The 115,726-nt window shown below is 39.8% G+C and overlaps 1 long non-coding RNA gene across 1 annotated transcript; it reads left to right on the top strand.

Annotated features, from left to right (window-relative positions):
• The first annotated feature begins 2,354 nt into the window (after positions 1–2,354).
• On the top strand, positions 2,355–61,312 carry LOC110340968. The gene is made up of 4 exons (XR_002382825.2): positions 2,355–2,543; positions 31,643–31,736; positions 59,537–59,667; positions 60,855–61,312. It is a non-coding gene; the product is annotated as an uncharacterized LOC110340968 (long non-coding RNA).
• Positions 61,313–115,726: the final 54,414 nt, after the last annotated feature.

Raw genomic sequence — 115,726 nt, forward strand, 5'->3', positions numbered from 1 at the left:
TGAAACAAAGAAGGGGACAAGTGTGTCCATGGTTGTGTAGAGGAGCCAATTACCATTGCTCTACTCTCCCACAGGGTCGAAGAGCTGGAGCAGAGGGAAGTAAGGCAGAGAAACCGATTCCAGTGCATCGCAGCAGTTTCTCTAAATGAAACTCAACACATTTTGAAACAGTGACCTTCACATTTTGCCATGTTGTACTCTGAAATAGGGAATGACTTAGGGAAATTGGGTAAGTGGGGCATCTGACTTGAGTTCAAATCAGCCAGTCTTCTAGCTAAAGTAGAACATTCATATATATAACTTCTTGACTCACCTGCTAGGATTAGAATATGCACCCACTCAACACACTTAAACCTCATGGACATGTCTACTCTATTCACACTAGATGTAGCAGTTTTCTATTGGTAGAACACATTAGCAAAGCCCTAATTTAAAACAACCAAGGTGCGTTAACTTAGAGTCAGCTTGGCAGAGGTGAGGATGGCATAGGTGGATAGTTCTGTCTTAAAATGTTTCCAAAACTGAGAGCAAAGTGGAATACTTGGAGTCTTTCAAAGCAATCCTATTTAATTTAGGATTTTGGAGGTGGTCAATGGGACTTTACTGGAGGTCTGCTACTAGGCTGGTTACAAGCTAAAATATTTTTTGGAAGTCATAGTCAAAACCAGTACTGCTGTCTCTACTAGAAGACTCCAGTTTGCAAACCACTTTTATCATGCACAAATAGTTCAATCTTTCGGTCTAATTTGCACATAAAAAATGAAAATGAAAGCATTTACTTTTCTTTCCCGAGTTGATAATGATATTATTAACCGCGACTGAGAGAGAATTAATGCTTTGACATGGACTAATTAGTTTGTTTCCTTAGCCCTTTAGACTATTAACACTATTAATACTAAGCGAAAAGTGTCAAAGAGTACTTTCTAGTTTCATTGATGTAGTGATAATTTTAAACCAAACAGAAACTTTCTAATGTTAAAAATTAATAACATATCAAATATGCTGACCTCCAAGATTCAGAGTGTCACAAAGAGATGGGCCTCCCCTCACATGGGACAGGTAAAAGTTAAACTTCAGTCCCTACTGTTTTGTTTGGCCTCTGCTTACTTATTCTAACCTGAACGTATACATTAGGCAGTATTGCATACAACCTTAAGGGACTTTTTTTTAGAGTCCTCATTTTGTCATTCTACTTATTATAAGCTCAGAGAAACACATCTCCCCAGAACTGTAACTGTTAGCATACAAACCATTTGGCAGCTTGGTTACATAACTTGAGGAACATCGATAGGCTCCATTTTTAGTGTTTATTTTGGAAGTTCAGCTCCACCAAACTGAAAATGGCTGCTGTGGTGGTTTGAATAAGGATAGTCCCCCATAGGCTCATGTCTTTGAATGCTTAGTCACCAGGGAGTAGAATTGTTTGAAAGGATTAGAAGGATTAGGGAGTAGGTCTTGTTGGAGTAGGTGTGGTCTACTCAGGAGTTTGACAGTAGAGTGGGTTTTGAGGTTTCAAAAGCCCATGACACACCCATTCTCTCTCTCTCTCTCTCACTCTCTCTCTCTCTCTCTCTCTGACCCCTTCTCTCTCTCTTTCTTTCTATTTGTGGATTGCTACTCCTCCAGCACCACACCTGCCAGGTTGCCACGCCCCTGCCATAATGATAATGGACTAAACCTCTGAAACTGTAAGCAAGCCTCAGTCAAATGCTTTCGTTCATAAGAGTTTCCTTGTCATGGTGTCTTTTCACAGCAATAGAAGAGTGGCCAAGACAGCTGTAGTATAAGAACATGTGTTGTATGGGCACTCAAAGTCTATTTGTACTCCAGGGTTAAATACTACCAAGGCCCACAATGTTCTCTCAGCCTGGACTCTAGTGGGAGGGCCTAGGCCCTGCCCTGGATGAAATGACAGACTCTGGAGATCCACCATGGAGGGCCTCACCCTCCCTGGGAATTGGAGTGGAGATTGGGTGGGGGACTGGAAGGCCTGGTGGGGAAGGTAGAGGAGGAGGGGAGGGAGAGGGAACTGGGATTGACATGTGAAACAAGCTTGTTTCTAACTTAAATTTTTAAAAAAAAGGAAAAAAAAAAGAACATGTCTTGTGAGTCTGGTAGTTTAGCAGAGCATTTGGCTTTAAGACTACTGTTCTAAATTTGGCAGAACTGAATTACAATAGAAAACCTATGGGGAGCATGTGTGGCAAAGACCTATAGTTTGGGCCTGTAGTCTAGAAAACACTGCTTTTCAGAGTTAACGAGGAGATGCAGCTGCCTCAGATTCCAAATCAAAGGAGGACTTGAGAGGGTACCGGTGATTTTAGATGTAGACTTACGTGTTTTAATGAGAATCAGAAAAAAAAATCAGAGGGTGGCATGCCATTAATCACGGAGAATAAAGGCAACTCCTTGACGTGTAGCTCTTTCCTCTGCAAAGATCCAGCATCAGAACTGGCCTGCGAAGGCTGATGTCTGGGCTTCCTCGTCTGAACGTGGGCTCCAGTTTGGAAGCTGTTTCTCGAGATTTCTTTCCTAAACAAAAGGTAAATGAGGTGGCTATGGGCTCTTATTTCAAACATAAGGAGTTGTGTGAAGTTTTAACTGCCTTTTCCACTATTCTTGCCCTTTGCTCTAGTATTCCCCCGCCTCCCCAAGTTTGTTTCTATATAACTACTGTGGCCTTCTGAAGGTGATGTGCCAAGTCTCCTACTTAGGTAACAAAATCAAAGTGATTACAGACCTGATCTCTCCTGCCCTTGGGTGACCCTCCTGTAGCTTAGTCTCTCTCACAGTTTAATAGTATCCAGAAGTCTGTGATATTTGTATGGTTTGTAGCAATTTGCTCCATATTGACTTGGAGATCTTCCACTAGAATGCACTGGACTGATTATAGCATAACATGACTAATATAAGAAAAAATCTATGTGTAGCAGAGACTGCCCTTGTAGCTTGTCGTTACCGTCCTAAAGGACAGCTCTAGTTTCTGTCGATGATCGCTTTAGCTTACATGCTTGTTCACAGTGAATATTTTAATTTTATTTTTTCTAAACTTTGTCATTGCTTTTTGTTTTTCCTACTTAAAGCATAGGAAATCATTACATTTTTGGTACCTTTTAGAACTTGTTCCTCAATGCGCTGTTCCATCATGTGATAGATTTTTGCTGTTCAGAAGGCTTAAGGAAAGGAGTAATAAATGTGGACTCTCAGAAAACTCCATAAAATCAAGTTTTTGGGAACTTATGCTAAGATTTTATACCAACTGCATATTTTGTTTTATTTTTCACCAGAGACATTTTATGTAGACCTGCTAAGAGGACTTGAATTCACATGGTCAGCTTCTCCCCATTCATTTGTGTCCTCTCCAGATGATTTCATTCTGAGGTTTTTACACAATTGTCTTGTTACCTTTCTTTTTTATTTTCTTTCTTCTGAGTTATGTCCTTCATCTCACATATTAAATATAAGACAAATTGTGAAAATATAGAAAAGCCAAGGAGAATCTGTGGCACAGGTTCCTGGTGTGAATTTATCAAGATGTTGAAATATTGTAGAAGATATGATGAAGTAAATATTCTTCCGCAAAGACGTCAGCAGCGGAGATGCAGACAAATGGAGATCTCCTCTGTTGATCATGCACAATTTTTATGTGGTGTTGTGGGTACTTGGGGTTTGAACACTAAGCTGAGTGCTCTCAAGGGAACGCTAGCCACTGAGAGCCAAAACTAAAACACGGCAGTAAAACCAGGTGTGGTGGTGCACGCCGTTAATCCCAGCACCCAGGAGGCAGAGGCAGGCGGATCTCAGTGAGTGTGAGGCCAGTCTAGTCTACAGGGCAAGTTCCAGGACAGCCAGTGCTGTTACACAGAGAAATTCTGTTTCAAAAAAAACCAAAACCAAAACAAATGCAACAAAAATTTGCTACAGTAGCAGTCATTGATTGGCCACGCCCACAATCTCTACACTACCCTGACCCCAACACATCTCCTAGGCAGTAGGTTGAAGGCTATGTGGCTGGGTTGGTGTCCCAATCCCTCCACTGGATTGGTCACAAGAGATGGCTAGTTCGGGCTATGTATCCTCTATTGCTAGGAGTCTTGGGGGGGGGGGGGGTTAGTCTTGTAGACTGCTGGGAGTTTCTCTTGCAGCAGGTTGCTACCTTACCCCAAAAGCCACCGATTTACAGTTGTCTCTTTCAGTATGCTTCTCCTTCCTACTCCTGCCAAACCCAATCTCTTACATTTCCATCCCCACCAGCCCCCAGTCCACCCACGGAATCTCTTCTATTTCCCCTTCTCAGGGGCATCTGGGTATTTTTCCTTGAGACCTCCTTGTTACCTAGCCTCTCTGGGTCAGGGGACTACAGCATGGTTAATCTTTACAACTAATAGCCACTTATAAGTGAGTACATACCATGTTTATCTTTCTGGATCTGGTTACCTCACTCAGGGTTTCTTTCTAGTTCTATTCATTTGCCTGCGAATTTCATGGATGTCATTGTTTTTAACAGCTAAGTAATACTCCATTGTGTAAATGTACTGCATTTTCTTTATCCATTCTTTGGTTGAGGGGCATCTAAGTTGCTTCCAGGTTCTGGCTATTACAGATAAAGCTGCTGTGAACATAGTTGAGCAGGTGTCCCTGTGGTATGACTGAGAATCCTTTGGGTGTATGCCTAAGAGTGGTAATGTTGGGTCTTGAGGTATTTTGATTCCCTATTTTCTGGAAAAACCTCCATACTGATTTCCAAAGTGGCTGTACAAGTTTGCACTCCCACCAGCAGCGGAGGAATGTTCCCCTGACCCCACATCCTCTCCAGCATATGCTGTCATCAGTGCTTTTGATCTTAGCCATTCTGCCAGGTGTAAAATGGTATTTCAGAGTCATTTTGATTTGCCTTTTTCTCTGATGACTAAGGATGTTGGGCATTCCTTAAATGTCTTTTGGCCATTTGAGATTCTTCTTTTGGGAAAATATTTACCAATTTTGCAACTGACTCATTTAGAATATACAAGGAACTAAAAAAATTGAATATCAAGAAAACAAATAATCCAATTAAAAACAAGCTACAGAACTAAAGAGAGAATCCTCAGGAGGAAACTCAAATGTCTGAGAAACACTTAAAGAAATGTTCAGCATCCTCAGTCATAAAGTGAAATGCAAATTAAAACTACTTGGAGATTTCATCTTATTTCAAGAAGAATGACTAAGATCAATAAATTAAATGACAGCACACGCTAGTGAGGATGTGTGGAAAGAGAAGTGATGGGGGAAGTCCTGTGTATATGTCAATAAAGCACTGTTGGCTAATAGGGAAGCAAGATAGGTGGGACTAGGAGTCCAGGAGGACTCTGGGTAGGAGAAACACAGGAAGTCGAGATGTAACTGTCATGGGGTAGGAAGCCCAGAAACCTCTCCGGTAAGAGTACTTAGATTAACAATTATGGGGTAAATACTTAAGTCAGAGCTAGCCAGTAAGAAAAAGCAAGGCCAACAGCTTCATAATTAATATAGCTTCCTCTGTGTTTATTTGGGACTGATGCGGCTCTGGAACTAGGCTGGCGGGAAGGCTTCTCTTTACAGAGAAGCACTCATTCATTGCTGGTGGGAGTACAAACTTGTACAGTCACAGTGGAAATAGGTGTGGTGGTTCCTTGGGAAGTCAAAAATAGAATTACTGCAGGATCCAGCTACACCACTCTTGGAGATACACACAAAGGACTCTAGATCTTGCTACAGAGATACTCTTTTCATCCATGTTTATTGTTGCTCTATCCAATAGTAGCCAGAAATTGAATACAGCATAATTACCCATCAACTGATGAATGGATAGTGAAAATGTGTATATTTATACAATGGAATATTATTCAGCTGTTAAGGAAAATGAAATGATGGAAAATTTCAGGTAAATGGGTGGAGTTAGAAACACTCATCCTGAGTGAGGTAAACAAGACCCAGAAAGACAAACATTGAATGTCTTCTCTTACATGGGATGTTAGCTTATATATTTAGATATGTGTGTTTTGTTCACAATATCCACAGAGGTTAGGTAGCTAGTTAAGGGACCACAGAGGAGGAGGGGAGTCATTCAAGAAAGAAGAAATAGAATATAATGTTTTAAAAGGATATAGGTAAAACTTGAATAGGGAGACTAAATGGGGAAAGGCATGGAGGACAGGATAGAGGGGACATTATGGGCAAGGGTAACTAACAATCAACTCCTTTTGAGAAGTCATATGATATGAAAATATATAAATCTAAATGGAGTTGCCCTGTAATAGGGTCGACAGTGTCCTAACTAGATATCAGGTTCTACCAAATAAAACCCCAGTGCCAGGAATGGGTTCATATTTTTGAGTCCTAGCCAGATGGTTCCCATGACCCACCTCCAAACATTATAAGCTATTGCTGATGCTGTAGGGTCACCTTCCACAACTTGATGGTAAGGACCTATTGTGATGACACAACATACTTATGTCACTGAACCTGGAGAAATTGAGCGGTTGCTCACCCAGAAGCCTCACTGACACTGAGTAGTGTTCATAGTACGGAAGATACTCAGCATGCTACAGGAGGAGAAAAGTAATTAACAGTCTTACCCAGCTGCAAATAATGCATGCTACCATTTGGATATGTCTGCAAGTTACACACACTGGAGCAATAGAGGCACAATGTTAGAGTAGCTAGCTACCTTTTGCTTACATTTAAGGGTCACTCTCTGAGGTGGGATCCATACCGGACATTGTTAATAAGGCCAAGAACCTAAGGCTAACTAGAACAAGGGCCTGCACTGCTGAACGAGCCCAGCAATCAAAGGACTCCCATCACACTCCTGCGATACCCACAGATCGGTGCGCCACTGAACTGCTATCAGAGAGGCTGCTTCTTGCGGATAAATGGGAATTAACATAGAGATCCACAGCTGGACAATGTGCAGACAGTGAGAGACTTTGGAGCACTCGGGTCTAAATGGGATGTCTGTATCACTTACCCCCTCACACCCCAAGGCTCAAGGATCTGTGTGAAAGAGGAGTTGAAGAGAATGTAAGAGATGAGTCAGAGGAAGCAGTTTCCCAGACAACAGGGCTCATGGATGTATGAACCGTCATGGACTGAGACAGTACACTCAAGACCTGTACAAATTCAAGCCAGACCAGGGGCCGACACGGAGAAGGGGAATTGGGCACAGAGTTCCACCGCCAATTAAGAAGCTATTTGCTTTTAATAGATGCTGGGAGAGGGAAGAAAATCACTTTTCTTCAATGGTGTGACACTGGGTATATCAACCACGCTCTGATGGCCAACACAGAACAGACTTTGTGTTTTGTCTTGTGGGGATGCTTTTTTATTTTAAGAGAGAAAGGATATGAAATAGGGAAGGCAGAGAGCAGGTTATCTGGGGGATCTGGGGGAGGACAAAGAATATGACCAATTAGATGGCTTGTAAAACTTTAAAAATTATTCATTATTACATAAGAAAAGCATTTGTTGAGCAGACTTGATGCTAGACCATAAGAAAGTAACGGTGATCACTTAGACAAACTCCTTTCCCTTGCATAGCCCATGTCTGGGGAGAAATGATGCAGAAATCAGGAGCTCAAGGGAAACGCCTTATTGGAGTATACCAAGGCCTTGCTGAGTCAGCCCATTGTCTGGACAAGAGTCAGGAAGATAGTGTGCAATAAAGTTAATGGTCAGGAAACCTGAAAGTCAGAGACAGAGGGGTAAGATGTATCCTAAGGGCAGGCATCATCAGTATTTCTGTAATATCTTTAATTTGGCAAGTTATCCATAGAGGTGTATGTAGCATGAAAAATAAAAGGCCCAGAGACTGATATTGGGGTTCAAGCTTCACGCTGAAGATCAGAGAAGCAAAGCAGCCAAGCCAGTAGATCTTACCACTACCCAGCTGAAATGGCAACCCTGTCCCTATGAATCCTCAGAGTCATAAGCTCTCAGACCCTGTCTCCTCCTCCTTATATTCCTTTCTAAGCCCAGCCATATCCTGTCTCCACCTCCCTAGTGCTGGGATTAAGTATGTGTGATCCCAGGTGCTGAGATCACCTTTGTGTGAGCTGTTTCTTTTAGGACTGGGTCAATTCGTGTAGTCCCTGTGGTCTTGAACTAACAGAGATCGGTCTATCTCTTAATCCTGGGTCCTAGGATTAAAGGTGTATACCACCAGTGCCTAGTTTCTATAGCTAACTAGTGTGGCTGCTTTGCTATTTGCTCTCCAGTGGCTTTAATAAATCATAAACAATATGCCATCACAGATGTATATAAGAGAGGAGAGTAGATGTGCAAGCTGAGTCTAAGATATTTACTGGTTTGTCACCAATGGATTATTTGTTAACACTGAGTATCCAAGATTCAACAGAAAACAGCCAAGCCAAAGAAATTAAGTCTCTTAGGCATCACTTTCTTCAAGAAATGATTAACTGATTTACTTTGAAAAGTAAATGATTAAGAAGAGAGAAAAAAGATTTATTTTGTATAAAATCATTTCAGAAAATTAGTGAGATTTTAACAAACCTTTAAAAATTTTTCTTATTATTTTTAGACAAATATCAAATAATTAGCTTTAATTATTTTGTGAATGCAACATCCAACTATTACAATATAAAGGAATCTGAAGAGTGTTTTGATGTAGAGTTGAAAAGGGAATATAATATTCTATTTAAGTTTTTCAAATATCTGATTAATATGTTATCATTTCTTTTCTTTTTTCCTGATTAGGGAATAACAAGCTGAATATTAAAATTTTCTGTTCCTTTTTAGAAATTTTAAATCAAATGGCATTCTGACTTTCTTCACCTTGAAATTTTTTCTGAAGAAAACCATGAGTTTTTTTGCCTATATGTTTAATTTATGATCTCACTAAGAGAATTCATTAGTACCAAAGGGACTGAGAATATTTTTATTATAGTAAAGGCCATCTAACATTTTAAAATATCTTTATTGTCTCTTTAACCCTTTTCAAGCCAATATTCGGAACAAAACGGTTATCAGAGGAATTTGTATTCAAATAGTCCCCCCCCCTCACAGAAACCCTGATCATCAAGCTATATATTCCCAGACATAACAGCTAGGCCACCCGGGTTTCTGCATCCTTACAAGGATGTCCTACTTTAGCCTTTGAGATATGCCCGCTAGAATGAACAATGATCTATGTCATTTTCACTCTGGAGTGATGGAGTATGGTCAACAGTATGAGTATGAAGAGGAGGGGCTACCTGACAGCAGGGAGTCAGATCCCAAAGTCTGAAGTACTCTTGGGATGTTACTTGGGCTAGCTTCCAACCCCGCCCATACCAAGGTTCCATGCCACAAAGCAGGTGGCTGCTTATGGCAGATGTAATGTCTACTCACCACCCGGAACAAACTGTGCATCTGTTATCTTTCATCTTGATCTAGAGCCCATCACTTGAAGCCCAGTCCCTTTTCAGCTCACTTTCCCCGCGGTCTGAAAGATACCGCAGCAGAACCCACGCGCAGTAAGTCTTTGCAACCGTGTTGCTTATTTCACAGCAAGTAGATAATAGCTTTTAATTTGTGGTAACAAGATGTCTCTCTCAACTTAAATAATAGCGGATTAAATTAGGTAGCGTTCTAGGTGAGACATTCTGTGAATAATAAAAACATATCTCTTCGTGACGTTAATTGAGTCATGTTTTGCTTTCAGTTTAGAGACTATGTTTAAGCGATAAGAAACTAAGCTAAGATAATAAAAGGTGCTGAGAACAGGGTCTGCACTGTCTGGCTGTGTCTGCTTAACATTTATGAACGGTGTCCTTCGGCCATCTTTTGTATCATTGGCTGCTGAGCTATATGAACTGCAAAGGGAACAAAAATAACGATGAGTTAGTGAAATAACAGGACATGGGAAAGGTCAAAGTTACACCATTCAGTGTTATCTTCCAGGAAACATATGAGGACATAAAATCCTGAAACCTAAACCCTGGGACGAAGCTTGTAAAAAAAAAAAAAAAAAACAAGAGAAAACAGAATATCATAAATCCTACCCCTGCCACCAGTTCCAGTACAAGGAATTCTTGACAATTTAATCTGTGTTAGCTGCAAGGTTAAGACTGCAATCTTGTGGGGAACAGTCCCATAGCTAGGACTGAACATCGCTAGGTCGTAGAATATTATTTTATGGTGTGTTACTTTTGTTCATGCTCTGGAATGTTTGTTTAATGATTGGAAAAAAAGGGGGTTTGATTAAATATAATTCACCTGCGGTTAGGAGCCTGGGTCAGCAAAGGGTTAACAGGAAGTTGTAGGGAGGAGCCAGGTGGAGAAGCACGAGGACTTCCTGGGAGACACGAGGAAGCGAGCTAGGCGAGCTGCTTGCTGTTTAGCCTCTCTGGGAAGCAGGATTCTACCTCAACCTTTGAATCCTGAGTTCTCTAGTGGGACAGAGATTTAAATAGGTTTCCTTAGCAGCTTTGAGAGTCAGTGCCTGAGGGAATTTTCCGTTCTTGCAGCCTAGCTGCAGCTGGTAGTGGCGGATTTTCAGTTGCTGAATAGGATAGCCATAGTTTAAAAGGTAGCCACAATTAAAAAAGAAAAACATCACTATCCTTCATACATGGAGCTTTTCGACAGAAAACGGTAGAGACGATTTCTCCATCAACTTAGTGTTCCCTATACTTGCTTCCCTCAACGGTGTGGTTACGTGTTTTGAAAGTGTTTTTGAGATGGGATACCTCTGAATTTGTAGAACTTAAATTTTATTCTGTAAGAAAGGCTATTGTCCACACCAAAATTAAGCAGTTTTAAAAGTACTTCTTGTGTAATTAGAACTAATCTTTTTGCATCTATTCGTGTCTTGAGAAATGAGGCACGGATTTAATGCCAGCCAGTTCTGGGCAGTGTGTTTTCAGCCTCTGGCTACTGTAGACACCTCCCTCCTCCTCCTCACTGTCTTATCATTCTTCCTCTCTCCTTCCCCCCCCCAGTAGGCTGTTCTCTGTTTACTACCAGATAATATATTATTTTGGTGACTATTGCATTCAGATTAAATATCAAACAGTATCAAAATCTGTTTTTTTTTATATTGACCTTTTATCTCCAAAAAGTTTATCTTCTAACTCACTTAAAGCTGGATATTTTCGGAGCCACGTGATGGGCCTTGCCACTTAAGCTTCACAATTTGAAATACTCTACGCAAACATTCCACCCCCGGCTGGCGGCTGGCTGGCCTCAGCTCACATGCAGTGCTTTTCTGCCCGTCCTTTTGAATTCAAAATAGCACTTTGATTTATGCTCGCGGTCCTTTCCGTCAGTCCCGTTCTATTGTTTCATGATGAAGATGACATCCTATGATCCATCAATCACACTTGTAAGTCCCCTCCATTCTCTCAAACCCATTAACTTCCCATCGTGATGATCTTGAGATTTTCGGTACCGTTCGGCTTCACTGTCTGTGTTCTTGCAGCTTCCAAGAGTGATACTTTGACAGCCCCATCTCATGTCATGATATACTCAAGTGCCTGAACGACACCAGACAATCTCAGTTTCCCTCTAATTAGCAATCTTCCAGTTTCCATAGGAGCTTTAAAAATGGTTCTCCTGGGATATCTGCTTTGCTAATCTCTTGTTCTCCGTGGTCACATAAATTCTCATTTTAAGGGGAAAAAAATGAAGCAGACTGGGGTTTGAGTCCTTGTCACAAACCCTAGAGTTCACCTGAATCCACATCCGTCTATGCAGCTACACACACTGCTGCCGTGGAAGGAGGCATCGCCCTGGCCCTCAGTCTTCTCTATTCCTGTTTGTGGTCATCTCTTTCCCCTTTAGACTTTAATGTACAAAGTAGTACTGAGTCTTGCTATGACATTTTAATAGATGCATACCATACTGCCTGGCTTATATTCACCCTCTCTTTGTCCTCAAGTATCCCTTCATGACTCTCTTGTCCCCTTTCCTCCCTGGAAATAGTCCTCTCTCTCTCTCTCTCTCTCTCTCTCTCTCTCTCTCTCTCTATATATATATATATATATATATATATATATATATATGTATATATATATATAGATGCATATATATATATGCATGCAAAACCTGCATTTTTTTTTCAAGACAGGGTTTCTCTGTATTGTTTTGGAGGCTGTCCTGGAACACGTTCTGTAGTCCAGGCTGGTCTTAAACTCACAGAGATCTGCCTGCCTCTGCCTCCCGAGTGCTGGGATTAAAGGCGTGCGCCACCAACACCCGGCTTAAAACCTGCATTTCGTGTGTGAGAGAAAAATGTGGTATTTTATACTTCTTTTCCCTCTCCTTCCCTTTAGACCCCTTCTACCTCTCTGCTAGAATTCCTTCAGCCACAATGGAAATCAACGTGGAGGCTCCTTAGAAAGCTAAAACTAGAACTACCCTGTGGTAGTTCTCTGCACATACGTGCAAAGGACTCTCAGTCCTTCTGCAGAGATACTTGCTCATCCGTGTACAATATTCATAATACCTAGGAAGTGGGCACAGCCTATAAATAAATGTTCATCAACAAATGCATGAATAGGGCTGGAGAGATGGCTCAGAGGTTAAGAGCACTGACTGCTCTTCCAGAGGTCCTGAGTTCAATTTCCAGCAACCACATGGTGGCTCACAACAAATGCATGAATAATAAAAATGTAATACTGTGATTCATACACACAGTGGAATGCCGTTATCCAGTTGTACAGAAAAACGAAATGCACAGATAAAACGGCGGCACTAAAGACAAATGCAGCGTGTTCTCTCTCTTATGGGGAGCCTAGCTTTGAATGTCTACATGTGTGTGTTTACCTGGGAGCACCTGCAGAGGCCAGAGAACTAGGAAAGGGCCCTCGTGGGGAGGAAGACAAGCTTAAGAAAGGTGAAATGCTAGAACCTAAGCGTTACAAAGATAGACAGTGGGAGAGAAGTTGAAGTGGGGAGGGTGGCAGGCTGGTAGATGGAGGAATGAGTGGGAGAGAAATAACTAATACTAAGCATGGTGTTTGAATATGAATCGCCCCCAAGGCTCATACATTTGAATACGTGTACACATTTTGTGTTCTGTAATATGTGCTTTCTATCATTTAATTTGCTTAATATAAAATGGACTCTAAAACATGATTAGAGGAATGTCACTTGCTAAGTTACACATAATTATATTTGGTTAACTAATTTGGCCTGACCTTGCTTCAGCAGTTTAAATTGCTTGTTGACCTTTTCATGGTATTTGTGATATTAATTATAGTTAATAAATTTTTGTGTCTTTCCCTTATAAATATATATATTTAGTCATTTTTCTAATTTCAGATGTTTTGATGAAATTAAAGATGCAAGTCTACCTACATTGTACAAAGATCTTTCCCTACTAGTTTTCTGTGAAGCTTAAACTAAAAGTATTAGGTTAAATCTGGGATTTCTGCCTTAACAAAGCATCTTGTTTTCAAATGGATTTTGGAAAGATGTCTATATTATACCGTCATGGTGGTACATGCCTTTATTACCAGTACATAGGTTGCTAGGCACGAGGATTGTAGATTTTAAGATAGCCTGGTCTACATAATGATAGGCTAACTCTATTCCTCAAACAAAACAAACAGTATAAAAATCACCAAGAAGTCTTTTAAACCACAGCAGATTTTTTTTCTTCCAATAAATGTGTGTTTTGGGACTGGAATGATGGCTCAGGAGTTAAGAGAACATGATGTTTTTCTAGACAATACTAGTTCATTTCTCATACCAAATCAGGTGGCTGACAACCTTCTGTCACCTCCCCTCCAGGAGATGACACACTCTGCTGGTCTCTTCTAACACCCACACGTATGTGGTATCTACATATAGGTGCACACACATACAAGTCTTCTAAAAATTGCTTTCTTGCATGTATAAGCTTTCAAAGATTAAAGAGAAAAAGACCATGAATTTGAAAGAGAGCAGGGGAGGGGCACACTTAGGAGAGTTTAGAGGAAGGAGAGGAAGAGAGGACATGTAATTAATTATGTTATAATCTCAAAAATATGTAAACTGTCTTGTGAAGATGATGCTGTCAGTAGAAAGGAATCCCAGTAAAGCTATCACTAAATTTTTACAAATATATTGACATGTGAGGAAACTTAATTCTTTTCATATTTGGAAGTAAATAAAACTTTTGTTTTCAACTCCAGCCTAAAAATATATAATGATGGGCAAACTTTTTTTATTCTGATTTCAGAATACTTTCCCCATTGATCTTAATTCATAATTAATATTTCTGAATGCAGGAAGCACTTCTAAAGTGGCCAGATTTTGTGGATAAATTTTACTATGGATTTTGTATATTAAAGTACGTACTTCAATTATTTGCAAAATTGAATAGCTTTTGAGAGGAAGATTTTTGTGTTATGTACCCTGGCTAGGCTCTCATTTAAGTGTAATTTTGATTACTATGAGAAATATAAATATATATATGTATATATATATGTTGAAATGACTAGCTGATTTTGTTGTCTTGGTTTTGACTCCTTGGTCTTGTTTCCATCCTTTTCATCGATGTCAAAAGAGGCAGAGGCTTAAAGAGCATCTAAGACAGGAGGATATCGTCGGGTTATTTAACTTTCCAAAGCCAGGCCTTGTTAGAATCATGAGAACTTATAACACTGACAGAAGGCTTGCAGGGAAGGGGACCATGGCAGAAAGTGAGCAGTGAGTCTCAGGCCTGAACTAGAAAAAGAGATAAAAGGGAAAAGAATTTTCTGAGGGGCCAGAACAGATCATGCAGATGGAAACTAATGAGTGATGAGTCTCTTTCTATCAGGCTGCTCCAGAGAAATTACAAAATCAATCAAAGATAAAGCCCAGACAAACTAAGGAACTTAAAAGAAAATTGGGAGTTATAGCTATTAGCTCTGCTGCCGGCATCGAGAACAAGCCAAAGATGTCAGGCGGAGTTTCACAGAACATCCTTAGGCGACTTGTTTTCCAGAGTACGCTCAACCCAGGATGCATTCTGTACTCCTGGCACTGACATGAAAGTACCAAAGAACCAGCTGATTCTAAGAGCACTGTCATGTGGAGCCTGAGACTAGACCCGTTGATACTGAAGATTATTGGTGGTGGTATAAGTGTCTGAGGGCCTTCCATTCCTGCTTTCCCTACTGCACAGACTACTCTAACTTCCTGTTGGCAAAACTGAATGAGTGACTGAGTTACTGATTAATTTCTGATGAATTACACTAAGTGTACAAAATATTTATCGTATAAAGCATGGGATGAAATGATACTATGTAAAATACTTTGTAGTTGAACACCAGTCACTAGGCAGAACTCGTGCATGACTAGACATGATGCTACTGCTGAGAGCTCAGCATCATACCATGTTCCTGGTCTGCCCTGCCCTTTCTCTGCTTGCCTTCACGTGTATGATGAGTTTCCCAGTCTATAATTTTGTGCTTCCTGTCTACTGTGCTACGTATCAACCAGTCATCCATCCACATTCCTGTCTCTGCATTTGAACTGTGACTCGATGATGCCAATTACAGGAAACCTCAGTGCAAACATGTATCCGTGTACACTCAGGATTTGTGGTTTCACTCATGTCAATTCGGCAATCATATCCAGAGACACAGGCATACAAACACACATGTCAAAATTCACACATGGATACAAATGCGTATGTTTAAATTTGTATGTATGTACCATTACTGCTTATAGGGAGATGAGTTTGTTGTGATATGATATAAATCTAAAGCACTTTCTTTAATATGTATACTTCTCACCTGGGTTTGTAAATCCCAGTGTGATCTGGCCTGTGATTCTCTTATCTACACTTAATTGTTTGACCTTGTAATTTCTGGTTTCAGGTACACTGGCCTTTGCTTTTCTGTCACTTTTGACATGTATGAATCCTCTCTGTGATCTTCAGATAGATGTCTCCATCTTGTGATCATGACAAGTCATTGGAGATAGTCCTATCTCTGATAAACTTCATGAATACTCTGTTCGTGGCCCTTGTGGTTTTCTCCACATCCATTGACTTACGGCTTTATGCAAACTAGAGAGGATTCCCAGGACTTAAGGGCCTTTTAAAGCTTTACTCACAAATTTATCTCTAGAGTGCAAGGTTCCGGGAAGGTAAACTTGTCTGTTTTGTTTAATGTTCTTTGTCAAAGGAGAACCTTAGCAAATATCTCTTGCTGCTCACAAATGGTGGTTATAGGATTATAATTTAAAGTCTGAGGAGATAAATGCCATCTACCATAAATTTTAGGCCTCTGGGAATTCAGGCCTCTTTAATTGTTTTTCTGAGATAGGGTGTAACTATGTAGCCCTGCCTGGCCTGGAATTCACTATGTAGAACTGAGTTTCCTGGGATTGAGAGATCTGCCTGTCTCTGTTTCTGGTGTTCTGAGATAAAATTCTTTCACACCTGGCCTCTTATTTACTTTTTAAAAATGTACAATCCTGAGTTTTCTTTAGACAAGAAAACATACTAAGAACTCAATAAACATTTGCATTTTGAAGTATTATGTCATACCTTGACTGTAGGTTTTCCAAGCCATTTTTATAAGTTGTACTTTTCTTGTCTCCCTCCAAAACTTGACAGGGCTGGAGGTAGCCATGATTTATCTGAGAGATTAAAGCTGATTTTTGTTAAGTGCTTTGCAAGTTCATTTATAAACAATCATTAAAGATGAGAAATGACAGTGGCAATGGCTGGCAGAGATTCATGAGGGTCCGCAGTGCTTGCTTTATTAAGAAACATAACATCTCAGCTTTTATGGTGGGAATTTTAAATCTCAGGATTGGACTCATGACATTCTCCATGGTGTGGTAACTACTTCAGACCCAGCACTAGCTTTTGTATTTCAATAATGAATACTGTTTTCAATACTTAATAATTGACCGTTCAAAGGGCTTAGCCCAAGATCCGATGTAGAGTTTTTTTCTGTCTTAAAACCCCAAGAGAGAGAAGAGGGAAAAGATGACAATGACAACAAGAGAATATATTGAGGCATGCTTATAGGGTAGTAGTGTCACATACTTCAAAAGAACATGTTTCTTAATAAGTCACAGGTTTGTACAGTCACCAATAACATAATTGTACCATTATCAAAAATGATTTAAACTAGGATCTATGAATTTCATAACAACTAAATTAAATGCTTGCAATAAAGGTTGATATTTAAATTGTAAAACTTGTTCCTGAGATAATTCAATTATGTGGAAAAACAAACACTCTACAGTCGCATTTAGTTATTAGCAAGCAAATATTCAGAACATCTGTGTTCTGATATTGAAGCAGGAAATAAAATATTTTTACTATTTTTCTTCTATTGTAACAATGGATTTAAATCAGTGGTTGTGCTTTTATTAAAATAATAGCCAGTCGATGGTGGCACACGCCTTTAATTCCAGAACTCAGGAGGCAGAGACAAGGAGATCTCTGAGTTCCAGGTCAGCCTGGTCTATAGAGTGAGTTTTAGGACAGCCAGGGACAGACAAATAAACACTGTCTTGAGTAACCCTCCCAAGAAAAAGAAATTCTATAACAGAGTTGATTAAGTTTATTTCTACTTTGGGGCTGAATGGAATGCTTCATTTATACAGTCTGTTATCAAAACTCAAGTCTACACCAGTTTAAGTGAGATGTCAGCAGAAAATGTTGGAAGAAATTGATTTCCTGAGGAGGGAGGATGCAGGCTTCCTGGGAAGAGTAGGGTAAGTCGTGTATGAAGTTAGCAGTCCCACACACCAAACATGCGGAACCAGGAGAGAAGCTTGCTCTTGCTCCGAGGCAATTATGAGTCTATTTTTTGCATGACTACCCCTCCACATCCTCCATGGCTGATAAATCATCCAACTGAGGTAATTGCCATGTCTATGCTTTGTGTGTTCATGAGCTATGAACCAAGATAGATATGTACTTACTGTCAGGAACAGGAGGACAAACTTAATTTTTTTTAATGCAAGAAATCAACCCTCTCTGTGCTTTACCTTTGAAAGCATATGATGTGTTTGATTTTTATAAACCTGTGAGCAAGTTTTACAGATGAGGGCTTTAATTCTGAGTTTACCAGTCAGCTCATTGTATGTATCATTGTGTCTTGAGATAGAGAGAGGATAGACAGAGACTCATGACGGTTAATAGACTGATGATGGATAGATAGATGATTTATGACAAGATGTTAATTAGATGATAGATATGGTTGAACAGTAAGATAGTCATTTTCTCACTGCATCTAGATAAAGCTGTTTTAATATAGATGTGTAGAACTTCAGTGATAGTACATGCCTTGTTGGCTACCCCTCTTCTCTAAACTCTCTGAACATCTTACTTTCTGGGTTAGGCAGGAGCAGAAGTGAGACAAGGACCACTGGTCTCACACATAGGCTGGCATCCTTCTGCAGCCTTCCAAGTCCTATTCCTACTCCCTTTGGCGGCTGATACTGATGGGAGACCGTGTCTTCACTTACCGGTGCTGGAAGTCAGTGTACGTAAGAAAGCCTTTCTGTAAAGGGGTTCTAGGTTTGACCTCATAGCCTCTCCCATGATGAATAAACCAAGGACTGAGGTAGAATGAGTCATGTAACAACCTAAATTAGGACTCAGAACCATGGAGACCTTTAGGTACTAGGCATTATTTTTAATTGATTCCATCAGGATCTGTGGAACAAATATATCTACTTTAAACTCTGACTGAATGTTATAGATTCATGTTTCAAAGAAACACATACTGGTGTCCATAACACAAAGAGGGGTGCTCTCTCAGCCTGGACTCATGGGGGGAGTGCCTGGACATTGCCTTGAGTGAGATGACAGACTCTGGATGTCCCCTGTGTGGAGGGAAATGTGATGTGGTGGGAGGCTGGGGGAAATGGTGGGGGGGGGTGCAGGAGGAGGGGAGGGAGAGGGAGCTGGGATTGACATGTAAAACAAGCTATTTGAGATTAAAAAAAATAATAATAATAAAAAGAAACACATACTGAAAGGACAGCATTGCATTTGGTTTTTAAATATCCACTGCATCATAATACTTATATATACCAAGATGATTTTGTCTGCGCAAAGCTCTGTTGATTGGTTTCTGTGTGTTTATACTCTGTGGGTAAATCTTATGACTTAAAAAAATCAGATGGCCTTATAATCTAGTATTATAGCTATTTTACTAGAAGAATCTGTTTTCGTTTTAACTCTGCGTTTTAAACCTCCTGGTGATTTCTGTTTTGATTGACTGTAGAAGTACACCTGTGTCAGACTGACGGCACCTACGCAGCACTCGTTCTCTGTGCTAAGTGAGACCTGTTGTGTCTCTGTGGAACCTTCTCCAGTTCCACTTCCAGAGTTACTTGCTCAACGGTACCTGTGACAAGTCTCCATAATCCTGACACGTTACCATCTACTGAGAGCTAACTGTGGACCAAATAAATTTAGGGGCCATGCTGCAACAGCATGGATAGAGAGCTATATCACCACTCTATCCAGAGGCAACTCAAGCGTGTCCATTGTCATAGCTTGCCAAAAGCTCTTAACATGATATCCATGATAAATATTCAACCCAGGACACCTATATGTATATATTTCACTTGAAATACACATACTGTGTGGCTAGTGATATAATAACTAAGATGTAACACCTGTGGTGGTTTGAAAGAAAATGGCTCCCAAAGGGAGTGGCACTATTGGGAGGTGTGGCTTTGTTTCAGGAGTATAGCCTTTTTGGAGGAAGTGTGTCACTGTGGAGGCGGGCTTTAGTGCTTAAAATATCTCCCAATGTCCCAGACCACTTCCTGTGTCTGCCAGATGTAGGATTCTCAGCTCCAGCACTCTATCTGCCTGCCAGTATGATGATAATAGACTGAGCCTCTGCACTATAAGCCACCCAAATAAATGCTTTTCCTTTATAAGTGTTGTCATGGTCATGGTGTTTCTACACAGCAATAAAACTACGTTCTTGGGCTGTAGGAAGCTTTGAGAACAAATGGAAACTTGAAATCTGTCTAAATCAGAATCTCCCAAGTTCTAGCATGAAGATATCGGAGCTGGAGGATTCTTAATGAGTCACCTATGCACTGTAGAATCTTTTCAGAGTTCGTGGCTTCTATACACTAGAGGTCTCTCCAAATCATTTTAGACACTGCCAGTTGCCTCCTTGGAAGTAAAATAACCCAATAGCTGTATGAGTCTGTAACCACTGAACATCTCTCCAGCCCAGAATCTGGGTTTAATTATGTTAGTCTTCTCTATGTGAACTTCAGGGTATAAAAAACCCCAAACCCTCACGTTTAAAGCATATGTTCTCATTATGTTCTAGTGAAAAGCTGTATTTGAAGATAATACTGCAATTTTCACTTATAAAAAGAAAGAATGAAACACAAATTGAATCCCAAGCCATACTGGCATCTGGACAGATAGCATCTAATTGTATGAAGTTAAGAGATGAGTGAAAATCAAGCCATTCCCGGATCTAAGGAGAAGTGATCTCTATCCACTGATAAGTTCCCCTGGCAGAGTTTTCCCAAGAGAGCATTACAGGCTGCTCTGCATGTGCTCTTGGTGTCACCCTGGTGTTACAGTGACACATAGGAAGGCTCCTCAGTGCAATGTCATCACTCAAATGTGTATTTTTCTTCTTCTTTTTTAAAAAATTAAATTAGAAACAAGTTTGTTTCACATGTCAATCCCAGCTCCCTCTCCTTCTCCTCCTCCCCTGCCACCCAACCTCCTTAGCCCCCATTCTATCCCCCCTTCACTCCCCAGGGAGGGTAAGGCCTTCCATGGGAGATCTTCAAAGTCTGTCATATCATCCTGGGCAGGGCTTAGGTCCTCCCCAATATGTCCAGGCTGAGAGAGCATTCCTCCATGTGGAATTGGCTCCTAAAGTCCATTTGTACACCAGGGAAAAATATTGATCAACTATCTGAGGTCCCATAGATTGCCGAGGCCTCCTCATTGACACCCACATTCAGGGGGTCTGGATTAGTCCCATGCTGGCCTCTCAGTCACCAGTCTGGGGTCCAAGAGTTCCCCTTTGTTCAGGTCAGCTGCCTCTGTGGGTTTTACCAGCTGGGTCTTGGTGCCTTTGCTCATCATTCCTCTTTGTAAATGGGTTCCAGGAGTTCAGTTCACTGTTTAGCTGTGGGTGTCTGCCTCAACTTCCATCAGGCACTGCATGAAGGCTCTAGGATGGCATATAAGGAAGTCAATCACGTTATCAGTTTGATGTTGGTTGTCAGTTTGCTGTATATTGCCTTTATTATGTTTAGGTATGTTCCTGTTATCCCGGATCTCTCCAAGACCTTTATCTGAAGGGGTGTTTGATTTTTGTCAAAGGGTTTTTCAGCATCTAGTAAGATGATCATGTGGTTTTTCTTTTTCAGATTGTTAATATGGTGGATTACATTGATGGATTTTTGTATGTTGAACCATCCCCGCATTCCTGGAATGAAGTGTACTAGATCATGGTGTATGATTTTTCTAATGTGTTCTTGGATTCTATTTGCCAGTAGTTTATTGAGTATTTTTTCATCGATGTTCATGAGGGAGATTGGTAGTTCCCTATCTTAGTTGTGTCTTTGTGTGGCTTCTATTGTGTGGAACAATTTGAATAGTATTGATATTAGCTCTTCTTTGAATTTTGGGTAGAATTTTGCTTTGAAACCATCTGGTTCTGGACTTTTTTTGTTTGGTAGACTTTTTATGGCTGTTTCTATTTCTTTAGGGGTTATAGGTCTATTTAAATTGTTTATCTGTTCTTGATTTAATTTTGGTAAGTGATATTTATCCAGAAAATTGCCCATTTCCTTTAACTTTTTGAGTTTTGTGGAGTACAGGTTTTCAAAGTATGACCTGATGATTCTCTGGATTTCCCCAGTGTCTGTTGCTATGTCCCCTTTTTCATTTCTGATTTTGTTAATTAGCATGTTCTCTCTCTGCCTTTTGGTTAAGTTGAATAAAGGTTTGTCTATCTTGTTGATTTTCTCAAAGAACCAACTGTTTGTTTCATTGATTCTTGGTATTGTTCTCTTTGTTTCTACTTTGTTGATTTCAGCTCTCAATTTGATTATTTTCTGGTGTCTGCTCCTCCTGGGTGAGTTTGCTTCTTTTTGTTCTAGAGTTTTTAGGTCAAATATGTATTCTTGTTTTTTAAATTTAAATTAGAAACAAGGTTGCTTCACATGTCAATCCCAGTTCCCTCTCCCTCTCCTCCTCCCACACCCTCCCACCAACTCCCCACCCCTTCCCCCAAACCCTACTCCTATCCCCAGGGAGGGTGAGGCCCTCCATGGGGATATCCATAATCTGTCATTTCATCCAGGGCAGGGCCTAGGCTTTCCCCCAAGAGTCCAGGCTGAAAGACCATCTCTCATTGTGGGATGGGCACCCAAAGTCCATTTGATGCCAGGGATAAATGCTGATCTACTACCCAAGGCCCCATAGATTGCCTAGGCCTCCTCATTGACAGCCACATTCAGGGGGTCTTGATCAGTCCCATGCTGGGTTCCCAGCCATCAGTCTGAGGTTCAAGAGCTCCCCCCTGTTTAAGTCAGCTGTTTCTGTGGGTTAAACAAGTCCAGTCTTGACCCCTATGCTCATCAGTCCTCCCTTTCTGTCTCTGGGTTCCGTGAGTTCAGCTCAGTGTTTAGCTGTGGCTGTCTGCCTCTGCTTCCATCAGCCATTGGATGAAGGTTCTGTTTCCCAGACTCTCTGGTAGTGGGATTGTAGGCTGGCACTCCCCTGATTCATGTCTAAAATTCATACATGAGTGAGTACATACCATGTTTGTCTTTTTGTGACTGGGTTACCTCACTCAGGATGGTTTCTTCTAGTGCCATCCATTTGCCTGCAAATTTCAAGATTCCATTGTTTTTTTTTCCACTGAGTAGTACTCCATTGTTTAAATGTACCACATTTTCTCTCTACTCTTCAGTTGAGAGGCATCTAGGTTGCTTCCAGGTTCTGGCTATTACAAATAATGCTGCTATGAACATAGTGTAACAGATGTCTTTGTAGGAATGTGCATCTTTTGGGTATATGCGTAAGAGTGGAATTGCTGGGTCTTGTGGTAAGCTGATTCCCATTTTCCTGAGGAACCCTCATACTGATTTCCAAAGTGGCTGCATGAGTTGGCACTACCACCAGCAGTGGAGGAGTGTTCCCCTTTCTCCACATCCTCTCCAGCATAAGCTGTCATGGTGTTTTTGATTTTAGCCATTCTGACAGGAGTAAGATGGTATCCCAGAGTTGTTTTGATTTGCATTTCTGGGATGGCTAGGGATATTGAACACTTTCTTAAGTGCCTCTCAGCCATTTTAGACGCCTCTATTGGGAATTCTCTATTTAGTTCTGTAGCCCACTTTTTAATTGGATTCTTTGATGTTTTGGAGACTTGCTTCTTGAGTTCTTTGTAAATTTTGGAGATCAGCCCTCTCTCAGATGTGGAGTTAGTGAATATCTTTTCCCATTCTGTGGGCTGCCTCTTTGTCTTGTTGACTGTGTCCTTTGCCTTACAGAAGCTTCTCAGTTTCAGGAGGTCCCATGTATTAATTGTTGATATCAGTGTCTGCTACTGGTGTTATGTTCAGGAAGTGGTCTCCTGTACCAATTTGCTCAAGGGTACTTCCCACTTTCTCTTCTGAGAGGTTCAGTGTGGCTGGATTTATGTTGAGGTTTTTGATCCATTTGGACTTAAGTTTTGTGGATGGCCATAGACATGGATCTACCCACATTCTTCTACATGCCAGCCTCCAGTTATGCCAGCACCATTTGTTGAAGATGCTTTCTTTTTTCCATTGTATAGTTTTAGTTTCTTTGCCGAATGTAAAGGGAAGCTTTTTCCTTAGGAGAACCCTTCCCGCCAGCCTGGTTCCAGAGCCACATCAGTCCCAAATAAACACACAGGAGGCTATATTAATTATGAAGCTGTTGGCCTTGCTTGTTTCTTACTGGCTAGCTCTGGCTTAAGTAATTACCCGATAATTGTTAATCTAAGTATGTCTCTTACCGGATGACTCCGGGCTTCCTACCCCATGGCGTTACATCTCGACTCTCTCGTGTTTCTCCTTCCCAGAGTCCTCCTGGACTCCTAGTCCCACCTATCTAGATTCCTATTGGCTCAACAGTGCTTTATTGACATAAGACTTCCCTAACATCTCCTCTTTTCTGTTTAAACAAAAAGAAAGGTCTTAACTTTAACACAGTCAAATTGTATATAACAGAACAGTTATCAAATAAGAACATAGACCTCATGTTCATACATGTATGGGTTAATATCAGGGTATTCAATTTGATTCCATTGGTCTACCTGTCTATTTTTGAGACAATACCAAGTTGTTTTCAGGACTATAGCTCTATAATAGAGCTTGAAATCAGGGATGGTGATGCCTCCAGATGTTGCTTTGTTGAATAGGGTAGTTTTGGCTATCCTGGGTCTTTTGTTTTTCCATATAAAGTTGATTATTGTTCTTTCAAGGTCTGTGAAGAATTGTGCTTGTATTTTAATGGGGATTGCATTAAATCTGTAGATTGTTTTTGTCAGGATTGTCATTTTTACTACATTGATCCTTCCTATCCAAGAGCATGGGAGATCTTTCCATTTTCTGGTGTCTTCTTTAATTTCTTTCTTTAAAGACTCAAAGTTCTTGCGATACAGGTCTTTTACTCATTTAGTTAGCATTACCACAAGGCATTTTATGTTGTTTGTGGCAATTGTAAAGGGTGATGTTTCTCTGATTTCTTTTTCAGCCTTTTTATCGTCTGTATATAGTAGGGCTACTGATTTTCTTGAGTTGATCTTGTATCCTGCCACTTTGCTGAAAGTATTTATCAGCTCTAGAAGTTCCCTGGTAGAGTTTTTTGGATCACTTATGTAAACTATTGTATCGTCTACCTGCACTTAATCTTAACACAAAGATGAACAGAGTTTTACAAATAACAGCTAATTTGTAGACACTCGGCAAGCTAATGCTATGTTTGGCTGAGTGTCTACAAATTAGCTGTTATTTGTAAAACTCTGTTCATCTTTGGGTTACACCAGGCTAGGAGTTGTTTACCAAGAGCAAACTTGACTGAGGTAAAGGTGACAACGGCTCCAGAATTTTGTGTGGATGCCTCTAGAGGACAGAGGAAGGCTGGAAGCTGCCTATGACTCTGAAGGTGCAGAGCACAGTGATGCTGGCGGGAACCGTCATGGATTACGAAACATGCAGATATGGATTCTCCTGTGAATGAGGAAACCCTGCTGCAGTACATAAAACAGGGCAATCCCATTCTGGCCAGTTGCACCCACAATGACCAGATTCTGTCCTTGATTGATGGTTGCTTCCTACACGGCTCCTGGGGATTGTGTTCACAGAATGGTACCAAGGAGTTCAGGAGCCCTGTGCTATTTGTTATTTCACAGTTGAATTTACGCGTGGCTCTCCCATGCTTGTGTCTTCTTATCTGCAACACTGACTCACTATAAGGGTTGAGAGAAATTAGGTGTTCTTCTCTCCCCACTTGACCTGTTGAGAATGAACTAATTTTTCCTTACCAGTTTCTTTATTCTAATTCCTTTTAACTCAAAGGAAAACTGTATGTTGGGCTTTTGAGTCTAAGTTCTCCACTAACACTGGGACTTTTAAGAATTTTAGGATCCCTTAATAATAGAACTCCAGGCTATGGGGGCATATTCTTACTTTCGTATTTTAGAACTTAATGAAAACGACATAAGGAAACCCACTTTCTTTGTGAAAAGTAATTCATTTGTATTATGTAATAATTTGGGATGTTGCATTCCTATAAAGGTTATATATTCCATCCTTAACCCCCAGGACTATAGAACATAACTTTTAGGAATTGGTGTCTTTTAAGGAAGTGATTAAATTAAAGTGAAGTCATTAGGGAATGCCCCGAGCCTAATGGACTGTACCCTTCACAAGGAAGAGGGAGAGGAAGGATCATGTTAAAAAAGGACAAAACCAACCTCCAATGAACACAGGCCAGAGGCTGCTGAAGAAATCACCATTGAGAAATGCTCCTGGAGTTAATTTTAGTAACTTCTACATTATAAAACTCGAACTAGAAGAAGAGTTACACTAGGCTTGTTAGTTATTTTCTCACTATTACTACAGAACCAATGTAAGGGAAGAGATTATTATTCATGGTAGCTCACAGTCTCAATCCATACACCACCACAGTGGCAGGCAGCAGGAGCCTATGGAAGAGGTACCCACATCCCAGTAGAATGGAAAGTGGGGAACAGGAAAGCATGGCCTGGTTAAACCTCTCAAAAGCTCTCTCAGAGTTCCATTACTGACAGGCAAGGCACACCTACTGATGCACCGTAACCTTTACAGCCTTACCATCTGTGAACCAAGTGTTCAAAACACACAAGCCACAGCACAATGCATAACGAATTGCCGGATTAGTATTTCATTATTTGATTGTGAGATAAGCCAAAGCGATATATCTAAATATGATAATTTTGCATGTAACCCGGTCCTCATATTAAACAACCACAGTCTCCACAAACCACAAATGGATCCCCAACCTCCATCGTCATATTACCCATAGACATGTTTTTCTTGTTAGTGATAATATTTGTTGGGCTCTGATTTTGATTAGATTTCCTCTTTGTTTTAATTTCATTGTATTATTATAAATTCATACTATAAATGCCTCTTGCTAGGATTCATTTATTGATCTGTTGATTTTCATATGTCCTATAAGGATTCTGTATATTTTAATGAATTTAGGTTTTATAGTAAATGAAAACATTTCCTTTCATTGCTGTATTTTTGAGATGTTTAGTTATTGACATTCAGGTAAAAAGGGAAAAACTGACATTTAATCATTACTCTGCATTAATTTGATTAACAAGGTGTCAGAGAGTCCCACTCTCCTTCCTGTCTCTGTGTGCACAGAATATACTATACCCAACTGGCCACCTGCCAGACTGTTCATGTATGGAGGGGGCACTCCATGTTGGTGTTGCTTCAGAAACTGACAATTATTAGTATATTTTGCAACTCAAATAATATTGAATTTCCTTTTGTATAAGATAGCTGAGAGCAGTCAACTTAAAGTATGTGAAAAAGTGAAAAAATATTTGTTAACATTATTCTATGAATACTATGCCATTTGATATATAAGCAGAAATATTTATCTGCTCTCCAAAAAGCAAAAAATCAGTTCAATAATTGGTAATAACTGTAATCAAAATATTGTACAGATATACAAAAATTTAGTGAGCTCAGATTCATCATCCCTGTTTAGCATCAATAAAATGTCTTCATATCTAAATTTAAAAAGGTATTTGGAATCCAGATAGTGTCATAAGTTAAACATCATGACATTGTTGAATAAGTAGTAATTTCATTAGAATGTTGAGATCAGCTTTTGACGTATATTGTTTTTTTTTCTCTTTGACATCCAAAGGGGGAATTACATCTGTCTTAGATTTATGTAAAAGAATCAGTAAATAATTAAACAACAAGGCACAGAAAGAACACCTTTTTTAAAAACTTAATTCTTTTTTATGCTACCAGAATATTTTGAAAACTATATATATGGCTGGTGAATAAAACTTCAACTTTCAAGGAAATTTGAAATGACAGTGTAAGAACCAGCCTATATCCTTTGGGATTATTACTGTGCTGTTAGCTAAGAAAAAGTCACTTGGGATTGGTAAAAGTTCTCTAATCTTCACTATACTTAAAGTACATTTTGACCATCACTAAACATGTTTATCTTATCCTGGAGAATATGAGTAATGTGAAAATAGATGACTGTGTTTGTATCAGCCAAAGCCCACCATGGCATTATAGAACATCGTGGTCAGCAGTTACCAAGCCCACAGTGCAGGACAAGCATTGACTCTGAACAGTCTGCCAGGTCAGAGCCATGGCTGTTTAAACACATTGAAGCCAGTGCTGAACGGCTTCTGATGCCTGACATTATAAACACTGCGTGCCCTGTTGCTAGGAAGTAACTGCAGAAGAGAATAGAGACGTAGACATGGCCAACCAATGCCTGACTTAACTTGAGGCCCATTCCACAAGTGAGGACAGTGTCCACAAGTGACACTGCTTGGGTGGCAAGGAACTGGAGACTGGAGAGCCTAGAGACCTAGGATAGAACCAAACACAACTGATCTTAAAAAAAATCAATGAAATGATTCTGAATGATAGCTTGCTACACTCATAGATTGGTGTCTTGTCCAGTTATCATCAGAGAGACTTTCCCCAGCAGCAGATGGGAGCAGATGTTGTAGGAAGTGATAAAGTAAAAATATCTGTTTCACAAAGAAACCAGAGTAAATTACAATATGCCATAGTGGTAGTTCATTAAAAATTAGCCATAAAGGCTTTCATGTGATATTCTGGAGATTTAATCATATAAAGATATTATTTTAAAAATACCATTTTGAATTAACCTATGTACTGAATAATCATTTAAAAATTCTGTATTTTAAAGTTCAGGTGTACTGTGAATGTTATGTAATGAAAATGCCACTGACTATAAATCTGTTTTATGTCTGGTTCACATACTCGGGTACAATCTAACATGCAGGGTATATCCATACCCACATTCAGTGATAATGAGACATTGATGTTCAGAGAAATTTGATATAGTTGCCTGTCTGTAAGTAGTAGAGTCATGATTTGTCAAGCTGGAAAATTATGCTTTCCTATATAATATGAATGCATTTAATAACTTGCTCCAAACTGCAGCAAATGATTGATGAACAGGGTTAGATTTTCAGGCTTAGACTATGAATTCAGCGCATTGAATGAAAAAAAAGCCTTGTGTCACCACCATGCATTTCTGCAGGGGGCCAGCATAATTACACACACCTTGACACAAGCTGTAGTTACCTGGGGGGAAAGCATCTCAACTGCAGAAAATGCCTGTGTGAGATTGGCCTGTGGGCATGTATATAGGGAATTTTCTTCATTAGTGTTTGAGCTGTGAAGCCCCAGCCCATTGTGGATGGTGCCGTGCCTGGCCATGTGGTCCTGAGGTATATAAGAAAGTGAGCTGATCAAGTCTTGAAAGCAAGCTAGCAAGCAGTGTTTCCATTGTCTATGTACATCAGTTTCTGGCCCCAGATTCTTGCCTTGAGTTCCTGACTTGGCATCCCACTATGATGGACTCTAATCTGTAAGCCCAAATAAACCCTTTCCTCCCCAAGTTTTCACAGCAACAGAGAAACAAACAGAAACAACAAAGATGTCATTTTGAAAGTGTCTCTAGGGAGACACACTCTCACCCTGGACTCCTGGGGGAGGGTCTAGGCCCTGCCCTGGATGAAATGACAGACTACAGATACCCCCCATGGAGGGCCTCACCCTCCCTGGGGAAAGGAGGGGGTGTTGGGGTGGCTGGTGGGAGGGTGTGGGAGGAGGGGAGGGAAAGAGAAAGGGACCTGGGATTGACATGTGAAGCAACTTTGTTTCTAATTTAAATTTAAAAATAAAACAAAAAGCAAAAAACAAAAAACAAACAAAAAAACCAAAACTGTCTCTAGGTGTAACTTATAATGTATGTCACGTTATCTTTCAGTGAATGTAAAGGTGTATGCACACACGTGAATGTGTTGTTTTAATGGAACCACTATTTCTAGTATCACATAGTTTTTCTGTAGAAAATTTCCCAGAATAAAATAAATCTCAGACCATACGTGGAAAAACTAACTAGATTGAGTAGTGGAGGAGAATCAATAGATTCTGCTTCTGAGAACTGTCACTATTTTATTTTACCCGTCACTTATTGGAGAAATAAAGGCTAGCGTTAAACTTCACCATCCATCTGTCATGACATGTGGAATGAACCAATTAAAGCTTGGGCACTGTGAAATTGCTACCTTTCTATCTTTATATGGATTTATGTTTGACGAATTGAGGAAACCAAGAAAGCTTATCGTAGAATATGACCTGGTTAATAGGATTTCTTGCCACAGAGAATATGTTAGATGTAGAAATAGTTATAAAATTAGATACCTTTTTGTATGGTATTGGAAATTCCAGGAAAGTTCTATTGTTATTAACTAAAGATTATGATAATGCCAATTCCCTATAATAATAAAATGAAGAAAAATGTTAACAAAAACTGATGGAGAGTTCAACAAACAAGGGAAAATGATGGGCATAGTATCTCATTAGAGCAGCAGAACAGTAACTAAGACAATGCCGTTTAAGAACTGGTATTTTATAGTAATGTACATATTTGATACAAGACATACTTAAAGGAAATTATCAGATCCAATCATATGTGAATAAAAACATTGTTTTAAGAAAAAATGACCTAACTAAAGTTATAAAAAGAACACAGTAGTTAGGCAATACACATGTGCAATTGAGAAAATGCTTTGTCTTATTGTTCTTATTTCAAATTTTTAATAAAAAGTGGTTAGCAATTAAACAGACATACGCTGTAACACACCTTCTACATGAGGAAATTACTAGTATGTAAGAGAGAACAATATATCTAGCAGCCAGAGATAAAACTATGAAAACACAAATAACATATACAATACTCTTTGAATAAAATAACATAAAGAATACTTGTTATCTGGTTACAGAAGTGTGCTGAAATAATACATTCTGTATTATTGTCATAAATATAGACAGCCTACAATTCTCTTGACTTTTCTGTTGGATTGTTATAAAATAATTTGGAAAATTGACACTTGTTTTCACTACTCAAGCAGTCAACTATTGTGAAAATTTACCATGGGGAGAAACTCTAAAGAAGAGAAAATACTATGCACAAAATATTTATTGTCCTGTTTTGTACACTGAGGAAAACATGATTCCTGGTGAGAGTCATATATTAACCTCACGAAATTCCCTGCTGAGATGAAAGTATTTGCAGGAAATGTAGAACTCTCTTCCACTTTAAAAACGTAGAACTCTCTTCCACTTTAAAAGCGTAGAACTCTCTTCCACTTTAAAACATAGAACTCTCTTCCACTTTAAAAATGGCAGCATTTTTTTCTGCCTGTTGAACTGTTTGAAGAGACTACCAACGATGAACTTCAACAATAAAAAGATCAGAAATTCTCCCAGATAACTTGCTATTTCTCTCACACGTGCTCTCCCATCTATAACTGACTTAAAAGCATGAGCCCTCCCCTCCCCTTCCCTTCTTTCCATTAAGTTTTCCTTCTCTCCTAGCCCTTCCTCACACCCTCCTTTGCTTTGCCCTATTCTGCTCTGCTCTCCCCTTTCCTTCCCTCCTTCTTTTCCTCCCTCCCTTCCTCCCTCCCTTTCCCAGCCCTTCCTTCCTCCTCTCCTCTGATTAAAAATAGAAAAATACAAAAGAACAATATTATGAGGCTGTAGGTATACTATTACCATGAAGTTATAGCTATCAAGATAGTGATAAAACAATAGGCAAATTGGGTAAATAATGAAATACAATGCCCCAAAATATTAGCCTTGTAAATGTAGTCAATGTGTCTTTGACAATGAAGCAACAGAAATCCTGGAGCAACTTTTTCAGACAATTGAATCTAGACCCAGAACACACAGCCATGTATGTGGACTCAAAGTGGATTAGAGACCTTGGTATAAACCAAGAACTGTAAAACCTCTCAAACGAGACCAACAAATTTTCAGAGGCTTCTCATGTAGCTTTAATTTCAAGGTTTAATCATCTTCTTCTTGTATGAACTCAATGCATGCTATTTTTACTAACCTTTATCCACAGCAAGCTGCCAGCTGCAGATTCTGGTGGGGATCTCTACATCCTACAAACCTGCCAGGGATGTAACTTCAACTTCATCAGGATATTGAAGTGATGCGTGAGTTCATGTATTTCTTCATCTTACTCGATTTTAATTCTTTACTGTGTTTCCATGCATGTTTGTTCCCCAATGACTTCCTGCTTCTGGACTCTTGCTTATTATGCCTAACAGGTGCCCACATGTCAATCGGCCGTTTTGACCCAAAGCAGTAACAGACATTTAAAGAAAACATCACAGGTCAGGACAGTCATAGAAAGGCTGAGTTAGCTCTGCTTGAATCTGATCATCCTGTTTTGTATGGGGGGGATGGGGGTGGGGGGTGGGAGGGGTGGGAATCTAATACCATTAATTGGTTTTCTAATGTTCTAGACAATGTCCTATGGTAAGCTAACTGCGGCCTGGGTAGTTGCAGGGTTAATCAGCCCGCCAGCTCTCCCCTGTCCTAATCACCAGGGTTGAGCTCCCTTGTACTGCTTTGGTGAATTCACCCTTTGCAGTGAAGAGCAGGGAGGGGCAGTGCTCCTGCTTTCATATCCTCAGGGTTGGATCTGCCAACCTACACCTTCAGGACCAGCTCTACTGTGTTGCCAGGCGTGGTGTAGGGCCACTCTCATGAGTGCTGTAACAGATGGGGATCAGGGCGAGCTTTCTCACTCTTACACCTCAGGGCGCCGTCTCCCACTCACCTCAGCTGTTCACGGGCTATTTTTAACTCAATAATGTTTAGTGGATAAGGCCATATCAATAGAAAAATAGAAATGTAATTTTTCCAAAATTCGCAAGACTCATCAATCAGAATAGTCCTATATAAATACAGTCAAGGGAATTAGAAGAAAATTGAAAGTACAGCATATGGCATACAACATATAGCATTTGTGTGAAAACAATAATAAGCATGGGGACATTTAAGATGACAGCATGAAGTCTTTAATTAGCTCATATGTTGTTTAATAGCTATTAAATTAGTAAGTATCCACTTAATAAGTAAATGGTTGGAAAATGTTTTGTTGTTCAAATAATAGCAGTGTAATATAATTTGAATTTTGAAATTAAAGTAAAAACTGTAAAGAAATTGAGCTAAAATTACTAGCAGCATAGCAGAGTGACTATATTTGATGACTCAGATCTGAGGTTTAAAAACAAAAAGAGCCGACTACAGCAACCCCGAGGGAAGAGAGCACTGCCTTGGGATGAACATATCAGAGGGTGGCCCGTGTGACATCTCTCTTTTCTCCTTTGAAAATATAATCGTCTTGATGGACCTGTGTTGTTAACTCTAGAGTGTCCAAGGAGTCATGCAAGAAAACTCAGAAACCTAAAGGAGTTGTCTTCTATGTAGCCCTATTGTAGTCTGCATTGGTTCAACAAGTGCTTTTTTTCATTCATCTTTTGATTAACACCCCACAATAGACACCCCTATTTCTTATTAAACTTTCTTTTACTCTTTGAAAATATTAATAATCTACCTCTTGCAAATCTCAGGGATTCTGTGGTAGTTTGTAATATATTAAAAATAGAAAGTTAAACTTAGTTATTACACAAAAAACAAAAATTGAGTATATCAGTGACCAAACATATTTTGAGATATATGCATGTATATATATATATTAGGTTGTATTTAAGCCAAGTTAGACATGCCTGTCTGTTCAAATGTTTATCATTTCTGTTAGTATTCAGAAGTAAACCTTTTCCTTGTAGAGACTGCTTGTTGATGAGAAGTGGTCTCTTTGATTTCATAGACCATGAGCTATTGCTTACAGCATAAGAACATGCCTAAATTTGCCTTATTAAAATTTTGTCATGAATTTTTGAGTAAAGAAAAACTGTTAATGGTTTTAGAGAATGATCATATGTAGTTAGGATCTTGTTAAACTTAGCTTAGTCATTTCTATTCCATTTTTCATTGGTGACCATTGATATTTCTTGCATAGACTTGGACAGTCATATGCAAGAATTATATATTCTTCAATATTACTTCCTCTTGACTTCGAATTTGAGGCATCTGTCTTGAAGTATTTGATATGTGCATTGTGGATGTCTGTGTGAAGATGTGTGCAATTCCCAGGGTATCTGTAATCATCAACTAGCATCTTAACATTGTGTGTAAGAAAATTTTTGTGCAAACAGGAATTGCTCCAGATTCAATTGTTGAATAAAACATCACTTTTATTCAAATCCAATATAATTTATTTCCATATCGAAGCTCAATCACATCACAAAATTTACTTTTGCTTTGTTATAAGATTTGTTTTGCACATTCCTGTGGTATCATTCCTCTTCTCTTTTTTATACTTTTATCTCACTATTGCTTCCTTTAAATTCTATTCTCCAATTGCCTTTGTTTACTCATTCAAATATTAGTACTTTTCAAAAAGTTTTATATTTATGCATTTATATAAGCACTACTTGGCTGTATTAGATGATAACACTTTGCTTTCCCTACATTGTTTTCTGTTTTATCTTTTTACCCTTTATCCCTTATGAAGTCTGTCAGTCATCTCTGTGCCCTTGCCGGTGTATCTACTTGGCTCTTCTGCTAGTTCTTGAGGTCCAGTCTGTCTCTAGGGCTATGATTGGTCTGATACTGATCGCCTCCTTAGTGTTAGGAACTGTTGTGAAGACACAGCTATTTCCAGAACTCATGGGTGCCAATGATGCTCAGGGCTCTCTGTGAGATCTGGAACCCTTGTGTCCTGATCTACTCCATGCCTCATATCACCTCTCCTTTGTCCTCTTCTCAAGATTCTTATCTTCCTAGGTTTTCTTATTTGATAAATATGGAGTATTGTTGGAGCTGGAAAGTGTTACCATGTAAATCTCTGTGTGTGTGTGAGAGACAGAGACAGAGACAGAGACAGAGAGATAGAGACAGAAGGACAGAGAGCCACAAGAACAAAACTCCCAACTGTCCCCAAGGTTTCACCTTGGCTTTGTATTCTCCCAGTCTTTGTTGATGTGGCCTTCTGCCCTTTCACTGGCTAACTCTTCTGGACTGGAACATATACTTCCTGGCCCTTCCTGGCTCTTCATTTCATCTCTGAGATGAAATCACAGCTCCTTACATTGTATTCATTCTATTAATTTCATCTATAACTATGTAGATATAATTCTATGTGCTGTGTAATGTGAGAATTAACATTAGTAATTAATACTGAAATGAAATAAACTGTATTTACGTTGGCAAGATTACCAAGAAAGGTGGGATTATCTGACAAATTGCTGCTGTTTAAACCTTATAAATTTATTTATTTATTTATTCATTCATTCATTTTTATGTCCCAACCAAAGCCCCTCCATCATCCACTCCTCCTCCACTATTTTTTTTTCAGATACAGGCAGGTCTCCCATGGATAGCAGCCAGCCATGGTATATCACTTTGCTGTGAGACTAGGCACCTCCTCTTCTATTATGGCTGGATAAGGAAATTTGGTAGGAGGAATGGGCCCCAAAAGCAGGTAACTGAGTCAGAGACAGTCCATGTTCCCACAGTTAGGATTCTCACATGAAGACCAAGATACACAACTGTAACAGAGTTGCACAACTGTAACATATGTGCAGAAGGCCTAAGTCAACCTCATTCAGGCTCCCTGGTTGTCAGTTCAGTCGCTGTGAGCTCCTAATATCCCAGGTTAGTTCTGTGGGTTTTCTTGTGGTGTCCTTAACGTCACTGGGACCTACAAACCTCCTTCCCCTATTCCACAGGATTCTCCAAACTCAGCCTAATGTTTGACTGTGGGTCTCTGCATCTGTTTCCACCAGATGCTGGACGAAGCCTCTCTTATGACAGTTGGGCTAGTCACCAATCTATGAGAATAGCAGAATATCACTAGGAATCATTTCATTGTTTTTTTTCTTTCTATTCATGTTTGGTTCTATTGGTTCTATCCTAAGTCTCTGGGGTATCCAGCCTCTGGTTCTGGTCCTAAGAGGGGAGCTCCCTCTCTGGGTCTGTAGTTCTGCCAGGCACTAGTTGGTCAGTCCCACAGTTTCTTTGCCATCTATACCCCGGCACATCTTGTAATAAATTCTACCATTGTAGAAAGACCTACAAGTTTGTTTATATTTCTGGCATAGCATGTTCTCTGCATCCCTAAAATCAAGTTGATTGCCCATATGCTGAGATAGTTTAGTTGCGGAATCTGCAACTATTTAGATCTCACATGACTGTTTGTAGTTATTACTTTAAAACATGAACGGAACATTTTTGTTATACCAGATATGTAGAGTAATCAAACTTGTAGAGTTGAAACAACTGAATTGTTCCATGGAATGCCACTGTCTCTAAAAAATTTCTAGAAATTTCTTCATATGCCTTTATAAGAAAACTATAATTGACAACAACAACAGCAACACCCCAAACAGACCCAATGATATGTTAATTGTGGAATTGCTGTCTAGAATCTTTCTTTCACCATCTTTTCATAGTTATCTTCTTTATAGTTTTCCTCAAGAGAGATTTTTTTTTATTTTCCTTTATGTTTTCAGGGAAATGTTTGCAATGAAACTAAATACACTGACCAGGGAATGCCAAACTAATTAACTGTCCTGCTTAAGAAAATCCAGCTTAACTTTTGCGCCTGAAAGAACAAAAGAAATGATATCTTGATAAAACAAAATCTAAATGAATAGATTATAGGCCCATGCACAGCTATCTTAATTCCTTTTTGCGATATCTTGTGGGAATAGGGCACAGTTGGGAGATATTTAATTAGGTTGAAAAGCAATGCTACTCAGTGGGTTACATGTGCATTAGCTAAAGCCAGCATTACTGGAAGTATTATGTAAACTTGTTTTAGTGCTAGATTTGGCTCATGTAAAAATAAATTTAATATTCACTACATGTGAAGACCCCCTGTCCTGTTGATACTTCCCTACTGATGGAGGTCAAATGTAGTTTCTGAACCTGTTAGAACATGTTAGAAGAAAAGGCTCGGATGAAGTTGAATTTTCAATTTTAATTATCAAAGTTTGGTACCCACAGTCATTGTTAATCTTGTGGTGATAGAATCAAATATTAGTTCTTCCTTATAGGACATTTCAAAGTCATGAACTTTATAGTTATACTTGCATCTATAGGCTACCTGCAACAGTTAAGTGTAGGACTGATATCAACATTTTAGTATGTTTACATGAAATACTTTGCTATGTGTAAGTTATGACTGCTATTTCTGTTTTCATATAAACAATGTGAAAGTTTTTCTTTAATCACCTCTAAGTCAGATACAAGGGAGACCATCTAACTTGTGACCCCCACTTTCTGTTCTGTTCATTCTTAGAGATATAGTAAAGTTAAGTGTGGCTTGGCTTTATAACTTTGACCTTGCTATTATTCTTGGTGAGGGGCATTGTGTCATGGGAACTGGTAAAAACTTGTATGAATCAAGTTCTTCTATTTTTTTTACATAGTTCAAAGTACTGGGGACAATCACAAGCATGTTCTTTTTCCATTTCTGTTATGTTTTTAAACTAGTGAAGTGAAATGCTCAATTTACCAAGTCACAGTTAAACTAGGATCCCAGACAGCCATGTCTTTAAAACTGTGTCATCTCTTTATCATACCAATGATGCTCACATTTTCAATGTCTTTTCATTTTATCTAAAGCATCTTACTTTATTATTAATGTTATAGTGCTTGTATTTACAAATGCAGCCACTTGATAAATTGGGAATATTGTTGGAGGTGGTAAGTTCTATCATATAAATCTGTGTGTGTGTATGTGTGTGTGTGTGTGTGTGTGTGTGTATGAGAGAGAGAGAGAGAGAGAGAGAGAGAGAGAAAGAGAGAGAGAAAGAGAGGACTTATTTATATGAATCTAAGATTTTCATCAATTTTATAATATTTTGGACTTCATAATGCATTAAGTACTTTTAATTGATGGTACCATATCAGTGGTGGGAAAGGCTTCTTTATCCGTATGAAGCAAGAGTTTTCTGTGTACTATTAGCTGCCAATTCTTTTCTCTAATGTAGTAAGAGCAGTTTCTAATTTATTGGGCAATATACCTCTTCCATGTATTTAGAAGCAGTCATTCAATACCCTGGCATTGTGATTTTATGCTTTTGTTTCAATCACCAGCAATTGATTCTAAACCATGAAGAATCATTTCACGCTTGATCACAAAGAAAATTCGTGACTATAGGATGTCAGAAATCCAGTTGAAGACATACAGTGCCATTTTTTATTGCTATAAAACCCAAGCTTGTGACATTTCTATGCTGGATAACTGTTTTGTGGATATCTTAAGACAGTGGTGAAGTCCCATGGCATTTACCCTTTAACCCTAGTAAAGATGGCTACCAGCCACATTGTTCCTTCTATCCTGATGAGTTCATTAGTCAAGATGGTGGCAAGACACATGATTGCTGTTTAAAAACCTCTATCTTCCTAAACAAGAATTGAATTAAAGTTACATATATAGTAAGTATATTTAATTTTTAAATAAGAGTTGAATCACATATATAGTATGCTGTATCAAATTGAGATTATCCATATATAGAATTTTAACTATAAACCTTTTTAAAATTAGATTTAAGCTAAATATTTTGGTTTTTCGAGACAGGGTTTCTCTGTGGCTTTGGAGGCTGTCCTGGAACTAGCTCTTGTAGACCAGGCTGGTCTAGGACTCACAGAGATTCACCTGCTTCTGCCTCCTGAGTGCTGGGATTAAAGGCATGAGCCACCAATGCCAGGCTTAAGCTAAATTTTGTTACGGGTTTTTTTTTTTTAATCATACCCTCTGAACTTACAAACCCTGAGACAGAGTTTACAACATAGTGTTAAGAGACTTTTTGAAAGCAGAGCATAGAGAAATTATAGAGAGAAAAGATTTTTAAGAGTGGGAAGGAGAAAGAAACCTTAGAGATAAGAAAGTTTTGGAAGTGTGGAGCAGGGCAAGTTTAGATATCAGAGGCTTTGGGATCATTTGTAGTGCAGTGGCAGACGATTTTACCATACAGGAGAGTTTGCAAATCCAGCATGCCAATCTTGGGCCATTGATCTGTGAGGCCAAGTTCTCTGTAGTAACACAGCAAGGCTTTAATAAGATCCGAGTTCATGGAGGAAGAGAAAAAGGTTTGTGAAACTGAACTCTGCCACTGGAAGAGTTCCTGTGAGCTCTGGGAGAGATGGCCTTAGGGAGGTGGCAGGACCACAGGAGGGAGCTGAGAGGGAACTGGGTGGGTCCCAGAGTATCTCAGAAGAGAGAAGGGAAGGAGCAGGCAGCCCTGACTGGGGAGGAGAGAAAACACCTGGAGGGAGCTGAGAGCCAGACAATGGAGTTGCAGAAGTCCAGAAGGGCTTAAGGAAGTGGTAGAACCTCCCAGGGGGAGGTGAGAGCAGCTCAGGGAGGCCACCGGAAATACAGAAACTGCAGGAACACAGGAGGGAGCTGAGAACAAAGGGAAGTGCTGTGGGGACCAGAATTTCAACCAAGTGGAATGAGAGGTTTGTTCTGGAGAAAGGCCCCAGATCACGGAGAGGTGTCCTTTTCAACATGGTTGGGGCCCAGGAGGGCAAGAAGAGCTTCCTGGCACACTGGTGTGTCTTTCATAGTAATAGTAGACAAAGGTGGTTTCGCTGTGCCGCTTATCTAGTAGATGGGGCAGCTGAGGCTTTTGGGAAGAGGAAAACTGTAAGCATCTTTAGTAGAAAGATGTGCCTGCACAGGCATCGGGAGATACTCAGATGGGTGCAGCTGGCCGTATCTGAGAGATGCGAGGCAAATCCCAGGCAGGTGCCCCAGGAGGGCATAGAAGGCTCCAGGAGCTGGAGAAACACTTGGAGTAGACTAGTAGAGGAATGATTAGAGCAGGTGGAGAGGGGGAGTAGCTGTGGGAGTCAAAATTGATGGGTGGCAGAAGCCAACAGCAACTAAGATGCCAGGAGAGTCAAAGCAGGACCTTACTTTGGAGAGGCTAAGTTCCTTAGAAGGGAACTCATTTATGCCAAACCTGGGTTTTGGTACCAGAAGAATGAAGAATGAGAACATGACTGCCCCTTGGTATGGTTTAGGAGAAGATGTTTATTGTAGATTCGAGGGCAAGGAAACAGCCAGAGCTACCTGGAAAGGCCCAGATTGAACTGGGCCTTGAGGTGGGGAGAGGCAGGACAGTGAGAGAGGAAGAGAGAGGAACCAGGAGCCAAGAGGTCAGGAGTGGGCCAGGAGACCAAGAAACCACTTGTCCAAAGTGGTCGAGGTTATACAGGGATCAGAGGAGCTGGGAGAAGGGAAAGCCCCGCTCATTCCCTGGGCTGGACAGTTGAGGGGAGGGGGCAGGATGTGCCACCCAGGATGACTCTGTAACAGGTAGGGCCTGAAGGATGGGTGGCCAGAGGCACCTCAGTTAGCCCTTTGTCCTCAACTTGAGAACTAATAGTTTTGAAAAGAAATAGTCAAGGTGTGATATTACTAAACTTTTCATCCTAATCTTGATTGGTGTGTTCCTCCAACAAGACATTGTGAGATTAGTACATAGAAGCATATGATATGGGCAATCTTTTTATGTTCTAATTTAACCTGAGGTTAGATACTGATTTCAGAAAAGGGCACATTGACTTCATAAAAGGGCACATTGACACATGTCTGCTACTTCACCTGCCCCAAAAGCAAGCGATCTGAAATCAAAAACTCTCAAATGCAGAATACCCATAAGTCAATTTGAAAATATTAATACATGACATCATAAGCTTATAATCCAGAGAGTTTTACTACTGTGTCATCAGAAGAACTCAACCAGTTGATAATCTCTTATTTCCTTCTGTGAGAAAGACACTCCCATCGCCACCTATTACAAGGTACTGTGGACAATCAGCTTAATTTTCAAAGGAGAAGACCAAGTCAATTCTCCCCTGCAACACAAGTTTGTAAGTTTTTCTGAGCTTGGCAAACACACTTCTTATATTCAAGGTGTGATTCTATGGTAAATTTCAAGATTTCCCAAACAATTCCACTCTGCCACCATGAGAGATGTGTACATTTAGTGTAGAAGGCAGCAGTATGTTCATTTCAGGTGGTGGTCCATGTTCCCCAACTCTCTACGGAACACTCTGAAAATCACAGGCAGGTGAGTGAATTTCCTATGGGAAATATCTAGTCTTCCAAATGTAAAACCACCCTTTCTCTACTGTAGATTTTAAAGTTTGATTCTTTACCATGCAATGTCTGCCCACCCCTGTTTCTAAATCCAGAGCGAGTGTTAACTTTGCTCTGTGAGTGTCAATATGGCTGCAAGCATGTACACATGTTCTGTTTATACCCGTCTTTTTAAGTAGAAGACACTGGCCTAAACACCTGCCTGCTTTTTCTTCTTCATAATTAAAACCAAAAAGACTTAAAAGCTTTTCAGAGTGTTGTTTGGGAAGAAAAGAGAAGGAAAAAAAAGTTAATGACTGTCTTAAAAAAAAAAGAGCTGAGAGTAAACAATGTGTGTGTAATTATCTTGCGAGTAAGTGCTGCTAATTACAGTGAAATCATTCTATGAGCACACACACCTGCTGTTATGTGCACAGTCCGGTTCTTGCTGAAAAACTTAATTTGGGATAGGACTGGATATTCAGGGCAGTTCCTTAACGGATGTCCCTTCACAGTGCTGCAGGAGATTTACTGATCTGAGGATGCACAGGTCTGAGTCTCATTCTCTCAGGCTTCCGAGTGTGAGTTTTCCACTATGGTGTCTCTGCTGTTGTCTCAGTTTTTTTTTTCTGAGCAGAGGAAAATTAGAGTTCAGACTTTTGTCAAAGTCACCAGGATGTAGTTTTCCCCTTGTCTTGGATCACAGAAGACCTCCAAGTTTGGCCCCCAATCTCTCAGTCAACGTGGAAAATGCTAGGGTGTCATCCCTTCCATCGGTGTCAGCAATAACCTGGCTATTTAAAAATATTTAAGAGGCAATTTCTTTTTTATGATTGTTTTTCTGTGAAGTGATGTTATTTTCCCCACACTACCCCAATGCTGTGCTCTAATAAACCATATTAAAGAATCTGAATTCACCTGTCCTACTATCTATCCTCAGAGTCAGTGTCAAGGGCAGCAAAACACACACTGTGTCCTCAGTCTCCAGGGGCCGGAGATGAGAGCTGAACACACAGTTCAGTTTCAGCATGTTTTTCAGTCAACTGATCTGTACTAAACATTTATTTTATTTTATTTTATTTTTTATTTTTTTGGTTTTACGAGACAGGGTTTCTCTGTGTTGTTTTGGAAGCTGTCGGTCCAGCCTGGCCTGGAACTCACAGAGATCCGCCTGCCTCTGCCTCCCGAGGTGCTGGGATTAAAGGCGTGCACCACCACTGCCCGGCTTAAACATTTATATATCAGTAAATACCATGCATTAAATATACTTAGAGTGGGAAGAGTAGAACTCAGTCCTTTTATTCCAAAGGCTGAGATCCAATAATTACCATCCTTTCTTTTTTTTTCTTTCTTCCTTTTTTAAAATTTAAGTTAGAAACAAGTTTGCTTCACATGTCAATCCTAGCTCCTTCTCCTTCCCCTCCTCCCCCGCCCTCCCCACCAGGCCCCCAAGTCCCTCACCCAATCTCCACTCCAATCCCCAGGGAGAATGAGGCCCTCCATGGAGGAAACCAGAGTCTGTCATTTCATTCAGGGTAGGGCTTAGGACCTCCCCCCAAGAGTTCAGGCTGAGAGAGCATTTGTAGACAAAGGACACAGTCAACAAGACAAAAAGGCAGCACACAGATAGGGAAAAGATATTCACTAATGCCACATCTGACAGAGGGCTGATCTCCAAAATTTACAAAGAACTCAAGAAGCAGGTCTCCAAAACACCAAAGGATCCAATTAAAAAGTGGAGTACAGTACTAAACAGAGAATTCTCAGTAGAGGTTGTCTAAAATGGCTGAGAGACACTTAAGAAAGTGCTCAACATCTTTAGTCATCAGGGAAATGCAAATAAAAACAACTTTGAGATACCATCTTACTCCTGTCAGAATGGCTAAAATAAAAAACTCCAATGACAGTTTATGCTGGAGAGGATGTGGAGAAAGGGGAACACTCCTCCACTGCTGATTAGAGTGCCAACTCATACAGCCACTTTGGAAATCAGTATGGAGATTCCTCAGGAAAATGGAAATCAGTCTACCACAAGATCCAGCAATTCCACTCTTAGCCATACACCCAAAAGATGCATATTCACACAAGGACATCTGTTCTACTATGTTCATAGCAGCATTATTTGTAATAGCCAGAATCTGGAAGCAACCTAGATGCCCCTCAACTGAAGAGTGGATAGAAAAAATGTGGTACATTTACACAGTGGAGTACTACTCGGTGGAAAAAAATCCCAATGGAATCTTGAAATTTGCAGGCAAATGGATGGCACAAGAAGAAACCATCCTGAGTGAGGTAACCCAGTCACAAAAAGACAAACATGGTATGTACTCACTCATATATGGATTTTAGACATGAATTAGGGGAGTGCCAACCTACAATCCTACTACCAGAGAGTCTGGGAAACAGAACCTTCATCCAGTGACTGATGGAAGCAGAGGCAGACACCCAGGGCATATCAAAACAAGTAGAGATATGTTGGCTACTGTCTCTTGAGTGCTGGGATGAAAGGTATGTGTCACTATGCCTGATTTATTTTTAATAGTTTTGAAATCTACTGGTGACTTACTTTGTAGATTATTTATCTGACTGAATTTATCACACAGTTCCTTCTGATTAAAGTTTAATATCATAGAAATGATTATGAGCATTCCCAGGGCATATCAGGGTTGTGAAGCTTTCATCCCAAGACTCTAGCTCATATTTCTTAATTAGTATGGGTTTTGTTGGCTATGCTTAATCTCCTCATATTCTCATCCACTGGCATTTTCAGAATTCAATATTGATTCTTGCTTGATTGGTCTTGATGTCATGATTCTTTTTTTTTTTCTTTTTTGTCAAGTGATGATTTTTCTCTTCTACATTTATTAGACTTTCTGATTTAGCAAAGACTACCTTCTTAGCGTGCTATGCGTCTGGACACTCTTGACTGTATTAAGCTTTAGTTTATCTTCCCTCTAACAGGAAAAGAATGACATATTTAATCCATTACACTTTGCTTTCTCCACCGTAATGTGAGAGTCATCCCTCTCCATTCATAGAGATCTGCTTTACTCTTCTAATTGCCTAGAACTTTAATTTTGGTGTTCAGCAGAAGGATTAACCTAGGGTCAACAAGATGGCTCAGTGGGTAAAGGTGTTCACCACCAGGCCCGGTGACCTGAGTTGGATCATCAGAATGCACATTGTAGAAGGAGAAAGCTGACTCCCATAGGTTGTCCTCTGATTTCATATCTATGCCACGACACGCAGGGACTAACCTCACTCATGGAATAAATAAATAAAACTAGAATAGAACCTGTCATTCTCTATGTCATAAAGATGCTAATAATTAGAAAGGGAAAGATGAGGTTTAAAATCCAAAGGGTTTCATTGTATGTGTAGCACAAAGATCCTTATGTCCGAGGAAAGAAAAGTCACAGCATTGAAATGGCTAAATTGCCTCACAGCAATTTCTCTTTTTACATAATGCAATATTTACTAAAATATGTTTCCTTGTGTCACAGTGCTTTAAAATGATTTATTTTGAGACATATATAAAAGGATGATGTTCAAACACAAAGTGTTTAATCCCCAGACAAATAAAGTAAGCCATGAGTAGCGGTAGTGGCTCTACCAATCAAGTAATCTAATAAAAACGTGCCTCCAGAGCCCAGCTCTTCGTCCAGGCTACGGATGGGTTTCATCGCACACCAGAGGCATTGCAAAGCTTGGAAACGGGTCTGAAGCACTTTCCTCCATAGTGCACCTCTTGTGGTGAAAGGAGCTCTTGAAGGTAATGTAGGTCTTAAGCAGCCTGGCAGTCTGCCTGTGGCTCGCTTGGAGGGAACTGTCTGGGAGGAGTGAGAGAAGTGCCCGTGTGAACCTGCTAACTAGCTTCCTTCTCCAGCTGTGAAGAAATAGCACAGTGATGCCTGGGTTTCTCCTCCGTCTGTCCTCTCATCTCTCCCTATAAATATATTCACAGCTTTTTATATGTGTTGAAATTAATGGCTTCTGAAAACACTCATTATGGGGAGTGTGTTGTTCTGTAATTGGTTTTCTTTTTATCACTTTAGTTTACCCAACCATAATTCTTTCCTTTTATGAAAATAAACCAGGCAATTAGGTCCAGGACAAGATAGTTTACATTACCATTATTAGTGTGCTTTCTGCCCAAATTTGCACTGACTGCTTCATTCCTTGTTTCCACCGTTGTCAGATGGGGCTTCTCATTTTTCTCTGGATCTCTAAAGACCATGATGGTAGGAAAATATTTCTGCATTTTTTTATGTGTTTCAAATTAGTACAGTAGGCAGATGGTAAATTTTACCATACCGCATTATCCCATGGCTTCTAAATAGAGCTGCAAATGTCAGTACAGGATGGAGGTGGTATATAACTACTTCCTAAATTCCTTCAATGGTGTTAGCATCAAAGGTGAGTAATACTGAAGACCTACATAGACAGACCCTAAATAAAAGGTATCCAGCCATGCCCCAATGGCCTTTGTCCCCTTCTTCACAATACACCAGAAGACATTAATGGAAGAGGAGAATGGGTTGTCTAATATAGCTTCAGGTCATAAACATTGGCATTTGACTGCCTGCATCTAAATGATTTCTGGTTTCCTAGGTTCTACTTTCGTAATTTACAAAATGTGGATGATGATGGTGTCTATTTCACCACATGTCTTTAATGATTATAATTAGACAATACATCTAAAACTCTCTTAGGCAATGTTAGATGGGAGATAAAGACTCTTGTACAGAATATGTTACTATTTTCCCCCTTTAAATGATGCTGGCAAATAATATGTTTTTTAAGGTGACTTTTGAACTTTTGTGTGTGTAGGTACTTTTCTGAGACAGGGTCTAACTCTGAAGGCCAGGCTGACCATAAAGTCAGAGAGATATAGGTGAATTGTTGGCTCAGCTTAATCCTCAGTAGTATCGTGGATCATTTTACTATTTGTGCAGTAGCTTAAATGAACCCATAGGGCCTAGAAATTTCTATTATCAAGTCAAAAGGATTTATGAAAATTCAGGCCAAAGGGGACTGATGTTATCTAGAAGAAAGATAGAAAGCTGCAGGGCCTGTGGAGATACGTAGGCATTCAAATTAAGGAAGGATAGCAACAATCCTCAAGGATAATCATAAATTATTATTATCCACAGTCAGTGTGGATTTTGGAGAGATTGCTTTATTCCATTGTTAATTAAAACCAGAGAAGCTACCTAACAGGGTCAGTAAAATCCTTATCTCCTACTTATTAACAATATGCTGCAATGTGGCTAATGCATTTGCTATTCAAACTCCAAGAGTTATTCTAGGGGATGCCATATATCAGGATTTTATTATGAAACATCCTGGATTTTATGTTTCAGAAAAAATGCATTTTAATCTTATTTTGTAGCCAAATAAACATACCGTGATGCTTTTAACCCAAGAACTACTAAGATATCTTCTTCTGGATACAGTTTCCTTGCTTAGGTATAACTCCTCCTCTCTTCATCAGGTTAATCCACCAGTCCTATTCAATCATTACCATTTTGGTCAATTTTTTCCTGTTTTTGGACATACTTGAAAATTATTTGAGCTCTCCATTTTTTCTTTCTCTTAGAACTATTGTTGCAAAGTCCCCCGAGACCACCCGAAAGACAGACCCACTAAATTGCAAAAGCAAGGCTTTAATTGTATTGATTGTTCATCCAACCATGACAGGGACCCAATCTGACTAGCTGACGCAGCAGCCTCCAGAGGGACCAAAGTTCCCTGTCTGCTGCTAGGTTTTGAAGACAAAAGTTAGGATTGCATCAGTAGGATGGTTTCTGATTATTTGACATTTCATGGGTCAGTGTTGAGAGAGAACATTATGTGGTTTCTATGGCATTGTCGTGTTACTTGCCTGTGGCCTGTTGTATGTAGATACCAAGAGTTTTCAGAACTATATTCTGGAGACTACAGGGGAGGTTTTGGTCCCCTCTGGGGACCAAACAGTGTCTTTTGTGGCCAAACAGTTCCCAGGAACCAAGAGTCTAGGAGGCTGTGTGTGTGTGGGGGGGAGGGGGATCTGGAGTTTCTTTGTGTTCAGTTTTGGTCCTAGATTCCGGGAGGCCAGAGGATCTGGAGTTACCTTGTGTCAGAGACCTATGTGTCTTTTCTGTAGCCAGTCATGGCTGCTAAAGCAGGGACTGAGTGAGGGTCTGGTCCATTCATTTTAAAAGTGAAGCCTTTGAGTTTAGTTTATCCCTTTCAGAACCATGATGAAAACTCTAGTATGCTTTTTTTTTTTAATGTATTGACAAAAATCACCCGTATCCATACAACAGTACTTGCATCCTTTTCTATTTCAAATGATTCCCCCAAGGATGGGAATGGTTTTTTGAATTGTTGGTTGAAAAGACTTTATTCATAGTAACTCTCTATATTCTTACATGTGATCAAGACAGAGCTAATTACTGTAACCTGAATTGCTCTGTAACATAGCCAGCTCCAAGGGGCTATCTTTACCAGACCACTGTAAAAAACAAATCTCTTTACTTCTGGATTTACTCTTCTGTCCTTGCAGCTTCTGAGCATGTTCTCTGATTTATTCCACTGGATACTTTTCTCAGCAAGGAGATATCTCACATTTCTACCTCCCAGCCAACTCTCCAACACCTGACTTAGATATGCAATAGTTTGCAAAAGTTGAAAGTTACGCCACTGCTTAATCTTATTAATTTACCTAGTTAGGTAACAAACAAATAACTCAAGTGCTGGGGTTACAAGTATGCACAAAGATACCCAGAAATATTTCTTATGACTTAATCATGTTTTATTCATTTTACCAGAGATTTTGGTCATAGATTTGGATATCAATGTACAAGATTGCTTTTGGAATTTCTTTACTAGTCAAAAATATTTATTTCATCAGTCAGGATTGTTCAGACACAATATACATTTAACTCATTAGAATATTAAACAGGTCAAACTTATCTTTTTTGGTTTAATTGTTTGTTTTTCAAGACAGGTTATCTCTGTAGTTTTGGAGCCTGTCCTGGAACTTGGTCAGTAGACTGGGTTGATCTCAAACTCTCAGAGATCCACCTGTCTCTGCCTCCCAAGTTCTGAGATTAAAGGCATGTGCCATCACTGCCTGGCAAGCTCACACTTATCTTAAGAAGCAGCCTAGAGTTTGTATTATTCCTGGCACAGAATCTGTTATTACACTTACGAACATATGAAAATCAGGTTCACGTACTGGCCTCAACCATGTCAGTCTGTCTGAGAAGCAGCCTTGTTGATTGACTTGACAGCAGCCAAATTATGTCATCTGCTCAACTCAATAATGGCTGTTCTTCATTTTCACCATTTATCTTATCTCCTTACCTCCCATTGCTTTAAGGGAAATAATCTATGCATCTCTGAGAGCATTGCTAAGCTCTATTTCTTATTTACTAAGTTGCCATGAAAGAGTCTCCAAAGATGAAGACCCCTTCTCTTTGCCAGGTTGTTGATGTAATGTGCTCAGCATCTTCAACTCTCACCTTCCTCACACACCTGAGTCAAGGACCCAAAGAGGCCACTTAGGGCCCAGAGTTTGGGATACTGCTCTGAGAGTGTTTTATCACTCTCTAACTTCATCTTAAGACTTTTCTTGTGGACCTATGAAGAATAATAAATACACAGCACACAAAATTTCAAGTGAGTGATTTGTCAGCTCTGTAAACATCCTACTGTGAATGGCAGTGCGAGGAAGAGATTAGAGATATGATTTGACACTCTCTGCTATGCTTATTAGTCAGAATCAGTTTCTTGTGTGAGTTCAAAACCAAGATCCTTGCTTTTCTTGATGTCAAGAAGTAGCCATTCTTGGCAGCTAAACACACTTAGAATCACCAGTACAGCGTTAACTCCCTAAGGCCAGCAACAAAGACTCTGATGTTTGAATTTCTATCGTCCATTTTGTTGGCTTACCTGATAGATCTAGATCCACCTCCCAGAATTTGTCTTTGATATATTTAAAATCAACTAAAAGAACTTCCAAGAGACACAGAAAATTTCTCTTTCTACAAAGCAGATAATCACTGAGTCCTATTGCACATTACTGCTGTGTCTTGCTCACAGGAGAGGACAATAGATCATGGACACTAGTGAGTGGGACTATGGGGTCCATCATAAAAGTCTTGCCACCATATTCATGAGAGTATCTTGTGTGCTAAGCAATACTGCCATTGACATTAGTGTGAAGTGTCAGACAGAAGATCATTGCTCTTTAAAATTCATGGTTATAGCTTGGTGTCACCAGTTTTGAACTCACAGTCTTCTAAAAAAGCTGCACATACTAGTAAAACTTGGGTATTGCTAAATGAAGGAATGGGCCAAAGGTCAAACACAACTTTATGGAGGAAAAAACTAGTCAAATAACTAGAGAGAGGCTTAAGATTGCTCACCCAAATTGCAGAATTTTAATAAGAAACAAGGCTCGGAGATGGAAGACAGACAATACTTTCCATTAGTCCTGATTATTTATAGTTTAATGGTTAAATCTTGAACTATTTTTTTCAAAGTGAAGTCAAATGCATACACTTGTACTTCCAGAAATAGGTTGTCATCAGTGAGAAATGTGGAGATACGGCTCTACTCCACAGCTCCAGGCAGTCTGACAAGTTCCTTTTGCTTTTGGACCTCCATTCAGGTAAATATGGGGTTTGTAGCTTTACTGAGGCAAAAAAAAAATCCCAGGAAAACAGGAACAGAGTTGAGATTTTAAGAAAGGTTTTTAGCCTAGACAGGGGTGGATGGCAAGAGACTCAGGGAGAGAGTGAGACAGGTAAACAAGGGTGTGTGTTTCTCAACAGGGGGATGGAAACTTCATAACAGGTGTACATAATACTGGGTGGCTCTCAAGTTATACTCTTCCCCCTTTTACAACATTGCTCAAAAGAATATCTTTTAAAAATATTTCAAGTACTTTTTCCCCTTTTACTGAAAAATAGATTTTTTTTACCTCACATATTATATCTTCATTATGGTTTTCCCTCCCTCTACTCATCCCGGTACCTCCGTACTTTCCCTTCCATTTGGATCCAGCCCCTTCCGTCTCTTGTTAGAAAACAAAGAGGCTTCTAGGGGAATATAATATAATATATGATAAAACAAAAATTAACACATTGAAAGAAGACAAAAAAAAACCCTCCAAAAACCAAAAGAAACCAAACCAAACCAAAAAAAACCATAGGGGAAAAAGGCCCCAGGAAAAGCACAAGTAACAAATATAGATACAGAGACTCACTCATTTACATACTCAAGAATCCCAAATAAATCCTGTACTGGAAGCCATTATATATACCCAAAGGACCTGTAGGGTAAAAGAAAAAAGAAAATATATAAATAAAATAGAAACTAAGATAAGAAAATCTCTGCCATGACATTTGCTGGCTTCGTTTTCTGTCGGCCATCTGCTGCTGGGCTTGAGCCTACCCTGAAGAGTGGTTTGTTTTCCTACCAAGACTCCCTTGGAGAAAACTAAATTTTCATTGGCAAGTGGTTATCCGTTGGAGGCAGCTTCAGAGTTAGGGATGGGGGCTTATTACATTTCCCCTGTCAGCACTGGGGACTCATCTGGGGCAGACCCTTGCAGGCTTTGTGCGCGCTGCCCCAGTGTCCCTGAGTCCATATGTGCATTGAACCTGCTGATCAGGTCTTGTTTTTCAGGTGTCTCCCATCTCATCGGGCTTTAACATTCTTTCTACCTCCTCTTTTGCAGGGTTCCCTGAGACCCAAGGGGAGGGATTTGATGGAACCATCCTGTTAGGGCTAAGTGTTCCTAGGCCTCTCACTTTCTCACTCTGGGTTCTCTGTATTTATTCCCATCTGCTGCAGAAGGCAGCTTCCCTGATGACGGCTGAGCAAGGTACTGATCTATGAGTGTAGCAGAATGTCATCAGGAGCCTTTTTATTGCTGTGCCCTTTTCATAGAACAGTAGTGTTTGGTTTTACCCTGAATCTCTGAACTATCTAGTCTTAGGTTTCTGGTCACCCAATATGTGTCAGGTATGGTTTCCCTCTCCCGGAGATGGTCTTAAATCAAATCAGGTATTGGTTGGCTGCTCCCACAAGCATCGCCCCACCATTGCTTTGGTGTATCTTGCAGGGAAGATACTATTATAGATCGGAGGGTTTGTAGCTGGGTTGATGATGGTGTTTCTCCTTCAATAGTATGCAGAGTACCTTCCTGTACTAAAGACACTAGCACCTAGGGTTGAAGGCTCTAGGCAGTCGCGGGCTTGGCTATTCCATGTTCAATGAGCTGTGAGTTGGGGGAAGGAAGATTAGATGGATCCTTGTCATCCACTGGAAGTGGTAGCAGTGAGGGAGAAGGGGCCACAGCAGGTTGTCCTCTATGGAGTGGGGGTTGGGGAGGTGAGACTGGGGGATTTGATTTGGAGGAGAGGAGGAAGAGGTGAAGATCTGGTTTAAAGAATTTCTTTTGTAAGTAAAGTTGTACGGTGGGTTTATTAGGGATGTTGTTTAGACATAGGAATCAGAAAGAAGCAACAAAAAGTCAACATTATAGATCACTTTGTTCTTGAACAAGCAATTTATGTATTATCTTAAACACCTGTTCTTGAGATATGTTTAGGAAAACACACGTTCTCTTTGTGGGGAATATTGGCTTTGTCTGTGGATCTCGAAGTTCCTTGATGCTGTTCTCAGGACAGGCAAGCCAGAACTGGGATGAAAAGACTCCTCCTCTGTCCCCATCATGTTCCCAGCCTTTCTAGTCTGACTCAAGATGAAAACTCTCTAGTAATATTATCCCCCTCTTTCTTTACATTGAGCGGGTGTAGGTCACACGGGGTACCTGGCAGGGCTACCTTTAGGTCCTCATAGGTATTTTATTGATAAATTGTTACTTTCAAACCACTGCTGATGCTTCTGATGCTCCAAACAACAGGATAAACTTAGAGAGAGTCCCATGACAGCCCCATCAGTCACACACTGCTGTTGATACTGTTAAAGGAAAATGTCGAGCGAGGGAACAGGGTTCTGAGGAGACATGTTTCATGCCATGCATTCAGTAGCTTTCTCTTTTTGTGACTGGTGACAAGAGTGACACATTGAGCTGATGCTGATGAACTCCCTGTGACACAGCAGGGAAGGATCAACCCTTCCTTTTTGTTACACACTGTGCAGGTGGTGTTTCTAAGCATTCACATTCCGTCCACCTGGGCTGAGCTGGAAGACACACTGTGGCTTGTGCAGTGATGATGAGTACAGATGTTTGCATGCATCTGGATCAGAGAAATGTATAATTTGTGATCCTTGGTGGCCAAAGTGTAGCTCAGCTGTCACCAAGAAAAGATTCAGCATGATGCAGTAGTCCTTCAGGTCGGCTGCTGGGTTAGAGGACACAGTTAGTATTACTAATGCTCAAACATTGTCTCTGGTAAGGAGAACGGACTTTGACTGTGGCAGTTGGAGAGTGAACCACCACCACCACTGGGCTAAAATCTCACCCTTGCCTCATTCACACCATACCCATTACTCTCATCTGCTGTGTGAATTGTTTCCTTAACTATTCATTTCTATCACTAAGCTGTAAGGATTCTGAAAGTCATGTTACTTCTGCTGTGTTTCTCCATCACTTTGCCTGATAATTTCTGATCAATAGGTAGTTAGCAAATGTGATTTGGGATAGAATATATTCAAATACACACACACTTATCTTTCTTTTTTTGAGAAAGTTCAAATTCATAATAGTAAATTCTGAAGATTTTCACATGCAGCTTTATGTTGATCAGTCAATAAATTTTAAGTGCTCTGTCATAACTATCAATTTGCACACATTATATCACTACGGTGGAGCTGGCAACCTTTTTCATTTTAAAACAGCTTAAAGTAGTAATAATTTTTTCTATTTTTCTAGAACTGAACTAGTAGATAAGTAAGAATCTATTTCCTCTTTGTTTCTATAACACTCTGCATCCACCATTTTAGAAACAAATCTAACATTGTGTGTTAATGGATCACCAGAGCAATTAAGCATCCATAGAACTCCTTTGGGGGTGCCCCAGGCAGTGGTTGGTATAACAGCAATTTTCTGAAAAAAGATTAGTGTTCATCATCCAGCTGTGCTGCCCTTCAGCCACAGTATAAAGACCTACTCCAGATTAAGTTTTATTAATGATGATGTCTAGCTTCTTATTGCTCTAATCTTTGTAAATTATAAAGTAATGACTAAGGAAGGGGAATTTGCAGCAAAACTATTTCACCTAAGGCACACCTGTATTTTTTTAAGTATCTCAGTGAAAAAAAATAAATAATTAAAATGCACAAAAGAGTAAACAAGTTAAGGCTCATCCATGCAGCATGACACAGTGCACTGTTAAAATTATGTGAGTCCACTGGCCACATCCAGCATATGCTTGTTTTTATAATTCCAGTTTCACGGAAGCCATCTCATTCCTTCATTTGCTTGGTGTCTATCACTGCTATTGCTCTGCCACAGGAGAGCAGGGGTTTCCACCCAGTCTTTCACCCCCAGTAAAGAATAAAAATGAACAATATAGAAAAGATTCAGTATCAATTAAATACAGTTCCAAGATTAGACCTAAAAGATTCCTGCTATACATTCTGAATATGTGATATGTTAAAAGTTTCCCCAACCTCTTTGTATTTTGTTAAGTGTAAAAACAAAAAATAATAGTTTGTCATGTGTGAGTCATTGCTGTGGAGATAAAATACAACTTGAAAGATTTTTAAAATTAAATAACCAAAGTCACCAAAAGTATGTTAGTTTTAGAAATCACAAATATTAGATTTGAAAGAAATCCACTAGTAGAATTAAGAGGCCATATATACATAAAGTTTGACATTAAATAAGTGTTAAAGTGTTAAAAGTTATGTGTGAAAATTGTCATTTATTTTATATGAAAACCCATTTTATATTCAGACACTTAGTGAGGAAGGGGACTTAAAAGTCACCTTGGCCAAGCAGTCTCTTAAACTGTTAAGTTGATCAAAATCTCAAGTGAAATACAGACTTGTGAAGTTAAGTGAGAATTCAGAGAAGCTTCTGAGGCCATGTCTGCCAGTGTGATCAAAGATTTCAATGTTCAGTGCCTCAAGTTAGGATATTGTTTGAGAGGCCAAAGCACTCAGACCAGAGCGATGGCACCAAGACATGGATGAGTGTAGTTCATCCTGAGGGAGCTAGGAGAAGTGAATACTGAGCGGAGGAGAAAATGCTAGCATGTAAGGACAGAGGATAGAGGAGGAAGATACTGGAAGGAAGGGGAAGGGGAAGGGGACTACCATTGACCAACTTGACCACCCATGACCATCCTTGACTACCCCTGCTCACTCTTTTTTTTTCTAAAACAACAATTTATTGGACTTTTTGATAATTTGAGTTTCAGGTTATATCAAGTCTTTCCTTAAAGTATTGGTAAGTGAATAAAGTCTGTTATCTGACAAAAACAAACAAGTATTCACACATAATCTCAAAAGGTTTCAAAGTGATATTTTGCATTTTCTAGATTCCATATCTCTTAAAATGTGAGACAACCATCAGCTGAGGTAGGGGAATCCATAGAAAAGTACACCTTACCTGTTTATACAGTTTGTCTCCATACAGTTATCAAGTATAGGTTATATTCTGAATTACCTAGCAGTCATACCTAACTCAAGACCCATAGAATATTAGAAAATTACCCGAAAGGGGAGCAGTGTAAGCTGAGAATTTGTTTTTATTTCCAGCTTGAAAGAATGTGTGTGTGTGTGTGTGTGTGTGTGTGTATGTATGTATGTATGTAAAATCCTGTATTCATCCAATAAAAATTCCTCGAAAATTTTACGTTTTACTCCCTTGGAGTCTTTAGACTCAGAAGTAATTTTTTAATGGAAAATTAAATGTATTAGTTAGAATGCCTAATGCCAAAACAAATAATTTAAGGAAATAGTAATATCCTTACTTTGACAACCATCCTGCCCAAATTTTATTTTAAGAGTGGTAGATATCACTCCCCTGATCACTCTTGATCACTCTCTGACCACCCTTGGCCACTCTTTGAAGTCCCCACATGTTCCTTTTTAAAATCTAGAAGATGACACAGCCTCTATTCCCATTCTACCTGTATGTTTTTATATGAACAAGAAGAAACAGCTGGAATCTTCCTAAGTCAGTGTTTTTTAGACTTTTTGATTGTGACCATGGTGAAAACACCTGTCATATAGAGCAACCCAGTCTACCCTCACTAATGAGTTCATCAAAGAAACAAAGGCTCATAAGACAGAATTACTCTATCCCATGTAAGATCTAGTGCTCTGTTCTATTGAAATAACCGTTCCGGGTTTAGCACACTATTCAGACTGGATGATTCATTAATTATTCATGATATTGCATTCATGTATGTTTATTTAAGCAAATGCCATCTGAAATGCAGCATAACAAATGAACTTTTCCACTCTACCGCTTCTCCTACAGTTTCTCTTTAATGTGTCGTCATTTCCCCTCAAACTCTTGACTGCCCAAGTGTATCACCATTGATTTTCATTTCCTTAAACTCCCTCCACTTTACAAAAACTCATTGTTTTCACAGTGAGTCGTCCATTGGGTTGCCTTGGTGTCTAACCCCAATCCATGTCAAACCTATCGGTGTCGGCTGAGGCTCCCACAGCATCTTCAGGACTAGCTGTCCTGCTTTTGCTTGAAAGCCCTTGATTTTTTGGTTCTCTTGATACAATGGTCTCTCAGAATAAAATATCAACTAAAATACTTAAATATAGGCTTGTGGCTCTATATGTGAACTCAAGAGGCAATGGAGGTTCTGTGGGAAATAATATTGTTAAGAAACACATCTCTGAGGCTAAGATCAGTCAGCACAGGGCTAATGGATAAGCACAGACACAGAGAGAATGGCTATTGAGGATCTTAAAGAGAAAACACACTTGATGTACTTGAGACCCAAGAAGAGTTTTCTGGAACATGCTGAGTTGCCTAGAGCTTGAGTGAGTTAAACAGGCTACCACATATGTGGTATGCATATCATCAAAGGAGCTTTATTACATTAAACTTGAAAGAAAATCCCTAGGGAACTCAAGGAGGCATGTAACAGAACAAATACATTTGTGTTTTCTGGTTCTGAAAGCCACTGGACGTCAGTGTTGAGGACATGGAAATAATGGTGGTGTTTTGAATGTTTAGCAACTGTAAAATTTCTGCTGTTTGTAATTTTGAATGCTGTCTTGACTCTGGTAGAGTAAAACAGTTCCAAGTTCACTGACCACCAGTCACTTTGCTGCATAAGTTAAATGTGGTCTTGCATAAGAGATTCATACCACTACCCAATAAGTTTAATGAGCACAGGAGCCCTGGGGATTTGAGATAACAACAAGTAGCATCGATTGGAACTTAAATGAACTGTCTTTGCCAAGAGCACTGCATCTCTTAAATGTACACACTGGCACTGGCTGGCTGCTCCTGAAGCAACTTACACCAACCCCTGCTGTTTGGAGCCAGTGGCGCACATATGTTCCCATATTCTCTGTGTTTCACATCCATTCTCTGAAAGATCCCCATAAAGACATTGGCAGTGAAGATAAGAAATTATAGGGCAACACTGAAAATGAGCATTGCAAGCACAGACTTTGGGTTGCCATTGAAAATTGTGCCAGTCGTGCCAGGCATTGGCTTAAAGGAAAGAATGGAGTGGATTCCACAGAGGCACTCTGGAGTTCCACTCTGCTCTCATGGATTCAATCATGACTGTTACTTGTGTGTGGATAGGCAACCCTTCTGCCATCCAAAATGTTCTGAATCCAAGTGAGTATGTCCAGCCCTGCATTGGGCATAATTTATGTCACTGGTAAAACGGTGTTCACACAATCCACATAAACTTATACAGTAGTCCAATCAGATTTTATTTTGGTGTGCCATTTTCTGTAGTGCATATTGAACTAGAAATATGTGAACACTTCTGAAAGCAAAGTGGAGCTATTATTAGAATTCAAGACCCATTTTTCTCTCCATTATACATTGATTTCTTGAGACTGCCAGGATAAATGATCAGAACTGGGTAGCCTAAAGTGGCAGAAATGTATTAGCTCACAGTGCTAGAGGAGGGGGCTGGGAAATCAGTGTGTCAGCAAGGCTTGTGCCTCCTGCAGATTAAGAAGGAGTAGCTGCCCACACTTGCCCCTAGCTTCTGATGACTGCCAACATGTTTCCACCTACCGTCCACAGCTATATCAGTCCAGTCTCCTCTCCCTCTTCAGACTTGTGTCATAACTTCTTACAAGAACATCTGCCATTTGCTTTTGGACCATCCTAAGCCACGATCTCATGTTGGATTTCCAGTATTATCTCACCTTGAATTTCTAAATCAATTACACTTAACAAAGAACTTATCTCCAAATAAACTCTCATACTCACTACCATAACTCTGAGAGATACTGGCTAGGATGCACATACATTTTTGGTTGCCCACATTGTAATGAACTACAGTTAAAAGGATATTGTCATTATAGGGCTATGGCAACTCTAGATGACAAGCTTTTAATATTATTTTACAAAATAGTATGGATAACAACAACAAATTCTTTTGTGAATTGTGTAATTTTTGGAAATTTCACATCATGCACTCCAATTCTGCTCACCTCCCAGCCCCTCCATACCCACCCCTCACCCTTGCAGGATGCTCTCCCAAACGAATTAAAAACAAAACAACCAACCCCCCTCACTCTTCCATCTTTCCAACATCTCTTTATTCATCCTAGTGGTGTCAGGAGCTGTGGTGTGTCACATAGTATACTCCTTTTGTTTGATCAGCCCTACTGCAAAATGTTCATTTCAATGAGTCTGTTCTAGTTCAAGGTCTCAGGCACACCATCATCACTGATCTGGGTCCTCATCAAAACTCCTCTCTTATATTCTTCCGACAACAAATTATTATTTGAAGTATTAGAAAATAAGGAACATTATCTTTTTAAAAATAGTCTAAACTACTAATAATGCCTATTAGTTCATTTCAAATAGTTCCAAATTGGCTTAGATATGTTTTGCATGAAATAATAATGCTCTGTCCAGTCTACAGTCTGTTGTGTAATTCTTTGGGTCATTGTAAATTACATGTCTCCAGAGATCTTTAAGAGCAGATGTGTATTGAAAAGAAGGTGATTATGTCATAGCTATGACCTCAGGACAGTTTTAACACTAAGAAAACACAAAATGTCATAGAAGAAGCACTTGAAACTAAAAGTAAGCAAGACATAGGAATGGGCTTTAATATCACCAATGATTTTCAGCAATCAGAAAATTTTACAGAGAATGAGAAATTGTGAAAAAAAAAGCTTTGTGTTGGATGTGTCTTGAATTGGTATTTCTTGCACAATATCATGCTTCTAGTGGCTTCTCTCATTCTACCCATTGCTCTAGTAACTAACTTCCATTAACTCTATTAGTTAGTGACAACCTATTTCCTTCCTAGAGCTACTTGAGATAGTTGGTTGATGTTTATTTCCGGGATTATTTTGTCAGTTACCCATGAATAAGCTGGGATTGCTCAATAGCATTGACCAATGGGGACAAGGAGGCAATTGGTAATCTTCCTTTACTTACTGCACATTTCAGAGATTCATTTTATCAACCTCCAGGAAATACCTTACCTGACAGATAGGTTGATTGAGGCATCTACCTCTGATGCATAATAGCAGAATGTTATATTGGTGTGATGGCTTGAATGAAAATAGACCCGAAATGGAGTGGCACTGTTAGGAGGTATAGCTTTGTTGGAGTAGGTGTGGTCTTGTTGGAGGAAGTGTGTCACTGTTGGGGCAGTCTCCTATGATCAAGCTATGTCTAGGAAGACAGTTCACTTCCTGTTGCCTGTGGATCAAGAGATAGAATTCTCAACTCTTTGTACAGTACTATATCTGTCTGCATGCTGTCATGTCCCACTATGATGATAATGGACTAAAACTCTGAAACTATAAGCCAGACCCAATTAAATGTTTTCCTATATAAGAACTGTCATGGTCATGGTGACTCTTCCCAGTAGTAGAAACCCTAACTCAGAAAACTGGTGTTTCCCTTCCTTAGTCTTACTATTCCCAGAATCAAATCCCCAAGAACAAACTTTGGTCTCAGGATTTGCTTTAGGAAAACCCAGGCTAAGTTACACTACTCTTGATTTTGTTTGTGAAATAAGTTACCATTTTAAAAAATTCATATGAGTATATAAAACTCAAATGTAAATTTCATTAGATTATCTTGTTTAGAAGTCTAGGCAGATAGATTTAATGACATTATATTCTACTTTTGTTCCTAATTATTCAATAAAAATGGTCATCTTATAATATACAAACAAAAGTTGTCCAAAGAAATACAAGCTAAAATCATGAAGGCAATACAACTTTTAATTAAATATAAATACCCTCTTTATCCAATTTGATATTGTTTATAGTTACATTTTACTCCTTAGGATTATGTATTGAAGGGGCTGGAGAGGTAGCTTGACAGATAAAGGCAGCTGCCATCTTGCCTAAGTTTGATCCCCATGGTTTATATGGTAGTAGAGAACTAACTCCCACAAATTGTCCTTTGACAACATCCGTATTGTAGCACATACACAGTATGGCACACACACATGTGTACACACACACATGTACATTCACATAGTAAAATGTAATAACTTAAAAATCATATATTTACTTTTGAGTGTCAGGGGAATGAAAGAAGATACCCGGTGTAATATCAGTGGCAATATTTTATGTTGTGGAGCAATGTCTCTATTTCATGTGATGTCTACGTATTTTGAGCAGGGTGTTACACAAGTGCAGAAGAGTTTTGGACGTCAGTCAGTCAAGCTGAAGCACTAGAGGAGCCTGACTAATGCAGTTGTGAAGCACATGGGATAAGTGGTTCACAGAAGCTCTGGTCTCTAGATTGACAGGTAAAACTCCTGATGAAATTTAAAATTTTAGAGAACACGCTGTGAGAGTTTAAATAATTGTTTTCCTGATAACTTTTAATATGTTCAGAGATAAAGTCATTAACCTGGGCATTTATAGTATTGAGTTAAAATTCAATGGCATGGGCTTAATAAAGATCACTGTTGGATGCCTTGAGTTATCAGAGCCAACTAGGAAGTGATAAGACCTGGTATGCTTAATTCTTGGTTGGATAAAATCTCTTTAATCATTACTTCTTTTTCTTGTATAATTACTTTCTTGGTAACTTTGAACTATTTATTTCATGCTGGATTATGCTCAGTAATGATCATCAGTAAGAACATGGTCTCAGGTTTAAAAACAGTATTAATTTTCCTATATCACATTGATGATAAATGGTGTTTTTGTCATTTTCTATTTTTTATTTATGTTAACATTACTACATTTACTATATAGTCATTTTACTGTATAAAATGTAACTGTTTTCCATAATTATTAAATATTTCTATTCCCCTATGAGTTTGATATATACTACATATCTCTGTGTACATTTAAGGGAAATATTCTAATAGAGCCAGTTTTCCTAGGCTAATCGAAAATTTGTACCTGAACATTTCCTCTGGAATTCTTGCAGTTTCACAATTCCATCTGAGTATAGGAATGTCCACTGAATGGAGCAGAGCAGAGATCTTCTGGTTGGTCTTGTTATATATGAGGCATGAAGAAAAGAACCTGTTTAGTTAATGGCATGTCTCCCATCACACCTTGACTATCATTTGTTGGTGTGTGTGTTGGGTTTTTGTCTTAGAAACTGCCCTTCCTCTCTGATTCCTCCTTTCCCATTCTTCATATTTATTTATTCTAATACTGAAAGCAAGAAATCCAGTCGACTTTTGCTCCAAGGTGTCTCTCAAGTCTGGAAAGCCCAAGTCTGACTCTAAACTTAAGCTAGGTTCAACAAGTCAGTATTTTTTTAAACATTAACCATAGAGTTTATTACAGGGAGGGAGAGCGAGAGCAGGGGAGAGAGAGACAGGAGGGGGAGAGACAAGAAGGGGGGACAAGAAGAGCAAGAGGACAGAGCAAGAGAGTGAAGAGCAACAAGTCAGTTTTGTTGAGGCAGATTTTTTTTTGGCATAAATTAGGCACCCTTTAATTACTGTGTGTCTCCATTTACTTTGTCCCCCAGATAATTTTTATTTGACAGAATTCTGGAGGGGATGGTGGATGAGTCTTAAGTCCTTAACATCTAATTCAATATAATTAAAGAACTTGAATCATTGACTTGGGAGAAGTGACTTACTGCCATTAGTAAAAAAAGAAGAAACTTGAATGTTCAAGCCAAACTTAACCCTGAACTGGGCACTGTGGAGCTGACAAAACTGTCAAGCCAATTTATCTGGAAGCTGAAGTTTGTAGAGCAAAAGCCAAGAGCCCTTCTAGGTTGATGTTCACAAGAAGCAGAAGAAACACCTTTGTCTCCAAAGTAGGATCCTTCTTAACCTTGAAATCTCACCTAATGAGAAGAATAGTTAACCCAGGAACAAATGAGCGCCGGGCGGTGGTCGCGCACGCCTTTAATCCCAGCACTCGGGAGGCAGAGGCAGGCGGATCTCTGTGAGTTCGAGGCCGGGCTGGACCGATAGCCTCCAAAACAATACAGAGAAAGCCTGTCTCGTAAAAACCAAAAAAATAAAAAATAAATAAATAAAGATACAAATGAGCTTGTCTTCCTTTGGGAGAGAGTTGTTGGCTTTTGAAGCATTAAATGTGTAAGATAAGATCACCAGGAAGGCAGAGGGAACTATATTAACTGGTTCTATTGGCCATCACTTCAATTCTTCTTGGGGAAAATGTCTTAATAAGGCATACAGTGATGGAGCAAGACACCTAGTGTCATCCTCTAGCCCCAACACTTGCACGTGGGTTCCTATACCCCCGACCACCTGTACACAGACATTCTATGCTCACTCACACTCGCAAGTCACCAGATCACTGCATTTATCTGACATCTATAATTACATGCCATTTATTAATTATGGGCCCTTTAAATTTATTTTATTTTAGAAATGTAGTTTAGTACAGAATTTTGAAATATCCATTCTCCAGATTTTCAATAAATTTCCAGATAAAAATGTCTCATCCTCTATTATTTTATCTCGTGAAAGGAAGATGTGAAATTGTAATACTATTTTCTGGGTCTTTTCAAGACATTATGCATCTCTCTCAAATGGTTTCAGTATTTCTATTGAGGATATAAATATTCCTTTATCTCATAAATAATAATCATCTTAGATCAAGTATTATAAACAGTCCTATCTCCTTGGTTTATAAGAAATTAAGTGATGTATAAAAGTAGATTGTGCAGGCCCCATCTGAATTAATTCAAGATTGGGCCAAACACATTATTTTGCAGTTTGTCAACTTGCCTCCTTAGAAGAGTATCTGAGGGCAAGAGATTATTCTTTTAAAGTCATATTGATTTTGCCAAGAGTGTTCTTCAAAGAGCAAGTGTCATCATTATTTCTCTTACTAGGTAACATTTTCCCAGTGTTTTGGAGATTATCCCTGTTAAACAGCAGTTCTCAGCTTAGGCCTTACATTAAGATCACATGGAGAGATTTTAAACTGAATGGCCATTCCATGTCCTGGAGTAATTAATACAGAACATCTGTCTATAGAATAAGGACACCAGCCCTTTTTCCAAAGTCCCTGATCCAAGTTTGAAAACTCATCCTTTGAGAAGATTGAACTTCTTCAGCTACATTAGTTAGATGTTCTCAACACTGTCTCCAGTGTAGTTTTTAAAAAATGTTCTTACATCCTTCATCCAGTAACTGATGGAGATAAATGCAGAGATCCACAGCCAAGCACTGGGCGGAGCTCTAGGAATCCTGTTGAAGGAAGGAAGGGAGGGAGGATGTCTGAGCCAAAGGCATCAATGTCATCATGAGGGAACCCACAAAAACAACTAACCTGGGCTCATAGGAGCTCACAGATTCTGGACCAACAGCTAGGGAGGCTGCATGGGACTGACCTAGGCCCTCCACATAAGTGTGACAGTTGTGTAGCTTGGTACATTTGTGGGATTCTTAGCAGTGGGATCAGGGTCTGTCCCTAATGCTTGGACTAGCTTTTGGGAATCTATTTCCAATACTGGGTTGCTTTGCCCAGCCTTAATACAAAGGAAGGTGTTTAGTTCTACCTCGACTTGATACGTCATGCTTTGTTGTTGGCCATGGGAGGCTTGACACTTTCTGAACAGAAACAGAGGAGGAGTGGACTGGGGGCGGGGGTGGGGGAGCAGAAGGGAGGTGGGAGTGAGTGGGTGGGTAAGGGAACTGGAGGAGAGGAGGGAGGGGAAACTGCAACCAGGATGTAAAAGAAGTGAAAAAATTTAATAAAAAAGAATTAGAAAGCAAAAATAAACAAAAGATGTTCTTATATGTTACTTTAAAAAGAGCAAACATTGTACAACCTTCAAAACCTGTGATAGTCTCTTCAGGGATAGAGGGATCAGCCCCAAAGGGTCACTAATTATCATATCATGCTTTTGGGTGAGCAAATGGGTTCATTTGCACTTTTCACGTGCTCTGAGGATGCAGCTTCCTCTTACTCCCAAGCAGTAGAGAGTTTTTTTTCACCCCTGTCACCAGTTGGGGAACTTCAAAGGTGAGATTGCACTACGAGTGTTCACAGTGGACTTTGGCATGAGACATACCCGGGCCAAGGCAATCTTCACATCCCGCTCAGCATGGCTAAACCACACCTTTTCTTCCTGACTGTGGTCTTTTAACCTTCCTACGTCTATTTTAGAAAACTTTCATTTTGTCAGTTCTGTCTGCTGGTAGAACATATTAAAATCCTTCAGCTTCTCTCTAGTTTCACAAATTCAGAAATATCTTTCTCAAGGACCAAAGAACACTTTAAACTGAATATTATTCTTATCATTGTACTGAATAGCTGACAAAAGCAATACAAGGCAGGGAGGGTTTTGATCCACAGGCAGCAGAAAGAGAAATAAAGAGAGATTGGGATTGGCATGGGATTTTGAAACCTCAAAGCCCACCCCCAGTGACACACTCTTTCAACAAGGCCATACCTCCTAATCCTTCTAATCCTATCAAAGATTTCCACTCCCTGGTGACTAAGAATTCAAATATATGAGCCGTAATTATTCAAACCATCACATGTATTCCCTGGACCCCATAGGCTTGTAGCCATAACATAATGCAATATGCATTTAGTCCAACTACAAAAGTCTCCATAGTCTTTCATAGTCTCAAAACTGCTTAAAAGTCCAAAGGCTCTTCAGAAACTCAAGGCAATCTTTTAGCTGTAACTCCCTGTACAATTAAAAATAATAATAAAAGAGCAGACAACATACTTCCAACATACAATGGCACAGGGATGGCTCCATGTGTCTCATGCCCTACACATTCCTCATGCCAGTATTTACAACATTTCTGCTTCTTTAGATAAACTTCAGTTCAGTTTCTCTTACTGAAAACCTTGAATAAAACCACCCTTGCCTATTTAGCTTTGCCGTCAAGTTTTACTTTAACAACCTCTATTTCATGTCTCCCCTAGAACCTACTTGTACAATAGAGGAGAGACCCAAGGGCAAAGTGTCTTGACTCTCCAAATCTTTAAATGTCCCTAAGTAAAATAAGTAAAATGTGGTGTGTGAGTGTGTGTGTGTGTGTGTGTGTGTGTGTGTGTAGCCTTTTAGAATTATTCAGAGAATAATGAATTACATTACTTAATGTTCTTAGTGATCTGGTTTAAAGATTCCTAAACTGCCCAGGCATGTTGGGGGTTACTGAAAGAATAAGTAAGTGAGGGCAGATAATCAGTGTAAAGTGTTAGTTGTTATTGATGTTGTTGATGTTAATATCAATTGTACCACTCTTACTGTAAGTAGACAGTGCTCACAGTTCCAGCTCGAAAAAGAACATATCTACATGACAGGGCTTCCTTGTCTTTGTTAAGTTAGCTCTATTTAACTGTATGCACAAGAGGCATCGCAGACTCAATCTCAGATGGCGTCATAGCCATCACAGCCTCTAATTCATCGGGGCAAGCAGCTGAGAGTGGCCGGAAACCCTGCTGTTTGTTTAATGTCGCGAGGCACACCTGTGTCCCGGTCCAGATTTCTAAAATATTGCATGTGTTTGTTGCTATTCATGCGTGCTTAGAGGCGTTATTAAAAAACTCTTATTCTCAGGGCCTGTGAGATAAGAGAGTTATGGTAAACTACAGATGTTAACCACCTGTCTAGTCACCTGCTCTGTTTCTTTAGGAGATCATCATGTTTTCTACAAGGGTTGCATATGGAGCCATGCAAGGCAAGTCATTGTGGAGTGTTTATTTGGAATGATTGAGGAATCTCCCGAGGAGTAGCTGCGGATAAACAGACGCCTTTGGCTCTTGCTCTCACCTGAATTATCATAGGTTACTTATGTAAGTGACTTCCCCCCAAATAAATTTAACCTACATTTAACCAAGTCCCCTGTATCTTAATCTGTGCATCTACACCAAGGTGCTGCCCGGGGACCCTTGGTGTTTGGCTTTCTTTAAGGCATGATCTTTCATTCTGGGGTTCTTTTGCTTGGTCACGGGTTGGGGTGGGTTCAGTCCTTTGTCCTCAAGTGTTTACTGAAGAGTCCTGCATGTTTCTGGATATCAAGTTAACTATAAGAGACTTGAGGAAAAAGTTAAGAGAAGAACGAAGTGGAATGATCTGGCTGGCGCTGGCCTGTAAGTCTGCTCTTTATTTTGTATGCCTAGTGTCATTGTTCTCTCAGTACGGCAAAGTGTCTGGATTCAGACCTGGGTTGCTTATGGCTGGAGCTTCTGGTAGCAGTTTTTAATTCAGTAGTTGCTTTTAGAGTTTTTTTAATTATTACGTATCTGGAAGTGGGTGAAATGTAGTTCTTGAAATTCTCATAGTGTTTTTAGACTAATGAGAAGGTAGAGAAAAATCAGTGACTTGAACACAGATGGGGCCTCTCCTTCAGACCAACGAAACAGTATGGAGTAGGTGATTAGGCCCATTAAGCATTGGGCAAAGGCTTCTTTGGAGTACTCATATTTACATTTCTGGTTCAGTTAGTTACACACACACACACACACACACACACACACACACACAGAGTCACTGATGTAGTGTTTTCCCTGTATATTTCTGTCTCCCCTACCTCATGTGTGCATGTGTGTGTATACGTACATGTGTAGGTGTGTGTGCGTATGTGTGTGTGCATGCGCATGGATGCGTGATTAGAGGGCAGCTTACAGGAATCACTCCCCTCTTCACCATGTGGTTCCTGGGCATTAAATCCAGGTCCTCAGATTTGACAACCTTTACCCACGGAGCCACCTCACTGGCACCCACTTTTCCGATTTTATAGCTTCCCTGGTCAAAACACAAAGGACTATACTTCGGTATTTAAATCTTAAGAGAAGAAAAGTAAGGCTCAGTTGCATGCTAGCTGTTGATTTTGAGCAAAGTCTTTAATGTCTCAGCTTCATTTCGCAGACCCTTATATTGTGGATGGTAATCACATACTCTTGGATGCAGTTTTGTGAAGATTAAATAAAAAATCACTCAAATACAGTACTTAGCATAATTTTGACAGGGAGAAATCAAAACAGAATGGTTTTCATCACTTTTCCTATTCACTGTGGCACTGGTTCCTCTTTTTTTTTTTATAAGAATCCTAGTAGGTTTTCTTGCCAATATTAGTGTGGTGGGTACAAATGCTTCTAGGGAGAAATATTTCCTTTACAGTCTTAACATGTATGAATTACGTTATTGAAGTTTGCCAGGTCCCTAGATATTTTCCTGCTTTGATTTAGGGACAAACCATTTAATAACAAACTATTCCAAGTAAGCACTTCTGTTAGGTGTCTGCTTTATTATTATTTCTCATGCATGAAAAGTTAGCTCTTGAGTCTGTGTGGGTAAACATTGCCCCAGGTGCCCTCATTTTCCCAAGCTGCTTTAGTTTGAAGGAGGTCTGTTGTTTTGTTGAGTTTTTACTCTTTGGCTCTTTTGGGGACCTGCTACCCAGCTCCCAAATAAATCACATGGAGGCTTATTCTTACTTATGAATGCTTGACCTTATATTGGCTTGTTTCTAGCTAGATTTTCTTGAATTACATTATCCCATCTACCTTTTGCCTCTGGTCTTTTATCTTTATTCAAAATATATTTATTTACTTCTTACTCTGTGGCTTGCTGTGTAGCTGGGTGGCTGTCCCTTGGTGTCCTCTTTCCTTTTTTTCTTGCTCCTTGATCTCTTCTTCCCAGATTTCTCCTATTTATTCTCTCTGCCAACCAGCCCTGCCTATCCTCTCTCTGTCCAGCTATTGGCCGTTCAGCTCTTTATTAGACCAATCAGGTGTTTTAGAAAGGCAAAGTAACACAGCTTCACAGAGTTAAACAAATGCAACATAGGAGAATGCAGCACATCATCACATCATTAAACACATGTTCACCAGCATACAAGAATGCAACACATCTTTAACTAATGTTCAACAACAGTGGTCCCTTCCAGATTAAGAGGGTTCTGAGAATCATTGTGCAGTGTCAGAGAGGAGAACCATGCATGCTTCTGCCCAGATGTGACATCATCCTGTATTATTCTACCGGATGAGCTCAATTTCTTGGCCACGCCCACTGTTGAGGAGGACAGTTAAGATTTTTCCCAGAAGTAGAGGTGAGCTGTGTGGACAGAGGGAAGACATGCACAGGGCAGTAACGAATGTGTGGATCAGAGTACCCATCGTCACATCTCTATTGCTGCTCTTTTTCCTTACATGTGATTTACCCTGTCTGACTTGATGGATCTAAACATCACAACTCCTTCTAGAATATGATGCTGTTAGATGAATAGAAAGTCAGAAAGGGAGGCTTAGCTTTGTTTCTTATCCACACCAGCAAAAAAACAGTACCTGGCAATGGTAAATATAAACTAAATTATCATATTAATTAGCAAACTTCTTACCATGAAAGGAGTATTTTTTTTAAATGGTTACCATTGGCATATACCTAAGATACCTAAGATACTGTGTCCCCTCACAGGTAAGTGAAAAGGAAGAGCCAGCCTAAGGTCACACAGCCCCATAATCACACAGGAAGGCACAGCAGACAAGCCATCTAATCATGTAGTGCTGACATTGTTATAAATTAAATATGTAAGTTGGAGGGGAGGAAAATGATTGATAGTGGAAGCCATAAAATTGTCTGACTCTTCTTTTTCCCTGATACGTGATATGAAATAAGTCATCTAGTATGTTTTTCTAGTTGAGGAATACTGCTGATGCCAGAGGAAGGGATGAACGTGCTCTGTGTGACCACAGTGAGTAGCATAAGGAGTCTTTGTTTTGAAGCAAAGACTAGCTGACAGAATTACACAGTGGCCTGTCTGTGGCTCCTGAACTTGAGGAATGATTGTGAGGGTTGAAGCATCAGTAAGCACTAAGCTTTGAACACTTAGGAAAATATGAATGCCTTTTAGAGAGATATTATGAAGATTGGCAATAATGGCAGGAGAAGGGATTTTGCAAAACTAACGAACTCCTTTCTTTGAGAAATGTGGTTAGGTACTCTCATCTAGGGTTGTAATAGTGACTTATATGCACAATGCACAATATTCTACTTAATTTTAGCAACTTGAAAGTTCTTCCTTCTAGGAAAACAAATACTTCTTCAGGGGATGCATGAAACCAGCTATTAAAAGTAATCTATGTTTGTTGGGATGTAGCTACAGATTATTAAAAACCAAACTAGAATTTTCAAAGATTGCATGCTCTGCTAAATTAATATATTCAAACATTATGAACCTATAAATTCAGTAATGTTCTAACCATTTCATGCAAAAGATGTTGAGTGCTATTTTAAGAAAAACACAAATGACAATGTTTTATTCTCCAATATTTTTCATTATGGTGTAGTTAAAAACAATAACTCTCACCTTCTAATTTTATAGTTCTGAACATCTCAACAAATGCTCCTGTATCCACCATAAGCAAGAATGGCCATGATTGTATCAGCCAGAAAAATCCCCTAGGGTCTCTATTTAATCACACTACAAACATTAGAACTGGATAAATACAGGACATCCCTGTGGCAGCTTTGCAAACCTTCAGTTAGGACAGTGGAAGAATTTGTGGAGGAGGGCATGGAAAGATTCATCCATTAAAGACCTACGTTTACCATTGAATCTCAAACATGGTTATTATTATTATTACCTTCTTAATTATTTATTTTGTGTTTCTGGAAATGGAGCCCAGTGTCTGCATGTGGGAGACAAGACCCTTACTGCCTAGCTATACCAGCTCTAGTGCTTTCTCAGTGAGTGGGACGGGAGAGGTTTGTAGGTTTTTTTTCCTTATAGGAACATTGCCATATGGAATGCACTAAAAATAAGCAAAATTAGATTTTTCTCTTAATAATTTTTAATTAGTAAAACACAGTTTTAAAGATATAAGGGGCAGTTATAATAGACAAGTTGTTCTTGTATTCTTAGTTTGGAAAATAATGCTTTAATTTTTGTTTCATTAGTGGTATAATACAGTATTTCATTTAATGAAATAACACCATTATTCATGAAGACAAACTAACAGCTAACTAAGCAGATTGTTGGCATTCAGGATAACTAGTGAACATGCTGCAAACAGAGGCAGTATATAATCATATTGGAATCTAACCATAAAATACCAACAATTATCTCATGAACTATATGCATCTTTTGATGAAAATTTTAGTTCAATTAAGTTAAATGTATATAAATAATTCTTCTAAAAGAGGAAAAATGTCCTAGTAATACACATGACACCTAATATAGAAACGTGCAGCCCACCGTGTGGGTCTGACCAGTGAGACTGCCTCATGTTTTCAGATACCTGTGTGTCAAGGTGAAGCTCTTAGGAATCTGTCTGCCTATCTACAATGTATCACGAAATGAATATTCTAGATATGTGGTATTTTATTCATCAAAAGAGCTGAAAACAGGGAAGATCTTTCAAGTATACTTCTAAAACACTAATGCAATTTCAATTACTAATCTAGACAATCATTTTCTTATTATAAACAAAACAAAAGATTAATTAGGAAGAAAACTAGTAAATAGACTTTTTTATTCTGATTTTATGAGAATTTTAAAAATCAGCATTGAGATTTCACTGTCTTCCAATAATGAACTATGGTGACATTTGAAGACATCAAAGGTATCTCCTATCATTATTTTTAAGCCTGTTGCTTTTGACTGTGAAATGTCCAGCATGGGCTTATGTGTTAGACACTTGGGCCATAGTTAGTGCTGCTATTTTGAAAAGTAGAAACTAAAAGGTGTAACCTGGTTGGAGGAAGTGCCTAGTGGGGTGTACCACTGAAGATTTTTCTTTTCCAACCTACTTCCTGTGTTCCATGAGTTTGATTACTTTCTAGCTTTCATAATGTTCTGCTTGGAGCCAACTAAGCATTGACTAAACTCTTTGAAACTATGAACTAACATGGCTGTTTTATGGGATTGTGGTGATTTGAATAAGAGTGGCCCCCATAGGCTCATATATAGAATGCTTGGTCTCTAGTTGGTGGAACCTTTGGGGAAGGGTTAGGAGGTGTGGCCTTGTTGGAGGAGGCGTGTCACTGGGGACTTGATCAGAAGAGAGCTGGGCTTCTTTTGCCATTTTTGCTTATATGCAAATAACATCACTATTCCACTTAAGGCATCATATGTAATTAAGAAGCATCTTCACCAGGTTCTTGCAATTGGTGAAACCTTGGCATGGATGCAGTGGGTGGGGTACTTTGGATGTCCAGATAGACTGGTTGGCAACCTGACATCCTCCTGGCAATGGGAGACTGCATTTAGGTTTCAAAACCAGAGAATCCTCTCCCCAGAGTGATGGAGTACAAAGATATCAAGTAAGACTATGGTAAATAGGAGAGAAGAAGGAGGGTGGGGGAGAACATCTTAGTTACGTTTCTATTGCTGTGATAAAACACCACAGCCATGGCATCTTCTAAAAGGAAGAGATTAACTGGGCTTATGGTTCCAGGGGTTAGCATCTGTGATGGCCAATGAAGGCATGGCCGCAGGCAGCTGTAGCAGAGGCTGAGAGCTCACATCTTCACTGGCACATAGGAGGCAGAGACTACACTGGGAATGGCAGGAGTCCTTTTTGAAAGCCCAGTTCTATCTGCAGTGACACACCTTCTCCAACAAGGTCACACCTCCTAATCCTTCCCAAACAACTGGGGACCAAGTATTTAAACATATGAAGCTATGGGGGTCATTCTCATTCGAACTACCACAGAGAGGAAGGTGAGGAAAAGGGAAGAAAGGGAAGGGAGGGAGAGAAAGAGAGAGACAGAGACAGACAGAGACAGAGATAGACGGAGACAGACAGAGAGACAGAGAGAGAGGTTACAAATTTTGAAAAATTACTTTTCACATGTTTTTGAATATGATTAAAAATAAAATTTTAAAGATCAAAGTACTGTTATATCACTTACATATTAAAAAACTAGCAATCTCAAAAAATACTTAAAACCAATAATAAAAAGGATTGTAGCAGCATTCAGACAAAACGTATAATAATAAAACAACACCTGTCTTTAGGCAGAAATATGGAGGCCTGCTAATTATACGTTATCATATTTCCGTCACAGTTTTGGAGGCTAAATTTTGGGGAAAAAATCTCATGCAATACTATTTTGATTCTAGTAGTATGGAAGTGGGAAATTATATGACACCGAATACCAGATTTAGGAACAGGACTGGCCCACCAAAGGCACATATAGTTGAATACCTGGTTTCCACTTGGTGGAACTGTTTCTGAAGGACCAAGAGGTGTGGCTTTGTTGGAGGAGGCATGCCACTGAGTGTACCTCGAGGTTTCAAAAGACCAGAGCCAGTCTCAGTTTTCTCTCTGCTTTCTGCTTGCAGATCAAGATGTGAGCTCTCAACCGCTCCTGCCACTAAGCCTTTGCTTCACCAGCATGGACTCTAACCCTATGGGACCTTAAACTCAATCACATGTTCTGTTTATAAGTTGCCTTGGCTATGGTGTTCTGTTACAGCAATAGAAACCCTAGCTCACATAGGACTCAAAAGTTATCTATAACCTCATGATAGTCTTAGTTATTTGCTACTATTCAAATAACTTCATCTTTTTTGGTCCCCAGATTAGTTCATTATGATGCAAACTGAATCAAAACTCAACATTGTAAAGAATATCATCTAAAACTGCCCCCACAGAAATCCACATATCTACTGAAAGATGTAAAGACAGTAACTTAGATTTGGATGGCGGTTCACAAAAAGCCACAGAGCAAGTGGTTGTGTGATATTCGGACAGCATCAGAAGGACAAGTCCAGTCGACAAGACTTGCACTGCTCTCACTACTTAGCACCCCAGCCAAGTAAAAGGGTACACTGATATTGGGGCGAGTAGGTTGGCTACAAGCCCAAGGTCTACAGGGAATTCAGGGACAGGAGGTATTGGTCCATTTTAAAATGTCTTTCGATGCTTACCTGATCAGTTCCTTAGTCACTGAAGCTCACTGATGAACACTTAACCGCCTAAGAAAAAATAAATATCGTACATCCCCTTCCAGAGCTTTCGGCTGTTGTGGGGGAAGGAGGAACACAAATCAAATGAAGCACTCTGTAATGACAATGATCTTATTGCTGCTTTTGGCCTCCTCCCCTCCCCCACAGTATGAGTGGCATAAACACAGGAAACAATAGCTTACTTAAGAAGCAAGGGATGGGTAATAACGAGAGGGATTTTTTTTTAAAAATGTTTTTGTTTTGAAACAATTGCCCATTACAACAAAAATGTTATGATTACAAATCAGTTTCGGGTCACTTCATCATTCCATGACCTGCATAAACCTTACTAAGTTAGTGAAAAATACAAGTGGTTTTAGAAAAGAAAAAAAAAAGAGAAATCCACAGAGGGCTAAAACACAGGTGTGTTAGTAGCTATGCACTTCGCCCAGAAGGCCAGAAACAATGAAGCTCATGTCTCAACTTTCCTTTTCACCAGGGCAAAGACCCCAGGTGCAGGCATACGCTTCATCTTCTCCCAGCTGTTTTCATTCAAAGATGTACTGTATTGATGTCCACACAAGAGCTCTTCATGTAACGGGTGTTAACCACTAACAGGCTTTTTTGTTGTTGTTGTTGTTTTTAATCCTGGAACATTATCATGGTAAGCATTCACAAAGCCATACTCCTACCTGAATGAGAGAAAGTCTGTCCTGTGGTAAACTCGACAGATACTTATGTCACTTGGTTTGCATTCAGTGACTCTGAAATCTGCATCTCCACTTTGATTTGTTTCCCTTCTGCTAGAAAGTGATGCACTGAGTATCCAATGCTGTGACCTCAGATCCATTCCCACACTGGTGGCTCTACGGTTCTTAAGTTGTACAAAGACAAAATGTCCAAATTTAAACTGTCTGATCATTGCAACTCTCCCAGAGATACACTATGGATTTGCTCAGTGGTGCAACCTTAGATTTCTAAATTATCTCAAAAAATGCATTTGTTATTTGTAGGTCAATGACGAGGACAAGTGGTAAATCCATATGTGAAAACTAGGGAGCTGTGTGGTCCCAATAAAATGCCAGCTTACATAAACTTGAAGTATTCAGGCTCCATTATACACATTTATGCAAGGACTTAAAAGGCGGGGGGCACGATAAAGTCGTATATAGTAAGGGCCACTGTAATCGGTTTCAAAGATGTTCCGTTCAAAACTCAGGTTGAAACTTAATGGCCAGCAAAGCAGCAGCTTCTACACGTTGAGTTAACACTCTGATGAGTCCACTGTGAGGGAGCATATCTTAAGTCACATACGTAGCTATGATCTGGGAAACCCATCTTAAAGCAAAAGTAAGGGGAATCACTGCAACCCACACGTTCCTTGACTTGTGACTGACCTATGTCCCCAAAATGCATTGGGAAGAAGAAAACTCGTAAGTTGGACTGTTGTCAGTGAGGGGATTTCTGCATTAAGGGATGTGCCCCTTGGGAGTTGATTAAGTCAGGAGGCTCTGCCCTATGACTGGCATGCTTACAAAGGTCTCAAGGGTGAATGGAACATCTTGCCATTTTATCTTCTGCCATGTGACTCTGGTCCAAGGGTTGCAGTGACACAGTAAGTATTTAGGAGTGGAAGCAGGCCTCCTTGCATATCAATTATATATGTATATGTACATATAATTTATTCTTTACTCATATAATACATCCTGATTTCATCTTCTGATTTCTCTACTCCCCTCAATTCTCCCCCTTCTCCCCAAGACTCACTACCCTCTGTCTCCCCCTATAAAAGAGCAGGCCTCCCAGGACATCGAAAACTTATCAGCCTATAAAGCATGAAAGTAATTTATGTTTATGAATGATTTAGTTGCAGTTATTCTGTTATGGGAGCAAAGAGCATGACAATAGGTCAGGAGGTCAGGGACCTTGCAGGAGAGGTTCCCTAAGACCTCATTTCTATAAGAGTCACTACCTCTGCAGTCAGAAGTAGCAGATACTGTACCACACATGCATTTCATTCTCAGGGGAGGGCAGGTGGACAATTTTCATAGGACTATTCTGTACCAACATAGAAAGTTTCAAATTATGTTGCTTCCTTCTTTAATGGCCGGTGAAGAGTCATTCATAGACTGCATTGTTGGACTATACCTATGACCTGGTTACCTATGACCCAGGAGAAACGACAAGTGCTATAAACCAGTGAAGTGCTTGTATACTTATCTCAGTTTTACTCAGAAAACACTTCTGCCTGTACTGAAAATTCCTAAAAACAGAACATTCAACAAAAGTCACCTGAAAAATGGTCAAGTTATGTAGGTAAATGCCTAGTATAATTGCAATCCCTTTTCAGCAACGTATAAATCCTCTTGCTAGATTAATTTTAAAATTAGATATCACGTTAATTAGAAATATCTGATTTTCTAGGCGTATAGATCAAATCCTTAAATTTCACTACCCTGAATACATTATTCATGTGTTGCAGGTAATCAGCAACTATTTTTTTATAGCAAAATACCTGAGCAGATCCACTAAGGGGAGGGAGGACTTGCTTTGTTGTAGTCCCAGAAATTTTATTCTATTGTTACTCAGCGCCACAGCTCGGTGACCTGTGCTGAGGCAGAGCATCATGCATAGGAAGGTGAGCCAAAGAAAAGTTGTGCAGATCAGCAGCCAGGAAAGGACTAATACCAGGGACAAAAACGTACCCTTTAAAAGATGCCTCCAGGGGCCTTTCTGCAACTATGTTGGGAGTAATTTTCATTCCAGCTCTAAATCATAATGCTATCCTGAACTGTGTAAGCATGAGGACTGCCAGGTCTGCTGGTTCATGCCTACAATCCCCACACTGTGATGCAGACAGTGCATTCATGGGTGCTTGCTGACCTACTCTTGCTAAATTTGCAAGTTTCAGTGAGGGACTCTGTCTCAAAAAAACAAAGTGAGAACAATATGGAAAGGTACCTGACATGCACCTCTGGCCTCTACACTGTCACAGGCCTGTGGGATTTCCAAGAACTATAAGTTATAGGAAACAGTGAGCTAACCACCACTCTATCCTGCACCTAGAGTGTTCATCTCTTCACTGTGATTATAGATGTTTACCCAGAGTTTTTGACTTTTCACCATTTATCTGAAGTATTCATTTTTGCACTATGACTCTAGCTGTGTACTCTGGGTGTTCAACCTTGAACTATGCGGCTAGACCAGCACCTGGAGGATTGACATTTGCTCCCCGACACTAGCAGTGAACCCAGGGGGTTCACTTCCGTATTCCCTGTTGCAGTCTGGATGACTATTCACTTAAGGTCCTAGTGAGTGTTTGGAGACTGAATACCACATAGAGGAATTAGGGACAAGAAGCAATGATTATTTTTTTTTTTTTTTTTTGAGATAGGGTTTTTCTGTGCAGCTTTGGAATCTGTCCTTGAACTCATTCTGTAGACCAGGCTGGCCTTGAACTCACAGAGATCCGCCTGCCTCTGCCTCCCGAGTGCTGGGATTAAAGGCTTGCACCACCACCACCGGGTTAGATTTCTTTACAGACTTTACAACAAGATAGAAAACTTTGTGAAATGTCTGAGGCCAAGGAAAACGAATAGTTGGAAGTTGCCCATTGGAAGACAATTTTTTTTCTTTTTACCGAGGGGATAGAAGGACAAAGTTGCTCCTAATTGGCACGTCAGAAGCAGTTCCATGCCTTTAGGTTGGCAGCTGTTAGTGCAAAGAAAACTTTGGTAGGAACCCACTTGGTGGTCACCGTGGTCTATGGTATTCATGTAGGAAAGAACAGAACACTTCTCTCTTTTACTCTGTAAAATTTGATGACAGCGATTGTATTATGTCAATATAAAATAAACAAACAAGGGCTGGAGAGATGACCCAGTCAGTCAAGTGCTTGTCATGAAAGGATGAATCCTCAACATTCACATAAAAAATAACAGCAAAACAGAAACCTTGCTGCAAGAGCACTCCAATCCAGTGCCAGGGAGATGGAGGCACGAGGATCCCCAGAGCCTCACCCTGTTTAGATAATAATGTAGAGAATGATAGAGGGAAACATACGGCACCAACCAGGGCTTCCACAGGTATGCACAGGCACTGTCAGCCAGACATGCACACACACATAAACATGCATACACACATATACAGTACAAGAATACAGGGAAGAGGTTTCCAGCCAGGGAGTTTATGCATCTTGTTTACCAATGCTCAGCTTCTACGGGCATGAGTGAGTGTCTCTCAGGGAAGCTACCATACAACAGTTCCTCAAAACTAATTATCAGCTTACACATGCAGTGATCAAATACAAAGCAGAGAAAGGCAAAAGTAAGAACCAAGCCCCCTCAAATATAAGCTCATATTCTTGATCCTATCCTGTGTATAGGGATTACTTAGTTTCTTCATAAGGGAAAAGTACCCTTTGAAACTATAAGTGCATATGTCAAAGAAAAATATTAAATGATCTGAAACTAGGACTGTTAGTATAAGTTATGTAAGAGCCAGACAGGAAGCTGATGGATAGATAGTACAGGAGTGAAAATTCCCTTTTCCTTGAACCTAGTTATCTTTGTAAAATCACTCCATCTGCAGATTAAAGCTCTCATGCACACAAACTTCACTGCCTACATATAACACCCCCCGTAGCCTGAATCACATAGCAGAACCACGGGGGTCCAGATTTAACAAGATAAACAGCTTTACAAAAAGATAGAAGTCGGGATTATGACAGCTCAACTCCCCTTGTTAAATATTGTACCTAATGCATGTTATCTGTGTCAAACAAGGAGAAAGATAATAAATCATCAGTTTCCATAGGTTTGCATTATTTTATCCTCTTTTATCTTCCATAATTCATAAAGAGATTTGACAGAAACTTGGAGATTATAGTCTTAAAATTATAACACTGTATAATTTAATTACAAATAACTGGGCTATATTGTTAGGTTTACATTACTTTGATATTTTCTATTCCTTTAAGGCTATCTTAGTTTGCTAGAAAAAAAAGTTGCAGTTTGAAGCCACTGTGAAAGTATAGAAGTTGTTACCTTTGAGACCCTCTGTGTTGTTTAATAGCATCGCTGGTGCTGAAAACCGTCAGCCATCCATGCAAGTCTTTTTTCAACACTTGGCAAAATCCTCGACACTGCAGCTCAGGTGCACAGAACTCTCTGATCTTTGTATTGAACGTTGCACTGTGCAGGGACTAAATGGTTAAAGACTATTTTAATGCAGGTGTGTCACTTGACACTTTGTTCTTACCTAGATCTCAGCGGTCCTCACAGCACTGTGATTATCTGAGTGCTACTTAGATGTACGGGAACCCAAAGTTTCCAAGGCATCACCATGGACTGCACAGAGGTGCTATGTATAGAAGCAGGACTATGGATTTCAGCTCTGTTACCCAAGATGCAGCCAAATGCATCCTCTCCATTGACCCAGGTATTTTGACACAGGCAGACAAGCACCTTAGTCTTTTTCATTTCTGACATGCCATCTGACCTTCAGGTTTACTGGCTGGCCTTGCACTTTTAGGACATTGCAAGTGACAATGAGAAGATTGTGCCCCACGACCTTGCTTTGACAACCACATTAGTGCTTATTTGGCTGAACTGGATGACGTTTTGCAAGATGATAGTATGTTCCGCTTTTTGCCTGTGAAAGGCACAGGAACAGTAAGAACTATGGCACTGGTCTTTCAAATGTTCCTGTGTCTTGAAACAAGCCACACTGGTCTGGTTTGTGAATATTCAGAGCACAGCATGGGGATGGGGGCCCGATTGCACTATATTTGGCAGCACAAGCTCAAGCCTCTGCCTAAAATAACAACAAAAGTGCTTCATGTCTCCCAATGAAGACCATGTGAGGTCATCTCATTGATCGCTACATTTTAGGACTGACTTGAAATGCAGCCACACAAATATAAGATCATTATTTGAAAGTCTGCAAAATCTGAGGTTACTGAAATTTTCGCTGACAATGCAAGATTGAATTCAAGGAGACTGTGTGAAATCCTTTAATTCATTTCATTCTCCAGTGGAGGAAAAACTCTGGTAAGTCAAGACTTGCAAAAATTTGAAAACAATGGATATGATTAAATAATAGTGTGCATAAATTTGAAGTTGAATTAAAAATGTATTGATCTTTGTTTTGAGTATGGGAGCATTTTCCTGCATGGATGTGTGTATGCCATGTGCATGCCTGCCCAGGGAGGCCAGAAAAGGGCGATGGGTCCTGTGGAAATGGAGGTAAAGGTGGTTATGAGCTGACTGATGTGAGTGGTCAGAACAGAACCCAGGCCTTCTAGAAAAGAGCCATCTCTCTGACCTCCAAAGTTGAGTTTTATTTGTAAATATTAAGAGAAAAGAATCCCTAAGCCCTCAAATGCATTTATATATACACATATATGCAAACACATATATACTTACATACCAAAATATCTATATTTACATACCAGTGGTGCACTCTGTACAACAGGCGTGCACAGTATGTTGTACATCTTTGGCATTCTGCTTATACTTGTTTCACTCTGTCGTTCATCTTAAATCTTTAGGATTAAAACTAGAGTTTGCAGACTCCTGTCGTATCAAGGGCTGGAAACTGAACAGCTACATTTTCTCATGATGAATCTGGGGCATCCTCCATAAAAAGGAGACTTCTCTTTCTTAAGAACTGTCCTCCTTGGGGGTATTGGTGTGCATATGTAACATCTTAACCTGAATAATTGTTTTTGTAGGATTTTTTTGGATGAATGGTTCAATTGATGAGTTTTCTGTCAAGGAAATGAAATATGTCAGAAAATCAATTCATAAGAGGTAAAGTTTTTTTTTTCTGGGTCATGATTTTAGAGGTTTAAGTCATTTGGTCCTATTCCCCGGGCTTTAGGTGCCTTAGTACACTCATGATGAGGTCAAGCAAAGAGATTTTTTAATGTGATTAATGTGCATTCCCCATAAAGGATGTCCAGCTTCCTTCATTAACATCATATTGCCTGGATACAGTGGATGGTTTGGGACATTTTCTACCATGAACATTAAACATGAACTCTAATGATACCATGTTCTTTATAATGAGGCATCATAGCAAACTAAGGACAATCACGGAGCCTGCTATTTATCTCTTGTGAAAGGGATTGGTCTCCTGAACACATGCTGGATTTTTATTTCAGGGATGCAAATATAACGACATTTGTTCTAGAGAATAGAATTCTGGCTAATGAAGCAGGTTGCACTTCCATTTCTGTACAAATTGGAATTACATCAGAATAGTGATGTTAATGAGATTTAAACATTTGTTTTCAACAGGGCCTTAACTCTCCAAGCGATTAAGTATATTTAATCAACAGACTCTTTTGGGCCCATTAGAATATCTTCTGCTCATTGTTTGTGATTATTACAGTTTGTTACAAGGTAGCAGAAAGAAGGGAGTGAGGCTGATTTGTAAAGCCAAACAGAATCAAAGTCTGCTGTGCTCTCAATAATAGCTCCTCCTTTTGTTTCCTTAAGATAGCTTATGTGTGTAGTTGCCCGCATTGGTTGCTTCCTCCATTTAGAAGAGAATTTGCTCATATTTGCTTTGGGGTCAGGAAGATCCCGCCGTGGTCAAGGTTGACATAAGAGATAGGTAAGGTGTCCAAGTATAGATGCATCCTCTTCTTCTCATGCCTTATTAGTCATTACTAGAATATCTTCCAGCATTGCCATCAGCTAATTAACAAGGAACTCAACTCATTAGATAGAAATAAAAGTTAATTTGTGAGTAAGAGAATATCACATGTGGTTTAGATTAGCCACTTTACCTCTGTACACATGTAAATGGAAAGAACAAACCTAAATAAAATTTAGACCCCATTTGTTCTTAAGTAACAATGAAAAAAATGACAAAATTATGAAATATACACATCTTTTTTCCTTTGAATAAATTTAATAATTTGAAATGACAAAAGTGTAATCTATGAATTAATTTGATAACATAAGATAGCATGTTAAAATATTTAGTGTCCTCTCCAGATAGATCCTCTAATCCTATTGTAGCCTGCCCACTTGAGCCCCACTTTCCAGCTTCCCTTCATCCCCATGGAACTCAGACTCTTGGTGTAGACCCAGGGTTCTCTTAGTTATTGTCAACCACCATTTCAGTCTTTCCTTCTAGCTCATCCCTCGTGCGGGATGTTATTCTGTGTATATGTTGTCTTATTGGACGTTGTTGAGCAAAGCACTGCTGGCCAATAGGGAAGCAAGATAAGTGGAACTAGGAGTCTAGAAGGACTCTGGGAAATGTTGTGAACTGAGTTGTCACCATGTGATCGTGGGGAAAGGATGCATGAGACTGTGTCCTTGGAAACACAAGTCTTTATAAAAATACATATTAGTAATTATGGGTTAATAATCAAGTCAGAGCTAGCCGATAAGAAATCAAGCAGCCAACAGCTTCATAATTAATATAGCGTCTTGTGTGTTATTTGGGGGCTGAAAGCGACAACAGGACCCAGGCAGCAGGCAGGAAGAATACAAGTTATACATCCCCATTACTTCCGATCACAAAACAGCTCTCTACCAGTGACCCGCAGTGCCATATATGTCTTGAACCCAGCATGGTCAACACCAACTAAAAAAACAGAATACCCACCCAATGAGGAAGAGACCAGATATATACACCAAGAAACACTTCAAACATCATGACTTCAGTTGCCAAGATTCCCATGAAAAACACAAACACAAGCAACGAAGGCAATGTGTCTCTCCCAGAAGCCAGCAATCCTATTGCAGTAGACCCAGAGAAAAGCAAGCTAGCTGAAGCATAAGCTAAGGGATGCAAAATAGCTGTTATTAATATTTTTAAGGACATTAATGAAGATCAGGAAGACACAAACATGCATTTGGATGAAATAACACAACTCAAAACACGAAAGTAGAATTTAACAAGGGAAGAGAATCAGTAAAGAAAATGAAAACTGGAAATCGAAAGTTCGAGATGTCAAGCAAAAGTTCCAGGGGTTAAGACTACTGACACACTAAAAGACACGGAAGAAAGAGCCTCAACTATTGAACAAAAGGTAGAAGTGTATAGCTAAGTCAAAGAAAATATTATATTTAAGAAAACTCAGGCATGAAACATCCAGAAATTCTGGGACACAATTTAAAGAACAACCCTACAAATAATAGATATAGAGAAAGGAGAAGAAACCCAAATTAATGTCAAAAAATTTTTTTCTAAAAAGTTATATAAGAAATTTATTTTCCAGAACTAAAGAAAGAAATGCCTATTAAGGTACAAGAGGCATAGAGAACACCAAAATAGACAGGAACAGAAAAGAAACTCTGTACTGCATAGAATAATCAAAATACTAAATGTGCAGAGCAAAGAAAGAGTATTAAAAGCTGCAAGGAAAAATGACCAAGTGACACATAAGGAAAGGCACTTTAGAATAGTATCTGAATTTTCAAAGCAGATTTTGAAAGCCAGAGGGCCTGAGTGATTGTTCTACAAGCTCTGAGAGATGACAGATGTCAGTTCAGACTACTTACTACACACAATAAACTATCAACCACGATCAACAAAGAAAGGAAAACATTGAATGATTAAAACAAATTTAGTAAGCTTTTGTTCACCAACTCAGTTCTACACAAGGCAAATCTCAGCCTAAAGAGGAGGTTGACTACGAGAGGACTCAAGGAATACAAAAACACAGAACAGTTATTCAAGAATGGAAAAAAAATCCATACCACCATAACAAAATTACAGGGATTAACAGGGGCATGGAGAGATGGCCCAGTAGTTAAGGGCATTTACTGCTCTTGCAGAGGGCCCAGATTAAATCCCAGTGCCTATACCATGGTTTCAATTCTCTGCTGCTCTGGTTCTAGGGGACCCAATGCCCATTTCTCTCCTTGGATGTCAGGTACCCACGTGGTGCATGTACATGGGCTCAGACAAAACACTCATACATTGTGGTGGTGTGAATGAGAATGTCCCTCCATAGTCATGTATTTGAATACTTGGTCCCATGTTGGTCTAACTGTCTGGGAAAGATTGGGGGGTATGACTTTGTTGGAGAAGGTTTGTCACTGTAGGAGGGCTTTGAAGTTACAAAAAGACTCATGAGACTCCCAGTGCTCTCGCTCTCTCTCTCTCTGCCTTGATTTTTAATCAAGACACAAGTTCTCAGTTATTCCTTTGCTGAGCCATCATTGACTCTAACCTTCTGAAACCATAAGTCAAATGACATGCTTTCTTTTATGTGTTGCCTTAGTCATGGTATGAAGTAATTTGAATTCAATAAGCTCATAGGGAATGGCTTTGTTGGAATTGGTGTGGTCTTGTTGACTCAGGCTTCTTGGTGGCTATCTCTCTCTTAATTATTAACTCATTTCTATCAATCTAAGTATCTCCACATAGTCTTGGCTATCTGGAGAATGCCCAGGTGTCTTATCTTCCGGGTAGTTGCATGGCATTTCCCTGGTGACTCCTCTCTGTCTTCCTCTTCCCAGAATTCTCCTAGTCTGGTAGCCCTGCTATACTACTTGCCTGGCTACTGACCAATCAGCATTTATTCATCAACTAGTAAGAGAAACATATATTCACAGAATATAGAAGGACCTCCCCCATTGCCGCACCTGCTGTGCGGCCTGCATCCGAGAATGTAGCGAGGTGGTCGGGATAGATGACACAGAGACCGGTCGGTTGCTTTAAGAAAACTTTATGCTTCCCAAGTCAGCTTAGGAGGAGATTCCAAGTCCGCTTAGGGGAGAGAAGTCTCTCAGGAGAAGTCTCTCCAAGAAAAAACGCTTCCCTTTTTAAGGACTTCTGCCATCCATCTACATACAATTCTTTCCAGACTTCTCACCCTCCTGGCTGGTGGTTTACTCTCCGGCCCCAGAATGGGGGGGGGGGGGGGGACACAGCAGGGGGGGAAAGGAAGAGGCATCTAGCCATAGGGGGTGTGAAAGTCATGGTATCTCAGTGAGGGAGCCCTTATCTGAGCCCTATCAAGAGCTTTATAGCACTGAATTGTTTTCAGTAAACATTACACAGCTGCCTGCTCCCAGGCTGAAGGGGAAGTGGGTTTCTGCTCAAGGTCTGGTGTCCCCACACCCCATCATGTTTACAATGGGAGGGGAGGAAAGAGCTCCCATGCCTTGCAATCTTGGAAACTTTTGTTTTGTTTTGTTTTGTTTTTCAAGGCAGGATTTCTCTATGGCTTTGGAGGCTGTCCTGGAACTAGCTCTTATAGACCAGGCTGCTCTCGAACTCACAGAGATCCACCTGCCTCTGCCTCCCAAGTGCTGGTACTAAAGGCAAGAGCCACCACCACCTGGATCAATCTTGGAAACTTTACGACAGATGTTGGATGGAGTTGGAAGAAAACAATGAGCTCCAGTGATTTGAGGGGTCTGCCAAATGAGAATTCGAGGAGAATGTGATGGCTCTCATTTTTATGTGCCATAATATAGGACTAAAATGAGCTAAATAATGCTATTGTTCAAATTAAATGTGGAATGATGAGGGTGCTGAAACATTCTGTTTTCAGTTTTCATTCGTGCTCTGAAATGGCACATGGCTCATGTGAGGACAGTTCTCATGCAGGAGAAACAGAGATGATGTGTGGCTAAATGGTGAGCTGTAGAGGTTCTACCCTCATCTGCAGGATTCATCATTCTCTTCCTTTTGAAGGGGTGTTCTGAGTCCCCCTGCCTTGAATCAGGGTGAGTTTGGGATTGTAGATTTACAGTGTAGTAGATAAAAGGCAATGTGAGTTCAGCTTCCTAAGTAGAAAAATAACAGAAAATTAATGGACACGTCTTCCGCCCTATTCAATAAAATGCCCAGTGAGATTAGGTGAGATGCCCTAACTCCTAAGTGGGAACAGTGCTGGGAGTGAGCACAGACAGAAAGGAATGTGCCATGACTTCATCGAGAGTGTGTGTGTGTGTGTGTGTGTGTGTGTGTGTGTGTGTGTGTGTGTGTGTGTTTCTAGGCTGGTTCTCACTCTGGCACAAGTTTGGCTCTGAACTTGTGGTCTTCTTGGATCAGCCTTGGGAGAGGTGGACCTTGAGGCAGGTGCTGATGCCCACCTCAACCCAACTTTTGCATGAGCCCAACCAAGGCACGGGTTGTGTCTGTGAAATGATTCCAGCTCTTTTCAGTCAAGTTGAAGGGAGTGTCTCAGAATTTTGTGTTTGGTTTTGATCTAGAATTTACCCCAAATCCATATTTTGGAGTCTTGTTCACCAGCTGGCAGTACTATTGAAAAAGCAACCAGATCACAACAATAGTATTCTGTGGTGGTAACTTGCTTATACTCTAACCAATAAAGCTTGCCTGAAGATCAGAGGGTTGAGCTAGCCATTAGCTAACCATAGAGGCCTGGAGGTCTGTACAAACAGACAGGAAGTGAGATGTCTGGGCAGAGAGAGGAATGTAGGCAGGATGAGACAGGAACTCTGTCTTTTCAGTCTGAGGAATTCGTGGAGGTAAGAATTAGTGACTGGCTGCTCCACTTCTTTGATCCTTCACTCCTCAGTATCTGACTTGGGGGCTTTCATTATTAAGACCTATTAGAACATGTGCTACAGTATTCACATAGCCATTGAGGAGTTCATGGGGATTGTGACTGGGTGGGAAGAAGTAGGTCATTGGAGGTCACTGGAGGTGTGCCCTTGAGAGTTACACATCTCTCTCTCTTTTACTCCCCCTTCCCTCCTCCATCCCTCTCTCCCTCCTTCTGAGTTACTGTCCTCTGCTTGGGGTCCCACATTTTGCCTTGCCTCAGGGTCAAAGCCATGGAGCTAGTCAGTCATAAAGTAAAACCTCTGCCTGCAGGCTGTACAGGGAGGGAACTGTTGGGATGCAGCTTTTGTGAGCCCTCAGTAGCACTGGGGCGGTCTTTCCTGTGTGTTGCTGCTGCCTTGAGTCACCCATGCTGAGTATGCAACCCCAGTCTATGTGATAGTTCACTGAACTAGCCTTTGGTAGAATTGTTTCTTTGGCTTTACATGGGTGTCCTCTCTGGGATGGATAAATGTTTGTTCACAGTTCTCTGGGAGAAGTCAAAAGTCATTCAGTCAAACCTTTTGAGAAATGAAGAGACTTCTTTCCTCAGAGATCTAAAATGTGTTTAATGTTAACTAACTACAATATCCCCTGGTACCCTACTAACTAAAACATGCACTGGTGCCCTAACTTTAGATCAGGCTTTGTTTTTCTCCAAGGGGAAAATTACCATCTTTGACTCCCTCTATAACTCTCTAAATGGATTGATACATGGAACTTGATTTGCTGCAATTGAGCCACAAAGAAAATATTAAAAGAATCTAGTAATATTTCCGCACTCCACATCATTTGCTATGCATTCAGCACTTTTTCTTGTGACATTAAACAGGAATTTAATGCTGTAGAGTGGCAGGTTTTAATCCCATTCTACTTTTGAAAACCTCTGATTTATAGACTAAGTTTTCATTGTAAATTACAAATTGCTGTCACCAGTTTTTTATTCATGTTTTACAAAAACACTTTCTTTTTAGTGAAATGTGTTTTCAAACCCATACATGGAATAAATATTAACTTACTAACTACTAAAAGAAGAGGTTTATTGTACCTACAACATTATATAGCTGATTTTAAAATGCTGATAGCAACTGAAGTGTGGCATTCATGTCATAAGAATCCCCATCAAAACAGTGAATCATTCCTTCAGTCATCCGAACCAGACCATCGCTTCAGGATCAGGAAGATGGATGTGTCATAGTTTATCCCTGGAATGCTCCTCCTGGCAGAAGACAAAGGCATCACTGAATAATCACAAAGCAGGGAGAGGGATGCTTACATGCACTCAGGAAGGACCCTTCTCCTGCTCCATCCCAGACAGCATTGTCTGTAACAACACCAAGGACTGGGTAGCAGGAGGGGGAGAGAGAACAATCTTCTCTAAATTGTTAGCATAAGCCTACTTCTTGTGCACACTGTTTGTTTGACAGCAGCCTGATGTAAAGCAGGAAGGGATATGGGGAGAATGGGTACTGGAAGGAAGGAAATGTTCATCTCCCAGAATTGCTTCCCAACTTCTCTCTAGCAGTGTGAGGACCCATTTCAGAGCAAGGTGACAGGGCAGCAAGAGGCATCTACCCAGAGGGAACAGTTCATTGATTTGTTTTTATTTTTAATTAATAATCCCCAGGAGAGCTGCGACAACAGCAGTTTTGCTAAGGTAGCATTACAATCCCCCTTTCCCCCCTCTGCAACTGGGTGGCTGTACACAGTCCCTGAAGAGATAGAGCAACCTGTAACGTTGTATATTAAATTTCTTATTGTGTAATGAGGAGTCTGATGATTTATAAGCTGGTGAGTAGGTTTTGCTAATCTTCAAGTAGGCTGGTATTAGCTTCATCTTCCAGTTAAAAGTCAGAAAAGCCAAGCCCATCCTGTCTTAGCCATGTAACACCGAAGGCTCTGAGCTGTTCAGAGGGCAGGGACCATTCTGTTTATCATCCCTAGCTTTATTTCTGCCGCTTTCCACATGGATGAGCGACTTAACACTGTGGATTCTGGTTGCAAGAAAAGCTGCCTCACTAAAGATTTATATGGGATCGTCATAATCATTTCTGACACCGTGAAGAGACACATCTAATCAGCCTCCTAATGGTGTGTATGGACCTGGATGAGGAAGGAACGGGAGGAATGCTGGGAGTTTGTTGACTATCTTGACCTCTGCTGGGTGGAAGCCGTTCCACAAAACAAGCCATTCTTTCTCCCAGTCCAGGCGTAGTTAGGGCTGCCTGCCCTGGCCATAGATGACAGGGGTACCCATTAGTGAAAGAGAGAGTCTGTGTTAACATACGAATGAGATGCCCACAAACTCCACATCATTATTTGAAAGAGTAGGGCTTCCTTAAGATTTTAATTCCCTTAGCCATAATAAGAAAATACAGAAAAACACTGAAAACAAATAAGAAAACAAATCTTATTTCTCTAACAGTTCGATGTAGTAATCATGACTATTGTTTTACAAATGATAATTGGTAATCTAAAATGTCATGCTTAACTTATACATGGATAAGCACCAGAAACTTCTTGAAATACAGATATATTTTCTTTCATATACACTATACTTATATACATTGTTGTGCTATACTCAACTCCCCGCCACTTAGAAGGCTTAATCGGAAGGACCATGAGTTTAAGGACATCCTGGGGTATATAAGTGAGACCCTGTCTCATAAAAGTAAGTAAAAGCCTTGAGGGTTGGGAGTGCAGCTCATATTTGCTTGTCATTCACGAGACCCTGGATTTGATTGTCCCTTGCTTCCGTGTGCCTTATGTAATAATCAGCACATGCTCAGTACTCAAGTGCCCTAGGTCTAGCTGTATGATAACCAGTCTTTGCCTGAGGCCAACCCCAAGAACAAGAGCTGCTCTGTTGATAATGCAGGACTTGAAAGACAGCCCTCCTAGATTTACCATTGCATATCTGTGAGTTCTCAGCCATCGCCATAGTTTTTTATTAAATCTAATGATTAAATTCATTCTGGTCAGAACACGGGTCCTGGTCCTTACCTCAATAGTTATGTGAAATGAAACATCGAGTAAGAAATACACCCTGTGTGCCTTTTAAGCTCACATTTGTGAAAGAAAGTACAAACAGTATTTTCATGGAGTTCCTTTGTAACAGAATCTGGGAAGACCGGCAACCCACTGGCCCAGTGACAGCTGTTGTATTCGTGATGGTTTAGTCTACCAAGCAGCCCACCAACAGTTGTTCTTGAAACAGGAGAAACTGGGGGAGCAGAAAGAAGAGTGTTCCCAAAGGCAGAACATTTTATCACTACACATTACAGGAGCAAAAGGCCTTAAAGAGGAGGAGGAGCACAAGAGGACTTATCAGAAGATGGGGATCATGAAATAGACATTGACCTGCAGTGGGTATCAGCAAGTAAATAAAGAAGCTGTTTTATCTGTCTTATATTCACAGGTGGGATATTCAGGCAGTTTGGCTATTCAACCGAGTGAGCCTTCCAAGTGTGGCTTTTCAAGGTCAGCTTCCTGGCTGTCAAACACTTGTGAATCCTCTCTAGGAAGCCAACGCAGCAGTGTTCACCAGTACAGTTGTATTCATCATCACCTGTAGCCCAGTTCTTGCCATGACAATGGGATGTTTCCAGTAACCATAGCAATTGCAAGTATCCTCAGAGTCAAAGCCATTCTCTGCGTGAGTGACTGACTGTTTAAAAGTCAATGGCTTATTTTAAATTAATATATATTCAGTCCAATTGTTCTTTGCTAAGGAAACTTGGCACCACATCAAGTGCCCAAGTTATGGTTATCACTTCACCTATAAATCTATCCATCTGTACCAAGCATGTGATGGTTCCCATTGATAAATAAGCATGGTGCAATTCAAGCTGAGAATTCTCAGAGTGTTCTTGGTGAAAGTACTGTGATGAAAAAATAGTGTGAGCAAGGACATAAATATGATGACAGTTCTTGAGAATTAAAGAGGCAACAAGACCACAAGGTTGGGCAGAAAGCATTTTCTGAAGATTTTACAGCAAAGGCTCTTGGTTATGGTGATTCAAAATCTCACTTGAAAATCACAAATAAATGTTTTTAAAGTACATTTTAAAATGAGAATACTTGCAATTGTTATGGTTACTAGAAACATTTGCATAGGAATTTTGATTGTGTTATGAGTTTAAGGGGCTAACTATGGAGGACCAAACTTCCAAATTACTTGTGGTCTGTGCGCTGCATGGAGCCTCCTGAGGCTTGGGGAACTGCACCCTGGGGAACCCATCCCAGGGGAACAACCCATTTAGAGTCAGCCAGCTTCAAGGTGCTAGTCCCTGCCTCCATCCACAGGAGGAGGTAAGCGTGGGCCTATTTCTGGCTTGCCTTCTGGTGCCCTGTTCAGAGACTCCTGAGATTTATGGACTGCACAAGGGGGAACCCATCCTGGTGGACCAGCCCATCCAGAGTCTGACAGCATTTTGGTATTACACCTCAGACCTATGGGAAGAGTATTGAACCTGCTTGCACCCACCGGAAGAGAATCTTGGTCCCCAGGAGAGACCCCACTGTTACCCACTGTAAGAAAGGATGGGAAGACAACACTATAAGAACACAGTCAACAACAGAAAGATTAATATGATGCCACCAGAGTCTAGGGATTCTACATCAGAAAGATCTGAACATCCCAACACAGATGAAGCAGAAGAAAATGACCCTAAAAACACCTTTATGAAGATGGTAGAGTTCCTCAAAGAGTTAATGAGAAAAATCCCTTAAAGAAATGGAAGAAAAAACAAACAAAAATTTTTGAGAAATGGAGGAAAAGACAAACGAAAAATTGCAAGAAACAATTCAAACAGTACCATATTTGAAAGCTGAAATAGAGATAATTTAAAAAAACATAGTCTGAAGGAATGCAGGAAATAGAAAAGCCAGTTAAGCAATCAGGAACTACAGATACAAGCATAACCAACAGAATACAAGATATGGAAGAAAGAATCTCAGGCATAGAAGTTACACTAGGAGAAATAGATTCATTGACCAAAGAAAATCTTAAGTCCAACAAATCCCTAACACAAAATATCCAGGAAATATGGGACACCATGAAAAGACCAAACCTAAGAATAATAGGTATAGAAGAAGGTAAATAAACCCATCTCAAAGGAGCAGAAAACATATTCAACAAAATCATAGAAGAAAACTTTCCCAACCTAAAGAAAGACATGTCAATGAAAGTACAAGAAGCTTACAGAACATCAATAGAGTAGACCACAAAAAAGTACCCTTGCCACATAATTATCAAAACAGTAAACATATAAGATAAAGAAAATATTAAGAGCAGCAAAGGAAAAAGGACAAGTAACATATAAAGGCAAACCTGTCAGAATTTTACCTGATTCCTCCATGGAAACTCTGTAAGCCGGAAGGCCCTGGATATATATTCTACCAACACTAAGAGACCACAGATGCCAGCCTAGACTACTATACACAGAAATGCTTTCAATCACTATAGATGGAGAAAATAAGATATTCCATGACAAAACCAGATTTAAACAATACATATCTACTAATCCAGCCCTACAGAAAGCTCTGGAAGGAAAATTTCAACCCAAGGAAGTAAACTACACCCACAAAAATAAAGGCAATAGATAATTCCACTTTACCAACAATCAGAAGAAAAAAAAAGTGTGTATGGGGGATCCACACACAATACCACCACCACCACCACCACCACCAAATACAAAACAAATAAGAATTAAGAATCAATGGTCATTAATATCTCTTAATATTTGTCCCAACCTGCAGGACATTCAACGTGGGTCTGGTGGACACCTAGGAGAAAGATGGAGGACAGGGGGATACAGGAATGGATGCCAAGACAGGATTCTGATCAAGGCAGCAACTTTATTTCATCACAAAGGGATTTATATAGGAGAACTGAGGAGGGAAAGGGGGAACGTGTACTTGTAGCTGCAGTGGCAAGAGGTCAGTGGGAGAGGTGGTCTGCTGTGTTGCCTGGCTACCTAATTTACAGGGCAAAAGTCAGGGGTAGGAACTCCTATGTTGCTTGGTAACCTGACAGCAGGGTCCGATCCTATCTATTACAATTGACTACGGCTCAGGCCTATCTCCTGATGACCTTGTAGCTTTCCAATTAAGCCAATCTTTAACTGACAGATAAACCCCAGGATTGTTACTTGGAATTTGCTTTATGTCAGAAGGGGTGGCAGGGTGGTCTTAGTGTCACATCTTCTCTATGAGTACGTGATAGAGCCTAGCTGACTGATGGCTGGTGGTCCCTGACAAATATTAATGGTCTTAACTGGCCTATAAAAAGATGCAGGCTAGCAGAATGGAAACAAAGACATAATCCATTCTTCTGCTGCATACAAGAACACACCTCAACTTCATAGACAGATGTTACCTCAGAATAATGGGTTGGGAAAAGATTTTCCAATGAAATGGACACAAGAAAAAAACTGGTGTAGCTATCCTAATATCTAAAAAATTAGACTTCAAACTAAAATCAATCAAAAGAGATGAAGCAGGTCATTCCATATTCATCACAGGAAAAATCCATCAGATTGAAGTCTCAATTCTGAACATCTATGTCCCCAATACAAAGACACTCACGTTCATAAAAGAAACATTATTAAAACTCAAATCACACATAAAACCTCACGCATTTATAGTGGGAGACTTCAACACCCCATTCTCACCACTAGACAGGACCACTAGAAAGAAACAAATAAACAAACGAACTAACAGAAGTTATGACCCAATTGGATTTAGCAGACATATGTAGAACATTCCATTCGAACACAAAAGAATATACCTTCTTCTCAGCACCACATGGAACCTTCTCTAAAATCAACCACATACTCAGCAACACAGCAAACCTCAACAGATACAAAAAATTGGAATAACCCCCTGTATCTTGTCAGACAATCATGTTTAAAGTTAGAATTCAATGACAACACAAATTGCAGGAACCCTACAAACTCATGGAAATTGAATAATGCGCTATTGCACCATCCCTGGGTCAAGGAAGAAGTAAGAAAGAAATTAAAGACTTCCTAGAACTCAATGAGAATGAAAGCACAGTATACCCAAACTTATGGGACACTTTGAAAGCAGTGCTAGGAGGGAAGTTCATAGCACTAAGTGCCCACACAATAAACGAGAATAGTCACACTAGAGAATTAACAGCACAACTGACAGAACAAAAAGAAGCAAACTCACGCTGGAGGAGTAGATGCCTGGAATCAATCAAATTGAGGGCTGAAATCAATGACGTAGAAACTAGGAAAACAATACAAAGAATCAATGTAAGAGTTGGTTCTTTGAGAAAATCAACAAGATAGACAAATCTTTAAGCAAACTTACCATAAGGCAGATAGTGAACATGAAAGTTATCAAAATCAGAAATGAAAAGGGACACACAACAACAGACACAGGGGAAATCCAGAGAATCATCAGGTCACACTTTGAAAACCTGTACTTCAGGAAATTAGAAAATCTAAAGGAAATGGACAATTTTCTAGATAGATATCACTTACCAAAATTAAATCAAGAATAGATAAGCAATTTAAATAGGCCTGTAACCCCTAATGAAATAGAAGCAGTCATACAAGTCTCCCAACCAAATAAAAAAAGCCCAGGGCCAGATGGTTTATGTGCAGAATTCTACCAGAAATTCAAAGACCAGCTAATACCAAAACTCCTCAAAGTGTTCCACACAATAGAAGCAGAAGGGTCATTGCCAAACTTTTATTTACGAGGCTACAATAACCTTGATACCCAAGCCACACAAAGACACAACTAAGAAAGAGAACTACAGACCAATATCCCTCATGTACATTGATGTAAAAATACTCAATAAAATACTGACAAATCGAATCCAGGAATGCATCAGAAAAATCATCCACCATGATCAAGTAGGCTTGATCCCAGGGATGCAGGGATGGCTCAACATATGAAAATCCATCAATGTAATCCGCCATGTAAACAAAGAAAAACCATATGATCATCTCAATAGATCCTGAAGAAATCCTTGACAAAATCCAACACCCATTCATGATAAAGGTCTTGGAGAGATCGGGAATAACAGGAAAATACTTAAACATGATAAAAAAGCAATATACAGCAAACCAACAGCCAACATCAAACTAAGTGGAGAGAAACTCAATTCCTTTACAATCAGGAACAAGACAAGGCTGTCCTCTCTCTCCATATCTCTTCAATATTTTACTTGAAGTTCTAGCTAGAACAGTAAGACAACAAAAGGAGATCAAGGGGATACAAATTGGAAAAGAAGAAGTCAAACTTTGACTATTTGCCAATGATATGACAGTTTACATAAGTGACCAGAAAAGCTCTACCAGGGAATTCCTAAAGCAGATTAACACCTTCAGCAAAGTGGCAGGATACAAGATTAACTCAAAAGATCAGCAGCCCTACTATTTACAGATGATAAATAGGCTGAGAAAGAAACCAGAGAAACATCATCCTTTACAATAGCCACACACAACATAAAATATTTTGGGTTAATGCTAACCAAACAAGTAAAAGACCTGTGTAATGAGAACTTTAGTGTTTAAAAAAGAAATTAAAGAAGATATCAAAAAAATGGAAAGATCTCCCATGCTCTTGGATTGATAGGATCAACATAGTAAAAATGACAATCTTATCAAACGCAATCTACAGATTCAATTCAATCCCCATCAGTATCCCAACATAATTCTTCACAGACCTTGAAAGAATGATACTCAACTTCATGTGGAAAAACAAAAGACCCAGGATAGTCAAAACAACCCTGTACAATAAAGGAACTTCAGGAGGCATCACCATCCCGGACTTCAAGCTCTTTTATAAAGGTATAATCCTGAAAATAGCTTGGTATTAGCACAAAAGTAGATAGGTAGACCAATGGAATCAAATTGAAAACCCTGATATTGACCCACATACCTATAAAAACCTGATTTTTGACAAAGAAGCTAAAACTATACAATGGAAAAAGGAAAGCATCTTCAACAAATTGTGATGGCATAACTGGATGCTGGCATGTAGAAGACTGCAGGTAAATCCATATCTATTGCCATGCACTAAACTTAAGTTCAAATGGATCAAGGAACTCAACATAAATCCAGCCACACTCAACTTCTTAGAAGAGAAAGTAGGAGGTACCCTTGAACTAATTGTACAGGAGACTGCTACACCAGTAGCACAGACACTGAGATCAACAATTAATAAATGGGACCTCCTGAAACTGAGAAGCTTCTGTAAGGCAAAGGACACAGTCAACAGGACAAAACGGCAGCCCACAGGATGGGAAAAGATATTCACCATCCCCACATCTGACAGAGGGCTGATTTCCAAAATATACAATGAAATCAAGAAGCTAGTCACCAAAACACCAAAGGATCCAATTAAGATGTGGGATGCAGAATTAAATAGAAAATTCTCAATGGAGGAATCTAAAATGGCCGAGAGACGCTTGAGAAAGTGCTCAACATCCTTAGCCATCTGGGAAATGCAAATCTAAACAACTCTGAGATACCATCTCACTGTCAGAATGGCTAAAATAAAAAATACCAATGGCAGTGAATGCTGGAGAGGATGTGGAGAGAGGGGAACACTCCTCTACTACTGGTGGGAGTGCAAACTTGTACAGCCACGTTGGAAAGCAGCATGACATTTCCTCAGAAAAATGGGAATCAGTCTACTACAAGACCCAGCAATTCCTTTCTTAGGCATATATCCAAAAGATGCACATTCATACAAGGACGTCTGTTAAACTTTGTTCATGGCAGCATTATTTGTAATAGCCAGAACCTGTAAGCAACCTAGATGCCCCTCAACTAAAGAATGAATAGAGAAAATGTCGTGCATTTACACAATGAAGTACTACTCAGAGGGAAAAAACAAAACAAAACAATGCAGTGTTGAAATTTGCAGGCAAATGGATGGCACTAGAAGAAACCATCCTGAATGAGGTAATCCAGTCATAAAAAGACAAACAAGGTATGTACTCACTCATATATGGATTTTAGACATCAATCAAAGGGTTACCTACAATTCATACTGCCATAGAAGCTAGGAACAAGCAGGACCCTAAGAGAGACATAAACCATCCTCCGGAGAAGGCAAAGGGACATGATCTCCTGAGCAAATTGGGAGCATGGGGGTAGGGGAAAGGGTGTTAGGAGAAAGAGAAGGGAAGAAGAGGAGGGGAGAGGAGGCCATGAGGGAGCAGCAAGATCGACTCAGGTGAAGAATAGAGAACAAGATAGAGATACCATAATAAATAGAGGGGGGCTGTTACAGGTTTAAAGAGAAATTTGGCACTAGAGAAATGTCCAGAGATCTACAAGTATGACCCCAACAAACTATCTAAGCAATAGTGGAGAGGCTACCTTAAATGCCTCCCCAGATAATGAGATTGATGGCTACCTTATATGCCATCCTAGAGCCTTCATCCAGTAGTTGATGGAAGCAGAAGCAGACACCCACAGCTAAACACTGAACTGAACTCCTGGATTCCAGTTGCAGAGAGGGAGGAGTGATGAGCAGAGGGGTCAAGACCAGGCTGGAGAAAACCACAGAAACAGTTGACCTGAACAAAGGGGAGCTCATGGGCCCCAGACTGATAGCTGGAAAACAAATATAGGACTGATCCAGAGCCCCTGAACGTGGGTGTCAGTTAGGAGGCCTAGGCAATCTATGGGGCCTCGGATAGTAGATCAGTATTTTTCCCTTGTATAGGAAAGGACTTTGGGAGCCCATTCCACACAGAGGGATACTCTGGCAGTCTAGACACACTGGAGAGAGCCTAGGCCCTGCTCCAAATGATATGACAGACTTTGAAGACCCCCCAAGGAAGGCCTCATTCTCCCTGGGGAGCAGAAATGGGATGGATTAGGGCCTCAGTTGGGGACAGGGGAGGAGGGGAGGGAGAGGGAATTCGGATTGACATGTAAAACAAGCTTGTTTTTAATTTAAATAAAAAGAATTGGAGGGGGAGATAATGACTTGTGTATAAAACAATGTATCAGTGCATTTCAGTAGACAGCTGTAACAGAAGCCTCTACTGAGTTTCAGTGTCAACAGAGAATCATCTCAACTCCATGCTCTCTTAAAAAAACAAAAACTAACAAAAACCAAACTAAATTTGTCTTAGGAAATGTAAACAAATTCCTCCCTTTGAGAATTTGTGATACCCTGTAACCACCTCTTATTGCTTCTAACTGCAGCCCCTGGATTGCCAGATGTCTTGTAGCCTCCATCCATCATGAGAAACGGAAATAAATTTTCCTTGGAGGGCAGAATCCATAACACTCCCTTCTACCTGCAGCAATGTGCAGCCTCTATTTTAGCTAATATTATATCACAGATGAAAGAATGAGCTGAAACTCTCTCATCTCATTTGGATGGCATCATTTTGAGATTGCAGGTAAGAAAAAAATTCTTGAGATCAGAAATTCCCTTAAAACTTGTGCAAAGTGGGTGGGTTCCTTTGCAGGGTGTCCTCTGCAAGTCTGCCTCTGGCACCTCGATCCAGTAAAACCTTTCTGACAAGAAATGTTGAGCCTGAACCCAAATCCACAGGAATGGCCCCCTATTTTTATCTTTCAGGGGATGCAGTGATCTTTTGCCCCTGCTGAATGCAGTGGACCAGAGGCTGAGGAGTTTTGTGATGCTTAGTAGGTCTTCCCTGTGATGCACAGTGGGTCTTCACTGTCGTCTAGTGACCTATTTGTTTAGAAGAATCTCAAATATTAAACAGGTTGAAGAAGAATGCCTACAGGCTAATGCGGGTGATGCAAACATTTTGCAGACACAGGAAATCCTTCACTGAATGTGTTCTCTGAAGCATCCTCTTGCATCCTGGAAAGCTCTGTTTCATTACAGCCAATTCCTTTAAGAATGCTTGTACTGAGCCAGAGTGCCAGGAGATTAATACCCTCCAAAGTTATAGAGCAAGGACATAGGTCCCCTGACTACAATTGATGTTCTCCCCACAGCCCAACTGACTTGCTATTCTCTCTCTTGTAGAAAGTTAGAGACAGCTGAGGACTAAACAGGAATCTAACTTTTAAGATTGGAATGTGATCTAAGACAATATGACTTTCACTTTGAGATGGAGGGAAGACTTCTGAAGCAAAGACAAAATGGGGAGAAATAAATGTGTTGAAAATTGCATACTTTAAATTACACCCTGAAAGAGGATGTATGTGAAATTGAAAGACACAGTGTACCTTGATATAAGTATTCATGGCACATAATATGACGTTTAGCATTTTCTGTAGACACAACGGACCTTTAACGTGAACAAGAAACAAAATCACTCTGAGTATATGAAGAAGAAAGGTGTAGAGAAGGCAGGGCAAATTGCTAGCGGGGCCTTGAAAAAATATCCAACCCCTTAAAAGACAGTGAAGCGTAAACTGGAACCAGGGCACCATGACCTCTCCCATCATACTGACAGAAAATACAGTTTGGCAATGTAAACAACTTTGGGATATGAGGAGAGGGAATTCTGGACTGGAGAGAGGAAGCTGGGTTACCTAGCAAGAGGATGAAGAAGACACAAGAATAAGTGCACAGTGCTACTTTCTTATCAGAGAAAAATAAGAATAAATCAGTTCTATTTTATGATTAAGATTTCTACCAAAAATGTCATTTTCTGTCACACACATATAAATCTATGCCACCCAAAATCAGCAAGTATATTACTGTTAACCATAATACCTACTTGGTGTATTACACTCTCTTCTTTTTTGGGCCAGTCACATGTAGCTCAGGCTGAGCCTCAAGTTTGTTATTTATCTAAGAATGACCTTAACTCGTGATCCTCCTGCCTAACCTTCAAATCAGTGCTGGGATAGGCATGTTATACTATGTCCAGCTTACACATATATATTTTTAAAAAGACTTATTTACTATGTATACAGTGTTCTGTCTGTCTGTATGTCTGCAGGTCAGAAGACGGCACCAGATCTCATTATAGATGGTTGTGAGCTACCATGTGGTTTCTGGGAATTGAACTCAGAACCTCTTAACTCCCTGCTCTCCAGCCCATCTTACACATGGCTTTTTTTCGAACCATGTGATTTTTCTTGTTCTCTTTACTAGTGTGTGAACATTTACTCTCACTCTGTGCAGGATGACTTGTTTTTTTTTTTTTTGGTGCCACACATGAACCTACTTCAATTATTTTATTTAAAAGTTACTTTCTAAAGATTGGTTGGCCCTTGATGGTTCAGCACTTTTCCAATTAGTTGTGTTTCACTAAAAGCCATGTTAGCCTCTCTTCCAGATAAGCAGAGTACTACATATGTTTGTTTCTGAAATGGTGCCTCCTGGAGTACCCATTAGTGCCTGTATTCTATAAAAGTTAAATCAACATATAAAATGATGTATGATAGGCTCTGTTTTCTTGCTTTACTCAATAAAATGACTACCAAAAAAGGCCTAGATAGTTCCATCTGCCCACCACACTTAACATACATCACATATCAGCACACTTGAAGTATAATAGCATATGTAACTATGTATATTATACATGCTTATAATCAAAGCTATATGCACACATATATATATCACATTGGAAGGGCAATGCCTGATAGTTACATACACACAAATAATCACAGAGACTTCATTTTTATGGTTATCTTAAGTTTGCTCAGTTCAGTAAACTTTCTGAAAGTGGTGTCTTTAAAAACTCTATGACAGACTCTAGATATGCCCTATGTGGAAGGAATTGGCAATAGGGTGGGAGGCTGGGGGGGGAAGGGGAGTGCGGGAGGAGGGGGAGGGAGCTGGAACTGGGATTGACATGTAAAACAAGCTATTTAAAATTAAAAATGATAAAAAACTCTATAACTGCTTCTATACAATATTATTATGTGTATGCTTTCAGGCTTAACTCTTTGATCTTGGAGTTGGATGTTGGGGCTGGGATGCCATGGGTAACACTTAGATGCTTATTGACTCAGGTGGATTCCCTTTCTCAGCAATATACTGTATGACTAACATGTTCTTGGCTGAATTGAAAAAAATCACAGGCTCCTAAGTAGACGACCACTAACTCCAAATGGACTAAGTATATTAGAACATATCTTCTCTAAAGAAGATGTTGAACTGGCCCTCTGCGTGTAAAAAGATAGTCTCCATCACTAATCACCAAGGACAAAGAAAATCTCAATGAGACATCATGCCACTCCACTTAGGTTGTTATAAAAGTCATGGACAACATATGCAGGTGTGTGGAGAGCTGCACCATGCCGCGCCCTAAAGATGGTGCTGGCTTCTGCCTTCTGCCTTCCACCATCCCAACGGTGAGTGCTCTCAGTGATAAACAACTCCTTATTTGGCCTGCTCCCATCCTGCCGGGATCACACCATGATCATCAGACTGCTTACGCATGCTACTGAGCCTATGGTTTGCGCACAGGTGGCTGTTTAGGGTTGGCTGGCCTCGGCTACTTAAGGGCAGGAGGGGATCGCTTGGGGGCTGCCTCTGCATTGTTCATCAAGGTCCTGAATAAACTGCTTGTGAGAAGGATTCCTGAGTTGCGTCTTCCTTGCTGGTCGAGGTGGTCGTGACTCAGGTGAGTTTATGGAGAACCCCCTCTGCATGCACCAACCACATCATGAGGAAATACATGGTCACAGTCATTACTAAACTGCATAAACTCAAAACATTAAATACAACTGCTCTCTAATCCAGCGCATGCATGCCTGGAAACAAAAGGAATGAAATAATTATATCTAAGACACATCTGTCATTGTAGTAAGCAAGATAACTGCCTTGCCACCTGTGTTATAGACATATTTACAAGCGATAAAATGTAGACTCAACTCAGATTCCCCTTTAGAGGGTGAACAGACAAGGCAAAGGAAATGTGCTATACACTCAGTGGAATAGAATAAAAAGGAATGAAATTCTGTGAGGGAAGGAACTCAGGTTTGTGGTAGAATATTGTTTTAAGGTGTGTGACTTTTGTTTATGCTGCGTTTGTTTAACTCAGTGAAGCTGTGATTCTTGGCCTGTCTAAAACACCTGATGGTTTAATAAAGAACTGAATGGCCAATAGTGAGACAGGAGTAAGGATAGGCGGGGCTGGCAGGCAGAGAGTATAAATAGGAGAACCGAGGAGGAAGGAGTTGCATGAAAAGATGAGGAGTATGTCAGTAGTTGTCCACCCACCCACCCGCCCGTCTACTGGTCCATCCAGCCGTGCAGCAGGCCAGCCAACAGGCCAGACACACAGCAATCCATGGAGTAAGAATAAGATTTACAGAAGAGAACAGCAAAAGCCCAGAGGCAAAAGGTAGACGGGATAATTTAAGGTAAGAAAAGCTGGCTAGAAACAAGCCAAGCTAAGGCCTGGCACTCATAACTAAGAATAGGCCTCCATGTGTGATTCATTTGGGAGCTGGGTTGTGGGTCCCCCAAGAGAAAAAAAATCTTATTACACAGGTTCATTGTATTAAGAGAAATAAGCCAGACACAGGAACAAGGCCACTATCTTCTCTGACTTCAGTAAAGGAGTAACTGAGTCTCACAGAGAAAAACAAAATAGTGGCAACTACAGCACTAGAGAATCTGGGGCTGAGGTTAAGAAGAGAGAGAGATGTGACTATAAGGCCCAGAACAGTGTGATGTCAGGAGAAAGTGCTTATTGCCTTTGTGCAACACAGTGGGGTGGTTATCAGTTAAAACAACCCATGATTTATTTCAAAACAAGAGTATAAAATTTTCCACATAGAAAATAATTCACACTTGAGGAGATGGGAAAGCCTACCATCCTGATTTGATTAAGAAACATACCCACTATCAAACTGCGTTCCCTAAAATATACAAATATAACTTGTTTAAAACACAAAAGAGAAGGTGAAACAACCAAAAATGGTCCAGGAAAAAAATCTTAAAGTTCATTTGTATGCCATGGATAAATAATGATTTATTATCAGAGACCCCATAGATTGCCGATGATATGACAGACTTTGGTGATCCCCCATGGAAGGCCTCACCCTCCCTGGGGAGTGGAGGGAGGATGGGGTGGGGGATTGATGTGGGCAGGGGAAGAGGGGAGAGAGAGCTGGGATTGACATGTGAAGCAGGCTTATTCCCTTTCCCTCCCCTCCTCCTGTGCCCTCCCACCAACCCCTCCAATATTCCCTCATTTCCCCAGGGAGGGTGAGGCCCTCCATGGGGTTGTCCATAGTCTGTCATTTCATCCAGGGCAGGGCCTAGACCCTCCCCGGAGAGTTCAGGGTGAGAGTGCATCTCTCATTGTTGGATGGGTGCCCAAAGTCCATTTGTATAGCTGGGATAAATACTGATCTACTACCCAAGGCTCAATAGATTCCCTAGGCCTCCTCACTGACACCCAGATTCAGGGGGTCTTGATCAGTCCCATGCTGGATTCCCAGCCATCAGTCTGGGATTCAAGAGCTAACCCTTGTCAGGTCAGCTGTTTCTGGGGGTTAAACTAGCCCAGTCTTAACCCCTTTGCTCATCAGCTCTCTCTCTCTGTCACTGGATTCCTTGAGTTCAGCTCAGTGTTTAGATGTGGGAGTCTTCCATCAGCCATTGAATGAAGGTTCTGTTTCCCAGACTCTCTGGCTGTGGGATTGTAGGCTGGCACTCCCCAGATCTATGTCTAAAATCCATATATGAGAGAGTATATACCATGTTTCTCTTTTTGTTACTGAATTACCTCACTCAGGATGGTTTCTTCTTGTGCCATCCATTTGCCTGCAAATTTCAAGATTCCATTGTTTTTTTCTGCTGAATAGTACTCCATTGTGTAAATGTACCACATTTTCTCTATCCACTCTTCAGTTGAGGGGCATCTAGGTTGCTTCCAAGTTCTGGCTATTGCGAATAATGCTGCTATGAACATAGTGGAACAGATGTCCTTGTATGAATGTGCATCTTTGGGATAGATGCCTAAGAGTGGAATTGCTGGGTCTTGTGGTAGGCTTATTCCCATTTTTCTGAGGAATCTCCATACTGTTTTCCAAAGTGGCTGTACGAGTTGGCATTCCCACCAGCAGTGGAGGAGTGTTCCCCTTTCTCCACAACCTCTCCAGCATAAACTGTCCTTGGTGCTTTTGATTTTAGCCATTCTGACAGGAGTAAGATGGTATCCCAGAGTTGTTTTGATTTGCATTTCCCTGATGACTAAAGATGTTGAGCACTTTCTCAAGTGCTTCTCAGCCATTTTAGACTCCTCTATTGAGAATTCTCTATGTAGTTCTGTACTACACTTTTTAATTGGATCCTTTGGTGTTTTGGAGACTTGCTTCTTGAATTCTTTGTAAATTTTGAAGATCAGCCCTCTGTCAGATGTGGGATTAGTGAATATCTTTTCCCATTCTGTGGGCTGCCTTTTTGTCTTGTTGACTGGGTCCTTTGCCTTATAGAAGCTTCTCAGTTTCAGGAGGTCCCATGTATTAATTGTTGACCTCACTGTCTGTGCTACTGGTGTTATGTTCAGGAAGCTGTCTCCTGTACTAATTAGTTCAAAGGTACCTCCCACTTTCTCTTCTGAGAGGTTCAGTGTGGCTGGATTTATGTTGAGGTCTTTGATCCATTTGGACTTGAAAGTTTTGTGCATGGCGATAGACACGGATCTATCTGCAGTCTTCTACATGCCAATATCCAGTTATCCCAGCACCATTTGTTGAAGATGCTTTCTTTTTTTCCATTGTATATTTTTAGCTTCTTTGTCGAAGATCAGATGTTCATACATGTGTGGGTTAATATCATGGTGTTCAATTTGATTGCATTGGTCTACCTGTCTATTTTTTCCCAATATCAAGCTGCTTTCAGGACTACAGCTCTATAATAGAGCTTGAAGTCATGGATGGTGATGCTTTGTTGAGTAAGGTTGTTTTCACTATCCTGGGTCTTTTGTTTTTCCATACAAAATTGATTATTGTTCTTTCAAGGTCTGTTAAGAATTGTGCTGGTATTTTAATGGGGATTGCATTGAATCTGTAGATTGATTTTGGCAAGATTGCCATTTTTACTACATTGATCCTACCTATCCAAGAGCATGGGAGATCTTTCCATTTTCTGAGGGCTTCTTTAGTTTCTTTCTTTAAGACTCAAAGTTCTTGTGATACAGAACTTGTTTAGTTAGCATTACCCCAAGGAATTTTATGTTGTTTGTGGCAATTGTAAAGGGTGATGTTTCTCTGATTTCTTTCTCAGCCCTTTTATCATCTGTATATAGTAGGGCTACTGGTTTTCTTGAGTTGATCTTGTATCCTGCCACTTTGCTAAAATTATTTATTAGCTGTAGGAGTTCCCAGGTAGAGTTTTTTGGATCACTTATGTAAACTATCATATCATCTGCAAATAGTGAAAGTTTGACCTCTTCCTTTCCAATTTGTATCCCCTTGATCTCCTTTTGTTGTTGTATTGCTCTAGCTAGAACTTCAAGTACAATATTGAAAAGGCATGGAGAGAGTGGACGTCCTTGTCTTGTTCCTAATTTTAGCAGAACCTCGTTGAGTTTCTGTCCATTTAGTTTGATGTTGGCTGTTGGTTTTCCTGTATATAGCTTTTATTATGTTTAGGTATGTTCCTGTTATCCCAGATGTCTCCAAGACCTTTATCAAGAAGGGGTGTTAGATTTTGTCAAAGGCTTTTTCTGTGTCTAGTGAGATGATCATGTGATTTTTGTTTCTTAGTTTGTTTATATGGTGGATTACATCGATTTATCATTTTATGTAGGGTTGATTTTAGTTATATCATTTTTGGCTTATTTTTTCATATTTTTTATTTAACTTTTTACAAGTTACTCTCAGTTCCCTTTCCCTCCCCTCCTCCCCACACCCCAATTCTCCCAATGCCTCATCCCTACTCCATCCTCCCTCCATTCCCCAGGGAGGGCAAGGGCTTCCATGAGGGATTTTCAGAGTCTGTCACATCATCCTGGAAAGGGCCTAGGTCCTTCCCCATGTGTCCAGGCTGAGAGAGCATCCCTCCACGTGGTATGGGTTCCCAGAGTCTCTCTGTATGACAGGAATAAATACTGCCCTACTCTCCAAGGTCTCACAGATTGCCAAGGCCTCCTCTTTCACCCACATTTGGTGGGAGGGATGTCTGGATCAGTCTCATGCTGGCCCCTCAATCATCAGTCTGGGGTCCATGTGTTTAGGTCAGCTGCCTCTGTGGGTTTTGCCAGCCTGATCTTGATTCCTTTGGTCATCACTCCTCTTTGTAACTGGGTTCCAGGAGTTCAATTTGGTTCATAGCTGTGGGTGTCTGCCTCTGTCTCCATCAGCCACTAGATGAGAGATCTAGGATGGCATATAAGGTAGTCATTCTCATTATCATGGGAGGGCATTTAAGGTAGCCTTAATGTCAGTTGGTGTCATTCTTGTAGATCTGTGAAGATCTCACTAGTGTCAGGTCTCTTCTCCAACTTATACTGGCTCCCTCTTTTATGGTATCTCCCATCCTTTTCTCCTCTATCATTCATAATCTGTCTGCCCAAGAGTCAATAAAAATATGATGTGGTAGCAGTGGGAAGGAATATTGGCCAGAGTTATCAGATTGACTTGAGTTTCTACCCTTTGAAGCATGTGGCCACCCTGGTTTTAAGTTCTTACTCCTAACAGCTATGATTGAAGAAGCATAATTTGATCCCACCTCAATACGACTTAGTGAACCATGCTTACCTTTGTAAAGTACATCTGTTCAGAGGAACTCATTAAGCCAAGAATTTGCCTCAGAAGGGGAGACTAGGGGTATCATTTGTGGCAAGGAGATAAATGACTTGACTTTGTGTGAAACAAAATGGTGATAAGCTATGCCTGTCAAAGATGCCGTTTTCCCCATCAAGTAAAGGTCTCTTCATGAGCAGGTGATTCTCCCATGACCATCTACAGTAAATACATGTAAGATACACTAGTATCAATACTTCATTCTTACAAAGTGAAGTGCTGAATTAGAAGTCCCTACTGGCTATCTGTTAGTATCTATCACTAAGTTGTTGTTTTTGTTTTTGTTTTCCCAGTGAGGGAATAGATTACACATGTGACAAGAGTCTGTTATAACTGCTGAGAGAGTGCACTATTCCCTAACTTAGCCAAGTGAATTTTTTGTTGGAAGGTAGAGGATATAACGGGTAGGTATAGTAGCATGTTGGTATGAGAAAGAAAGCTGGAACCCTGAAGTATTATTTATTTGTGCCCCTGCCCTTCCCCCCCAGCACCTGGATAGGTTTTCCCTATCTATGACATCTTTCTCTTTCAAATTATCTGACCCAAGAGTCTGGTCATTAAATCCTTTCTTTGTGCAGGCCCTATCTTTTGCAGCCAGGTGTCACTCATGTACTTTGGTGGTTGTCTGAATCTGTGGCTAATTTTGTATTCTGTCAAATGCAAAGATGAAAGTGAAGCATCCTTTGATCATTGCATTATCAATTTAATACCACTGAGGTATTCATAATCCTGTCCTTCAGGCATCTTTGATTGCCATGAACTATTCCTACTTCAGTGTAGCGGTGTAGCACCTGGGGGCTTAAGAAATCTTGATTCCCAATGAAAATCAACTGACAATATGTAATGTGAAACCTTTTCTAATGATCAGAAATGATAATTTCCTCATTAAAGATTCTCCAAAATTTGCAGCATGCTCTGTTCTCTTGATGCTTCTGCAAGTTTGGTTCCTGGTCAATCTAGGCCTTGTTCCTAGATATTCAGATGTGGGCTGTGTGGAAAGAAATAAGTCTAAGCTCTATTCTAGAAGCTGTAGAATACTGTGATATGATATTGGAAATTTAAACACTAAGAAAATCTAGAATTCCAAAACTAGATTAAATTTTATTGTAAGATCATATTAGAAGCTTTTCTCTGGGAAAAAAGGCTAGAGGAGGAATCTGTTCAGGATTTATTGACCTAACCCTGGCCAGGTGTTTTCAGATCCAGGTCAGGGGTAGAGTCTGCAAACATAGAAAGTCACTCTTCTGAGAGTGAAAGTGGAGGAAGACAAACAGGAAAAGGTGGTATTCTTAATACAGGAAGGGGATGGGGAATGCAGAGGGCACAGAGAGAAAAGGGAAAAGCAGGGTACCTTGAGCCGCATGGAGCCGCTCAAGGAGTCTGCATAAAGTGACAAAACTCTATGCTGTTGAGGTCTCGAAATGATGAGCTAAATAAAATAGTCAATTTTATTTAGAATATGCTGGATTTGGAGTTTCTGGGAAAATGTCAATGGGGACGGTAGTCAGCAGAGTGACTCTGTATTATGCCAATCATTTCCATGAGTGTACTTTTGAGGCAAGTCCCGATTTCACTAGAGTGGCTACAATTGACCATTTCAGTTATATGAACCAATGTTCGTTTTAGTCATAGAAGATGTGGTGGTTTGAATAAGAACAGCTCTCATTGACTCACATATTTGAATGCTTAGTCATTAGGGAGTGACACTACTAATGCTTAATCATTAGGGAGATTAGGAGGTAAGGCCTTGATGGGGTAGGTGTGGCCTTGTTGGGGAAAGTGTGTTGTTGGGGGATAGGTTTTGAGGTTTCAAAAGTCCAAGCTGGGCTAAAATATCTCTTCCTACTGCCTTTGGATCCAGATGTAGAACTCTCAGCCACTTCTCCAGCACCGTGTCTGTCTGTGTGCTGTCATTATGATAATGAACAAAACCTTTGAAACTGTAAGCAAGCCCCAATTAAATGAGCCTTCTTCTAATAAAACACTAAGACAGAAACCAGTGTTAATCATACCTCAGGGACTATATAGCAGTATTTTTGTGCTGCATTTATTCTCATTTACTGCAAATGATAAGCTCTTTCTCAGGTTGCAGAAGACTTATCATATACACCTGACATAATTTATACCTGACTTGTTTCTTTGAATGTACCTCTTCACACTCTGTTTGATTCCATGCATGTGCTCATTCTAAAAGCTTTACACCAATGACCCCATTTAACCCTCAGGATTTCATACAAGATAAGTATTTACTATTCTAACAGCTGAAAAATTCTACAAGTTGCTAGGATTGGAATCCTTGTGGTTCGATCACATCTATGTTCAAACACTGGGTTGGACTCTTTGTTATCTGGTTAGGTGGGAAGACTGGAAAAAACATGAACCATACATGAGCAAAAGGTTCATTATTGTAATATTTTCAGATTTTGACTTTTATTTCTTGCTAGGAGACGTGGATGAGTGGATCCTGAAAGACACAACACGTTGTGAATCTGAGAGATTCAATATGCAAAGTGCAAGTCTTGTTATTTCAAATAGGAAAAGGAAACTGCAGAAATAAAATGGAGAATGAGCTATCAGGCTCAACTTTAGAAAGACCCAATTAGAGTGACATTTGGATCCTGGCTTTCTATGTTGGAATTTTTACCTGGATGTCTCTCATTCCTTTAATTTAATGAATCCTATCTCTTATAGAAAATTGATTACATGGTGGGATCTCGTGTTTGAATTTTTTTAAGTTATTACTGAAAGCCTCCATCATAAGAAACAAATACAGATTCAGGGGATATATAGAGATGGGTTATTTAGTGACCTAGCTCTTTTTGGATACTGGCTTAATCTTTTTTTAATTCCTGTCTCAGTGTACTCTGTTGTACCATATGGAAATAAGAAATGGATATTTTAATACAAAATTTGGTTCTCTTTATATAAAAGTATTTCTCCCTGATTAGCATCCCTCATGCACTCCCTTGGTCTCTCCTCTTCCTCATTGTATGTACAGCTTGCCTCTGGCTAGTTATTTTTCCTGATGTCATCTGTCCGGTAAGGCCTTTCTTTTGTCATTTATAGAGAAAGACTTTATTGACAGATTTGGGATTGAGAATAGGTGCTATTGATAATTTCATGAGTCTGTGTCAGTGGGTGGTAGCCAGTTCTTAAGTTAGAGTTTTGGGGACAGATTTCTATGATGTTCACAGCTTGGAACTGACCACGATGAGAAATTTATGTGACAGAAATCTACAAACACAGCACATACATTTTCTTTTGTTTTGGTTTTCTGGTGAGCTGTATTGCTGTGCTCAAACACTGACAAATATAAAACTGCCTATGCTTCATCCCCTGTAAGCCTTTGTTTTCAAATGTGTGCATTTATATTCTGAAATATGGACCTATAGGCTTCCTTTGGGCATTCACATTATATGAATGGGGATATATATCTCTGGAAAAAAGATATAATGTTGTTTGATATAGTATAAATAATATGAGACATATGAATGTCTAGAAGGCAATATTTAATGTCCACACTATTTTACTAATATGAATACACATACATAGCTAATTGAATTTAAATACAAGTAGTTCTTAGGTTATATTTTCACTTATATCTAAGTTATCTACAGTCCCCTTCTTTCTTTTTATTGTGCTATGACTGATATTTTTGTCATGGTAGAGAATTCTGAGCCACTTGTGGAAGAGACCAAGGCACATAAACTGATGAGGAATATAAAACAAGGCCGATAAAGACACGCGGAGTCACAGATTTTGACATTTCCCAAATGCCATTGCTCAGTGTTCATTGAGGAAAGGCAATTGCTTAAGAGACAGGGAGAAAAACCTAAACACGGGTTATGTTTTTTTCCTTAAAACTCAATTTCCTTTCAAACCCACAGAGCCTAGGGTAATTCAGTCATTACTTAAGTATGCTTTGAGCAGTGGAAATGTGGCAAGTTTTGGAAACGTCTCTAAAGATTCCCCAGGCCTCACAGACGCCATACTGCTGTAGGTCTCTCCTGTTCCGCCACTGTCCGCTCCTCAGTAACAGCACTTCCGTTTTCAGCCTTTAAAACTCCCACTCCAAAGAAACAGACGACTGAAAACAAAAGAAACAACACTCCCCCAACTGATAGACCCCCTCCTGTTTCTCCTTTCCAAGCATATTTTCAGGAGCATCATGGGAAACCGTTACATTTTCTCATTTACTCAGTAAGAGGGACTGATCAAGAGGATTTACATTCACGTCATTGCTAACATTTGGACAGACCTGTGAAGACTATTGAAAGCAGCTCCAGCTCCTACTTTTGAAGGGTCTTATTTTCTCTTTCCTGTGGGATAAGTCACAAACTGATGAATCTGAGCCTGCGATGTTGCAGTTATGACGAATCAAGTTTTTTTTTTTTTTATCAATACCCTTGTTCCTCACTAACTTTTGCTTATGCAAGGAGGTGCGGCAAGTGCAGCCAAGTAGGGATTGGTGAAGCACTGCTCTAGGAAAGAAGAGAAGGGCAGAGGGGCCAGGCTGCTCCAGTGGCTACATGGGGTGGGGGTAGAAACCTTATCCTTATTGACCCTGATTTATTCAACTCAGTGGAAAGTTTTGTGTCATCAGGATTGGAAAGTGAGACAAGCTCCAAGTACGCAGGGAAATCAGGTCGAATTTCAGATGGACAAACACAGAAAGGCAGATGATAGATAAATAGATGATAAATAGGTGATTGGTACACAGTAGTATAAATATATATACTTGTATGCTATATATGTATAAGTATATATAGTATATAAATGTACTATGCATATAGGTATGTATACATACTTACAAATACTTATAAGAATTTATAAGGGTGAATATGTATATATATATATTCACATACACACTGGATGGTAGATTATAGGTAGATGGGTGGTAAATGATAGGCTGTCAGTAGATTGATATATGACAGAGATACATGATAGATGAGTGGATAGACAGATGATCATCAGTATGTGATAAAAGGATCAATGATAGATTAAAGATAGATGATACATAAATAGATAAGATGTAGATGGTTGATAGAAACTTAGATAGATGGGCTGGCAGTTGGGAAGTTGTTGATAAATAAAACTATGGGCTTTGAGACATACTCAATAGTGCTAAACGTATGTAACATCACTCCATGTTGGCTGCGTGTCTTGACACAGTTCTGTGGTTTAGCATTTTAACAAACAGAATTCAATGGATATAAGTGAAAACCTGTGTGTTTGCTTATAAAAATGTTTTTATTGGATAAGAGATTAGAATTTTAGGAAACATATTCTATGGAGCACATGGTGCATGGCATATGGTTGAAATGAACAAGAATGGGAATTAACGTTAAAATTTACATCTTTCTCCCATAAGTTTTTAAGAGTTGGTCAAGTAGATTTTTATTTTTTTCCATTAAAAAATTTTAAATTTCATTTTACATTCCAACCACAGTTCTCCCTCTCACCCCTCCTCCCACCCCCTTTCCTCCTCCCCCAACCTAACCCAGTCCACTCCTCCTCACTGGTAAGGGCTCCCATGAGGAATCAGCATAGTCTGACAATAGAGGTCAGGCCCCTCTCCCATGCTTTAAGGCTGAGCATGGCATCTCACAATAAGGAGTGGGCTCTAACAACCTACCTCATGTGCCAGGTTGGTATCGTGGTGCTACTGCCAGGGGCTCAGCCAGTACAACCTTCACAACTGTCTCCCACACACACACACGGAGGGCCCCTAGAGTCTCCACAGTTGTAGGTCTAGAGTCTATGAGTTTCCAGGAGATTGGTTCAGCTGTCTCTGCAGGTAATCTTGACCTCCCTTGCTCATATATTCCCTCCTCCCTCTCTTCGACTGGATTCCTGGAGCTCAGCTTGGTTTTGGTTGTGGGTCTCTTGCATCTGGTTCCATCAATTACTGAATGAAGGCTCTATGATGATAGTTGAGGTATTTTTCAGTCATTACAGGGGCAGGCCAGTTCAGGCATCCTCTTTACTATTACTAGGAGTCTTAGCTGGTGCCATCCTTGTGGATTCTTGAGGATTACCCTAGCACTAGGTTTTTGCCTAAGCTCATAGTGGCTCTCTCTATTAAGATATCTCTTTCATTGCTCTTCCACTACATCCCTCCCTACCTCCACCATCTTGTTCCCACCTGTTCTCATCCCCCTTATCATCCCACCCCTGCCCCAAGTTTGCCACATAGATCTCATCTAATTTCCCTTCCCAGGTTGATCTGTGTGTCCTTCTTAGGGTCCTCCTTGTTACCTAGTTTCTCTGGAGCTGTGGAACTATAGTATGGTTTTCCTTTTCTTTATATATAATATGAATACATACCATATTTGTCTTTCTGAGTCTGGATTACCTCAGGGTGTTTTTTTCTATTTCCATCCATTTGCCTGCAAATTTCATGAGGTCATCCTTTTTCACAACTGAGTAGTACTCCATTGTGTAAATATACTACATTATCCTTATTCATTCTTTGGTTGAGGGGCATCTAGGTTGTTTCCAGGCTCTGGCTATTACAAATAATGTTGCTACGAACATTGTTGAGCAAATGTCCTTGTGGTATGATTGAACATCCTTTGGGTAAATGTCCAAGAGTGTCATCACTGTGTCTTGAGGTAGATTGATTCAAAATTTTCTTAGAAACCACCATACTTATTTCCAAAATGGCTGTACCAGTTTGCACTTCCGTCAGCAGTGGATGAGTGTTCCCCCAACTCCACATCGTCTCCAACATTAGCTGTCCTCAGTGTTTTTGATCTTAGTCATCCAGAAAGGTGTAAGATGTATGTCAGAGTCATCTTGATTTGCATTTCCCTGATGATTAAGGATGTTGAGTACTTTCTTAAATGTCTTTTGGCCATTTGAAATTCTTCTGGTGAGAATTCTGTTTAGCTGTGCACCCCCACTTTTCAATTGGGTTGTTTTTTAATTTGATATCTAGTTTCTTGGGTTCTTTATAAATTTTGGAGATCAGCCCTCTGTCAGATGTGAAGTTGGTGAAGATCTTTTCCCATTGTGTAGGCTCTTGTTTTGTCTTGTTGGCAGAGTCCTTTGCCTTACAGAAGCTTTTCGGTTTCAGGAGGTCCCATTTATTGATTGATGCTTTCAGTGTCTGTGATACTGGTGTTATGTTCAGGAAGTGGTCTCCTGTGCCAATGTGTTCAAGGTTATTTCTAATTTCTCTTCTATCAGGTTCAATGTAGCTAGATTTATGTTGAAGTTTTTGATCCATTCGGATTTGAGTTTTGTGCATGGCAACAGATATGGATCTATTTGCAATCTTCTATATGTTAGCATCCAGTTATGTCAGTACCATTTGTTAAAGAGGCTTTCCTTTTTCCACTGTACCATTTTGACTCCTTTGTCAAAAATCAGGTGTTCATAGGTGTCTTGGATTGATATCAGGGTCTTCAATTTGATCCCATTGATCCATATATCTGATTTTATGCCAATACCAAACTGTTTTTTATTACTATAGCTCTATAATAGAGTTTAAAGTCAGTGAAGGTAATGCATCCGGAAGTTCCTTTATTTTTACAGGATTGTTTTCGCTATTATAAGTTTTTTTAAATGAACTTGAGTATTTCTCTTTCAAGGTCTGTGAAGAATTGTGCTGGTATTTTGATGGGAACTGCATTGAATCTGTAGATTGCTTTTGGTAGGATTGCCATTTTTATTGTGTTGATCCTACCTATCCAAGAGCATGGAAGATTATTCCATTTTTCTGATATTTTTTCCAATTTCTTTTCTTAGGGACTTAAAGTCCTTGTCATACAGGTCTGTCTCTTGTTTGGTTAGTGTTACCCAAGAAGTTTTATATTTGTGGCTATTGTGAAGGGTGACCTTTTCCTGATTTCTTTCTCAGTCCCTTTATCATTTGTATATAAGAAGGCTACTTATTTTTTTAGTTAATCTTGTGTCCTGTCACTTTCCTTAAGGTGTTTATCAGCTGTAGGAGCTCCTGGGTAGAGTTTTTGGGGGCCACTTATGTATACTATCATGTCATTTGCAAATAATGATACTTTGACTTCTTCCTTTACAATTTGTATCCTTGTGATATTTTGCTGTCTTATTGCTGTAGTAAGAAATCCGAGTACTATATTGAATAGATTAGGAGAGAGTGGACAGCCTTTGTCTTGTTCCTGATTTTAGTAGAATCACTTTGAGTTTTTCTCCATTTAGTTCGATGCTGGCTGTTGACTTGCTGTGTATTGCCTTTATTATGTTTAGGAATGTTCCTTGTATCCCTGATCTTCCAAGACCTTTATTGTGAAAGGGTGTTGGATTTTGTCAAAGGCTTTTTCAGCATCTAATGATATGATCATATGTTTTTTCCAGTTTTTTTTAATATGGTGAATTACATTGACAGATTTTTGTACTTTGAACCAACCCTGTATCTCTGGGATGAAGCCTAGTTTGTTATGATAGATTTTTTATGTGTTCTTGGATTCAGTTTGCCAGTATTTTATTGAGTACTTTTATATCAATGTTCATGAGGGAGATTGGTTTGTAGTTCTTTCTTTGTTGCATCTTTGTATGGTTTGAATATCAGTTACTGTGACCTCATAAAAGGAGTTTAGCAATGTTCTTTCTGTTTTTATTGTGTATATTGGAGTTAGTTCTTTGAATTCTAATAGAATTCTGCATTGAAGACATCTGGCTCGGGGATTTTTTTTTTTTTGGTTGGTAGACTTTTAATGACTGCTATTTCCTTAGGGGTTCTTTTTTTATCTGGTCTCCATTTAATTTTGGTATGTAGAACCTCTCTAGAAAACTGTTCATTTCTTTTAAATTTTCCAGTTTTGTTAATTATTATTTGATGACTTTCTGGATTTCCTCAGTGACTGTTATGTCTACCTTTTCATTTCTGATTTTGTTAATATAGATATTCTTTCTCTGCCTTTGGCTAGTTTGGATAAGCATTTGTCTATCTTGTTGATTTTCTCAAAGAACCAACTCTTTGTTTTATTGATTCTTTCTATTGTTCTCTTTGTTTCTATCTTATTGATTTCAGCCGTCAATTTGATTATTTCCTGTCATCTACTCCTCCTTGGTGAGTTTGCTGCTTTTTGTTCTAGAGCTTTCAGGTGTTTTGTTAATTTGATAGTGTGGGATTTAACTTTTTATGTAGGCATTCAGTGCTATGTACTTTCCTCTTAGCACTGTTTTCATAGTGTCCCATAAGTTTGGGTATGTTGTACATTCATTTTCATTGAATTCTAAGAAATCTTTAATTCCTTTCTTCATTTCTTCTTGACCCAGGAGTGATTCAGTTGGGTATTGTTCAGTTTGCATGATTTTGTAGGCTTTCTAGAATTTGTGGTGGTGTTAAATTCTAACTTTAAGCCAAGGTGATATGATAAGATACATGGGGTTATTCCAATTGTTTTTGTATCTGTTGAGATTTTCTTGTAATCAAGTATGTGGTAAATTTTATAGGTTTCATGGGGTGCTGAGAAGAAGGTGTATTCTTTTGTGTTTTGGTGGAATGTTCTATAGATGTCTACTAAGTCTATTTGAGTCATAACATCTGTTAGTTAAAATTTCTGTTAATTTTCTGTCTGGCAGACCTGTCCACTAGTGAGAGTGGGGTGTTAAAGTCTTCCACAATTTGAGGTGCAATTTAAGCTTTAGTAATGTTTCTTTTAAGAATGTGGGTGCAAAACAAAAGAATGTGGGTTCCCTTGTATTTGGGGCATATATGTTCAGGATTGAGACTTTTTTTGATGGAGTTTTCCTGTGATGCATATGAAATGTCCATCATCTCTTTTGATTGTCTTTAGTTTGAAGTCAATTTTGTCAGAAATTAAGATAGCTACACCAGCTTTTTTTTTAAAGTTAAATTTGATTGGAAAGTCTTTTCTCAACCCTTTACTCTGAGGAAATGTCTGTCTTTGAAGTTGAAGTAGGTTTCTTGTATGCAGCAGAAGATTGGATCCTGTTTTTGTAACAATTCTGTTAGCCTGTGTTTCCTCATAGCCAAGTTGAGTCCATCGATATTAAGTGATATCAGTGATCAGTGATTGTTGATTCCTGTTAATTTTTATGGTGGTGGTGTTTTGTTTCTTTATTTGATGATGTGGGATTATTTATTGCCTCTGCTTTCCAGGGTACCTCCAACCTCCTTGAGTTGGAGTTTTCTTTCTAGTGCTTTCTGTAGGGCTAGATTTGTGGACATGTATTATTTAAGTTTGGTTTTGTCATGGAATATCTTGTTTTCTTCACCTATGGTAATTGAAAGTTTTTCTGGGAATAGTAGTCTTGGTTGGTATCCAGGGTCTCTTAGAGTCTGCATAATGTCTGTCCAGGACCTTCTGGCTTTGAGAGACTCCATTGAGAAATCAAGTGTTATTTTGATGGGTCTGCCTTTATATGTTACTTGAACGTTTTTTCTTTGCAGCTCTTAATATTCTTTCTCTATTCTGTATATTTTGGCTTTGATTATTATTTGGCAAGAGCCTTTTTTTTCTGCCCAGTCTATTTATTGTTCTGTAAGCTTTTTGTATCTTCATAGGCATTTCCTTCTTTAGGTTGGCAAAATTTTGTTCTATGATTTTGTTGAATATATTTTTTGTGCCTTTTGAGCTGGTATTCTCCTCCTCATTCTATCCCTATTATTCTTAGCTTTGGACTCTTCATGGTGTCCCAGATTTCCTGGACATTTTGTCTTATAACTTTGTTGATTTCAAAGTTTTCTTTGACCAATGAATCTATTTCCTCTATCATATCTTCAACACCTGAGATTCTCTCTTCTATCTCTTACATTCTGTTGGTTATGCTTGCATCTGTAGTTCATGTTCATTTACCCAGGTTTTCCATTTCCAGAATTCCCTCTTATTTGTGTTTTCTTTATTACCTCCATTTAAGTTTTCAAGTCTTGGACTTGTTTGATTGTTTTTTATTGACCATTTTTAAGGGACTTACTGATTTTTATATTTTTGTCTTTTCCTCCATTTCTTTAAGGGAATTCTTCATTTCTTTTTTAAGGCCTTCATCATCTTGATCAAGTTATTTTTAAAGTCATTTTCTTCTGCTTCTTCTGTGTTGGGATGTTCGGTCTTCCTGATGGAGTACTACAAGGTTCTGGTGTTGCCATATTGCTCTTTAGGTTGTTGAATGTATTTTTGTATTGATGTCTACCCATCCCTTCTTCCCATTGGTGCAGGCTGTGTCTTTATTATTGATTCATTCTTCTCAGTCTCCTCTCTCTCAACCCTCTCCATGCAGTAGATGTCTGTGTCCCAGGGAGC

This window comes from Mesocricetus auratus, unplaced genomic scaffold, assembly GCF_017639785.1.
Source record: "Mesocricetus auratus isolate SY011 unplaced genomic scaffold, BCM_Maur_2.0 Super-Scaffold_100027, whole genome shotgun sequence".
In the NCBI taxonomy this organism is placed as follows: Eukaryota; Metazoa; Chordata; class Mammalia; order Rodentia; family Cricetidae; genus Mesocricetus; species Mesocricetus auratus.